We start from the raw sequence: 144,179 nt of genomic DNA on the forward strand, positions 1-144,179 counted from the left end.
GAGCACAAAAAAACTCTACAAGCAAGGACTTGTAGGCCGAGATGGAATTCCAAAACCTCTTCTTGATGCAAATGCCTGTAACAGGAAAATATGTTTACGAAGCTATAAAACAAGGGACTACGGAGGAATGTAAGAATGTCGTTTGGTGGCATGGGTCCCTTTTCACACTGTTTCAAACTTATGACCGAGTTTATGTCCAAGAAGTGAAACAGTGCAGTGGTTAGGTGATCTTTTGATTAAGCATAGGGTGGTATTCCACTCAACCCATGGATCCTCAGCAATGTCGCATTACTGCCAGAGATTATTCAATCGTTTCGTCTGGTCAGCACCTTCCCATTGCATAATTTTTCTATTCCAACGGCGATGCTGTGGTCTACGACGACAGGGTTCCTCCTCACGAAGCTCTCAGTGTCGAGCATTGGTTTTGTGTGCACGAGGATTAATTGTCGAACCTCCCCTGGCCACTACAGTAAATAGAGCTCCGTATTTTTCAGCCTTTCATGTCTACCTTGGAGAGAAGGTTCACCTACATAATGATATTCCGAACGTGCAACTCTTTTACAGGAAGAATGGTGTACGATTCCCTTGGAATCCGTTGATGGCATTAATTGATCCATGCCGAGACGACTGGAAACAGCTTTGAATGCCAGTAGTTTTATACTTTGTATTAAGCATGGTAGAACCTAATGTGTTGTATTTTTGGTCAGTTCATATTTTTCTCCGTTATCTGTAAAAGTAGTGAGCAAAATACGTAGAGTCCGGTTATAATGGGGTATCACAAATAATGACCAAACCCTTGAAGTGCGGCAATACATGCAATAAATGCAAAATCGTTCTAGTAATGACGCACTCACAGAGGAGCTGCTCGCCAGGTAACTGCGAATATGTAATTACGAGTCGCCACTAACTTCAGTATGAAATTCAGCTCAGGTCAGTACAAATGTATTTGAGTTATATACTTTTCGGTCAAGTGGCCATCTAACTTGGCTCAGATTTCATCCAAGGCCAAACTTCTACATTTATATCTGCAACACTACACTACAATTGACATTTATGTGCCTGGCAGAGGGTCCTTCGGTTCACCTCTAGACTATTTCTTCACTGTTCCACTCTCTAACAGAGCGTGGGAAAAATGAAAACAAATCTTTCTGAAGGAGTTCTGATTTCTCTCATTTTATTACGATGATAATTCCTCCCTATGTAGGCAGGCTACAATAAAACTTTTTCACATTCAGAAGAGAAAGTATGTGATTCAGATTTCGCGATAAGATCACCCAGCAACGCAAAACGCCTTTTTTTTTTAACTAGCTCGTTCATCACATCCGTCATACTTTCGCCCCTATTTCGCGATAGTAAAAAACAAGACGCCCTTCTTTGGATCTTCTCAATGTCTTTCGTCAACCCTATTTGGTGAGGATCTCATACTGCATAGCAGTGCTCTAGCAGAGGACGTTCAGGAGTAGTGTAGGCTGTCTCTTTACTAGACCTGTTGCACTTGTATCTGCTCTGCCAATAGAAAGCAGTTTTTGGTTCGCCTTCCCCACAACGTTATCAATGTGATCGTTCCAGTTTAAGCTATTTATGATCGTAAATCCCAGGCATTTAGTTGAACTGACAGCCTCAACAATAAACACAGTACACGTCTGCTTGTCTTGGAGATCAAAGTACAGGCCCTGCTAGACCTATCCGTCTTGTACTACATACGCACGTCAGATGTTGTCCTCTGCAGCAACATCTGCTTGTGCTGGTATCCCGTCATGCATGCACCACATCCCTTAAAGACATGCGGAATGGCCATCGGTCGAATTTGAATCCAGTTACATGTACACTCACTTGGAAAGTTTATATTTCTAACATATTTTCGAGAATCAGGATGATATGCACGATGAAGCCAATGCCAGGTCGTAACCACACACTCGTAATTACCACACAATAGCCTCTTTTTCGGATTCCTGTTTCCTGGGACTTTTTTCTTCTGTTACTGTATGCTTTCACCCTTGTAAGTTTTCGCTATCAAATGTGATAGTCTGTATACCCACTGCACTTCACCAGTGGCCACTACACACCGAAAAGTTACTCCATGAGCTACATCGTACAAATGCCATACAGATAAAGAATCATAGTAATGTGATTCTACAATATATTATATTGTTGTAGGAAGTGAAGAGACAAAACTATTAAGCATTGTTTTAGTTTTGGCACAGATGAGGCTATGATGGTTTCTTTCGGTAGGTGCTTCTGTTACATATTGGACTGGATCAGTTGACCAGTCGCCATCCATGCAGAGGTGTCCTTCAGGCTGCAGTGCTTTTTCTAAACGCTACTTCACGTGCTGGGCAAATGTGAAGTTGCAGACGTCACACAATTATGTGTTAACGGGATATCTGATCCTAGTTAGAGAACCCAGCAGTGAAGAATATGGAAGTAACACATAACACAAGCAGAAATCGAGCCAGTGAAAATTGCTTAATCAACACGACGGGAAAAGAAAAATAGGTGAGAAATAAAGAGAGAAGTTATTTCGAACATGAAACGCCTAGTCCACCAACACTTGGTTCCCCGATGTACTTCTGTTGCTGCAATTACTACCTTCGAGTTTAAAAACGATTTCGACGGACACTGTGGAAACAATGGGCAGCCGTGTGGTGATCACAGGATTTGCTGGTCCATTACGGCACAAAACACTGAGTGTAAAGCCAAAAATTAAATGAAAACCGTTTCGCTTCCTCTCCGTATCTAGCCACTGTCAATTTTTCTTGTTATCAGGAATTAAAGGATAACAGATGGTGTGCAAGAGCAACAAAATAACTGACTTACCAGTTCGTTTATGGTAGGTGATGACAATTGCCGATCGGCTATCACACAGTTATCAGCCATAACATTATGAGCACCAACCTACTATCGATATAAACCCATCCAGGCGATAGCAGCGTCACCTGGCAAGGAATGAATGCTATTGAGACACACGCACGGTGCAAGTACAATTAGTGCGGGTGCTGTCGGTGTGAGGAACGTGGTAGGCGCGCGATCTACGTAAGTTTAACCTAGGAAAGTTTGTGATGGCCTGGAGGTTCGGCACAAGCATTTCCGAAACTGCACGACTTGGGTGTTTGAGGAGAGCTGTGGTGAGTGTATTCAACACGTGCCAAAACCAAGGTGAAATCATTTACAGACGTTGTGAGGTTGGGCAACGACTCCCGGTACGCATGTCGGACTTCGTAGGCTGGGCAGACTGGTGAAACAGGACCGGCGGCAAACTGTGGGGGCACTAACCTCAGACTGCGATACATTCTTCATCATGCGTATGGGTGGGGGATGGGGGATGGGCGGTTCCGTTGTCTTCCAGAGAAACAGCTCCTTGAAACCTGTACCGCTGGTGGCAGCTCGATAATGCTCAGAGGAACGTTCAACTGGGCATTCTTGGGTCCAGAGGAGCTCATGCAAGGCACCCTGACGCCCAAGAAGTATCATACACAGGTTACAGATCACGGACACCCCTTCATGACGATTATGTTTCCCGACGGCAGTGGCATTTTTAACTAGCTAATGTGCCATGTCACAAGGCTAAGAATGTGATGCAGAATTCGAGGATTATAATGGTGAGCTCCAGTTGATGTACTGGCCTCAGCAGGTCTGCGATCGAACACATCAGTGATGTGATTGAACGTGGCGTCAGAGCTCATTGCTTCCTGCCTTGAATTCACGGGAGAATTACGTGACTTGTGTTTGCAAATGTGCCAGCTCCCTCCAGCCACCTACGAACGCCCCATTACTTCCATGCCTGCCGCGGTGGTCTCGCGGTTCTAGGCGCGCAGTCCGGAGCCGTGCGACTGCTACGGTCGCAGGTTCGAATCCTGCCTCGGGCATGGATGTGTGTGATGTTCATAGGTTAGTTAGGTTTAAGTAGTTCTAAGTTCTAGGGGACTGATGACCACAGCAGTTGAGCCACATAGTGCTCAGAGCCATTTGAACCATTGCCGCTGTTCTCCGTGCCAAAGGTAGATATATGGGCTATTAGGTAGGTGGTCCTGATGTTCTGGCTGATCAGTCTATAATTGTGTAGTTCTGGTGATACGGAACGGCGGCAAAGTCAAAATGAAAGATCGTCTGTCTTAAGAAACCTAAACTGCCCAGTAGGTGCAGAGAGAGTCGAATTACGTTGGTGTCACACATCAGATACGCCGGTACACTCTTGAATCACTAGCTCTCTTACGTGCTGTAGTATTCATATTACATTGGACGCCATTGATATCGTTTTCCGAAAGCGAGGCAATTATGGACGTGGTGTCACAGTAAAGTTAAATAAAACTAAGGAGAAACCGTTTGTATCTGACTATGACCTAATAATTGCATGAGTAGTGAGCATACAAAAGAACACTTTCATAAGCAACCATGTCTAAACTAGAAATTTTAAAATTTCCTAAATGTAAATTAGAAAATATTTTGAGCTAAAACAAACAATCAGTCAGTATTTTATTCGAAAAATTTAATTAGTCTAAGATCGAATTAATAGGCATTTGCACAGATTCTGTGTTGTCATTCAGATCACGACGACTACGTCTTTGTGAAAAACGCAGCTATCGCGAGGCTCCGATCTCCTCTAGTGTCCTGACGAAACATAATTAAGAGAGCTTCTTCGTAACTGACGTTAGCATCCCAATGTATCTCATCTTTTATTCCTCTCAAAAGACATTCATCCAGATAAGAGATCAGTTCATCATCATTAGATTGACTCTAACTGTAGCGTCAGCCAATGGATATTAGATCCTTTCATGTCCTTTATCTCTTCATTTGTTCTACGCACTATAGCAATATTTTCCACTTTCTAGGAGTTGCCGTTTTATTCATAATATGTAATTTATTTACAATGTGTGTGACATGATGTGATGTCCATAAGTCATCGTTTAGTTGCATCTCACCTCTATATGGCACAAGTGTGAACGTTTCCATAAGTTGATAGGAAAGTTGTACTGTTTTCTGTGGCGATTTGCTCTTTGTCCCTACGCGGCAATTGGCAGTGATGAATTTCCCTTGCAACCTACTTTCTGTTGTCAAATTTGTCATAGTTGTAGAGGAAGATGTCTTTAGATTGCTGCTGCCACTATTCCAAGACAAATACGATTCTGTTGGCCGTTTATCCTGTGAAAGATGATGATTTTCACTCGATCATTTAATCACAATTTGGATGTATTTTATAGCTTACTGAAAGCGAAACGCTGTGACCTTTCCTATGTCCTTCAATTATTCTACTGCTATCTCAGACAATCTGTCGATTTCCATTACGCACTGGCAATAATTTTCTAGAAATAAACTGTATCTAGCCTTCCAACAGGAATTTAAACACGTCTGTGTTTCTAAACTTATACACAAGTGCCATAAACAAATTTTCGAATAATTTCCGTACATTTCCTCTGCATAACAAACAAGCTACATAGATTTTCTGCCAGACTTATTCAACCAAGAGACATAATTCTCTCCCGCATCCCAGTAAACTTTAGCTTGGTCAGCGGATAAGCCGAAACAGCACATGAATATGAGAGATTAGTGTTCTTTCGCATTATGCGGTACAATCTTATCGAATGCTTAATGAAGAATACCATATTACACTAATAAGAGACACAATGTCAAAAAAAGGCAGACACATGCTTTGCTAAATGTGAAAGACGATGCCAAGCGAACCTTGGACACCAAGAGTCGACTGTTACACGCTTTTTCAGCGTTTAGCAGAACCATTGATGTTATTGATGTCTACATTTTATTTGCCAGCTTTAGGCACTCAGTTTTTTCTCTGGTGTGGTACAACGATTTCGCTCGTACCTGACGTTCTGCTAACAATGCGTGATATCTTAGGCTTCAAGGTGACGGTGGAGACAGACGGTTTCATGTGGCCCTCAGCGTACGGTGTTTGGTGCAAACATTCTATAAACCTATGACAATGGCCCTCTGTAAATATAATGTGTTTGCTGCTGACCTCCAATTACAACTGCGTCAAACCATTTAACTCCAACGTGTATATAAAGAGCGTCAATCCTGAACTGTGTGCGTAGTCGTAATTGGAACAGATTATAGGGTTCATAATTTAGGAATCCGAAACGCAGTCGATCATTCGAATCTCGTTAATCTAATTTATCTGAAAACTCTATCATCTCTCGTCTTAAGTGATGGGAAAACAATTTTCGTTTTCGAGCCGAAGCGTCGAAGAGCAAAATTATACGAAAATCTAAACTGGGCTGAATGCACAGGTACAACTTGGAAGAAGTAATCAGCATTTCTCGACACTAGATAAATGTAAAGCCACCCTACCTTAGGACCTGAGGAAGTAACTTGTATAAAATTGATGTATTTTCAGTTGTTAAGTGTAGAGACGTTATTATACAAGAGATTCTTCACAGCGCTCGTAGCTGATGATAGCCACCCTCGAACGCTGTACATTTGAGCACCGTAATTTTTATCGTATTTCACCATTTTATGCACAGATATATTGGCTAAGTGCAGACAAGTGAAGAGATTTCAGTACACTTTGTTTATGTTACCGTCTTGCCTGCAGTACGCTTGTCATTTCTTGATCATAACTCTCTGATATTGTCAGCTTTGCAGAAACTCTCTTTCCTACAGTAGCAACATCATTTTTACCCCACTCCGTTACACAGCCACCGTCTCTAAATCCATTACCATTGCAGGAACCCTACTTTGTCATATTATTTCTTACAACGTCATACAACTAAATCGTATTTCCACCTTAGAAACACAGTTAATGGTCTGTCTTCTAAATAACTATAACATCTACAATAACAACAATATTTACCCCCATTTCGATCGTACCCTTCACCCCATTGTAATTAAGCGCAGTATCCTTTCTACATCCCAAAGGCGATGGCTGTAGTAAACTTTCTATCGTAGAACTCATTATCATTGATATCTCATCTGTGTATGCTTACTCACGATCATATTATTTTTATGTCAATAAGCCAATTTTGGACTGCTCAAAACATTTACAAACGTCGTTTGGCCTTCCACTGTGCCCATATTTTTTTCGCAACGAGCTTTTTCCCAAGATTCAGACAGTTCCCTCCGTTTTGTTCTTCACTTTTCTTCCTTGTTCTGCCGGCCATAACTTGCCTTCGACCGGAAGATTTCCTGTATGTACTTGTGTAAAACTTCTAATTACTTGTGTAAGACTTGCAAATTTTAGGTCATTTTTATTTCCTCAGCCCGTTTCATGGCCCTTGTTTTTTATGTGCCCCTGTTTTCACTATAGACCATTATTAGTCTTCTTGGTATCAGACTGATATGGTTGCACAATTCTCATCGGCATGTCGCAGTGTAACTGAGAATGTCTGTGCATTGCTTTTTTTTCTTTTTAGTTATTTATTCGTCTGAACTAATTGGCTACACATTTTTAAGGATTTTTCTTACTATGTAACGCTGATGAAGCAAAACATTAGAAAACACGTGCTTAACTGGATGCTGGTGCACCTTTAGAATGCAATGCGTCTGCGATTCTGCAAGTCATGTGTTCGACAAGTTCTTCGTAGGTTTTCGGAGATATGCGGCACCAGATGTCTACAAAAAATAGCCTCACGATCTTGTCGCAGATGTGTTCTGTCAGGTTCAGGTAAGGCAGATATGTTGCCAAAACATCGATGTGAGTTCTCCGTTATCTTCCTCAAACAAATGTATCACGATTCTGCCCTTGAGATTGACAGTTATCCTGCTGGAAGACGCCATCGCCGTCGGGCAAGATATCAACCATAAATGTACGCAGTTGGTCCACAATAATGTTGAGTTACTCCACAGCTTTAACGGTGAATTCAGTTACTACCACAAGTCTCATGGTAGCCCAGATGAATGTTCTTTATTGCATGGCGCTGCCATCACCAACATGCGTCCATCGCCTGATGCATATTTCGAACAGCATTTCACGTGGAGGACGGGGAATACGGAAGTTGCTATATACCTTGTGTAACAACGAATGTGATTCGCCCGTCAAGGTGACACGTTTTCACTGATGCACGGGCCAAGCTCGACGATCTCACGCCCTCAGCAATCGTAAATGACGATATCGTTGGGTCATCTTGGAAGCACGTAGTGGTCGTCTGCAGTGGAGCCTCATGTTGAAACATGTGCGCAAACACATATACCATGACCGTCATTGTATACGTATGTAAAATTTGCGTAATATCACCACAGTTATGCTTTACAGAGCCAGCAAGTCTCCGACCACACCGCTCTGTAATAAGTTATGGACTCCCGAAAGTATGTCGCCTACTCGTGTTTTCACCTGCCATCAGCCAGTTACCATAGACCATCAGATCAGCATAGGGACAGTCTACCAGTTTCGCCGTTTCCGAAATGTTCGTTCCTAGGTACTGTTGCCATTTGTCAAAGCCGTTTAATTCAGTGAATTCCCCCAGTTTTGGACCTTATCCTCATTAGAATGATTCAAAATTCTAGCCCACCTACATACTTTCCTTACGAGATAAAGTGAAAACAACGTCAGCACGCGGTAGCAAATCTCGTGGTCGTCTTAATGAATTAGCTCGTCAGCGTATTGGTGTTAATCCTAGTAGCAGTAATAATAGTAACAACAGCAGTATTATTCACTTCACTGTTACTGTTACTATTATTACTGATAATAATAATAAAATTATTTAGTTAAACTGTAGTGCAACAAATTGTTTATGAGTAGCAAAACCCTTATCTATTATGAGTGAGGACCTATAGGCCCTAAACTGCTCATGTTAAATAAAGAAATTAGGAGGTATCTTTCTGTGAAAATAGGAGTTCTGGTGAGATTCGGGAGGTTTGTAGGAGTAGTCGATATGGTTTTGAATTGTTAATATTTAGATACACTCAGTTCACCTACTAGAATGATAGCGAAAGGTACATTAACCATGGTAGGAAGTGAACTGCTACTCATAGCTCCTACACACAGGAACAACATTGTTAGAATAACTTATGAGTATGACACTTTTGCCAGTTGTATCACACAGAAATATGTTCGACACGAGGATAAATATATTGCATGACAAAAAACGTAAAGCAGCTGGAAGACATGGTCAAATATCAATATAACTTGGTACACATACACACCACTGGCGGGTGTGTAAATGACTGAAGAAGCAATTCTATGTGACAGGTAGAACGGCCATCAGCGTACTTTAGCGACTTTCATGTTTAATGTTGTTCATGTCTAATGTTGTTATCATCTCTGGTAGGGTATAAAAGGGGCACAAACAGCGTTAGATGTTGGGTGATCATCATGAAATACATATGAGGAAGCGTAATCAACACCTGTCGGAACTGAAAGAGGCCTCGTTTTGTGTCTCCATGAGGCCGGATGGGTGAAACATTCAGTTCCAGGTTTAAGTGGACACGACGTTGTACAGGGTAGGAACGTAAGGGCAGGTATACTCTCGTTAAGGTTCAAATCAACCACGTCAGACCACTACAAGGGAGGATCACCATGTTGCACAACAAGCACATTGCAATCAATTTCACATCTGCGCTTACTATCCAAAACAAGTAATCGCCCCACTGCAACATTCTGTGTCATTCCGCACCATTGGTCTGAGACTAGCAGCGGCTGGATTAGGGCGTTGGCGTCCTTTGATTGGACTCCCGTTAAAACTATAATGCAAACGACTGCGTTTGTAGTGGTGCCAAGATCAGTAAGAGCGGACTGATGATGAATGGCGTCGCTCTGTGTTCAGCGATGAATCACGGCTCGGCACAAATTCGATGACTATCGTCAGTGAGTATGGCAGCTACCTTAGGCAGATGTCCCACTCAGGCAATGCTTTGGAGAGACACAGCGGCGTTACTCATTGTGTCATGGTGTGGGTAGCCATCAGGTACGACTTTAGTGCACTGCTGGTAGTGACTGAGAGAACAGTGACAGTCCTGCTTTTTCATGGGGTGCCTCTCATGCGACAATATCGTGGTGTAATGTCTCAACAGGATAATGTTCGTTCTAACATGTCACATGTCTCTATGAAGTGCCTTCCTGGTTCGAAGTGCTACCAAGGCTAGCAGTATCTTCAGATGTCCTATAAAATATGTGTAGGACCACCTCGGTCGTCAATTTCATCCCAGTGCTAGTATCTAGGACACGAAGGAAGAGCTACAACAATGTCGACCAGCTTGCCACAGGCGGTGATACAACGGCTTTATGGTACCCTTCCTAACCTAATAGCTGCATGCATCTACGCCAGGGGTGTGTCATTCTGATATGTGTGCGCATACTGCCAAGTTCCTTGTAAATTTAGCTGTTAATTGTGTTCAGTCAAATAACATGACATACTCCTTCAACCTGTGGAATTTCCTTGCGTTTTCTCCTCCACTTCCCTGTGGTTCTTCCTTTTTTGTCAGGTTGTGTAGGTTGAGATCTGAGGAAGTAATTTACACTACCTTTATTAAGCCGCAAGAGGTGAAGAAGTGAGGATGTGCAGTTTATGACTATTACTAATGCGGCTCTGGATTTATCCCAAATCTTTCTAGCGCGCTGTATGTGACGACGGTAATTGGCACTGTCCATAGTGCACAGTCAGTTGAATGGAACGTTTAGGTCGATGTTCCCCGGGATTAAAGTACGAATTTAACTCCCTATCTGGTCCGTTATGAAAATATATGCTATACTTCACTTTATTCTCAGTGACAACAATTTGCCAAATTGAAGTTACAAGCTATGTGGAAACGTGCGCGAAAACAGGAAACTTGTGTAGCTGGGTGGATGAACGTACCATTTAAAGTCTCCAAGACAACAATACCATATGGTTTTATTTTGATACATTACCGTAATAATGTTGTCGATGACATCGTTAAAGTAATTTCATCCGTTCAAATTAAATTAAAAAACACTTAATTCATAAAGAATAGTAGGATACAATGCTTCCCAGAGATCAAATAAAGTTACAAAATAGAATAAAAAATAATTTGTAGTACGAGATAATGTGAAACGACTATGCTGCAGATTTTTGAGCGCCGCTACCTGGTATTCTCACTGTAGATAATCACGAATCTATTGTGTAAGCCTTGACTTATGTAACGTGTAGCCTCAGTACTGGTCGTTAGCAAGAGATTGACTCCGACAAAGTACTCTTGGAAGCATCAGTCTTAGAATGGGTTCCTCTACGAACTACACATGAAAGTGAGCTCACTGAGATCACAGTCAATGGCGAAAGTCATAAGATCGCCGAATGAAATGCACAAAAACTGAAAGTAACTAAAAGTGCAGGCACGTATTGTAGAAAACTGGGTCTCCGCGACTGGGATCCATTTTTCGCAGAACAGCAGCCTTTGAAATTAGTCACTCTCTGAGAAAAGAATTTTTTTACGTATCGGACTTTGGAATAAGCCAGCGTGTTGTCAGTCGCGACGGCGAAGTTATTAACAGCAGGAATCAGTTGACAGCGGCCTCGTGCTCCCCCCACCCACCCCATCCCTTGCCCAGCACCACACTCGTCAACCACGCTCCCCGCATCCGTTTCCGCGGCTTACGTCGGGCTTTTCCATTTTACGCTAACGCATTCTCTGTTCCCCTCTATTCCCTTTGTTTCCACTGCCTCCGGCTGTTAACAAGTGAGCGACCACAATCCTTATCCTGCAGCTATTCTATCTTCGTGTCACGCCGACGGAGGGGAAAGGAAATGTAATTAAGGGATTTCCTTTGGTCTATAATTCCATTCCCTTTATTAAAAAGAATAACTTCAACAAGTGTTCACTGACCGTAGAAAGCTGTCGGCATCTGTTTCTAATGCAAATAGTATCTCATAAAGCGTGTGCTGCAACGTAGTTTGTGCATAATAAACGAGGCTAGACAGAAAAGAAAGAAACATTAATACACAAAACTGACGACCATGTCTTCCGTCAAAATGGAATCGTATAACTGTGTAAAGTACGAAATTTACCTCGGCTCATAGCTGCGAGGTATCCTCTTCATAATTAAGTTCAGCTTTAATTATTTCTAAGTCTTCTGTTAGCTTTCCACTGCTGTGGGTTTAGAACCAGAAAGACAATTTAGTGGTGCAGATAAAGAATTATGTACTCACGAGAGACACTGGAGTACATGTCGAGCGGAATATGGACGTTAATGTTTTACATCCACAGACCGACATGTGTACATGTACTTGAGGTTCGCATACCCATAAGTACGATGAAGATGTCGCAGAAAAAAGTTAAAATGAGTCTGATTCTCTCAGCCTGCCAGATTTCTTTTCTGGAAAGATTGCCAGATAAATATAGGAAACGTAAGATACAACTTTATTGTCCCATTAATCATGATGTGAGTGGAGACGGAGGACAAGCAGCTCGGGTTGAACAAGGACGGGAAAAGAAACGGCAGTGTTCATTTCAGAGTAACCACGAAGGCAACTGACTCAAGCGATACAAAGGAGAAGTGCATATTGGAGGTCAGAATATTCGTAATGCGTGTAACATTAAGTACCTCAGCATCTTATTTACGATCACAACTAAAATATAGAAATTAAACAGTGATTTATTACTACATTCAGAACAGTGCCATGAAACAGATAATGGTAACATTCACGATTTCCAGCAAGTTCAGACACAAGGCATACATTACGATCACATTGTAGTGACACTGCGTGGAACAGGAACCTTGAGAACCACAGAAGCGGAAGACAGGCAGAAATTCGGATTTGGGCAAAATCTTGAGAAACGTATTTTGAAAAGTGCGAGATGCAGATGGCTGGAAAAAAGAAGGATGACAAAAGAACTGTATGAATTAATACAGAATCATGTCATGGTCCCAAAAATAAAGAAACGAACTTTGCAGTGGGTAGCACACTTGGTCAGAACGCCTTAACATCGAAATGTAAATGCTCTAGTAATGGGAAGAGTCTAAGGAAAACGTCCGCTTCACACATGCGGGAAGCAACGAATGAATGAAGTCCTTACTTAACAGATGTGGACTGAAATAGAATGGATGAAAACAGTTCAAGAGTGCTGTAACTTAGAGGCAGAGTATGAGGCCGATACAGCATCTTGAAAATCAGCAAACGCTGGATATGTGTGAAACAAAAACCTTAATCTGTATAAGCGGAAGTGAATGTAAATAGTACCGTAAGTAAACTACCACGCCCTCTAATTCACCTCGCCACTCTAAATCTTCTACAAACTCCCCATTGAAATTCTCGTTTCCCCAACTTCAGCTGCCTAGCTTTTGTTTGAAAAATTGGGGTCTGTTCAATGGATGACAGTGCGCGACAGGGAACAAAATGTGTTAAAATTTCGAAAATGATAACGTACCGAACACAAAGCCATAAAACTGCCTTCTAAGATTAAACTATAATCTTATGGATGTATTTACGCTCTTAGGGATGTGACAAGTCAGTGATGCCCTGCGAAGGAGTAATAAGACTGTTACATTACATGGAAAAAATGTTCCGCAGAAATACGAGACAGATATGTGGCTGTCTGAGAATCAGTTACATGAACTAGCTGTTATTACACAATGTTTTTAGGATAGCCTGTTTTAGTAATTATACGCGAACTATGAAGGGTAGGGAACATTTTCTTCTATCCCCTCCCCCCCCCCCCCGCCTTTCTCTCTCTCTCTCTCTCTCGGTCGGCCAAACTGGCCGATCGGTTCTAGGCGCTACAGTCTGGAGCCTCTCGACCGCTGCGGTCACAGGTTCGAATCCTGCCTCGGGCATGGATGTGTGTGATGTCCTTAGGTTAGTTAGGTTTGTGAATAGTTAGTAGTAAGGAAGTAACAAATTAAAACGTCATGCATGATGCGGCACTTTTTCACCCATCTCTGTATTCGACATACTGCCTGAACTGTATGTCGTACAATGATGCATTTCTGTAGGTACATTAAACGGCAGAAGTGGGTACCGTACGCAAAAATTGTTGCGAATAGAGCTAGTACCAACAAACTAATAAATACAAACGTCTCGCGTGTTGTACTATTTTTCACGTTTCTCAGAAGTTATGGCGTCGTATATCCTCAACTGTCTGCAGCACAGCGATATAATTATTCTGGTAGATTCAGTCGTATATGTGAATACTGTCTGTAAAATATTACGGGGCGAATACAGCCAGTAATCAAGAATTAATAATTTGAGACGTCATGCATCATGTGCCAATTTCACCGTGTGAACAGCGAAGATGTAGTAAGCGATAAACTTTATTCCGTTTATCATTTTGTGTGGGTCGTCAGCAAGAGTCAGTTTCTTAAAGGTTTGAAATTATTTGCAGATTTTGTTGCGATTCTTTAAGCGCTCCCAGTATCAAATACTGAAAGACCAAAGTAAGGGTATTCGAACGTCGGTGGCTCCACTGTTTTTAAAGCCGCATCACTTTGATAGGCAGATGGCAGTTAGGGCCGCAGTGATTGTTTCCAGAGAGTAAGTGATACGTGTACCAGTTTTAGTAGAAATCAGTCCAGTGGTTTAGGAGTAGATGTGGAACATACATATATTCATACATACAAACATACCAACATGTTTATACACCTACATCCATATTTAAAATATGTAAGGATATATACGGATGATACTTTTTCGGAGTGTGCTGTAAATTTATCTTAGTATTTAAGTTTCACTCAGACAATTCTAACAATTACGTTGACATAAACACACTTTCGAGGTATCACAGAGTGTTTAACTGATGTGCAAGAATACAAGAAATGATGATGTAGCGCAATCTCTAAACAGTGATTAATTATTGAAATAAGCTACAGAAATGAATGATATGCTACACAACCTATTGTTAGCTAATAAACTCCAATTTCCATGACCAAATAAATGCAGATATAGCGTACTTTTTCGTCACACGAATATAATAGTGACGTTGTTCTGTGCCCTTGTTGTCGATTGACACAGTGCTTATGTTTTCTCATGGTGGATGTGGAATAAACAAGAATACAACCATTTTGTTTCCGTTGGACGAAATTTGCAGGTTCTTCGTCTGAAACGTGGACTATAGCCTCAAACGTATTCCCAGTATCACTCCTCCTCTAATGGAACGCATCTGCAACTGCGTACTTCGCATCAATTAATTTTCACATTACACCCCCACTGTAGGGATGGCTGTTATCGCTGAAACAACCGGTTTTCGGTTACCGCGGTGTTTTGCACCTCTAGTTTACCCAGTTAAAACCCCTACAAACACGCGGATTTTAAAGTAAGCTATTTTCGGGTTTTTATTGCTGTTCTTTACAACAACAATCGAAGACATCGCACATAGGTTGAAAAATTGTACAACACCCCCAGACGTTTTCATTTGACATTTGAAGATAAATAGAATCAAAATATCAAATAAGGTAGCTAAGTAAGAGAAAAATTATTCCGTGTACCGCTCGATTCTCTCCTCGAAAAGTAATGAAAGTTAGAATACTACGAAAAAGTTACAAGTATTTTCCTACCCATTCTGATTATTAACATCTCGAGGGCTACACCACATTTTGGGCATTACGAGTGATCAGTGCTGGCGGGTTGAAACTGATTTTCGAGAATTATTTTTTGTATTATTTTATGCGTTTGTAAGGGCTGCAAGGTGAGAAATGCATATTATGTAGACACAGGCAGCAGATTAGTAAATCTCTATTTTGGTGTTAAAGTACGAATGACTCGTTAAATTTTTAATTTACTACTGTTCCCATTACTTCACTTTTATCACTTCATTGAAATGACAGACAGATAATAAGCTCATATGTAAAAATTTTAGAGTTCTTTTTCTTTAACTATTTTGAACGAAAACGCCGGTTTTAGTCAAATACATATCTTTACTTTTTAACGGGAATTTGAATACAAAACGAAAAAGGCTCATTTAAAATATTAAAATGAACAGTTCAAGTAGTGGGAACAATCTAACATTTACCAGGAACAATTAAATGACAGCAGTTAAAATTTTAATAACGAATTAAAACACTGGCGAGTATTTGCTGTCTAACCTCTTCACTAATACTGGTTCTGTAGAGTGTTGATCTGTAAATTGACTACTTTTATCAAATACAGTACCATTAAAAGATGATATCAATCTTTCAGAAGCGACAGAACGCCCTGCCAAACTCGTTTTCAAAACTAAATTTCATCGAAATATTTTTGCTCTGCTGCTATGGCAAACTGAAGCATCGACTCTATACTCCGTTATTACAAAAAAAGAAAAATACGTGTTATAACCAAGACCAAACAAATACCGAGAAATTTCAGCTAATCTGAACTAAAATAGCGGTTTCTCATAAAACAGAGAGTCGTTAAAGGGCAACGTATCCAGATAATCGATAATTTCGCTTTGTCGTTGCAACTTTATAGTAGCAGGATCTTGTAATCATCTTTCTTATTAACAATAAGTAATGTGTAGCCTCACAGTCCTGCAGTCTTCACTAAGAGAGAACGAGGCGACTTGTATGAAGCGACCGTAGCGCTACTGTTCTCCGACTCGTCATACTTGAGGAACTATACAGGAAACGAAGAAAACCCGTTAGCACAAAGAAACAACTGACGTAAAGTTATGAAGTATGCGACTCGATCATTAACTCGTACCAGCTCTGATATCCATCCTGAAGTGCTCGTGGTTATATTATGAGACAAACACAGTTTCCCCATAGAACATAATCAGACATTATTTCCAAATTTTATAAACACTATTCGTAAATGAAATCGAACTAAACTTTGACAGGGTGAAATAAGAAGAAGTCTCATTGTAATTTGCTACATGTAGATGATCCGAATGCAGATGCTATTTGCATTGCACACACCTAGTTCCTAAAACAGCGAGGAAATAAGTTTGTAGTGTGGGTCAATGCGTTGATGTCTGAATTCATGGCTGAAGTTAACTTTAGATAAACTTAACTCCTCAAGTACTCGTAGATGTAGTTCAGTAGAAATCAATTTCCAGTTTGCCTTTCTCCTCTAATCTGTCGATGTATTAACTAAATTTAAAGAAAACGGACTGTTCATACTACCAAAAAATGAATAACTTGTAGAAACCTAATCGTGCACTACGATTTTCCAAGAAGGAGCCATGTCCCTATGCTATGAAGGTTTCATAAACACTGATCAACTCAGCATTTACGGACAAGCGATTTATAAAGAGGTGTTCAGTCGTTTTCTATAGCATATGCCGTTCGTGACTGAGGCGAAACAAATGCTGCAATATTGTAAAAGAGGTACAGAGGCGAGCGACTGTGCCTTGGTCTACCGCAGTTCACTATTACTTGCGCCACGTCATCATAAGCAAAGTAATACACCATAATCTTAGAGTGAAATAAAAAATTAAAATAACTTCCCCATACTTCGTCGGTGTATGCTTCAGTATATTAATGTTAACGTCGTTAAGTCTCAGAATGATCAGAGCAATATTTTGGCCAAAATCTGGGTTTTTAAGAAAAATTGAAGACAGTAAATATTAAACTCTGACAGATGAACATTCGTATCTAGTCTCAGTTTTACATGAAAACCGTATACAGATGACACCAATAAGCTACCCCTATAGTTTTCAAGTTATTTAATAAAAACCAAATTTGAAATAAAAAGTTCTTTATCAAAAATTAAGTATTATTCACATTTGTAAAAAATAGTTCTAATTACAGCACTCGATTAAGTTCATGCTGTAATAATGCTCTACCAAGCTTCAACACTGTATTGTAAACAACCATGAATACAAGGACTCTTAAAGAGACAGTTCAGAGGTATACTGTCAGTTCCATTCTAAAAATTCTAACAACGAAGTTCAAATGAAGTCGAGCTACAATAATTCTCAGTAGCTAAGGCGAACTTAACTCTATTTATACACAAATTAAAAAGACTGTAAACTATTAAATGGCAGAGCTATTAGTTAATGCGTTTCCGATAAATGGATCATTTAGATATTGCTACCTGTGCCTACGGCCATTGATGGCAGACGTTTCGTTTGGCGGTTCTCTGAGCCAGAGAGACAGTGGGAAGAGATACTTCACACCGATATACCTAACTGTCTGCGTCAGTCTAGCGCATACGTGCACCGTGCCTCGGATGACGTCAGAGTTGGCCACACTTTAAGACGTTTTCAGAAAAGTAGGAAGTGAACTCTCCAGGATTGTTTACCATACTGGATCGGTTAGATTTCATGGAAGTAACTGTTTGTGTGCCGCCAGTAATGTTGACAAAACCACGTGACAAGTAGCGAGATTATTTTATATTTTTCAGGCGAGCACTAACTTGGTGATTAAAAGTCAGCGTGACAGATCATTTTACTTGGAACTTTCCATAGAGGTCACTTCTGAACAGTTGATAGTGCTGTTTCCGATAGGACTATTATTAGGGGTATCATTATAATTTGTGTGTGTGTGAACTTTTACTAAATATATCAATCAGTTATAAATCAAAACTTTTATTTATAGTCGTTGTTCCTGATTCCGTCGAGTAAAGAGCGAAAAGAGCAAGTTCAAATATTTTCTTTAAGTGCATAAAAAGGTAATGTGCACTTGCAGACTGGAAATTACGGTCAGTATGTTCTCCAGCGCCTGTGACTGAGTGCAAAAATAGTTTTCAGACTCTTGTAAACCGTGAAGGTGGGTGTAAGGCTCCCACTAACGGGAAATTTAAGCGGTTTTTCGAATTATCGACATAACAGAAAGTAAAGATTATTTACCCACCGCCCCACATGATGTCTGACACAAAATCAACGTGGCTGAGGTTGAAACTTGTGCACTTTTCCACATATCCAAACACTTTTTCATTTCGCTCTACTTGTGGCTGCACAGGATTTCCACCATTATTCTTCCATGCAGTGTCCCTGACAGCGTCAATAGTAGGCTGCTTGCAAACAAATTGTGGCTTATTCATACTAACGATTTCAGTCTTTTCAGTCCTCTGAGGCCAGAATTTGTAGCTGTTTTCAATTTTTACCAGCTGCTGTCAGAAAAGAAGACACTTGGTAAATCTTCTCCTGCTCACACCCTTCTTTGTTGTCTACAATTTGTGCCACCTTCTCAACATACTGAGCATAGCTCTGCACTAGCGCCCTTGCTGTTTCTGGTATGTTAGTAAGAACTCTGCTTAACAGTAGAGGTGTTTGACGGAAAACTGAAATTTTACAGTACACCGGTAATCGCACCGGCGAGTGGCTCATGCCAGCATGGGTCGGACGGTTAAATTGCGTCAGACCGCTTATGTGTCGGCTTTTGGGCAGATGTAACACCACGGTGAGGCTTCCCAAGTCGGTGCGATAGGGAAAAAAGAGTCGGCATTTTGGCAGCGCCAACGGCAACACTGAAATGAGTCACCACCGGAAGCCGGTGGATGTCGCGACAGACGAGTCGTGGACCAGCGTCAGGCCATGTATGACGCAATTGCCACATTCGTTTTGGTTCGGTGTTGCTAGCCCAACTAGTCGCCGCAAGCCGCAGTTTGACTTCGAGATTAAAAGTGGCCGTGAGTTCACTGACGGCCAGATAATAAGAAAGACCAAAGAAGGGAGAAAGACCTGGAACGGGGAGGAGGGATTTTGCATCACTCTCAATGGTCATCTCAGTGCGTAAGAAGCTGTATGTTGGCACTGTGTAGTAGGCGGTGTCTCTTGGTATATGGAAGGGGACGGAAGTACACAGATAAAGTGAAGGAATGTTGGATAATTTTGTCACCACAAAGCAGTGCATAGCTCGTTTGAGCCATATCTGTTAGTGGCAGGCGATGCTACCGTAGCAGCCTCGCGGTTCCGGACTGCAGCGCCAGAACCGCACGGCCACCGCGGCCGGCGTGAGATATACATATGAAATCTTTTCCGTGCATAAATTATTTCTTTGTTAAAGCTACTTTACTATGGTGTAGTGATGGATGATCATCAGTAGGTAAGTTAGGTAAGTTGGCTATGTTACATGATACTTTGTGGTGATGGCTAGGGGGATTTATCTACTGTATATTTAATTGTTTGAATAACAGGAGGTTGCGGATGTTTGTTTGGTTGTTTATTATGAGTCTCTTTACTGTGATTGCCATTTGAATATGAAAGTTTTCTCGTGTTGTTAGGATTTTTCTTAATACAACTGATTATTTTCATATTTGCATCTGTTATGGATGGGCGATGGTGGTCTCGACGGACGTGGTCTACAAATCTTGATTGACAAATGGTATACTTCCATGCTCTTTTATGATCATTTTCCCTTATGTCAAATGTCATGGTCTGTCCTAAGTCTGAAACGCGAAAAACGTTAATTAACTAATAAATATTTACACTCACACTGTACTTAGATAACAGCGGGTTCGCATCTGCCTCTCAAGAGGGGAGGAGGTCTTGCCACTTTGAGTTGTGTAATGACTGGTAACGCAGCCAGCAGGCTCTCCCACTGTTTATATTAGTTTTCTGATTGTTCTACTGATTTCCAGTGAAGCTATTATAAAAAGGTTTACTGGTGTGGCTTCTAAATCTGATATCAAGCGATATGGCATAATTTTTATTCCATTCATTTTCTTCCAGTGAAAGTATGGAACGCGAAGAAAATTACGTTAAATTTAAGTTGAAAAAATACCTGATAAATTCCTCTTCCAACTATATAATATAACTTTCGTAACTGAAGAAAACTTGACAAGCCAATATCGCTAAAAAAAAGCATTTTACTGAATGTATAGTTTCGGAAGAGTTTTGCTGTCATCATCGGAACTTATGCTTTAACATAATGCAACACATTACCCATCAGTTTCGCAAGTGGTTTCTCACTGCATATACAATTGAAACTATCATGAACACCACTAAAAATTGGCATATCAACTGTAAAATCACTATGTACAAACATAAACATAACTCCTACTGCTGCGATTACAAGCGTACATGTTTGTACATAGTAATTTTACATTTTACATGCCGATTTTTAGTGGTCTTCATGATAGTGGGAATGTGAAACAGATTGCGACACTGATGGACAATATGTTGTATTATTTTAAAGCATAGATCCAATAATGTCAACATAGCTCTGTCAAAACCGGTCATCCAAAATGCTGTTTCATAGATTATAGCTTGTGAAGATTTCTTCAATTATCATACATGAAAGATCGTCTCCATACAGGCTACGTCAAGAATACATAAATATTACCTTCGCCTTTAATTGTGTTCGAGAATTTCACTCAGAACAGTTTCTGAGCTAGGGGTCTCAGACTGCCTAGTTTTACTAAGTTTTGGTAATTTTTACGCTTAAAAAAAGCCGGAAGCCGGTACATGTACCAGTTGTGATTTTGCAAAAGATGTTTACTGAATAATTGTTTTAGATGATTGAAAACTGAAACTCCACAACAAATGCAATATTTCGTTTCTTCCGAATTTAAACACTCAATCCACAGGCAGCCGTTGTGCTGAGGAACGAAATTTCCTTGCAGATCACTCGGCTGGGAAGAGCGCTCTCGTAAAACCGTGCCGCCGGAGTGGGCCCCGGAGCTCCCCATCAACAGTTGCGACGAGCGTGTGTACTCCGTTGGCACACGCAGAGAGTCCCGATGCCGTTCAGCGGCTGTTCAGAACGGCTCCATGACGAGACGAAACAAAACTGTCACAGATGCAAATGAATGGAGATGAAAGCGTCGGAGTGGAAAATTTACGACGCTTATTGACGTTGACGCCAACCGCGAATATTTAGTATGTGTCAACTGCAAATTATGCTGTAGCCCCCTTCAAAATTAATGCTTCCGTTCTCAGCATAGTAGATCCGGAAAGAAAGCTCTTTTCAAAACATGATACGCATTGAATAAAATGGCCAAACGTTGTCGGCTCGAGTATTAGTGTTTCTGAAAATGTAAGAAGCACTGTGCGATGTACTGACGAAGTCCATAACACGTAAATAGGTAAATAGATGAAACTTTGGCTTTAAATAATGAAAAACGGAACAAAGCTACCTGAAAATAATAGGTACCTTCTCTATAATCACATACCTAGTTTCTTCGTTCTCTTGACGAGGATGTATGTCACCTTCATTGATGTAATATGTACTGAACAGTGAATGGACAAGAGGGCTAATCTGTTTAGTCTTGTCTGAAATGATAAAAGACAATTATCAACTTAATTAAACAGATACAACAGCATACATTACTTCTGAAACTCGTAAATAATAATAAATGATGATGTAGCGATTGTTATAAAACTTAATGTGAGACAAGGAACATCAAAACTTGTCTGCCCTGTTGAATTTCCCAGGTATGTCTAGATTCTCTCTGAAGTGGAGAATGTTCTCTCTGCCGTGTCTGTAATTACCTTCAGAAGGTTCTGATATTTGGATACACGGCCTTTCTTGCGTAATTTCAGCGCTTCCATGATAGTCGACAGTCTCGAATCCTTGTCCTTAAATGTAATTAAGCTAGAACATCTTCAACTTCCCACCCCATATGTTTAATGTACACTTCAGTTAAAAGCTTCAACTCTTCTCGTTATTCATTATTTAAGATATGTTCAGTGCCTGAAATCGGTAACAGTAAACAAAATTCAAACAGCACTTTCTTACGTTATGTAAACTTCAACTCTGTAATGAAATGATCTCAGAATAGGATAAACGCCACCCCTTGATAATAGTCTTCAGTGTCTCGGACCAACTAATTTAGTCTGCTCCTTTGGATTTTAACAATCTGGGGAACAAAGATTGAGATGTATAGCTGTAGACTATTTTCAGGTGCTCTCTCAAAAACAGTTCTGAAATTTTTTGTGGTGTCAGATTTCCGATTTTTCATATCTCCTCTAATGTCTTCAGCAACTTCCAACGCTTCTCTCAAACAAAATATTGATTTATGAAGTCACACTTCCGCTCTTTTTTCCCGTCTTCTGGGGCATTACTATTATTTTTAATGCGTTTAGAAGGAAACTGGAAACAGACTATTTGTGGTATATTTACGCCGTAACTCTCTAACCGTAATATTGAATGGATGGCACAAAATCGAAATCGTATAACGTTAGCAGGATTAAATTAATACAATTATTTAACAACACTTCACACTTCTATAATATAAATAAAAACTTACAGTGAAATACTGTATCACTTCACGTGAGCTAGACAAATAATATACTCTGAGTCACACGAGATAGCGCAACTCCCTTCTTATTATCATTGTCAAGAAACGTATTGAAACTTCCAAGGACTCTATTCGTCGTAAAACAAACACATGCACAGTGGCTGTTCAGTGACCCTAGGACACAAACACCTGGCTTATTTGCCATTGGAAATAGGTCCAACTTGTGTATTGGGTATAGCACTGTAACACCGCTGTCAATGCAACTGAGTCACTCCTAAGTCTACAGTACTAAAATCCTTTAAGGTATTGACAGTCAGTCTATTTTATTTCGAATTTTAGTGATCTAAGAAGCAATAGCGCTGCTCTATAGAGAACAATAAAAGTCAATATAAGTTGATGGTGCCAAGTTAAGCTTCGACCTCTTGGAGTGTGAGGTGCGGAGAAAGCAAGAAAGATAATTTTGTCGCCACTCTGAGGAGGAACGTAAGAGGGAGACTGATGTCTCTCCTGTATAAAATAATGTAGCTTTAGGCATGCGTGCTCTTAAATAGTCTGCATCCACGGTATAAATTCCACACGGATGTAACTAAGTTATGTGAAAGCATATCATAGAATTGCAGTGTTAAAACACAATAGTTAGGCTGTATATTTTTCAACTGACACACAACACTTGTTCACTGCACTACTATATTTGTACAGTTGTTACATCACAGAAGTTGGCAGCAGTCGCAAACACAAGAATTCGACACGAAGTGTACTGATATGTACCGATAACAAGTAGGAAGCTAGGCTCAACTTAGCTTCGACAACTCACAGACATCGTGCCTTCTTGCTGCCCTCAGAATATCTAATATAACATTGTACGTACATGTTGAACAGTCGAAATTTAATATAATATTCATTACAATTTTTAACGGGAGCGACTTTAAACACACTAAAAAAAAGCGTTCTGGCTCTGAGGGTGCGGGTTGGGGAACACGAACCCCCCCCCCCCCCCTCGTACCCCCACTTACGCCACTGTACCCACCATGCGCAGCCACGCTTCGTAAGGAAAACAGGAGAACTGTTCAATAAATAATGCTCAACAACTTTTTCTCTAACTGTACATTGCCTCGCAAAAAAAGTTAAACACCAAAAAGACATGATCAAATGCCCGGAACTTGTACATAAGAAAGGAACGTAAAATGTCGTTTGATCACTATGAAGAACGGGGATACGCCATGTACACTTATGAGAAAGCGTTATGAGCAGTTGACGTAATTAAATGTGGCCTTATTGTGTGTTTTCATCGGGACATCATTGTGAAGAATGGGGATATGCCATGTACTTGTATGAGAAAGCGTTATCAGCAGCCGACGTTATTAAATGTGGCCTCACTATGTGTCTTCATCGGGCCAGCTCGTCGAATCATGCATTAACAACATTTGTAGGGCGTTAAGATGTGACAGTGACTTGTTGTTGGATTGCATGGGAACGTGACAACGTGCAAGTTTCCAGCAGATAACACGTGATTATCACACTGGACGATCGTAGTATTGTGCACAAAATGCATTGTAACCTCTTTCTATCTGCACCTGCCATCCGAAATGAACTTCTTGCAATATTCTGTGTTATCTCGCACCACTGGTCTGCTGCTAGCAACAGCCAAACTACGGAATTACCGTTCCGTGGTTCGGCTACCATTGACAACACAGCACACAAAAATGTGTTTAGAGTGGTGCCGTGACTAGAAAAAATAGATTGCTACTGAATGTCTTTGTATTGTGTTCTGTGAATAACCACAGTTCTCCGCTAATCCATATGATAATCGTCAGTGATAACGCCACCGATATAAAGAGAGGCCTCATTCCTCCTTTATTTGAGAGAGGCACTGCGGCGGTACCTCTGGCTTCATGGTGTAGATCCCACTGGGTTTTGCTTCGTGTTACTGCTGGTAGTGACTCAGGAAATTCCGCCGAAAGATTGTTACGTAAGGGACATCCAGCGTCCACATGTGGCGGTATTTCGTTGCCAGTTTTCTTCAGGTCAGTGTTCGTCCACAAACAGCATGTGTCTCTATGAACTGTTTGTGTGATTAGGTACTCCTGCGACCAGCAAAATATCAAGAAATGTTCTCGACAGAACGGTCGTGGGACCTGCTCGGACGTCAACTATATCCCAGTGACACCGCCATATTCATTTACATTTACTGTTTTTTCTATACAATCTCCATCTCCTTCTATTGCCATATTCCAGTGTTGTGTATGAGAGAGTATTCCATGTTGATGGAAGACATCCCCTGTGCATGTAACCACGTTTTCGCTGCATGAATTACGCTCCCATCATCTTCAAAGTATTCCCAACGTAAAAAATCCCTAATGAGCGATGACGGAAAATTCAGTTTTGTTATTTTTTCCCTGCTTCCGAGAGCTTTCGTGAAAGAGCATTATCGTCTTGGAGTAAGACTGTGTTCCCGCGTCATGACAAGCGCCCCCATGACAATGAAGAACGGAAGAGCAGTGAGGGCTGTGAAATGACGTCAGCCAATAATACGCTGACTAGGACGACACCACCACTGGAGTGGCATCTACATGAAGAGAATATTATCGACGCGCCGCCTAGCCGCGGCGGGATTGGAAGAAGACCCGTCATACGAACGCTACAGCAGTCACTAAGGAACTGTTTTGTTTTGCTTGCATTGAAATTATATATGCCGAAACACATTGATTATTTGCACGTCGCCATCTGCTTATGACACACTTTTGTGAATATGCGAAGTTAAGTAATGTCAATTTAACTTACTGTAATAAATTCCATTAATACGATTTTCTTGCATTGTTTTCTAGCGATCCAAGAAAACAGCTTACTAGACGAGTGGACAGGATACTACAGATTTCTGTTGGGTTCTTGTTAGACTGAATAGGTCGGAAACTGTTCCGGAGTTTTTTCGGAATCTTCACATATGCCACTAAATTAATGGTGGACACATTTGGAATTAACTGCATGAGAAATTGACACCCTCTTTATGTGAATCGTTCGTTGAGTTGTTTAGCATACCCATAGGATGCAACTGGTCCGATTCCCGGTGATTTGCAGGAATGGATAGCTCTCTATTGTGAGATTGTAAATAGGCAGGTGGGTGGACACATGGAAGCATGGTATGAAATAATATTGCGGATATGTCCAATGACTGTTAAAATGGTTAGTGATGGGAGAAAGATCCTTGGATATGCAAGCTCGGACGTCATTACTTCCGGCAAGGTGCAAGACAGGTCCAACAGGCTGGATGTGAACGTTAAACCTGCACAATGAAACCTTGATACAAATTAACTAGCTTTGTGTCCTTACCAGGCTTAAATAGCATGAGCGTCGAAGATAACTAGAGAAGCAGCTGGAAACTCTGAGTCCAGCTTGGCCTCTGTACTTTTCTGTAAGTCACAGACATCTATCTCTGTGATTGTCCCCCACCACGGCCTACTGTGGTATTCGTTCTCGGCTGTGTCCCTGAAACAAGTGCCTCTTCGGTCTCTTCCCCACAAGTGTATTCTTCGGTGTCCTTGGAGCTAGTATTCTGACTTCACTCTACGAAACAGAGTTGGTTCTGCCACTGTCGGAAACTCACTGCCCAACTGCAGCTGACCCTATGAGCTGCGACCAGTAATAATTTTATAAACAAGTTTAACAGTTTCCTATAATCATGGATTTTCTCACGGTTAACTAGCAAGCTATGGAGATGGGAAAGGGGACAGAAAATATTTCCCACTACATGACAGGTTTCCAGCTATCGTTAACCAAAGGCCTTACACGTACACAGATACGGGAAATCGGCCGTTCCATCGAAAGAATTGCTGTGAGCATGAGTGGCATGGCTCTGTTAAATCATTGGTCCAAAGGTGTGGAGTCCTATGTTTCCTCCAGGCCTTCAGATCTTACATAGCTAAAAAGCATTCGTTTTAGCGTCTCACAAAATTCAGCGTTTACGGAGCGTCTCCCACAAGTCAGTCCTGCCTCTGCTACGTTTCCGCTGTGCGGACATGAGAGACTGCCATTTCCATGTTCTGTACCTCCTCACAGACAGCTTTCAGCACAAAATAACGCGTAAGTTAACTTCCTTGTCGCGAGCCAGATAAAAAAAGGCCTCCAAGGCTGCCGAAATAACGAGTCTCCCACACAGTATTATTAGGAAAACAAATGAAGAAACTATTGGCAGTGCAATCATTGGCAATAGCGAACATTACCTGCAGTTTTCATACAGCATTAAAATAAACTGACTATACTTAACGCTGCTATCTGCATAATACAATATAGAAATGGGTTATGTGACAGTTTGGCCATAATCTGTCACGAATCAGTTATCCCAAAAGGCTGTCATCGTGCCTTGGCCAGCAGAGTGTTCTGCCTAGAATTCGTTCTTTCTTGGCAACTGCTGGTGTGATCACTCCACTGACTGACATTTTTTTCTGACTCAGAGTGATGGACCACGATTTTTTCACCTGTAATGGCCTGCGACTGAAAGAGCTTTTCAAGAGCTTTTCATTGACATCATACTTCTGCAGCAACTTCTACGAAATGAATTTTCCTTGAAAATTGTGCTCTGTTGTGAGAGCTCTTGGAACCCATCTTGAGCACGCATTTGCATATCCAAGAGCCTCAGTAATAGCACACACACATCCAGTCCTCACCAACAACTGTAGAGCTAGTTGTTGAACTATGATACACTGGTCTGCATGAGTAAGTATATACTCATGATTTACCATGTTGGGATCAGGGCCTGCGAACAGACGTCCTGATTGTCGCCGATCGTGTGGCTCAGTTTCTACTTCTCCTGATGCTTAATTCTGCTTAGCTACTACCCAGCATTTCTCCTACTAACTGCATCACTAGCGTAAACTTTTGAGAAACAGTTATGGACTAACAAACTGGTTTCCTTCTCCACACTCAGGAATTCGATTATAGCATGTTGCTTGTAAAGAGCTTCTTGGGTAGACACCATTTTGTTGGTTCATTATAGTTCTGCCATTTGTCAGGTTTGTTCGAAACTTCCCAATGTCCCCCAAAAATGTCATTCAACATGTTTCATGATTTTATACGCTCAGTCCTATTGACCAGTGTAGACGATCCCTTACACTGCAACACAGCTGCAAATAATGCTCAATACTACCAGTGACTGCCCAGATAATTACTTCTTCTTTTCCTTCTTTCATTCAGGCAACGGTTCTGTTATGATGCTCCAGAGGTGTAAGCTGGCTGGCCCGACACAGAAGTTTCTTCAAAGGCGCAGCAAAGTTAATCACCGGTAATCGAAACCAAAATTCGCTTCGCCCACTCCCCCGACTCCAAGTAGTACAGAGAGTCAGCTATCTCCCAAAAACAGTATTGCTCGAGACATGAGAAGAAAAAGATTAAAATCCAAATCATGTGCATCGTTTCAGAGATTCTGCAGCACGAGAACTGCCACTTGCCTCAACAGCCATGTCATGGAAAATCATTCGTTTCAAATCCTTCTAATAGGCTTTCTCAGCAGTTCTTATTGTTTATTTCTGTAGAACACACACTTTGCTGTACATCTCTACGTGTAAGACTTTCAGTTTGTCAGCTTCAGATCTGGCTTTCTCCTCATCTCAAAGCACTATTGGCTCATTATATCAAGAGCCACATGTGGAAGAGTATGTTTAAACTTTTCACAAAATTATTATTTCACAGAACTCGCAATATCCGTTGCGTGTGGATCGTGAGATTCCTACTCTGGTATAATTAGCCGTGCTTCAGGACATTAAGACAGAGAACACTTGCAGCTAGATGATGGAACAGATTTGTTGCTGCTGGGAAACCGAAGATTACTTACTTGCAACTTGACAGCCTAAGAAAACACTTAGCCCTCGGAGACCAAGGGGAAATGCATCCATGCCCGAGGCAGGATTCGAACCTGCGAGCGTAGCGGTCGCCCGGCTCCAGACTGTAGCGCCTAGAACCGCACGGCGGCCTTCAATGACTAAGTGCAAATAATCATAGGTAAACTTCACAGTACATAGCAGACGCTATTTACTACAACTGTTTATTCACTTCTAAGAGTTCACAAACTACGTTCCCAGTCTAAGTCAGCCCTGGACGATGATCTATAAACAAGTGGGCGGGAGCTGCTCTTCTATCTTCCGAGTAGGCTTCTGTCCGTTGTCGTCCGCTCAATGGAGGATAGTACTCGGCTTTCAATTGGACGAGGCGAAGTCGATATCTTCATCCTCAGCGCCGCCCGTGGTACTGGTGGAACTCACGCAAATGGCGAGTCTCTGTGGCTGTGGCATCAGCTCGCATCTTTGCGCCTGTTGTGCTTATGCCCTGGCTGTGTCTTGCTCGGAAGACACAGCAAAAACCACTTTCGAAATAGTAATTAAGTGGGCGTGGAAGAATAAAGGAGGTGAATAGTGTGTGGAAGATTTCCCGGAAATGTTTAAGCCACTGAAGCAATAATGAAATATTACAATAATGAGTACACTGAATCAGACGTCGGATAAATTTGCTTTATAAAGACGATTTTCATGTTATGGTTGATATCTGAGGCCAGTAGCATGGTGCACTGAGCAGTTACTACCAATAGCTATGGAGGGCCGATGTTCTTGTTTTTTGTTGGATGTGTTGCAGCGCTGATATTATGGTGATTTTTATGTTGTAGGTGAAGTTAAATACACCACTAGCATGAGGCACTGGGTGGCTGTGTAGGGAAAGTTATATTAGTAACATGCCACACCACGTAAAGGTACGTGAGTCCAAGCAGCTGATGATGTAGGATTTGTCTGTGGATTTTGTAAGTACTGTTCACAAGGGTACGACTTTTATCTAGTCGAAGACATTTTATTATATTAAAGTAATTTCACAGTATTAAAAATGGTGCCCGCTGCCCATGACACGCCATCACTGGTGCTGCTAATATGTTTCCAATTGATGTTTCATGCATGAACTTTGCTACTCTCGCATTAATTCTAAAGTATTGCATCAGCAGTGTCTCGATTTGTGAGTAATTGTGAATTTGTAATACTTATAATGGTAATTCCTCGTATATTTCGTTTATTGTTTGATGCTGCCAAAACTGATGTTGCAATTACGATATTCATTTACCGATAAGTACATCACTTTACTTACACAGTAACCCGAGTGTTTACACATGAGAAGTTACTAATAGCTTTAGTGTCCAGTTTTGTATTTTCACATGTTGCATATACAACAGAAGTGTGAGACTTTTGTTTCGCTTGTATAGGTTGCTTTGAACATGTGTTGCAGGAATTGTCATTCCTGTATCGTGCGAAGTGATTTACTGTATATCTGTTTCCTTGAATGTTATTATTATTATTATTATTATTATTATTATTATTATTATTACTATCATTATTATTAAATGTAATATACTATGCAGCAGAGTGAATGATATGGTGTGGGTAATATAATAAGTGTAAATGGTGTAACTAATGATTTGTGGATTGATTTGAGTGGATCTTGACAACAAACCATTATATGTATGTCAATGTATCAAGGCACTGCCATCTTTCATCAACATTGTAGGAGTAATCAGTATGTGTGTGTGTAACGATGTAGCAACTGGTGTTCTCCTTGTTATTACTATTGATGTTATTATTATATGTTTGCACATATAAATATCACATTCCACCAGTGCATATGGATAAATGTTGAGCAGGGTTGCAAATAAGTGTGCTTCTGTATTTTCGTATTGTTTATACCTGTGCCCTGTGTTGAACGATATCAATCATGCACTATACTCATAGGACAAAGGGTGTGTAGAATCACAAATATAAACAAAATAAAATAAAAAGTAGTAACCGCAAGAGCTAAAATGTCCTTGAGTAATTTCTGTTACAAATGAATCTTAGCACAGCTTAATCGTCACCCATTTTATTTGCAACAGAGGTGTGGTGTTCTGTGGCAGCTTTTTTCAAAAACCGTCACGCAACGTATTCCATAATATTTTTTGTTTATTCTCTTGAACAGTGTAGCCAAGCTCTTATGCTGCATCACAACTGCACCAATCTTAGTGCTACCAGTGACTACCCAGGTAACTTATTCTTACTTTCCTTCTTTTATTATTGTGTGGGCTTGTTATTTTGATGCAAAGCTGAAAGTCTCTAAGCTGGTCGGGCCGACGTAGATGTTTCTGAAAAGGAGGAAGAGAAAGCATAAACGTGTTCAGCACTGTGGACTGAGGTTATCACAGGTAGTAGACACCAGAATTCTCTTCGCCCGTCCACGGAGTCTTGGCGGTAGAGATGGCCAGCTCTCTGCCAAAAAGCAACATTGTTTGAGACAAGGTGAAAAATTCCTTTGGAAAAGAGAGAACTCTAAGCCAAGTGCAGTTTTACAGCGATACAACAGTGTGAGAACCACTGTTTGCCTTCGCAACCATGCCAACAAAGAAGCTTTATTTGAAGTCTTTGTACCACGTAGTGACTTTAGTTTTTAATGTTTATTTTTGTAGACCACATGCTTTTTCATGTGTGTCTTTATGTAAGAATATCTATTTGTCAACTTCAGAATCGTCACATGGAGTGGTAGAGGTTTTCTAGCTCTCTTCTCACACCATAGCACTATTTGTTAATTACAGAAATCCGTAGGAGTGAAAGCTTTTAGCCAACCAACAAAATTATTACTGGACGGATCTAAAAATGTCTGCTGCTACTGGCCCGCGAAATTCCTACTGTGGCAGAAGCAACCACGTTTCAGACGGTTAAGACAGAGAACACTAGACTACGTAAGAGAACTGTTGCAGGTGGGAGACAAAGTTATCACATACTGCTAGACGACCGAAGAGAACGCTTCCCACTAGGGGACCAAAGAGTAAACACTTGCTTCCAGACACGTCTTGGTGTCGATCAGAAAGATGTCCCCAATTTATTACTAGTTACAGAGGCTTAAGTGGACTCAGAATCTCAAGCCATTACTGCTGCCATTTCCACTATAAATTCTGGATGAGTGTGGCAAAAATGGGCCGGCTTTGCAATTACCGACTGACTAAGGATGTGATGTTTGTTAGCTCCAATCGGAAGCTAGATGATTAATTTTTACGTTTCGCAGCTGGCTAGATGCCTCCATCATGTACTGTGGCGATGTTACTGGTGTTAATATTCATTTTGCGTTTTTTCTTTCCTCCACTAATCACTCCGGCAATCATTTGTCGCATGCATGAATTATTCTCTTAGTTATGCTTTTATCATGCTCATCCACTAGCGCCATAGTTAGATCAGCCATTCATAATACTCTGCAAATTTATTAAACAGTCATTAACTTAACTCAGTGGGTAATTCATATATTGATGTTCACTTTTTTCTGTTGTGGAGAGATGATCCCTCCTGTCATTAATACGTCTATATGCGTTGACGTGCCCGCATTTTCACGCTTGACTGGGCCAAGTGCTCGGATCGCGAGACTGAACCTTTCAATCTAATGGTGCGCTGTGCGCCGATGAGACACATGGCTGCGAACAAACCCGTGAAACATTATACGGTATATGGCGTGTTATTTTGCCACATTTAACTCCACTGCCAGTCAGGATTCAGCTTTTTGACGCTACAGGGTGGATGATAAGACGGAAAATGGGACTTCTGTTCTACTTGTGATGAAGGATACAACGGCTCTTTCTCCATGGATTCTGTGTTATCCGCAACTCCTGACACGTCACCTGATCACGATATGGAACGTTATAATATGTTACAGCAGCTCGCAGGATGCAGCGAAGAAATCCTCCTCGATATTTTTACCTTATTTTGGCATTAGGCAACTGTAATTCCACTTTTAAAACGAGGGATGCACCCCCCTTATCTTTACAGCTATCGCAGTTTGTCCTCAGTAACCTCGTGGGACGGACCCTGGAGCGGATGGTCAATCGCCGCCTTTTCTGGAGATTAGAAATCAGACAAATCTTTAGTCGCTTTTATTGTGGGTTCACGAGGTATCACTCCACCCCTGATAACCTGACCCACAACGAAGCGGCTACATAACAGGCTTTCCAGCACTGGCATCACTTTCTATATTTTTATTTATTTATTTACTTCGAGAATGCCCAAAATTCAATTTGGGGGCACAATATCCTATCGAGTCCGTGACATCCTCTATGACTGCTGCGAGCTAGACAACGAGGTCCCTCAAGGTAGTGTTATTAGTACGACTGTCTTTGCCATAACTTTTAAAAGAATAGCGTCCACGCATAATTCCGTCCAACATTCCTTTTCTGTTGACGATTTCTCTTTCTTTTGTTCCTCCTCGAGAGTTGCAATAACAACACGTCTATTGCAACTGACTATTCGACTGTTGGAGGAATGGGATGGATAGAGGGATTTTAATTTCTGAAGAGAGAAGTCTATGACCGTTGTTCTTACCCGTTTCAGTTCTGTCTTAAGCTTTGCTGCGCTGAGGATTAGGAACACAATTCTAAATTTTAAAGACACAGTAAGCATCCTGGTCATCGAGTTCGATTCCAAACTCACATTGCTGCCATAACTTACCGACCTAAAGACGATCCCATAAAGTTCTTTATATTTTAACTACCATGCATGGGGCACTGGTGGAAACTGCCTACTCCACTTTGAAAGGGCCCTTCTGCAATCTCACCTTGATTATGGGTGCATTAATAATACAACACCACAAGTTAGACTTATGGGACTCAGTTTTTGCCTCACTGTAATTTACGACATGACCAGTATAATACAGTGTTCGGCGATGTCAGATTTACAAGGTTGAAGAAGGCGAGTATGCCGCTGATGTTCTACAGTGTGATCCTGCATAGTACGCATAGTTTGCCCTATTATAAGATTTGCCGCATTCACACGGAATCTTGTAAACTCCAGCCGGGCGCCGCTCTATGTCGTCTTTGACAGATCCCAAGAGCGACGAAATTTTCGCAGTAGTGTGAAAGATTACTTTCACTTTATATTTTCTTTGCATTCTGCCTATTTACGGTGAAATATTACCAATATATGGTAAATAGGCAGTCGTTTAAAAGGCCTCTTTCTCTTCTTTGCTCCGTCATTTACAGGTCTGCAGCGCTCTCTCCACTTGCTGGGACGAATACGCATTCTTCAGAAATACAGTCGGCAGGTGCCCTAGTTCCGTTTGCAAGCTATCGGTGTCAGTGATGGCGTGGGCTCCGTGAATCTAGGTCTCCAACACACACCGATCGTTTGTGCCGGATGGTGGCAACTAGCGGCTTGCTAGTGAAGGCCTGTGTGAATGGGCTTTCTATATACTGAATGACGAATTGTGCCATCGCTCTTATGCCGCACCAAGACATCTAAAAACGGCAGGCAACCCTCCTTCTCCAACCCGATGGTAAATTTTCTGTTTTCGTGTGTGGAATTCACATCTTGTGGGAACTCTCGCAGACGATCCAAACCATAAGGCCAAACTATAAAAGTATCATCAACATATCGCCAAAATACTGTTTGTTTCAAAGTGGCTGAGGCGAGTGCTCGCTCCTCAAAATCATCCATGGAGAGTCCTTTGTATCCACGGGAGGCCAATGTTTTTGTGGAATACTAAGAAAATATGAAGTGAAGGCAATCTTTTGCCCTTCTACAAAAATTTCGTCGCTTTTGGAATCTGTCAAAGACGACCTAGACCTGCTCAAGGCAGGTGTTCACAGGACTCTGTGAATGTGGCAAGCCTTATATAGGGCAAACGACGGGTACTGTGCATGATCATATTGTAGAACATCAGCGGCATGCTCGCTTTCTTCAGCCTTGTAAGTCTGCCATTGTCGAACTTTGTATTTCCACTGGTCATGTCATAAATTACAGTGAGACAAAAACTGTGTCCCACACGTCTAACTTTTGGAGTTTCATTGAAAATGAGTCCGTGGATATACGACTGTCTGGCAGAGTTTGTTATTAATCGAGATGGCGGTTTTTAGTTGAATTTTGCATGGAATCCAATCGTTGAATAACTTCGTGTCCTCCGTAGCCAGCGTAGTTCTGTGATGAAACCGCGAGAAGACAATCGAATTCTACCTCTGCAGCGAGTTTTCACCACTGTGGGTGCATGGCGCAGCAGAATCGAACGCTCTCAAGTAGCTCACGCGCAACGCCTACTGAATCCACCACGCTTGTGCTGGTGGGGCCTTAAATACTAGAGCTCAGTGTATTTTCGCCAGTATCACCGGAAGATGGCCAGAAGACTCTCTGCCGAAATACTGTGACAGGACGTTCACCCGTAATTTTGTAGATAAATTGGCATAATATTTATCTCTGAAAGTGAGTAAATTTAATAGTAAACTCAAGATTTAAAAGTATAATATGGTTTATTATTAAAGACAACTGGATTTATAGGTGATGAAAAAACAATTATGGGAATTTGAATTATACAGTGATGTACTTTCCGATGAGAACAGGGAACTATGAGTTGGCACAGTTACCTAATGAGGCGTAGTTGATTAACAATCTAACGTTTGATTCTATGAGTTGATTTTCGACCTCAATATGATGATTATTGCGATGGTCTGCAACAAGAAACTTAATATCCGAACAAGTAAGGTAGCAATGACGAATGTGAGACAGTGAGACATATCTTTAATTTGAACTACAATACTCTCACTAATACTAATGTGTCGGAACTGTAAGCGATGCTTACAGTCTAATATGAGCAGAATGAAAAGAAAGCGGCTCACTCGTCTGAAGTTCAGCACTACCATCGAACAGCTGAGGACACGAACATTGTGCGTAGGACGATTAGCCACTTGAGACTGCAGCGAAAACTCTTGCCACCACCTGGTGTCTGCGACATGTTCACTTCTCATGTTCTCTTAGTCATCAAAAAGATGTGAGCTCCTTTCTTCCCACCTTCCTACTAACAAAATGTGTCCACCAATCCTATCCAAAGTTACTACAGCTTTCCAATGGCGTAATTTTTCTTTGACCAGATATTGGAAAAAGAAGCTGTGACAGTCAACAACCGAATGAAATTGATTTCTTCCCTTCTTTTCTAAAACGTTCCCAGAAGTATTACGTCCCCTGATGTCACTTCTAACACTGCAATTGTTGTGCACTGAGCCACCAGATGGCCTCACATTACAGATCCTGTGAATACATAAACAAAAAGAAAAAAAAAACTGTTCAGGAGGCTACTCGCCAACTTTCCTCTAACTTTTGAACGTTAAGCATGGCAGAGAAGTTTTGACGCTTTTTTATAAGGAAATCCTGAAATACTTCTCTTCTCAAATAATTCCTAGAGTCTACCACCCACTAATGGAGATCCACCTTCTGGAAGAAGGCTTTCTATCTCGACCATCCTGCAGACTGTGATATTAACTGGAAATTGGCCTCTCCACCTGCTCTCCGTTTGGCAAAGCAATTATCACCCATGCACATTGCGAGGATGCCATTCCTGTCCTTCTTCGGTCTATGTTTCTGCGAAGGCAGGCGTGTCCACAGCTATGTTTCGCTTGGCCTGGCATTAAATCGCCTGTCTCATATTCACAACACTCCTCACTTCCAAAGCTTCTCGAGAGAGAGGGAAGGAGGGAGGGAGTGGGAGAATGACGGAGAGAAGTGCATGTTTCTATGGCGTTCTCTATGTTTTCCTTTGCATTTCATGTTTCAATGATTTGCGACCTTCATCAAGTATTACTGCGGCCGCTGATGATCATGCTGAGGTGCGCCCACACCACCATATTATCTTTACTTGACAGCACATAAAGTTTCTATGGTTGAAATTCGAGTATATTGTCATGTGAGGCAGAAGCCAATCACATCACAGAGTGTGCAGTTTTGCCCATAAATGTCAGGAACAGTTGTAATTGCGAGGGTAATTTAGTAAGATACGGTTCAAATGGTTCAAATGGCTCTGAACTCTATCGGTCTCCCAAAACTTAGAACTACTTTAACGTAACTAAGCTAAGGACATCACACACATCCATGCCCGAGGCAGGATTCGAACCTGCGACCGTAGCAGCAGCGTGGTTCCGGACTGAAGCGTCTAGAACCACTCGGCCAACGCGGCCGGGAGTAAGTTACGGCTCATTGACACTCACTACCAAGCACACAGCCTCTAAAAACACGAAAGAAAATTTGTTCCGTGTCATTCCTAGGATTCCAGAAGCGGAAAAGGTACCTGAAGTTTTAAAGTGGAGAGAAGAGCGAATTAACGATAAGAAATTTTTCAAGTCGCAGCAGTCAGTATGGCGATTTTGTAGTTCACTGGTGTATGTGACAAACTGAGAAGTACTTACGGGACAGCAGAATTCGGATGGAATCACAAATATGCCAGTTATCTTTTGTTTTAGGAAGCAAATTTTTTAATCAATTGAGAAGACTAAATTAAAAGAACAAACAGTTTACAGTTCTAGTAAGATTTTTTGTGCCTTCAAAAGGGCTTGGCATATGGTTTATTTACCATTTAATAATCCATCCTACAGCATTCCACTTCACTGACCACTCACGTCACATGAAACATCAAAAGTGAATGTGAACACCTCCACACCTGGCACCTACAGATATACGGTCAGTGCAAGATGACTCGCGGATATACACTGATGCGCCAAAGAAACTGGTATGGGCATGCGTATTCAAATACAGATATACGTCAACAGTCGCAATACGGCGCTGTGGTCGGCAACGCCTACATAAGACAACAAGTGTCTGGCATCTCCGAGGTAGCGATGAAGTGGGGATTTTCCCGTAAGACGGTTTCACGGGTGTACCGAGAATATCAGGCATCTGGTAAGACGTCATATCTCCAAGATCCCTGTTGCCGAAAAAAAAAAATCCTGCAAGAACCGGACCAACGATAACTGAAAAAAATCGTTCAAGGTGACAGAAGTGCAACCTTATGCAAATTGCTGCAGCTTTCAATGCTGGGGCATCAACAGGTGTCAATTTGCAAACAATTCAACGGAAGGTCATCGATACGGGCTTTCGGAGCCTGTCAAGACCGACAATGGACTGTTGATGACTGGAAACACGTTGCCTGGTCGGACAAGTGTCTGTCGAGCGGATGGACGTGTAAGGGTATGGAGACAAACTCATGAATCCAGGGACCCTGCATGTCAGCAGGCGACTGTTGAAGCTGTTGAAGGCTGTGTAATGGTGTGGAGCTTGTGCAGTACAAGTGGAATGGGACCACTGATACGTCTAGATATGACTCTGACAGGTGACATGTACGTAAGCATCCTGTATGATCACCTGCATCCATTCATGCCCATTGCGCATTCCGAAACACCTGGGCAATTCCAGCAGGACAATGCGACACCCCACACGGCCATAATTGCTACAGAGTGCCTCCAGGAACACTCTTCGGTTTTAAAAACTTCCGCTGGCCACCAAACTCCCAAGATATGAATCTTAATTTAACATACCTGGGATGTCTTGCAACGCGCTTCTCAGAAGAGATCTCCACCCGCTCGTACTCTTACGGACAGCCTTGCGGGATTCATGGTTTCAATTCCATTCAGCACCACTTCAGACATTAGTGGAGTAGCCGGCCTCTGTAGCCGAGCGGTTCTAGGCGCTTCAGTCCGGAACCGCGCTGGTGCTACGGTCGCAGGTTAGAATCCTGTCTCGGGCGTGGATGTGTGTGATGTCTTTAGGTTAGTTAGGTTTAAGTAGTTCTAAGTTCTAGTGGACTTATGGCCTCAGATGTTAAGTCTCATAGTGCTTAGAGCCATTTGAGTCCGTGTCACGTCGTTTTGCGGCACTTCTGAGATCTCACTGGAGCGCTACGCGATGTTAGGTATGTGTACCAGTTTCTTTGGCTCTTCAGTGTATTTTGGGTCAAAAGGAACACCATGTGGCCTATACGCTCATACTGGGCAATCATTCACTGCGGAAACTACCAATTCCTCTTAAGATATTACATTTTGCTAGTCACTATAGACATTTCCTCAATAATCGCTGTCGATTATCATAATCACAATGCTTCCCTTTAGTCTCTAACGTTTGCCTTGTAGTCCTGCCTCCCGAAGCTAATGCTTGACTACGTCAACCGATCTGATGAACACAGTAGTACGCTTCATCAGCCCCGCGATTGAAAGAAGGGTTCCGCCCTGATTTATTTGCAAGTTTCAGGCTTGCTGGCTTAGCGTTAAACAACGAGCTTAGCGACTGTAAGGTCTCAGGACTCACTCCAGGTCAGATACCAAATTTTCTTAGTTTGCCTTTACGCTAGCCTTCATCTTTCAGTGATACGAAAATATACCAAGATCGACTCGTGGTTCGGATTCAACGTAGAACTGTAAGGTCCCTTTCCTTGACATTGTTACAGTGGTTTGTTAAGAGCGCTTAAGCCGCCGAAGTGGTGCTCAATTGAGAGAACTCGCAAAAAGGCAGCTGAACATCTCTTTTGAGTGACTGCCAACGAATAGTGGCATACGTGTTTATCTTTTTGTTTAGAAGGGCATTTTCACCGACTTGCGAGAGTACATGCCAACGGCCTTTAACCACTTGCCTTCTTGATTTTCAAGTATCACGATTTCGTTTTATCCATCAACGCGCGATGCGAACCGTTCCCAGCCTTCCACACCGCCAAATATCGTTCCTCCACATGAGCAGTGGCTGCGACTTCCCGTGTTTTCTGCGCTGTCAATTATATCTAGCTGGTATATTCCGTAAGTGAGAGTGAAAATCAGTCTGTGCATTTTCGCTTTCTGGGCCTAGTATCCCTTGTCTTCATATCTCATTATATATACCTTACTTATGGTCTGGGTCTTACACTCTTGGTATAAAAAAAAATTGTTCTGTTCTCCTGGTCTAACGGCTTCATTTAGCTCAGTACCTGTTTCGTAAGACCATATTTTATACTAGACCCTTTTAAGGCTCCAGGCAGATACATTTTAATTTTTTTTCTTTTCTTTTTTTCCATTAAGTCACGTCCACATAGCACATCATGCATCTACTCGTATTTTCTGCATTGCCCACGTAAGAAATGTACCTCAAGTACGTTCTAATGTGCTTTCAACCATTTACCGTGCTCACGGTATCTACAGGTATCAGTAGGATATTTTTCCCTGATGTAATTAAGCCTCACCCTGTACAAACGAGACGAAAAAACGAACGACACGAACAAAGAAATAGTTCACGTAAGTTGAATAAAGACAGGTTTTGTTTTGACAATGACTAATTTTGTGTATATATTTCATATTAATGGCAACACAAGCAACTAAGAAGTTCAGGGCAAGTTTACAGAAATAGTAATAGTAACATGAAACATTTCACTTCAGAGTTTCACAAAGACAGATTCAAATACCAATAACTAGGAACGTACTGAGAAGACAGCATACGTGTAAGTGATATTTTGTCATCATAACTGTTTATACTACATGTACTACCACAATTTTTCTCCAAAAACCCACTTTGTGAGCGACGGTGGGATTCGTATCAGAAAGAAGAGACAGCTTGTAATTCAAGAATCATTAATGTATGGTGATTAGGAACAATGAATACTGCAAGTGAGTTGTGAAAAACGTAATCATTTACATATCGACTGGGAGAGGTAAGGATGACTCGTTAGGTGCGGTGACGAGGGATGCCACGCTAGAACGGATACGCTTTGTCCTTGGCAGCGACACTGCTCGTTCCCCCTCCGAAAGGGCGCGTGACGTCACCACTCGAGTAATTCCGCGCCGGCCCTAGGGGGACTACGTCACATGTGTTCGTATGCATGATCAAGTTTTGCAATTCGGAAATAATTAGTGGCTGGCTGTCGGCGCCTCTTTCATGTGCTGCTTCAGATGCCGACCACGTCCCCCGCTGCTGTGCCACCTGGCCGCTCCTCGCCCTCTGCTGCCTCGGGCGATATGTTGCCCTGTGCACCTGGGGTCGGCCATGCTCAGCAGCGTAGAGCCTCGGCTGAATTAATAGCAGAGTTGGCAAGACACACAAGACTAATGAATAATTCTGTCTAGATCACTAAGGAATTGTGTACTGTCGCACGTTACTTAATCATATCTATTCTTCTTCGGAGACTATAACTAAGAACAAATGTAATATGAAACTATAGAAACGCATAAACATTATCAGCTATATCACTGAAATATTACGCACATAAATTTAAAAAATTCGGATGTGAAGTTCAGAACCGGATAAAAGTACTAGCGGAGAAGTGACGTTAATACTTAATACTTTTTACAGAATCCAAAATACGTTTATAATTTGCGCGGAGAGTTTTTAAGACTATGGATACTACCAGTTAAATTTATAAGCATTGTTTTATAACGCTGCAATGATTCAGCATGTACAGCATTTCTTCTGTAAGTTACCATTTCAAACGACGGCAACACGTACATAAGAATCTACCAACATACAGCAATTAATATTCAGCGGATTTCCCTTACGGCCTTATAATAACCTACTTCTCTTAAACTTTTAGTTCATACACAGGGTGACTCGCCTAAAACATAAATCTAAGATGTTGCGGAAATGGGAAGTACTTTTGATGTACGGTTTTCACAGAATGGAATAGTAGTCAGGGGCTCGTATTTTTAGCCCGTAAATAGATAGCACTAATACTTAAACAGTGCCTTTTTGTGCAAATATTCACTTTTTTAAATACAACAATGCCTGTTGACATTAACAGACTAAAAGTAGTGTAAATTAGAATGTCAGTAGTGTTTGTTGCAGGTTACTAGTGCTAGTCGTTTATGAGTAATTGTATTCTGAAAAGTTTCTAAGTTGCTAAGTACGATGTTCTTATGTTTATTACAGTGTGCTTGTGTGTTCCTTGGGTGCGTTGCGACGTGCTAATCAGTCAGTGTGTGACAGACCAAGCAGCGTGTCATGTGTGGCGATGGGACTTACCAATGCAGAAAAAGTCGACATGCTCATGGTGTACGGAGAGTGTATGAAGAATGTAGTTTACTCTTGTACAGTCTGTGCGAGAAGATATCCCAACAGACGTCAACAATATCGGCAATTATTTATCAACCTCTTCAACTAGTTACTAGCATGTGGTGGTGTAACACCTAAACAACGTCCCAGAAGGAAGTAAGTGACGACAGAAGAGGGGGAAATTAGCGTTCTTGCTGCTGTTGCGATTGATTGGCACGTTAGTTCCAGTACAATCGTACGGAAAAGTGGCACGAATCAGGCAAGTGTCCTACGTATTCTCCACCGACATAGGTTCCATCCCTGTCACATGTCCCTCCATCAAGAGCTGCATGGGAACGATTATGAGAATCGTGTTAACTTTTGTAAATGGGATTTAAGACAGGATAATCCATAACCACCATGTATCTTGTTTAGTGATTAAGCCACATTTACCAACTATGGCTAGGTAAACCACCGAAACATGCTCTATTGGTCAGGTGGAACGTCAGCGTCCCTGGAGAGTAAACGTGTGGTGTGGAATATTGAACCATCAGTTCACAGGCCAGTTTCTCGTAGACGGAACACTGAAGCATCGCAACCTTCTAACAGATCGTTTTCCGCGGATGCTAGAAGGCGTCTCTGCAGTCTACGAGTAACCTGTGGCACCAACATGACGACTGTCCAGCCCATAGCGCACGAAGTGCTACAGCATATCTTGACGAACAGTTTCCAAATCGTTGGACTGAACGCTGAGGACCTGTACCTTTTCCAGTCCGTTCCCCACATTTGACGCCTGCACACTTTTTTGTGTGGGCAAAGCAGAAAGACGCTGTCTACAAGGACATACCAACTACATCCGACATTATACGACGACGTCTTACTGCCGCTTGCTCGGGCATCTCCGCAGAAATGCTAACGCTGGTGGAGCCGTCGTTCCATACCAGACTGGAAACCTGCATTCCCGCGGCCGGTCGTCATTTTCAACACAACCTTTGATGGTCAATCATCTCGTTAGTGTTCAGAATCCACGTAACTAGCGGAGACACTTGTCTCCATGGATCGCGATAACACTTTCACCATCAATTAAGACCTGAAGGTGGTGCACTGAAGCGCCGAAACTGGTAGTTGCACAGTAAACAACAGCATAAGGATGGTTGTAGGCGTTTATTTTCTTATGATACGTACGCGACTGTTACGTCTTAGTCCACGTGCATATGCTTGTATGGGACCGGAATTGCACCAAATAGTCGAGCGTTTAGCTGGCTGGACGTAATGGTTAATAAAGCAGACGGACCTGGTGAGGCCAAACAGCCGGCCGAAGCGGCCGAGCGCTTCTAGGAACTACAGTCTGGAACCACGTGACCGCTACGGTCGCAGGTTCGAATCCTGCCTCGGGTATGGATGTGTGTGATGTCCTTAGGTTAGTTAGGTTTACGTAGTTTTAAGTTCTAGGAGACTGATGACCTGAGAAGTTAAGTCCCTTAGTGCTCAGAGCCATTTGAACCATTTTGAGGTCAAACTGAAATCAATAACTTATTTTTGTATCTGTGGATGTGTGTTTTATGTACTCTTTGGCGTACTCACTTTGTGCTGTTACTCTGTTCTATCTTGTTAGACTTACGGATACAAGCTGCTACGAGCCAGCTAGAAAAGGTATGTGAAAAGGTCGCTGTATACGATTGCACTGCAGCTCTGAGGTTTCGGAATTTCGCTGGATGCATTTAAGTTGATGCATTGCATTTATTTGTGTTGTGTGAGTAATGACAGACTGGTTTTCTTTATGTAGACCAGTTATAATAGTGTAACCGTTGAGAGAAATAATCCCAGTTCGCCAGTAAACGTTTCTGAGTACATCTGCAGAGCAATATGTAACGTAACCTCTCTAGCATGCCATACATCGTCATGAATGCTGGATTCTGGTAGAGCCGGCGAGTCGATCTTCCCGCGGCGCCACGGAAGCTCCGAGATAGAGGCGAACGTAACTTTCCAAGTCCCTTCCTGTAGTAGAAGTCGATAAAGTGCGGCAGTTGTGTAGTCATGTGGATGTGTCTTCTTAAGCATCCTATGCTCGTAGAAAAGATAAGCGTCTTTTTTTATTACCTCCCACCTCATCGCAACACAGTCACACAACAGTGTGTGAAGAATTCGTAATCCATGTTCGATCCATAACCTTACATGTAAAAAACAACACCAACAATTACTGAGCCTTGATATACCCTTAGTCATACAAAAATACTGAATTATCAGTTGACTTTGGTGCGTTGCGTATCATGACCAATATGAGACATGTACAAACGACTGGTTGAATGCAACCTAACAACACATTGTCCTCTGTATATGACCTGTCGGCGCTCAAAGTCTTTTTGTGGCGTTGTGTACATCTTGTGCTGTCCGACTCGTGAGCTGAACCAGAAATACTGGGACTGCTACCAAAGACATTACATGTGGAATACCTACTCAAGAGGAACAGGACATTCATTTTTAAGCGGGGATAGCGTCGTTACTGCTTTTAGGTAATGACGTGGTAAATAATTTTGTGATAAAAGCAATCATCAGTCTGAACTGAGAGCCTATACACTGTCAACACTGGATCGTTCACATGTGGTTCCAAGTTGTTGTCAGTCTGTTGGATATCAGCATTTTATATGACCAAAAAAGCTAGGGACTGTCCTTCTTGTTACTTATAGAAGGGCAGATGTAGAAGCTTACTTGATTGTCACCCATGAAGCTATTTTTTGCGTAGTCTATCCTCAAGTTAACGAAGTCTTAATGCGTATTGAATTGATTAGTTCTCTATACTCTCTTATGAGAAAAAACTGTAAATCTCCAGGCTGCGTCACCTCAATCATTTACAAAGGATACGAAGACATGCAGGTATTAGTAGCAACGAACATGATGGCCACCTGGCAAAATGGCCTACCAGGATAAATGGAAAGGGCATTGTTACTGGAGGGACATCAGAAAACCAAAGCCACTTGGTACTGCGAGAGTCAGCAACAGATGCTGCCCCAGTCTTGACAACCGCAGGAAAGGAAACTGCTCGAGTTAACATACTAAGAGCAGGTAACTGGAATACTAGCAAAAACAGACTTTTTAAAATTAATTCAATCTACACCTTGTGATATCCGTCTCATTGAACAAGCAATGTACATATACGAATGAGATAAATGTAGTTATCTAAGAACCATTACACTGTAACATATTTCAAAAACTAACGATTATTTTTCTCCTAGATTAGTCCTCAGTTCCTCGAATAGGTTCGTTGCCAAATACATTTGCTATTCCATCAACCTTATCCCACCGTACATATACTACATTTTGTGTTCTTTATTGTAATGTTGCAGTTATACTAAATCCATACTTCAATTGGTTTCTGCAACTCATTGTGTTTTATACTGTGCAATGAAGTCAGATAAACGACATGTTTGTATCACTATATGACATAATAGCATTTGGTGTGATGGAATTTGGCTGAAACCAATAATAATAATAATAATAAGAAACAAAGGTAGAGAGAGAGAGAGAGAGAGAGAGAGAGAGAGAGAGAGAGAGCACTCCTATCGCCACTCACCTGTCAATCGAGTGGGCGGCTGGCAAGACGTGGGATGTAAAAGCACTTTTTGAGTCTTATCATGAATGACAGACATATGGATCAGTTTACATCCATGGTGGTGACAGCATTGGCCATTTCACATGCTACGTTTAAAAGATCTGTGACGATTATTTTGACTGAGGCAAACGCCACCGTTAACTGTCACAAAATTTTTCAAGGAAGAAAAACTTGTACACTAGTCCATGAAGACTGTTATTTACAATTACAAGGAAAAAAAAATCAAGCGATTTTGTGGCACGGAGTGGAAATCAGATGATTGCTCATTCATAGGGAAAAATGCAGGGAGAGGAGAAAAGAGCTAAAGGGACTTGAAGGATTGACCAAAACTGGAGGCTGTCTTGTGTGAAGGCGCGTGGCGAGTGCAGGAAGCTTGGAGGAAGTGGTGAGTGAATGCAGGTTTGGGCAGCCAGCACCTGTCCGATCTATACCGAGATACTGTTGCGTATGGGGCCCATAGTAAGAGAGAACCAAATAATTTCCGGTCGTCGATCAGAGAAGGGCGCACTGCAACTTAAGTACGTTTCCATGGCTGGGGTGGCATTCGTAAGCTTGACGAGAGCTATATTTTGCTATGTGAACACGGATCAATCGCGTTTAAATAACCGAAGCCGATTCTGTGGTCCTATCTCCACTGATGCTTTATTATGGCCTATTAGGAGGAATCGTTCAGATTCATCAACAAATTCACTTTATCGAGACAAAACGCAATGACGGTACAAAGTCTCAGGCCCAGAAATAATAATTAATGCAGGGTAATGAAATTTGGGGAATACATTTGCAGAGGTAACATATTTCATTGATTAACATTGAAAGAGCACAGGTTACTGCAAATGCGAGAAAAGCCATTGCAAATGTGAAATTCTGGTACATTAATAAGTGATGTAACTACCAGAATGCTGAATGCAAGCATTCAAACGTGCATACCTTGTGTTGTACAGTCGCCAAATGTCAGTTCGTGCAATGGAGCTACATGCCTGTTGCACTCGGTCGGTCAACACAGCGACCGTTAATGTGTATCTGTGGATGACGATGGAGTTGTCATCCGATGATGCCCCAAATGTGCTTGACTCTAAACAGACCTGGCGGTTGAGCGTCTCAAGGCCACATGTCAACACTCCCTAGGGCATGTTGGGGTACAACATTGGTATGAAGACGAGCGTTATCCTGTTGGAAATGCCGTTCACTAATGGCACTAATGGCAGAATGACAGGTCGAATCTCCAGATTGACGTACAGCTTTGCAGTCAGAGTTTGTGGGATAAGCTAGACAGCACCCAGCTGTCAAACGAAATAGCACCCCATGAAGTAACTACATAAGCAGTTCCAGTGTGTCTAGTATGCAGACAGGTTGACTGCATGCCCTCCACTGGCCTCCTTCTAAACAAAATACAGCCATCACTGGCACAAAGGCAGAACCAGCGTTCATCATAAAACACAACAGACCTCCACCCTGCCCTCCACTGAACTTTCGCGTGACACTAGTGAACTCGGAAATGGCGGTGTTTTGGGGTCAGTGGAACGCACGCTATAGGGCTTGTAACTCAGAGCTGCCCTTGAAGTAACCGTTCTGTAACAGTTCGTTGTGTTACCGTTGTGCTAACTGCAACCCAATTTGCTACTGCTGATGTAGTACGATGCACCAGAGCCATACGCCGACTGGATACGATTGTCTTTCCGCTCGGAAATACCTCTTGGCCGTTCGGAGATTGGATTTAATGCGGCCGTGGAGTCTCGCGAGCGCCGCTGCCAGTAATAATGTACAGTGGCTACTTTTCTGTCAAGTTATTCTGCATTATCACTGAAGGAGCATCCAGCTTCTCGTGTCTCTGTTACACAACCTCGTTCGAACTCCATGAAGTTATGTAATGGCGTTTTTGTTGCCTTAAAGAAATTCTGGACAAAAAATGACTTACCGTGTATTTAAAGCAAACCTGCTTTGTATCCTCACAGAGGTAGTACTAGCTCCACTGTTATGCGGCTGGCGCGAAATTTGAATACATATCACTTTTCGGATATAGAAACACGCTTACTAAATTTCGTTTTTATCGCACGGGCCATTTATCGATGTGAATGTTTACGTTTTTTCCGGTGTTATATGAATCCGTTCTGTAGCGTTCAGTACACAGCACATGGCCTGTTTGTTCTGCTAACAACCCCACCCGTCTCGAATTGCATCTTAATAGAGCGAGGAAGACTCCACAGATAAGAGGATGTTTCTGTAACCCACTGACCTTTATTGAACGGCGTAAAATTGGGTACCATTGAACGACGTGCGTGCTATTTGCACCCACCTCACATAAATCTACACTGATGAGACCAAAAATTATGATCACTAGCCACCGTGAGAATGAATGCTGCCTGGTGGCGTTGCTTACATGTAAAGCAGTAAGAAAAGTGTGTAAACAGAGCAGAAACAAATGGGGATTATTCTAGCTACGATAGGGACAGCAAATGGGAAATGCCCTTGCATACGTGACATTGACAAAGGGTAGCATGTTATTATCTGGTGCCTGAGAACCAGCATCTCTGAAATTTCGAAACTGGTTTACTGCCCACGCGCTAATGTCATGAGTATCTGTGGGAATTGGTTGAAGGACGATGAAGCCACGAAAAGGTGACAAGGTGTTGCACATCTACGCCTCGTCACAGTACATGGAGGTTAGAGGCTTGGCTGTTCTATAAAGCAGGATAAGCGGCGATCTGTGATGGATACGGGGAAGTACAATGCAGGTACAGGCACAAGTGTTTCGGGGGCATCATTCTGAGTACATTTTTGAACATGGGGCTCCGTAGGAGACTGCCCCTAAGTGTTCCTATACTGACCTAACGGAATGATTAATTGCAACTGCAGTGGCCACGGAACCATCTAGATGGATTGGTGGTTCAATGGGTACGCGTCACCTCGTCTTATGGTTCAAATGGCTCTGAGCACTATGGGACTTAACATCGATGGTCATCACTCCCCTAGAACTTAGAACTACTTAAACCTAACTAACCTAAGAACAGCACACAACACCCAGTCATCACGAGGCAGAGAAAATCCCTGACACCGCCGGGAATCGAACCCGGGAACCCGGGCGCGGGAAGCGAGAACGCACCTCGTTTTATGAGTCATGTTTCTTGTTACACTGGGTCGATAGTCGTTGTCGGATACGCCATAATCCAAGCGAACTGCAGTTCTAAGATCGCATGTCATCATGAACGCAGCCCATTGGTGGCAGTTTATGGTATGGGGGACATTAACCAATGAGTAGACGTGACCGATGGCAGTAACGGTCTTTTAATAGCTGCGACGTACGAGAACGCTATTGCAGTAGACCTGAACCCGTCCATGTTTGACGTGTTCTCCGACTACGACTACGATTCCATTTTCCAGCAGGGTAGCTGTGAGTGCCACAGTCAAATCAAGTTGATCAGTTGCTAATCAGGTTTTTTCGCCTGATAACTGGAACACTATGTAGCGCCAGCTCTGTCTGTAACACTAGTTTGAGATTCGTCAGTCTCCCTAACAACCTAACCTTCAGTCCAGGCATGGAAAAAAAGCAATGTCTCTTCCACAGATAGGACTGATAACTGGAACACTATGTAGCGCCAGCTCTGTCTGTAACACTAGTTTGAGATTCGTCAGTCTCCCTAACAACCTAACCTTCATTCCAGGCATGGAAAAAAAGCAATGTCTCTTCCACAGATAGGACTTACGGTTTGGTTGTTGGAGAAGAGTGACGTATATTAAGCTAGTGTTATACGAGGCGCTGCGTGATAGGACATTCGTCTAGTTTTGCTCACTACAAGACGTTTCATAACATACAGTGTGTTTCAAAAATGACCGGTATATTTGAAACGGCAATAAAAACTAAACGAGCAGCGATAGAAATACACCGTTTGTTGCAATATGCTTGGGACAACAGTACATTTTCAGGCGGACAAACTTTCGAAATTACAGTAGTTACAATTTTCAACAACAGATGGCGCTGGAAGTGATGTGAAAGATATAGAAGACAACGCAGTCTGTGGGTGCGCCATTCTGTACGTCGTCTTTCTGCTGTAAGCGTGTGCTGTTCACAACGTGCAAGTGTGCTGTGGACAACATGGTTTATTCCTTAGAACAGAGGATTTTTCTGGTGTTGGAATTCCACAGCCTAGAACACAGTATTGTTGCAACAAGACGAAGTTTTCAACGGAGGTATAATGTAACCAAAGGATCTGTTTGAAAAATTTCAACGGACTGGGAACGTGACGGATGAACGTGCTGGAAAGGTAGGGCGACCGCGTACGGCAACCACAGAGGGCAACGCGCAGCTAGTGCAGCAGGTGATCCAACAGCAGCCTGGGGTTTCCGTTCGCCGTGTTGCAGCTGCGGTCCAAATGACGCCAACGTCCACGTATCGTCTCATGCGCCAGAGTTTACACCTCTATCCATACAAAATTCAAACGTGGCAATGCCCTCAGCGCCGCTACCATTGCTGCACGAGAGACATTCGCTAACGATATAGTGCACAGGATTGATGACGGCGATATGCATGTGGGCAGCATTTGGTTTAATGACGAAGCTTATTTTTACCTGGACGGCTTCGTCAATAAACAGAACTGGCGCATATGGGGAACCGAAAAGCCCCATGTTGCAGTCCCATTGTCCCTGCATCCTCAAAAAGTACTGGTCTGGGCCGCCATTTCTTCCAAAGGAATCATTGGCCCATTTTTCAGATCCGAAACGATTACTGCATCACGCTATCTGGAAATTCTTCGTGAACTTGTGGCGGTACAAACTGCCTTAGACAACACTGCGAACACCTCGTGGTTTATGCAAGATGGTGCCCGGCCACATCGCACGGCCGACGTCTTTAATTTCCTGAATGAATATTTCGATGATCGTGTGATTGCTTTGGGCTATCCGAAACATACAGGAGGCGGCGTGGATTGGCCTCTCTATTCGCCAGACATGAACCCCTGTGACTTTCTGTGGGGACACTTGAAAGACCAGGTGTACCGCCAGAATCCAGAAACAATTGAACAGCAGTACATCTCATCTGCATGTGAAGCCATTCCGCCAGACACTTTGTCAAAGGTTTCAGGTAATTTCATTCAGAGACTACGCCATATTATTGCTACGCATGGTGGATATGTGGAAAATATCGTACTATAGAGTTTCCCAGACCGCAGCGCCATTTTTTGTTCACAATTGTAACTACTGTAATTTCGAAAGTTTGTCTGCATGAAAATGTACAGTTGTCCCAAGCATATTGCAACAAACGGTGTATTTCTATCGATGCTCGTTTAGTTTGTATTGCCGTTTCAAATATACCGGTCATTTTTGAAACACCCTGTAAATACTGGGTGTAAAACAATTATAAGACGAGTATTGAATGTCCAGCGGAGCGAACTTGCAATACGTCAGGCAAAATAATTAATAGAAAACCTCACAGGTTATTAAAAGGTAAAATATAAAGTACTGACAAAATTAAAATGGATACAAAGTCGACAGTAGGTCAGGACGAGAGAGACGAAAGAGTACCTAGTGTAATAGGTGGCAGTAATTAACTAGACAAGAGCACAGATGACGCCACAGGATGGCAGCAGGCTTACGTGGAGTACCATACGCAAGTCAACGATCAAACAATGGAATCGTCTCAAATAAAACAAGGTAGGAAGGACGACATGACCGAATACAGTGGTTCTGTTAAAGACTCGACTGATATGTTCAATTCACCAAAATTCGAAAGTGTAACGAGCGAAACACGAGAAATAGAATATGAATATGAGGTCACCTTGCAACAAGAAAGCAAAAAACCGCTGAATATGACCGATTTGTTAAAAATATTGTCTTCACAAATTGTTGAACAAGGCAGGAATTTTAACAAACAAGTTGCAGCACAGGATCATCAAATTTAAGTAAAAGATGTTGAAATCAGTAAACAGATCGAAAAAGTAGCCTCAAAAGTAGGTGTGGTGAGTAATGCAATCAGACTTAAAAAAAAAGAGATAAATACGATCAATAACAATGTCGCCACTATGCAAGGATAGATTTATGACATCAACTACAGGTTCTATAGCGAAATAATGAAAATTCAAGACACTGTAGAACTTTTGGTTGTAACAAAAGTTGATGAACGATTCGATTCGGCAGAAAGACGTAATGGATGGCACCCATTAGATTTTTTGAAAAACTGTGAAAGGAATTTCCATGATGATGTAATGGATCAGGAAAGACGAATGTAGTTATTAGCGCCTTGGCAAGAGATGCTAAAAGATGGGGATTAAATTTAGATACGGAACAAATGTCACTTGATGAATTTAAACACAAATTTACAGAGGAATACTTGACAGAGCAACACCAGGATTGTCTGTGGTGGGAATTTATCATGGCCAGATTATATAACATCTGTGGCAGGAACTCAGTGAAAGAGTTTTGCGAAATGTGGTTCCAAAAATTGACACACTTCAGAAACAGACAGTCGGAATCCAAAACAGTGTGGGAACTATTGAAAAAGCTACTGGAGGATTCAAACCGTTACGTGGAAAGTAACCACAAATAGTAGAAGACGAGGACCACTGGAGAAGGCACTTTGGTTAACGCCAAAACAATAATAACTGGACGAGGGATGGTCAAGAGCATAATGAACAAAATGAGGATGAACGTTACCGCGCAAATATGATGCCAAGAGGTCATGATAACATGTCTTTTCGAGGTAGAAGGTTTGTACCGTGAAACTATTAAACTGAAATGGCCCGAAAAACTAAGGCCCACGTGCAACGTGTTTTACAGGCAAGATCTGCACGGACAGATATTACGGGCCAAAACTAAAGAAGCCATATGGGATAAAGCGAAGTGAATTTAAGACATGAGCAAACAGTAGAGCTGTGTAACAAGGCGGTGCCTGCGGCACATCCAACAGGTTTTGGCATGACTGAGTCACGTACGAGAGAATATCCTGCAGCCGCTTGCGGAACAGATGACGTTGCAAGGGAATTCAGTGGACCTGATTCGGCGGGGAATATCACCGAAGCGAAAAAGGAATCATACACGTTATTAAGTAACAGCAAAAAGACAGATAATTTGGGCAAAAAGGAATCTTCAGAGATCGCAGAAGGACGTGATGGTTTGTTTTAGTTTAAAGCAACATGAGCGGGAAAACTTTGAAAAGGGTTACAGAACCAGAGATTTAATAAAAGAGAATAATGAAAGTGGAAACGTCGGGAAGAGGGCGTTGTCGGACAGTGAAAAATAGGTTGAAGTAGTTCGCGTTGCACAAGGTGATCGAGCAGGAGTTTTATAGGAAGAGGTTAGTAAGAGAAAGGTAGGCGCCGCTTAAAGCACGTGAGCTGCTGATGTTAAAGAAATTGGTACGAAAAATAGAAAAATTGTCGGTATGCATAGCAATTTGGAGGAGGATGAAATCCTCAGTAGTGTGGATGAGGCGATCCTGGCTGACGAAAATCTCATACAAGTAAATATTGTTGATAATCATGAGAATATAGATTCAGATGAATATATGCGAGCCACTGAAATACAAGACGATTATACTAAATATGAAAATAAAGTTGACGTCATCCAAAGTGATACTGAAGAGGCTGTTGATATACATTCCGGGATGTAAGGTTGTGGTCCAAGAACTTTTCTGCTCCTTACGTTTCGTCCAGGACTGCGCTGGACTTCCTCAGAGGCGCTGCTCCGCTGAGTCTTGCCGACTGACTGGTCGTTCTTTTTCTTTACTGATTTTCAATTCCCCCCGATTGGGGGGGGGGGCGGCGAGCTGGCAGCTTAGTACGCCGCTCTACAGCCTACAGACTTTTTGGTCAGAAAATGAAGAAGAAAGAAACAAGGGAAAAAAAACAGGCGATAAAATGATGACTTAAAGTGTAAAACGGCGAAAAATGAAAACAGAAAGCTAAAGGGGTTGGCAATGTCGATAAAATTCACTGGAATCGGACATAGTATACACACAATAAATAAAAAAACCATGGCGACAGTCTGGTTTCTGTTCGCAAGAGAGAAAAAAAAAAAAAAAAGAAAATCACACCCAGCTACAGTATGATGGCTGTTCGCTACACGTCCCTATAGACACACCACAGAACACTCAATGGAAAACACACACTGTAAAACACTGCACGAAAAACGGTGGCACAAATACGACACTCCCGAGCCAAAGGCAGATGGGGGGGGGGGTGGGACCTGGAGGAGGGGAAAAAAACAAGGAGGTAGGAGAGGAGAAAAGGAAAGGGGGGAACCAAGGAGGGTGAGGACTCATAAGAGGGAAGAGGGGCAGGGCACACGCGAGAGGGAATAAGAAGAGGCAGAGGAGGGAAATGCAAAAGGACTCGGGGGAGAGAAGGGGGCAGTGAGAGGTGAGGTGGGGTAAAAAGAGGAAGGAATTGGAGAGTGGAGAGGGAGCCCAGGAAAAGGACAGAGGAAAGGAGGGGGAGTGAGGATCAGAGTTGATAGGAGGGATAAATGGTGGAAGAGAGGGCATCATCCTGGAGGGGGAATTGATGAAAGCCACCCTGGGGAAGGAGATGTAGGGTGTAGAGATGGAGGGTAGGGGGGATACAACAGTGTAGACGTGGTAGGGGGCGGGGATGGGAAAGGAGAGGAGCAACCAGGGGGTGAGGGGGTTCGAGGCAGCGGGAGGTGTAGAGGATGCAGATATGTTCGAGGAATAGGAGCAGATGGGGGAAAGGGATGAGATCATAGAGGATCCGCGTGGGGGACAAGACGCATGACGCTCAAGGATCTGGAGGGACTTACAGAATTTGGGGGAGGGGGCAGATTTCCATGCACAACTGGCATAGCAGAGGATGGGATGGATTAAGGATTTGTAGGTGTGGAGGAAAGTAGAGGGGTGCAACCCCCTGTTGTCTGGCCAGAGAGGAGTTTCAGGAGTCCGAGACGGTGGTGGGCTTTGGATTGGATGGAGCGGAGATGAGGGATCCAGGTGAGATGATGGTCAATGGTGAGGCCAAGGTAGGTGAGGGTGGGGGTGAGGCGGACAGAACGGGCACAGACAGTAAGGGAGAAATCCAGCAGCTGGAAGGAGCGAGTGGTTCGACCTACGATGGTTGCCTGGGTCTTAGAAGGATTGATCGTCAAGAGCCACTGGTTACACCATGCAGCAAAAAGGTCAAGTAGATTCTGGAGAAGGCGTTGGGACCATTGGAGTGTAGGAGCGAGGGCGAGGAATGCGGTGTCATCAGCATATTGCAAGAGGTGAACTGGAGGAGGGGGGGTTGGGGCATATCTGCTGTGTACAGGAGGTAGGGGAGAGGTGAGAGGACAGAGCCCTGTGGCACACCGGCAGAGGGGTAGAAGGTGTGGGAAGTGGCATTATGGATGGTAACATAGGAGGGGCGGTGGGAGAGGAAGGAGGTTATCAGACGGATGTAATTAATAGGAAGGGAGTAGGTTTGGAGTTTAAACGGGAGACCGGGAAGCCAGACACGGTCGTAGGCCTTTTCGAGGTCAAGGGGGACAAAAATGGCGGAGCGACGCAAGTTAAGCTGGAGAGGAGAGGAGATGAGTGAGGCGGAGGAGTTGGTGATCAGCAGAGAAGGAAGGTCGAAAGCCACATTGGGTGGTGGGGAGTAGGTGGTTTTGGCTGAGGTGGTGATGGATGCACTGGGAAAGGATGGATTCCAAGAGCTTGCTGAACACTGATGTGAGACAGATAGGAAGAGGCATCAGATGGAGGCTTGTACGGGTTTGGAGAACATCACGATTGGGAGAGAAGCCAGTGGCAAGGATGACATTGTTGAGGGAGGCAAGGATTGAAAGGATGGAGGGACGGCAGGGTTTGAGGTGGCAATAGGTAATGCAGTCGTGGCCGAGAGCAGGGTTGCATTTAGTGCGGAGTGTTAGGCCGATGTCCTGTGTAGTGATGGGTGTGTTAAGTTCAGATGGAGGTGTGTGGCCCAAGTACTGGAAGCTAGGAGCAAGGGGAGGAACAGAGGTATTTGTACGGTCCATGACGTCAGGGAAGAGGGAATAATCAAAGTGGGGACCATCTGGAATGGAAAAAACATCGGAGAGGTGAGAGGCAAAGTGGTTGGCCTTACTGAGGTTTTCAGAAAAGGGACGGTCATTAAGGAGGAGAGGGTACTGGGGGGGGAGGGGGAGGCGGTTCCCAGTAAAGCGTTGGAAAGCAGACTAATACTTGGAAGAGTTTATGGGGAGCGTGATGTTGAGTTGGGTACATGCCTGGCGCCATGCACGGCGTTTCTTAGCTGTAAGCAGGTTGCGGATGTGTCGCTGTAATTGCCGGTGGTGGGTAAGTGTATCACAGTCACGAGTGTGGAGAAAGGAGCGGTAGAGGCGGCGGGACTCTCGAAGGAGGAGGACGGCCTGTGGGGGCATGGTGGGGCGGTGAGGGTGGATGGCTTTGGTGGGGATATGGGTGGCGACGGCGTCAGACAAAGTCTGGTGCAAGAAGGCAGCAGTGCAAGAGACGTCATCAGGGGGTTGGAGGGTAAGGTTGTGGCCGGCAACCTGGGTGTGAGTGGAGTCCAGGTAGGCATCCCAGGCAGTACGGGAGTAATCATGGACAAGTTTAGGAGGGACGTCAGGGTGAAGAGCGTTGCGGGGATGGCGACCATTAGAGATAGTGAGGAGAACAGGAGCATGGTCACTGCCAATAAGGTGAAGGACATCTGCGGTGATGCGCCCAAGGAGGTTGGGAGAGGCAAGAACCACATCGGGAGTGGTGTTGGATTCGGGTCAGGTGTGCTGAGGCAGGGGAACGAGGTCTCTCTGGAGGGTGGTGAGAAACTGATGCCACCGGTGGAGATGGGCAGGATCACGGCTGTGGATATTGAGGTCGGCAAAAATCACGTAGGTGAAAAAGGTGTGGTCAATGTGGGCCAGGAAATCGTACGGGATGGGGTTGCGAGGGTGGATATAAATGGTGGTACAGGTGATGGTATGGGTGGGGAAGAAGAGGCTGAGGGTGAGATGCTCAGCAGGATCGTTAAGGATAGGTTGGGGCCGGACAGGGAGGTGCTTGAGGTGGCCTATAGCAACTCTGCCACGTGCCAGAGGGTACAGGTTATCGGTGCGGTGAAGGGTGTAAGGAGCCGTGCAGATGGAGATACGAGGTTGAAGGAAGGTTTCATTTAGGAGGGTGTTGACGGAGGGTGTGGAGGAAGTGGAGTTTGTGGGTGGGCATGGAGCGAATGTTGTGGTACAGGATACGGTAGGGTTGTTGTACCATGGGATGGGAGAGCTAGACGAAGGTGGTGAGGGGGGTGAAGGTAAAGTGGGCCTAGTTGTGGGAGTATGTGGCATAGGTGGTAAGATGGAACGGGCGATTTGGGAAAGGGTTTGGGAGTGCTGGAAGGGGTGGATGTTTTGGAGCACTATGGTGATGAAACGGGTGATGTCCACTGCAGTAGGTGGAGGGCAGAGCGAGTTGTTGAGGTGGATGGGGTCATCAAAAGGACGGACAGGGACGGTGAGCTGAGGGGTGACTGGAGGAGGTTTCGCTTTACACTTCAAGGAGTAGGTAGGATGTGGTTCGTTGCAAGTGTTGCAGAAGGGGGGGGGGGAGAGGTGAGGTTGGGGCAATTCTTGAGGAAGTGTGAAGCTTTGCAGTGGGGACAAGTAGGGGGTTCTTGAAGGCAGATGTAACGTGGTCGTTGTACATGAGACAGCATTGGCAGCGGTAGGATCGGACTGGGGAACAGGAGGGGTCCACCTTATTACGGCGATTGTAGATGAGGGCTCCCTCGGTGAGGAGGCGGTCAATGGAGGAGCAGGATTCGGTGAATATCTGCATGAGGAAAGTCGGCCCGGCATCATTGAAGATTCGACGGGCCCAGCGGATTTCAATGTCGGGCCAGGAGTTGAGTTCCGCCAACACCTCAGCCTCCGTGATCACGGGGCTAAGCTTTGTGATAATAGCGGTGAAGGTCAGCGGGGGTCGGGGAGGTTGAGGCTGACTGGAAGAGGATGGGGGTAGGGGGTGAGGGTTGCACATTTGCCAAATAGGATATGGGGTATGCGAGAAAGGAGATTGGTGTGGAAGGAAGAATTGGGGGATTTAATGAGGACCGATTCCTTGCGAGGAAACAGAAGGGAGATGGGGGCATTGGGGTAGTATTTCCGGATGGCGAGGGTGAGGGAGCGGGCATCAAGGAATTGAGGGTCAGGATTGGAGAGGACAAAGGTGTGGGTGGGTCACGGGGATTGTGAGTTTTCTTAGGGAGGAGATTTCGGGGAAGGGTCTACATTTGGGCGCTTTGAAGGTTTCGTGGCAACGACTGGTTGGAGAGGGGCTGGGTTGCAGGGGGAGATGGCGGGGGGGGGGGGGGGGCAGGACCACCCTGAGCAGCGGATGACGCAGAGGGAGTGGGCGCGGGTGTCACAGAGACAATGGAACGTCGAGCCAAAATCCGTTGTGGCTCGGAGCCCGTCGGAGGAGATGCTGGGAGTGGCGGAAAGTCAGTAGCTGTTGATGGGGCGACAGTGATAGGAGAGGGGGAGGGGGAGTTAAGGGTGATTACAGCCGAAAGTGGAGCAAGGGGGGGGGGGTGGACAGGATAGAAGGAAGGACGGGAAGGGGGGTGGAGGATGAGCTCCATGTGATGGTGGTTGGAGCAGCGGAGGGAGAGGTGAAAATGATAGTAGTGGTGGGTTGGGACATGGTGATGGCGCACGAGAATGCGGTGGCGAGCACCAACAGGAGGCGACCGAGCGGCGGCGGTGGTGCGGAGGCAGGCGGCGACCGAGCGGCGGCGGCGCTGCGGAGGCAGGCGGTGACCGAGCGGCGGCGGCGGTGCGGAGGCAGGCGGTGACCGAGCGGCGGCGGCGGTGAGGAGGCAGGCGGCGACCGAGCGGCGGCGGCGGTGAGGAGGCAGGCGGCGACCGAGCGGCGGCGGTGTTGCGGAGGCAGGCGGCGACCGAGCGGCGGCGACGGTGCGGAGGCAGGCGGCGACCGAGCGGCGGCGGCGGTGCGGAGGCAGGCGGCGACCGAGAGGCGGCGGTGTTGCGGAGGCAGGCGGCGACCGAGCGGCGGCGGCGGTGCGGAGGCAGGCGGTGACCGAGCGGCGGCGGCGGTGCGGAGGCAGGCGGCGACCGAGCGGCGGCGGCGGTGCGGAGGCAGGCGGCGACCGAGAGGCGGCGGTGTTGCGGAGGCAGGCGGCGACCGAGCGGCGGCGGCGGTGCGGAGGCAGGCGGTGACCGAGCGGCGGCGGCGGTGCGGAGGCAGGCGGCGACCGAGCGGCGGCGGCGGTGCGGAGGCAGGCGGCGACCGAGAGGCGGCGGTGTTGCGGAGGCAGGCGGCGACCGAGCGGCGGCGGCGGTGCGGAGGCAGGTGGCGACCGAGCGGCGGCGGCGGTGCGGAGGCAGGCGGTGACCGAGCGGCGGCGGCGGTGCGGAGGCAGGCGGCGACCGAGCGGCGGCGACGGTGCGGAGGCAGGCAGCGACCGAACGGCGGCGGCGAGCACTGGCAAGCGGCGGCACCGAGCAGAATACACGGCAAGGAAAAGGTGGGGCTCTTCCACGTCGAAGATGCACCCTGAGAGTAACCCAGGCAGTGCTAGTCGTCGATGCAGAGGTGAGGGAATCCTACTCTCGGATGACTGGTCGGGTGTCTGAGAGCGACTTATATATTGTGAGTAAGGGGGCCCTGGTTCCGGTGACACGTGATGAGCAGTGATGATCCATGGCAAAGATAAGGTTGACTATCGATTACCACCTTGTCAAAGATAAATATTGTTAGCAATTTTTTAGAGCCCCTGCCCATATATCGCAGAGTTTCATAGCCTCCTATTTCCTATTAAAATTATCGTGATGTTTATAAATTTCAATAGCTTCTCTGTATAGCCGTGGATAGTAATTTAACGTTGTAAATAAAACTTCGGTGTCCGAAAACTTCACTTGGTGGTTGCTGGTTGAAGAGCATGTTCCGCTACAGCTTATTTTTCTATTTTTCCAAGTCGACAAAGACTTTTATGCTCTTTCAGTCGCGTATTTACGCTTCTTTTGGTAGCACCAATATAAACTTTACCACAGGTACATGGAATTTTATACACACCACATGTCGACAGAGGAGGGCGTTTATCCTTCACAGATCGTAGTACTTGACTTATTTTCTTTGTTGGTTTAAAGACCGGTGTTATGTCATGTTTTCGTAAAATCTTATCGATCCGATTTGTTACTTTTAAATAAAAGGGAGAACTACTGCATTTTTCTGTCGTTGTGGTTCATTCTTATCTTCTGGTCGTCTGTTCCTTGGACGCAAAATTCTATTTATCTCTTTTTTTGAGTAACCGTTTTTTTTTTTCAAAAGCCTGCTTCAGATGTTTCACTTCAGCATCCAAATGTTCAGGTGTACATATCAGTTCCGCTCGATCGACAAGACTTTTTATGAAACCCCTTTTTTGTTGTGGATGATGATCAGAATTTTTATGTAAATATCTGTCCGTATGTGTTGCCTTCCGAAAAACTTTATATTCCAAGCTTCTATCGGACCGTCTCATAACTAAGACATCCAAGAAAGATATTCTGTTATCCTTTTCTATTTCCATGGTAAACTGTATTTTTGGGTGAATTTTATTTAAATAATCAAAGAAATCGTCTAAGGCCTTTCTGCCATGGGACCAAACCACAAATGTGTCATCTACATATCGATACCAACGAAATGGTTTGTTATTAGCTTTGTCTAGGGCTGATTGTTCAAATCTCTCCATGTAAAGATTGGCAATCGCAGGGCCTAATGGATTACCCATTGCTACTCCATCAAATTGTTCATAAAATTCATTATCCCACTAGAACTGACTTGATGTGAGACAATGTCTCAAAAGAACAGTCAAGTCTTCTGGAAAAATATCCGCTATGAAAATCATAACTTCGTTAACAGGAATCATTGTGAATAAGGACACAATGTCAAAACTTACAAGAATATCTTCAGGGGCCAGAGTTACTCCATCTAGTTTTTCAATAAAATGACGCGAGTCTTTTATATATGAGTCCGTTTTTCCAATAAATGGTTGTAAACAAGTTGTTAATTATCTTTCTATTACATAAGTGGGAGAATTGACGGCACGGACTATGGGTCTTACAGGAAAATCTATTTTGTGAATTTTAGGTACACCATACAATCGAGGACACATAGCTTCACTTTTCAACAAAGTTCTATTATCTTTTTTTGGATAGAGGTAGATGACTTAATCAAATTATTAGTCTTCCTAAGTACACTGGCTGTAGGATCCCTCGCAAGTTTTTTATACTGTCCTGACGTTAAAAGGTTCAAAATTTTCCTTCGGTAATCTTCTGTATTCATAACAACAGTAGCGTTCCCTTTATCTGCAGGAAGAACCACTATTTATTCATCTGCATTCAAATCCATAAGAGCCTTCCTCTCACCTTTTGTTAAATTACTTTCTAGAGGTCTGGTGTGGCTTAAAACTCTAGTGGTTTCAATTGGAATTGCATTCGCCGTTGCCTTAGGGATATTTCGTATACCTGCTTCTATATTCGCGATAATATCTTCAAGTGGTACTTTCACAGGTGTTATAGCGTAATTTCCTCCTTTTGCAAGGACGGAAATCTCGTCTTGAGATAACACTTTCTTTGACTTGTTTATAACAGTATCAGTCATCATCGTATTACTTGCAGTTGTTACATTAGCTTGTAACTTTCTGAACTTTTTCTTATGTCTACTAGTAGTCATTTCTATCGTGGCTTCCATAGTTGTAAACGTAAGATAATCAATTTTATTCCACAGGTCTATCTGTATCTTACAAGCTAAGAATAAATGAAGCTTCAGTAACTCACAGTCAACAGAATCCATTTCTCGTCTTGTGTAATGTATCGTTTCTCGAAGTAATGCTCTTTCTGTATAATCATAAATCCGATGTACACGAGCTGTCCAGAACATCCTCTTCAGCTTTAAAAAGTTCCGTATAGAAGACGACTTGCTACAACGTAACAAAAAAGTTAATGTACAAATTAAATGTGCTCTCTTCTTACGTGATACTGAAGAAACGCCTGTGAGTGAAAATGAAACAGAAAATTTTAAGAAAGGATTGGAGACCTGAAATTAAGAAAAGTAACGAAAGATCGAAAGAAGAGCTAGCTCGTTGTCTTAGAGTAGCGTTCATGCTAGAATCAGACAGTGAATATGAAACGAGTGATAGAAAACGTAGAAATAGAGGAAGGAGAACCAAGTATAACAAAAGACGTATCTGAAAAGCAGAATGAAGTCTTTTACAAACAAAATCCAGCAGTAAATACCAAACCGAAAAAGAGTCACCTGACGATACGACACCTGGGCAACATTTAATTAGAGTCATGAAAGACTTTGAAATCAGAAAACCGAAAGAGCCACCTGGCGATACGATACGGTGGAGAGACTTAATAAGGGCCGTGAAAGATGTAGAAATGAGGATACCGAAGGAGCCACCAGACATACGTCACTGGCCAATAAATAGCAACTTACTGCCACCACAATCATAAGGCATGGGGTAGGTTTATTGCAGACTTTGAAAATGTAATGAATACCCTCCACCATGAAACTACAGGATTTACAGCCGAGGTAACTGTACTTCATTACAAAAGCAAAATGTAATTGGAGAAACCTTACAATTTCCACCCTATATAGACCAAGAGCTGAAAGAGAAAAAGATTTAGTAAGAAAAAGAATGAAAGAAATAGCGGAAGCCATTTCTAAAAGGCACGATAAGGGCCTCAAAGTGACCAAATTCAAAATAGATGACTTTGTTCTAGTAAAAATTCACGAAAAATCTAGTGAAATTAACCAGGAAGATTCTAAGTTCAAACATATTTATAATTGTCCCTTTGAAGTACAAGAAACGCCACACACTAATGCCTATTATATTGTCTGTCCCAAGTCAATAAGGCCATTGGTTGTTCATAACATTGTAGATTTCAAACTTTATGTCATCAGAAATAAGTAATAAGGGGCAAAAATAAAAAAGTGCATATGTATTTTACTCTATATGTTCTTGTTCTTGTTGTTGTATTGCCAAGTGTTATTGAGTTGGAAAAAAATTTTGTTATCAGACAACTGATGCATGTCTATCAGTTTCAGATTCATTATAACATAATGGGATATACATTACATGTTAACTCCAGGCTACGACTTACAGAATGACTGCAATAGTGGAATATTGCAGTATAATCAGAAGGACTGCCAAATTGTCCATAGTCAGATAAAGCGTTGATGTTGAAAATGACGAAGGACTGCCAAATGCGTTAATAGGCAGAGAAGTGTTGACGACGAAGATAACGAAGGACTGCAAAATATGTAAATAGGCAGACAAAGGGTGAAAAGTTGATATTGTGTATTGAGTATTTTGTGTTCTTAATGAACTTCATGTGTATTTCCAGCAGACAAAACGTAAATTCTTAATGATCATACTGTGGCAAATAGGCTTAGATTAACCATGTGTAACGAATACTGTGCATGTAAACTATATGTAAATCCCTGTATATATATTTTTACAAGATGGATTCATGTATATAATAGTATTTATTTTCTGAATGCAATTGAATTTCATTTTTTGTTTTAATACTTGATGAAACAGTGTTTTACATGAACAGTTATGTGAATTGTTTGTGGCATCTTCGACTACGGAGTGTGTATTCATAGTTAGTTAAGGTCATTCATTTGTGACAGGCAATTTAAAATTTCTGATGTTTATATGGAAAGTGATAAATGATTGTTTAAAATGATGAAATTTCATAATATGTGTATATTTATAAGAAAAACATGTACATTGGAAGCTAGTTCATGCTTAGCCCACGTGTATTGTAAAATGTAAAAGATGCAGTGAAGTTCCTCCACAACGGAAGTGGCACGGCGCGATGTAAAAGGTGGTTTTGGCGGTCGAACTGCTGTGAACGGTACTCTGTCAGTGGCTAACCGTTCCACGGTACACTTCGACGGTGCGAAGGGAGGTAACTTGAAGCTGTTTTGCAAGGAATTCTGCCTCGGATGTGGATTTGGCTGTTGCTTGGTTCTCTCGGCTCTAACAAGTTAAAAATCCGTCGCCAAGAAGAAATTTTTTATAGAGCATTCAAGCATCAAGAGTCGAGAGTACAGTTAGCTGCCATGTCGCTTGCCACCACAACTTCGTCACTGCTCCACTAACTTCATACATACAGATATGTATCACAGCATGGACCAGTTGATTTGTGTGAGTGATTTAATAATAATCCACATGCTTTATATATATAAAAAAAATTAAAAATCCTCTCAGAGGGTAACATTAGCTTGTGTCACAGCAGGTTAGTGTTATACGTGGCTTTTCAAGTAAAGGGACTTATGGTTAGGATGTTATGGAAGAGTGACGTATATCAAGCTAGTGTTATATGTGCCCACATTACACCATAGTGAATTTCGGTACTTGTGTCGGTGATATCCCGTGCCACATAATTCCAGAAGCCTATAAAGGATTTTTGGGGCACATGCCACTCAGTATCGCATAAAGATAGACAAATACGCTATTAAGTAGGTTGCCTAAATGTTTTGGCTCAACAATGTATATTATTTTCTGTCCGAGACGTGACTTTTCATGGAGCAGGATAGTTCAAAAATTAAATGGCTCTGAGCACTATGGGACTTCACATCTGAGGTCCTCAGTCCCCTAGAACTTATAACTACTTAAACCTAACTAACCTAAGGATATCACACACATCCATGTCCGAGGCAGGATTCGAAACTGCGACCGTAGCGGTCTCACGGTTCCAGACACAAGCTCCTAGAACTGCTCTTCCACACCGCCCGGCCAGGATAGTTCCCTAGCACTTATGTTGTCTAGTGGAGAACATATTTCGTGATATTGCTCACCACCGTCGTCATCAGGTCGAAGTGTTGCTACGCACTACTAGAGAGATGTCTCTTATCGAAGAATATAATTTTCCAGTGATTCAAGAACAGAATAATTATCACTCAAGTTTAGTGTCCTAGCAAACCATCATGGTAAGACCTGTTGATAAGGTAACATATTTGGAAGATGAGGTTTACCTTACATAGACAGTGAGGTCATCAGAGACAGAACGCAAGTTCGGGTCATGAAAATCCAATTTATTGTAATGTTTTCTGATTTTATGTTTTGACTTTACAAAAAGTGGTTCAAACGGCTCTGAGCACTATGCTACTTAACTTCTGAGGTCATCAGTCCCCTAGAACTTAGAACTAATTAAACCTAACTAACCTAAGGACATCACAAACATCCATGCCCGAGGCAGGATTCGAATCTGCGACCGTAGCGGGCGCTCGACTCCAGACTGTAGCGCCTAGAACCGCACGGCCACTCGGGCCGGCTTCTGACTTAACAGATCCACTTGGTTCTGAAATTCGTTATGCTATGTTTGGCTGTCGGTATACTTCCTGCCAAAATCTTTATTTATTTCACATTAATATTTACAGACTCTCATACCACATTATTCCATATATGGTAAGAATCAATATTGTGAAGTTATTAGCTTCTATCACTCATTTTCGTTGTATGCTTCATAATGCTTAACCAGTCATCTGACTTTATTCTAAACATAGTATTGAACCAGAGCCAAAGTGATGGCCCATATGATTACTCAATTTATCTGCATTCCTGAGTGTGTCATCTAACTCCGGTTCCAAAGAAAGAAGGTTCTGACAGATGATGAGTGTTACCGAACTGCCAGTGTAATTAGTCATGGTTGCCAACACGAATTTCTTATAGCAGGTTGAAAAATCTGTTAGAGGCCGTCCTTGGGAGATTTCAGTTTTGATACTACAGAAATGTCGAAACACGTGAGGCAATAGTGTCCCTACAACTTATTTTCGGGATGATTAAGAAAAACCAAACCTACGTTTATAACTTTCGTGGATTTGGTGAACGTATTTGACGAAGTTTACTGCAACGCTCTATTTGAAATCTGAAGGTAGCAGCTTTAAAAAACAAGGAACAAAAGCTTGTATACAACTTGTATAGAAACCGGACGGTAGTTACAAGATTAAATGGCCGAGAAAGGGAACTGACGGTCGAGAAGAGAGTTAGACAGGTATGTTCCCTATCCATGATGTTACTCAGTCTGTACAATGAGTAAACAGTAAAGGAAATCAAAGAAAATGTTATGGAAGGAATTAAATTTCAGGAAGAAGAAATACAAATTTTGAGGTTTGATGATGACATTGGAATTATATCAGAGACGGTAAAGTATACGGTAGAGCAGTTGAACGGACTGCACAGTAGGTTCAAAGCAGGATACAAGGTGGACATTAACAAAATCAGAACGAGGGTACTGTAAAGTGCTAAAATTAATCAGGCGATGCAAAGAGAATTAGATTGGAAAACGAGACACTCAGAGAGCTTTGCTATTTCGGCAGTAAAGTACATAATGTTGCACGTATATAAAGGGTAGATCAGCAACGGCTGGAAAAGCGTTTCTGAATAAGAGAAATTTTTTTAACATGGAATAAAGGTTTAACTGTTCGGAAGTACACTCCTGGAAATTGAAATAAGAACACCGTGAATTCATTGTCCCAGGAAGGGGAAACTTTATTGACACATTCCTGGGGTCAGATACATCACATGATCACACTGACAGAACCACAGGCACATAGACACAGGCAACAGAGCATGCACAATGTCGGCACTAGTACAGTGTATATCCACCTTTCGCAGCAATGCAGGCTGCTATTCTCCCATGGAGACGATCGTAGAGATGCTGGATGTAGTCCTGTGGAACGGCTTGCCATGCCATTTCCACCTGGCGCCTCAGTTGGACCAGGGTTCGTGCTGGACGTGCAGACCGCGTGAGACGACGCTTCATCCAGTCCCAAACATGCTCAATGGGGGACAGATCCAGAGATCTTGCTGGCCAGGGTAGTTGACTTACACCTTCTAGAGCACGTTGGGTGGCACGGGATACATGCGGACGTGCATTGTCCTGTTGGAACAGCAAGTTCCCTTGCCGGTCTAGGAATGGTAGAACGATGGATTCGATGACGGTTTTGATGTACCGTGCACTATTCAGTGTCCCCTCGACGATCACCAGAGGTGCACGGCCAGTGTAGGAGATCGCTCCCCACACCATGATGCCGAGTGTTGGCCCTGTGTGCCTCGGTCGTATGCAGTCCTGATTGTGGCGCTCACCTGCACGGCGCCAAACACGCATACGACCATCATTGGCACCAAGGCAGAAGCGACTCTCATCGCTGAAGACGACACGTCTCCATTCGTCCCTCCATTCACGCCTGTCGCGACACCACTGGAGGCGGGCTGCACGATGTTGGGGCGTGAGCGGAAGACGGCCTAACGGTGAGCGGGACCGTAGCCCACCTTCATGGAGACGGTTGCGAATGGTCCTCGCCGATACCCCAGGAGCAACAGTGTCCCTAATTTGCTGGGAAGTGGCGGTGTGGTCCACTACGGCACTGCGTAGGATCCTACGGTCTTGGCGTGCATCCGTGCGTCGCTGCGGTCCCGTCCCAGGTCGACGGGCACGTGCACCTTCCGCCGACCACTGGCGACAACATCGATGTACTGTGGAGACCTCACGCCCCACGTGTTGAGCAATTCGGCGGTACGTCCACCCGGCCTCCCGCATGCCCACTATACGCCCTCGCTCAAAGTCCGTTAACTGCACATACGGTTCACGTCCACGCTGTCGCGGCATGCTACCAGTGTTAAAGACTGCGATGGAGCTCCGTATGCCACGGCAAACTGGCTGACACTGACGGCGGCGGTGCACAAATGCTGCGCAGCTAGCGCCATTCGACGGCCAACACCGCGGTCCCTGGTGTGTCCGCTGTGCCGTGCGTGTGATCATTGCTTGTACAGCCCTCTCGCAGTGTCCGGAGCAAGTATGGTGGGTCTGACACACCGGTGTCAATGTGTTCTTTTTTCCATTTCCAGGAGTGTATTTCCTCAAGGTATTTATCTGGAATGTAGCCATTTATGGAAGTGGAACGTCGACAATAAACGTTTCAGACAAAAAGAAAATAGGAACATCTGATAAGTTGCGCCACATAAGAATCCTGAAGATTAGATCATGTAGCCAAGTAAAGATTCTGAGCAGAAGAGGAGACAAAATAACTTTGTGGCATAACTTGACTAAAAGACGCAACTGATTGACATGACTCATTCTGAGACATCGAGAGGACACCAGTTTAGTACTGGGGAATGTGGAGTTAACAATTATAGAGGGAGATTAAAAGATGAATACTGCAAGCAGGTCCAAAGATGTAGGCTGTAGAGGGTAGAATAACGTGGACAGCTGCATTAAAGCAGTTTTCCCTCTGAAGATCATTACAACGATGGTTGTCTTGTCATATGTCACTAAAGTATTATTTGTCAATTTGAGAACGAATTCAGGAACCAGAATTAATACAGAGACTGTCAAGTCAAAGCTGTGGCTTCTGCAATGACTGACTTTCTGTAAAATTTTCAGATTTTTCTTTGTGTCGTTTTATGTTAACTTATATAAATTGTTATTACACTTCATGCAGTAAGTATTACTTATGTACTTGTTAACTCATTGTTGAGCCAAAACCATGTTTACTGCTGCATTATACTGTTGAAAGTCATACATTTACATGTTGGTTTTAATCATACTGTGGTCGAAGCTCTTTCCTTGGCCGCGTTTGCTTCCTACTATGTCATAAGAAAATGTGGTTATACCTTGAGCAGAAACTGTTTTTTTTCTTTTGCCATCCATACATGTTTCGGAGAAGTTTCTCCATCTTCAGTGGGTTTATTTATTATCCGTTGAACAATATCCAAGGAATTTATACATTTTAATATTTATCAGTTATTTTGTTATTATAGTATTTACAGGAATATTAACATGAAGAATAAATATACACCTTGTTGTTACATATTAGTGTTCACAATTCTTATTCGTATTTGCTACACTGCTATAATTACTGTCTTCCATTACGTCATCTGCAATTAATAATCGTTTATCATCGTTTTGTCGCGTATAATTTCACAACTTCTTAGACCTTAATAAGATTATCTAGATTTTTTGTCCTCATTGAGCCTGTTCACTTTCAGCATTTATTTCATCACGTATTTCGAAAAATTATAGTATTTACAGGAATATTAACATGAAGAATAAATATACACCTTGTTGTTACATATTAGCATTCACAATTCTTTTTGGTATTTGCTACACTGCTATAATTACTGTCTTCCATTACGTCATCTGCAATTAATAAGCGTTTATCATTGTTTAGTCGCGTATAATTTCACAACTTCTTAGACCTTAATAAGATTATCTAGATTTTTTGTCTTCAATGGGCCTGTTCACTATCAGCATTTATTTCATCACGTATTTCGAAAAATTCCCCCATGAACCATGGACCTTGCCGTGGGTTGGGGGGCTTGCGTGCCTCAGCGATACAGATAGTCGTACCGTAGATGCAACCACAACGGAGGGGTATCTGTTGAAAGGCCATACAAACGTGTGGTTCCTGAAGAGGGGTAGCAGCCTTTTCAGTAGTTGCAGGGCAACAGTCTGGATGATTGACTGATCTGACCTCGTAACACTAACCCAAACGGCCTTGCTGTGCTGGTACTGCGAACGGCTGAAAGTAAGGAGAAACTACAGCCGTAATTTTTTCCGAGGGCATACAGCTTTACTGTGTGGTTAAATGATGATGGAGTCCTCTTGGATAAAATATTCCGGAGGTAAAATAGTCCCCCATTCGGATATCCGGAAGGGGACTACTCAGGAAGACATTGTCATCAGGGAAAAGAAAACAGGCGTTCTAGGGATCGGAGCGTGGAATGTCAGATACCTTAATCGGGCCGGTACGTTAGAAAATTTAAAAAGGGAAATGGATAGGCTAAAGTTAGATGTAGTGGGAATTAGTGAAATTCGGTGGCGGGAGGAGAAAGACTTCTGGTCAGGTGAATACAGGGTTATAAATACCAAATCAAATATGGGTAATGAAGGAGTAGGTTTAATAATGAATAGGGAAATAGGAATGTGGGTAAGCTTCTACCAACAGCATAGTGAACACATTATTGTGGGCAAGATAGATACGAAACCCACCCCTACTTCAGCAGTACAAGTTTATATGCCAGCTAGCTCTGCAGGTGACGAAACGATTGATGAAATGTATGATGAGATAAAAGAAATTATTCACATAGTGCAGGAAGACGAGAATTTAATAGTCATTGGTGGCTGGAACTCTATAGTAGGAAAAGGAAGAGAAGGGAACGTAGAAGGTGAATATGGAATGGGAGTAAGGAATGAAAGAGGAAGCCGCCTGGTAGAATTTTGCACAGAGCATAACTTAATCATAGCTAACACTTGGATCAAGAATCATAAAAGAAGGCTGTATACATGGAAGAAGCCTGGAGATACTGGAAGGAGTCAGATAGATTATGTAATGGTAAGACATAGATTCAGGAACCAGGTTTTAAACTGTAAGACATTTCCAGGGTCAGAAGTGGACTCTGACAAAAATCTATTGGATATGAACTGTAAATTATAACGGAAGAAACTGCAAAAAGTGGGAATTTGAGGAGATGGAACCCGGATGAATTGAAGAACCAGAGGTTGTAGAGAGCTTCAGGGGAGCATTAGGGAACGATTGACAAGAATTGGGGAAAGTAATACAGGAGAAGAAGAATTGGTAACTTTTAGAGATGAAATAGTGAAAGTAGCAGAGGATCAAGTAGCTAAAAAGACGAGGGCTAGTAGAAATCCTAGGGTAACAGAAGAGATACTGATTTTAATTGATGAAAGGAGAAAATATAAAAATACAAACGCCTCAAAAATGAGATCGACAGAAATTGCAAAGTGGCTAAGGATGGATGGCTAGAGGACAAATGTAAGACTTTAGAGGCGCATATCACTAGAGGTAAGATGGATACTGCCTACAGGAAAAATAAAGAGACCCTTAGAGAAAAGAGAACCACTTGCATGATTATGAAGAGCTCAGATGGAAAGCCAGTTCTAAGCAAAGAAGGGAAAGCAGAAAGGTGGAAGGAGTATATAGAGGGTCTATACAAGGGCGACGTTCTTGAGGACAATATTATAGAAATGGAAGAGAATGTAGATGAAGATGAAATAGGAGATGTGATAATGCGTGAAGAGTTTAACACAGCGCTTGAAGACCTGAGTCTAAACAAGACCCCGAGAGTAGACAACGTTCCATTAGAACTACTGACAGCCTTAGAAGAGCCAGGCCTAACAAAACTCTACTATCGAGTGAGCAATATGTATGAAACAGGCGAAATACCCTCAAACTTCAAGAAGAATATAATAATTCCAATCCCAAAGAAAGCAGGTGTTGACAAATGTGAAAGTTACCGAAATATCAGTTTAATAACCCGTAGCTGCGAAATACTTACACCAATTCCTTACAGACGAATGGAAAAACCGGTAGAAGCCGACCTTGGGGAAGATCAGTTTGGATTCTGTAGAAATGTTGGAACACGTGGGGTAATATTTACCCTATGACTTATCTTAGAAAATAGATTAAGGAAAGGCAAACCTACGTTTGTAGCATTTGTGGACATAGAGAAAGCTTTTGACAATGTTGACTGGAATACTCTCATTCAAAAAAGGGAATCAGTGGTTGGGCAGGGAGTGAGACAGGGTTGTAGCCTATCTCCGATGTTATTCAATCTGTATGTTGAGCAAGCAGTAAAGGAAACAAAATAAACTTTCGGAGTAGGAACTAGAATCCATGGAGAAGAGAAACAACTTTGAGGTTCGCCGATGACATTGTAATTCTGTCAGAGACAGCAAAGGACCTGGTAGAGCAGCGAAACGCAATGGGCAGAGTCTTGAAAGGAGGATATAAGATGAATATCAACAAAAGCAAAACGAGGATAATGGAATGTAGTCGAATTAAATCAGGTTATGCTACGGGAATTAGATTAGGAAAGGAGATGCTTAAAGTGGTAAATGAGTTTTGCTATTTGGGGAGCAAAATAACTGATGATGCTAGAAGTAGATAGGATATAAAATGTAGACTGGCAATGGCAAGGAATCGTTTCTGAAGAAGAGAAATTTGTTAACATCGAGTATAGATTCTAATGTCAGGAAGCCGTTTCTGAAAGTATTTGTATGGAGTGTAGCCATGTATGAAAGTAAAACGTGGATGATAAATAGTTTAGACAAAAAGAAAATAGAAACTGGCTGTCGTGCTACAGAAGATTTCTGAAGATTAGATGGGTAGATCATATAACTAATGAGGAGGTACTGAATAGGATTGCGGAGAAGAGAAGTTTGTGGCACAACTTGACTACAAGAAGGGATCTGTTGGTTGCAGATGTTCTGAGGCATCAAGGGATCACAAAGTTAGTATTGGAGGGCAGCGTGGAGGGTAAAAATCGTAGAGGGAGCCCAAGACATGAATACACTAAACAGATTAAGAAGGATGTAGGTTGCAGTAGGTACTGGGAGATGAAGATGCTTGCGCAGGATAGAGTAGCATCGAGAGCTTCATTAAACCAGTCTCTGGACTGAAGACCACAACAACATCATTTCGAAAAATACTAATGTAACCTATAAAAGTGCCAGTCAAAGAGTAAAATAGTGAATCATTGTTTACAAAACAAAATATAAAATTAGGCCTTGAAAAGTTGTGAAATTAGATAAATACATATTAATTGCAGACGATGTTCTAGAAGGCAATTATTATAACTGTGCTGCAAATATCAAATTGAATTGTGGACACCACTGCGTAATATTAATTATTTTTATTTATTCTTTATGTTCTTATGGTAATATAAATACTAATACTCAAAAAACAGATAAATATCGTAATGTATCAATTCTTTGCAGACTGTTCGATAGATAATAAATAAAACCCAATGGGGATGAAGATACTTCTTCGAAAGATGTATGGATAGTTCAACAAGAAAAAGCATGTTTTTTCGAGTAAGAAACACATTTCCTTATTATGTATGTTGGTTATTAACGTCGAGTAGTGATTGGTTTTATTGTAGTCTTTGACATAGGCTTTCTTTTATGTCTATATATTTCTGTTAAACGCTTGGCTCACTGTTGTAGCAATATTTTGTTCTTTGTGGTCGTGTTTGCAGTTTGATGGGAAAAAAGACAACGAATTATTCCTCTTACAATTCAGTGTTCGCCTAAGTTCTTCTAAGTAGAATGTGACGCTACCAGTTTAGAAAGTCTTCTGCAGGTCATCTGCAAAAGACATTCCATATGTGCTCCCAATTTTATGACGAGAGTGATGAAGGTTGGCTGCTGGATTAACAGCTTGCGCTAATTAGCCTGCATCTTACATTGCTCGATTATTTTACGTATTAGTTTACACAGATCGTCAGCGATGACACAATTCTGTACCCTGTTGATTACTGTGAACAGCATAGCTTACTCTTGGGTCAGTGTGTGAGGTTCTAAAAAACACACTTTGGTTTCTGCCTGAGCTGACCAATCAGGTCGCAGCCCACCCCGCTACGACCTCTGGTTCATAGGTTTTAAGAGGCTGTAGGTGTTCAGGTGAGCATAGAAATATGTTTTCTTTTGGCAGTCTGATGGAGCAGATACCTGATTACCGCTTTGCAGTGTGGTAAAGATGTGCTCATACGGTGTGTAGTATGAGCACATTGGTATTTTCTTGGTTTGAAGAGAAATTGAAGATAGATAATTTTACTGAAAATTTAATGGCTTAGAACTGTGTCTCTCATGTGGAGACCAGTTCCTTGTACCTTTGTGAAGAGAGTAGACTTCGATACTTGGTACAGAATCTCCTTTTTTAATTCATCTGAATGGCATAATATTTACTTTCGTCACACTCCCTAGAAATGAACCTTTGTCAAAGTTTTACGATTGGTACAGATTTTGTATTGTCTGATTATCTCACTCGTGTGTGTCATATGTTTTCTGAGCGTTGCATCTGCTATCGTTGTTTCACTACCTCTGGACACGATGTATGGATTGGCAATAGATCCTAATTAGTTATTCTTTGCCATTCGGTTTCCTATTTAGACGAGTGTACGCTGTTTGACTCTCTGTAGGCAGCATACAATACATCGATTGCTATTAATATCAAAACTAAAGTAAATCACTGTGAATATTACTGTTAACTTTTCTGTGCTTTTCTATCCTTGATGACGAAAATGTAGGTGCTGGGGATGACGCAGGTGGCAGATTAGAAGTCTTTCATTCTACGTTAAGTATGATTATTTGATGTCTTCGAATTTCGAAATATTATCACTGACTTTCTCCACATGTCCATCGCCATACTTGCGGCTATAAGCCACGTTACCTTACACATTTACCGTAGCTGGTGAGATGTTTGTTATAATTACTCATCAAAACGTAAATTTATTTTCCTTATGCTATAGCCACTGTTAAGCGTAGTACAAAGTAAGTGTTCCCTGCCTAGGCAATATTCTGCTAACCCTTTGCAGTCAGATGGCGTTATTAGTTTCATTCATGGGTCTAAATATTGTATGCAGGATAATTCCGTGATGATGTTACGAACTCTCAGGAGTGACGGAGAAAGGTAAATACAGAGTGATTATTGTTGGGTCCTGCCCACTCGCCTCTTACAGGGTGCCTAGATAACAGAACGCAGCATGTCATTCTCAACGGAGAGAAGTCTTCCGAAGTAAGAGTGATTTCAGGTGTGCCGGAGGAGAGTGTCGTGGGACGGTTGCTATTCACAATATACATAAATGACCTTGTGGATGACATCAGAAGTTCACTGAGGCCTTTTGCGGATGATGCTGTGGTATATCGAGAGGTTGTAACAATGGATAATTGTACTGAAATGCAGAAGGATCTGCAGTGAATTGACGCATGGTGCAGGGAATGGCAATTGAATCTCCATGTAGACAAGTGTAATGTACTGCGAATACATAGAAATAAAGATCCCTTATCATTTAGCTACAATATAACAGGTCAGCAACTGGAAGTAGTTAATGCCATAAATTATCTGGGAGTACGCATTAAGAGTGATTTAAAATGGAATGATCATATAAAGTTGATCGTCGGTAAAACAGATGGCTGACTGAGATTCATTGGAAGAATCCTAAGGAAATGCAATCCGAAAACAAAGGAAGTAGGTTACAGTACGCTTGTTCGCCCACTGCTTGAATACTGGACTGAGATTCATTGGAAGAATCCTAAGGAAATGCAATCGGAAAACAAAGGAATTAGGTTACAGTACGCTTGTTCGCCCACTGCTTGAACACTGGCCAGCAGTGTGGGATCCGTACCAGATAGGGTTGATAGAAGAGATAGAGAAGATCCAACGGAGAGCAGCGCGCTTCGTTACAGGATCATTTAGTAATCGCGAAAGTGTTACGGAGCTGATAGATAAACTCCAGTGGAAGATTCCGCTGGAGAGACGGTCAGTAGCTCGGTACGGGCTTTTGTTATAGTTTCGAGAACGTACCTTCACCGAAGGGTCAAGCAGTATATTGCTCTCTCCTACGTATATCTCGCGAAGAGACCATGAGGATAAAATCAGATAGATTAGAGCCCACTCAGAGGCATATCGACAATCCTTCTTTCCACGAACAATACGAGACTGGAATAGAAGGGAGAACCGATAGAGGCACTCAAGGTATCCTCCACCACACACCGTCAGGTAGCTTGCGGTGTATGGATGTAGATGTAGATGTAGATGCTGCTTTCTCGGATACCTATAAAACAATTCAAGCAAATCACATAATAGTTTTTATTACACTAAAGGTGATTGACAACACTTAACTTTCGATCTACAGCGAGTTGTCGCAAGCAATGGATGACATGGGAACAGTGTCCTTCACTATATACAATGTCCCTTTAAGCACTCACACTCGCTCCTAAGTCACTGATATCGTTAATATCACTGCTCATCTAGGCCTCACTGCTAGTGCCCGTCATCTACTGCCCGGCCGAGGCTGTTTTTTTTTCCCTTGCTTTATTGTATTTCATTTCCCCGCCGGGGCGGTCTGACAGCAGCATATGCGCTGCTCTTCAGCCGAAAGACATAGAACAAACAATGGAAGACATTTAAAAATAGCAAAGGAGAAAATATGGAGAACATAGACATAAAAATGGGGAACATCATAGACAAAACAGGGACGACTGTTAAATGGAGATAAAAACCGTAAAAATGTAGCGCACACAAAAAACCACACACTGGGACGATTAAAAGAACACAAGGCGCAGTATGACCGGAGAATAAAAGTATCGACGAATGGCGTCGCAGATAACAAACACTGACAGTAACACTAAGTACAAGGCCAGCACACAATTAAAATCACACCTCTCGATGCACAGGAGAAACAACACTAATCACAACACTGACGTGGCACACTGACGATGATCAAAACGGCGCAAGGATATGAGGGAGAAGGGAAGAAGTCCAAAGCTGGCAGGAGAGGCGCTTATATTCTCTCCGGATAGGGGTAAACGTATGGCTGAAGAAAAATAACTGTCGTGGTGCCGTCCTAGTCAGCGGGCTATTGGCTGACGTCGTCTCCCAGCCTTCTCTCCTCTTGCGTTCTTCATCTTCTTCCTGTCGCTTGTCGATATGCCGAAACAATTATAACTAAAGTTAAACTTTCAAAACGCTGTAGAAATAATACCACTGGTGAGAATGACGTCAAATTGCAACGGAATATTATCGTAAAAGGGGGTAAACGTATGGCTGAAGAAAAATAACTAATTACAAAATGTAGCAATACGGGGCATAATTTAATAGTGGTCCACTACAAACGATAAAAGAAGCCTACAATAATGCCTAAGGCGTACGTTTCACGTTAAACAAAATGTACTACTCAGTTTTCATGGGTGTACAGGTGTGATACTGTTAGTTACGTAAGCCCATCCATCATGGCAAGGTAGTATCACATTGGATGGGAAAAATCGGTTTTTAACTGTCTGAGGCCAAAAATCGCATAAAAAGCGTCACTCACATCGGCTTTTAATTGTTCTGACGCCAAAAACCACATGAGAAGTATCAATCAAAATCAAATCGGATTATTAACTTCCGTGTGACTGGCGCAAAACATGTTCAGTACGTGTCCACTGTTTTCTGCAACAAGTTGAAATAGACAAACAGCATGTTTCACAACAAATCGAAGTGTTTCCGGCGCCACATTAAGAATGTGTTGCTCAATGCATGCCTTAAATGCAGCTAAATTTTCAATCGGAACACTGAACACATCATCTTTCAGATAGTTACACAGCCAGAAGTCACACGGATAAGATCAGGTGATCGGGACGGACATGCTGTAGGGAAATGGCGCTTCAGCTGCTGCTTAACTGGATTTTCAATATGTGGAGGTGCCCAGTCTTGCATGAAAATGATCCCATCCACCCATCCACGCTGTTGGAGAGCTGGAGGAGGATATTGGTGTTTAACGTCCCGTCGACAACGAGGTCATTAGAGACGGAGCACTAGCTCGGATTAGGGAAGGATGGGGAGGGAAGGCGGCGGTGCCCTTTCTAAGGAACCATGCCGGCATTCGCATGGAGTGATCTAGGGAAATCACAGAGCTGGAATGACGTGGTTTCCCAAGAGATACTCATAGCGCTTACCAGTGACGGTACAGGTAACAGGTCCGGAAGCACCTGTCTCTTCGAAAAAATATGGCCGTATGATAAATGATGCTGTAGACCCACACCAATCAGTGACCTTTTTAGGATGAAGTGGTGCTGCTTGATTTGCGTGAGGATATTCCGTTTCCCATATTCCACAGTTCTATGTATTGACATATTCTGTCAGATGGAAGTGGACTTCGTCTGTCCACAAATTCTTCCATGACCAACCATTGTCCAGTTCCATGCGAGCAAGAAATTCTAGAGTAAAGGTCTCTCTCTTGCTGGCAGGAAGCAACTCGTGCATATGGCTTATTTTGAATGGATAGGAAAGAAGTATGTTTCGTAGGATTTTACGCACCGTCCTCACGGGTATGTCCGAATGTTTGGGCAATTCTCCGTGCACCACACGTTTGCACACCACTACTCGTCTCCTCCTGCATTGCAGCGGCCGCTGCTTCCACCGACGTCGAATTAATTTGTTTCCTCCCTCTACCAGGTTGCACACCTGAAAGTCTGCACGGAAACACCCTGTTTAAGAGGGCATCCTTTTCAGTTCAAGCCATTTCCGAACTTACTTTCATAGGTAATCCATTCCCAGAACCTGGCAGCATCCTTACAGTGAGGCTCAGGGAGTAGAATAAGTTGATGAGAATTATGATTTTGATGATTCAGGGACCCCATGACGTCAGATAATGCACAAGGTTCGGTATAATACGTTAAAATGCAAAGTATATACGCGGGATTGCAAGAATTGAACCAGTTACTATCTTCCATATTTCTAAATGACAACCACGAATTATAATCTGAAATGAGGAATATGAGACTAAAATACTTGATTAGACTACAGTAAGCACTGAAAGTTTAAAAAATGAGGTAAGTGAATAGTTCATTAAAGAAGAGGAGCTTTGGAAATATCATTTATACAATTTTGCGAGAATTCTAAACGCCAAAATCGGCGAAGTTGGGAAAGAGTGTGCAGTAAACGGTGACAGTTTGGACGTTAACATAGAGAATTGCCTAGCTGCCCAAATATTCCTCTCAGAGACGTACTGAAGTTGAAAATAAAGTGTTTTCTCGTTGAAAAGAAATACTACGGAAAAAGTTAAATGTATCCGGATTTGCGAAGCTGCAAGTAGAAACCAATTTACTAACCAGATAGCTGTGTTGACTTGTGAAGTTGACAGTAAAATAGAAACAGTGGAATATGAAATAGAAAATTTGAGTTATAGTATCTGTAGTACAGATGAAGAAGTAGCTAATTTTAGGTTATGTAACACACTGTGACGCAACTTTCTACTCATAATGCGGCATTAATACGTTAACTGACGATGTTGGCGAACACTGAGATTTCATCAAGACAAGCAGATGCAAGTACTCGATTTCAGGAATGATTTAGAAGATGTGTTACTGCGTAGGTGGTCTGAACGTGAATAGACTTTGCACTTACTAAGTTATTAGTGAAGCTATGCTTTACGCTGGTCAGATAATGTTATGCTGCTATTGAAAATGCTGTCTGCATTTAAAGAACCGTTTATGAATGGCTATTTGTCTCATAGTAAACAAAATGGTGTTATTAGTTAATTATGAGGTTGGAAAAAATTTAACGGAGGTCGTAAATCGATAGAAGAACTTACGAGAACGCGAGTTCCACGTTTGTCCATTTTGGAGAGAAGCTGCAACCTGAAATAATTGTAGAGGGTTCAGAAAACAAGTTACCAATGAATTGACGAAAGAGAATCTTTTTCCCACAGCGAGATAATCTAGATAAATTTAGCGAATATCCGGAAAGTGAAGAATGAGAGGTTAGTACTGAAGAACAAATAAACAATATTAGGATGAATGATAGAAATTTTAACAACAACAACATTCACTAGGATGGGGCTGTTAATGCACGAAATTTATAGATTCTCAATTTGGTCGGTAGCCGATATGTTAGGGGGTAAAAATGAGGTGCTCAGCAACAGTAGCGTTTTAAAAGTTTTTATAAAAAGAAGTCGAGTAACAGCACATCCTTGAGACAAATAAGGGAACAGGCTGCGATCAATCTGTCCCAAATTATACTCAGCAAATGTACATCAGTAAGAGGACCTTGTTAGAGGACGCTGTCACTCGTAAGGCTGAAGTCTAAGTAAGTTTATCAGTTTTCATAAAAGTCTTCAAGCGTATTGACATACAGCCCCTTCTCTGTAAAAAAACGTCAAAATTCTAATACAATGTGCAATTAGAAAACGAAAGCGTGGAACAAAAATCATCTCGAAATCTTTTTAGGTGTGTACGTCAAACTCGATTTTAAGAAAAGATTGGCAAACACTGAGCGAATGTTCAGAATAAAAAGTACTGCAGTTTATATGCATATCGCCTGCTAAAAAAGTTAAAGTTATCATATGCATGATAGAGAATGAACAGAACGAGCGCAGTAATGCGCGGTTCAGGCCTCAGATTCTCCCCCATGCCTGTGGCCATTGTTTAGCCCCAAGGGAGAAAGAACATTATGCCAAAATTGTATTAATTTCCCTTTATTAATGTGATAAAACTTCGATGTTAGTCGCTTGCGATTAATCCGCCATTGTCTTCCCCTCACCCCTCTGGCAATTTGCTGAGTCAACATTTGCTGCCTTAATCCTAACAGCATGGGTGGTGCCAGCGGCAGCAGAAGCTTTAGCGTCTGAACGAAATTTAATCCAACTTCCGGCACATCTCCTATCATTAAGCGTCCTCGCCGTCTGGGGAACATCACGCACGCTTTAAAGCGCCAATAAATAGTAGAAAACGCTTGGCAGATCACTTTCTTCCCCACTGCGTATTATTAACGAAGCCTCAGTGTTTTATAAGGTGTGCGTATCTTCTGACAACAGCGCGTTACCAGCTTCACTCGTCAAAGCGTCAGAGGAAATAGGTAACTATTTTTGTGAGAAAGTTAACTGTAACCGCTAAATTAACACATGAAAGCTACTGCCCATAAACAAAACAACGGCATATTTTCGAACCAGCTATGCGAGTGTCGAAAATAACACCATAAGACAGAAATATTCAATTACGTTTTCTTATATGCCGAAGGAAAATCGTGAATGTATTAACCATGCGATGATATAGAAGAATAATTCATTATTTAGGTATGTCTTTGCAAGGAAGTATGAACAAAGAAAAGAAGTTTGCAAGTGCACTTTTATGCGGACATTTTCCAGAGATAATGTTAACTATTAGTTAAAACGTTATTTATTAATGTGAGCGGTTATTACACGTATCTAGAACAGTCCTCTAAATTAATTTATGGACTGTTAGAAAATAAACAAATGTTATCTCTACCTACTGGCAACAGTATTCTTTTTTTTCTTTTGTATTCCAGCATGGCTACCTATTGTGAAAGAGGACTGTGCACAGTGAAACATTTTTGTTACCTACTCATAAACAGACTAAATAATGACTCAGTGCACAGATTTTCTTTACGAGTAATATATACATTAAATCGTCATTCTTACTTTCTAGTAACAATATTCGCTAACTGTAAAATCAATCATCGATGAACATGAAGCTTCATACTGACATGTTTGCAAATTACTGTACAAAAAGTATTATTTGAGAAGTGACAAGTACGAAAATCATAGCTTCCTGTATTGAGCGAAGGAGAACTGAATACAGAGTCCCGATATTTCGTGAACTAGAAATTTCATATGGATAATAAAAAGCAATAAGGTGACACAAAGGACGAAGACATCTTTTAGTTTTAAACGAAGAATATGAATAATTTAACTAGTCGCATGGAACACTGTGTGTATTCAAATAGAAACTGGTGTCTGAACATTTTATTTCGTTATGATATTTTCTCCTATCAAGTGTTCAGGTATTATCGTGTTCCTGCTACAGATTCAGAAATCTCTGGCTGTGCGTTAGACACAATAAAATATAGTTTATAGGATATATAAAAAATGAGTTAAGGAATTAAATCATTTTATACTTGTTCCAGTGTATAAAGGACGATTTCCTATAGAGAATGTAAATATTCATCACTGCCATTGTTAATTCTTGTCGCAGAAGAGCGCTGTAAAACGAAATTATAAAATAGCGTCCTACGTTTGGTTCTCTCCAGGTCTCGATGTGGCTTCAACTTTTCCATTGTTTTATCAGTGCTCAAATGTGTTTCACGGTAGCTGTTCCATCGAAAACTCAGCGAATTCTTTCTCTTGTTTACCTTTTATCTCTCTGGCTGCATATTTCAAACCATGCTCTTTTATTGCACGTTCACTTCTGAAAATAAATGTGAGTTGTGAGTAGTTAGTCTTGAGGGCAGTAAAAAATATCAGACACAAAGAGAAATTGTCAGACAGACAATCATTCAATGTTGAAAAATGGTGGACAGCAGATCCTTGCTGGAAAGGCCTATGAGTAGGAAATGTACGTCCATTCACTTCGCAAACTAACAAAGCCCTAAAATCACAGCAAACGGCACGTATGTGAAGAACGCCGGGAAGCTTTGAAGCATATTTGCTATTTTCTCTTCGAGCTTTCCGATAAATGTCGTATGTTTGACTGGAGTATTTAAAAAGGGGTTCTTAAGAACTCTTGTGTCAAGCTTAGCGTTTATTTACTGTTATGAGCAAAGAATCTCGCTTCCCCTGGCCCCCTGCTTCCCACCCCTAACCAGCCATCAAAACACTTTTAACACTTTCCCCAAATACCTGGCAATACGTATGACTTAAATCCAGGGTAGTAAACTGCAACGAACTCTCTCCGAGACATCGTGATTAATAAGTCTCGACTTCAGGGACAAAATACTCTTTCTCATGGCTGTGGTGGTCATACTTCAGAGACGCCACGAATCTGAAACTGACTTGCTGCTATTATAGTACGTTCCCCGGGAGACAGCAACGAAAATTCAAGGAATGAGACGTACTGTAACTACGAATATTAATCTCAAGTTACATTTACATGGTTAACAATTTTGGAGGGATTGTATTTATTTAATTTGTCATTCACACATACACGGATACAATTCTGTTTTTTTTTTTTTTTGTTCTTTGCATGCGACAGTCGTGCTAATCACTAATATGAAGAAATTCTTTGTTTCTCTCTAATTAAAGAAAAACTATAAAATAAATTTTAATGCGATTACATCACTTCCGCCTATTAGTACAGACCGCTGAGGGAACACATTAGAGAAGCGGAAGATGTATATCATATAACAAATTTTCCACGTCACAGAAGTGTACACTTAAGTATTCTTTTGTAATCGTATATAATAACAAGTCTTCAGGCGTTCAGTGCCACACAGTTTGCTGGCAGTAAGTGCAGCTATACTCAGTGCACGGGTAAAACAAAAACACCATGTGCCAAAAGACAGATTTTAATAATAGTTCAACATGAACTGAAATAAAAGCGGCTGCACTCTACTAATACAAGTGAACAGTGCTACTGCGTTTCTTACATTTGTGTGTGATTCACAAAAGTTACAAAAGAGGAGATGCTAAGCATGTCTACCTATTCGTTTTGTAAATAAAAATTGCACTTTTCTTCCTGAAATGCGTTTTGTTGAGTGCACATGCGTTCCGCCTTTTTACTTTAAGGTATCTTCAGTGGAATCTAGAAAGATACAGTTTTGGTCTGATGTCAGTATTTGTAGATTATAAAACACTTCACGTCTTGTTTATTACCTAAATATGTGATTACTTACAGTAATGAGTTTTTGCCTGGTATCTGAGTTTCTTCTCATCTGTTCACATGCTGGAGGTCGAACTATAACTTCACTTACGAAACGTTAGAAGGCGAAACGCATCTGGAATAAATAAACTACACTGCAGCAAGAAAAAGGCAGTTTATATTTGCTAACGAATATTTCTGTGCCTGCTGCGGATGATGGCTACGCAGACAAACTTAGTATCCGCTTATCTTTTATCTCTGACTTTCAGGAGTATGAAAAATGATAAAGGAGGAACAGCTAACACACAGGGAAAGGGATTCGCAATTGGTGTAATGTCGATAGAGACGTCAGTGGAGATCGATTCAAATTCGGATTAACGAATGATGAGGAAAACAATCAGCCGTGAACTTCTCAAATAAACCACCCATGTATTTTTCTGAAACAGTATGGGGAAACGCGGATCAGCCGAGTGCGAGTCCCGTGTCATTGTAATTACGCCCCTCGCTCGGTAACAACTACTGGAAATTTCCACATAAATGATAAATCTGTACGCATCTAGTAATCGTGGAGGTACTCATCAAAATTTCACAAATGAAATAAAACCAATATGGTGCAAATTTAACTATATTTCAGTAATTTTACTAAATATGAAAATATATAGCAGTAAATATTACAACGCGAATTAAAAAATGGTTAAAATGGCTCTGAGCACTATGGGACTTAACATCTTAGGTCATCAGTCCCCTAGAACTTAGAACTACTTTAACCTAACCAACCTAAGGATATACCACACATCCAGGCCCGAGGCGGTATTCGAACCTGCGACCGTAGCAGTCCCGCGGTTGCGGACTGCAGCGCCTAGAACTACACGGCCACCGCGGCCGGCAACGCGAATTAATAAAATATTTTCACTAACTTTCATGTTAAAACGTTCAGCCTTGCCATCGTAATTTACAAACTATATGGTTTCCCTGAAAAACAACACAATACTTTTTATTCCACTGGTGTAAAATTCTTTCCTAAATTTCACGTACAAATGTTCACTGTTCCCCTCGTAATTTACAAATCCTATGCTTTTCCTGAATTAGTACAGGAAGGTTTATTATACTGCGCCAAAATTTTGCAGATTCCTCATGTCTAATCAGTTCTGCTCTGACGAGACATTGAACACGGATGCCACAAAAAAACTTGCTTCTCCGATTGTTTAGATAACAAGGAGGTTGGTGAATAGATACATTGTTCTTCATTAATGGTAGTGATGAACTGAGACTTAATGAACTTTATTCATGAAATCGCCAAATTTGAAGGAGCAGCCGGCCTCCCCCTTCGCTGTACAAAAATGCATCCTGGCCAGAGAAAACCTTTCAATGTCACTGGATGTTCCCGTTAAGAAGGAAGATCTGCATATGTGTTCGGCATGCAGAAAGACTCTTCGAGCGACGCTGGAAGTCTGGTGTGCAAGAAGACATACTTGGCAAGACTAATGCTCACGAAAGTCGGCAAATCCAGGATCGAGTCCATGCTCTGGTGCATATTTTTGAATGTCGTTTCCGAAACACGTCGACACTGTTATTTGCAGTTTGTCACTTAGATCTTTGACTTCGTGTTTTATGCTTATGCGGGTTAACGTAAATAATAAGGAAGCTTAGATTTCAACGGTGTCCTGTAAACTGCACCCAATTAAATTCGAACCGAGTGAAACTTGCGACCGTAATAAGTAGAGTAAAGTTTTACTAATCTCCCCGTCAGATCTCCTCAAATTTTTCGGCAACTAGTAGCGCCAAGGTCTCTTAAGAGGTGTTGAAACAAGCCTCATTGCATGCCAACATGTGGCGCTATAGTGCTTCTGGTCCAATTTCTGCAGTGCGGCAATGTCAGGGTCATACCCGTGTCTGTCCTCGTTTGTATATATTTTGCTTCCCTGTCACTATCACCCTTTATTCCTCTTTGTCACACTGACAATGCTCCAGTGCCAAGCCACGTGAAGCTGTTTGATTTCGTTCTTGTAAGTGAGATTCGTCTAATTAATAAATCACATCTCCAAGAATATACAGGCTACTATAGAACGATGGAAAACATGTAATTTGAAAATATTTTGTTTCAATTTGAAAGTCGGCAGGCGTACGTAGAGGCACTCGGTTTGTTTATTGTCTATGCGAATCCAAAATTGGGTGAACGGGACAACCATGAAATCCATGAATGTGATGCGTACATCTACGATAAGGGCTATAGAAACTTTTTTCCCTCTCTTCATCTCAGAGTAGCTTTTGTATCCAACGTCCTGGTTTATATATTGCTTGTATTCCAACCTTTGTTTCACTTAACAGCGTTACAGCTCCCTCTAGTACCATGTAAGTTGTTTCCTGACGTCTTAACACGTGTGCTGTCGTCCTGTCCATTCTTCCTGTCAGTGTTTTTCATGTGTTACTCACCTTGCCGATTTTGCAGCGAACCTCCTCATCCCTTATCTTATCTGTCCACTCAATTTTCAACATTCTTCTGTAGCAGCGCGCATGTTCTGGATTTCCTATAATCCATGATTCACTATAGTACAATGGTGTGCTACAAACGCACATTCTCAGAAATAGCTTCCTCAGATAAAGGCCTAAATTTGATACTAAGAGACTTCTTTGGTCAGCAACGCCTTATTTCTCTGTGCTACTCTCATTTTTATGTCTTCCTTATCTCGTCCGTCATGGGTTACTTTGCTTCCACGACAGTAGAATTTCTTAACTTCGTCTCCTTCGTCATCACCGACTTTAATGTTAAGCTTTTCGTTATTCTCATTTCCGCGATTTTTCATTACTTTCGTCTTTCTTCGATTAACTCTCAGTCCATACTCTGTTCTCACTAGACCGTTCATTCCATTCATTAGGTCCTATAATTCTTCTTCACATTCACAGAGTATAGTAAATCGTATCATTGATACCTTTTCACCTTGAATTTTAATACCACATTTGAATTTTTCTTTTACTTCCGTCATTGCTTCTTCGATTTATTGATTAAACAGCACGGGCGGGACACTACTTTCCTGCCTTACACCATATTTATTCCGAGAACTCATTGTTGCCTCCTGGTTTTTGTACATATTGTGTATCACCTGTCTTTACCTGTAGCTTATCCCTCTTTTTCTCAGAATTTCGAACATCTTGCACCATTTTTCATTGTCTAACTCTTTTTTCCAGGTCAACAGTTCCCATGAACGTGCCTCGATATTTCTTCAGTCGTGCTTCCGTTACTAACCGCAACGTCACAACTGCCTCTCTAGTGTCTTTACCTTTCCTAAAGTCAAACCGTTCGTCATCTAACAAGTTCTCTATTTTATCTTCCAGTCAGCTGTATATCATTCTTGTCAGCAACTTGGGTGCCTGAGTTATTAAGCTAATTGTGAAATAGTTCTCACACTTACCTGCTCTTGCGTACTTCGAAACTGTGCGGATGGCATTTTTCTGAAAGTTTTGTGGCGTGTCACCTGTCACATACATGCTACAAAACATACACACCAGCTTGAACAATCGAATTGCAGTGGAATGTTATGTACCTCTTTTAACTTATTTGATTATAGATCTTTTAAATTGTGGCCCTATCTCTTTCATATCAACTGCAATTTCTTGTTCTGTCACGACATCATATAATTCCTGTCCCTTTTACAGGATGTTCGATCGTTCAATGTGCTCTATCCACCTGTTCGTTCTCTCCTCTGCGTTTAACAGTGTGAGCCTTGTTCCACTCTTAAAGTTGCCACGTTTACTTTTCACTTCACAGATGGTGGTTTTGACTTTTTTATGCTGATTCGTTGTTGACGACCATCATTTCATTTTTGATTTCCATATGCTTTTCCTGCAGCCATTTTGCCTTCGTTTCCCTGTACTTCATGTACACAACGGCTATTCAGAAAGAGAAGTTCGTTCGATCGCGAAAAGGAAACCACAGCGAAGATCCGATGAAGCTTGCATAGATATGTTGGACATGTCTCTCATATGGCCGTCGATCGCGTCACATCTCTCTTTTCAGTTCTGAGTGCACAATGTGCACGTAAAGATGTCTAGGAAATAGTGTCTCCCGCTAAATATGATTACCTGCCAGAAACTTGCTGACAATACTCCGCCGCACATTGTAGGCGCAGTGAGGATGCTCCTGTAGCGTTTTCGATGGGAAGTGTCTGATCATCCACCTTACAGCCCGGACTTGGTTCAAATGGCTCTGAGCACTATGGAACTCAACTTCTGAGGTAATTAATCCCCTAGAACTTAGAACTAGTTAAACCTAACTAACCTAAGGACATCACACACACCCATGTCCGAGGCAGGATACGAACCTGCGACCGTAGCGGTCTCGCGGCTCCAGACTGCAGCGACTAGAACCGCACGACCACTTTGGCCGGTGCGCCCGGACTTGGCTCCCTCTGGTTATCATCCGTGCTCACATGAACCGCTGGCTATAAAGACAATGTTTTGGCGCACTCAAAAAATTCCAGATCAGCGTAGAGAATTGACAGAAAGCACAGACTAGCAGTTCCAAATAAAATATTTTTGTTTTTCACTGTGTTTTCAATTTTGCGACCTATCGGCCGTTACTTTGCAAATATTCCTCGTATTTAAGTCCCAAGTAATTTATATATGTTTCCCTGTAAACTTTTTGTACTTCTTCTGAAGTATTTCATCTGTTACCCTAGTTTTCTTCGTAGTTACTGTTCATACACCTATGTTTGTCAGTCCAACATCTGTGATTGCTCATTCGAAAGATATCAACTCATTCAACCGAACTGCAAACTGTGATATTCCTTATCGCAGAACCCACCACTTTAGCGAATTTCAGATAGTTCTGATCGTTCCTCAGTACTTCAATGACCCAGGTCCTTCCACACTGTTCTTTTACTGACCTTTCTATTAAACTTCCATTTACGCTTCATTATTACTAAAATCTGATCTGAGTCTGTATCTGCTCCTGGATATACCTAACAATCCAATATCAGATTTTGGAATCTCTGTCTGATGATGATATAAACCAGCTGGAATCGTCCACTGTCATCGGATCTTTTCCAAGTTTTCCTTCTCTACTTGTAATCCATGACTATTTGACTATCACCCCCCTTAACACACCTAATTACTCGTTCAGTATCCTCACATACTATATTTATCCCTTCATCTCCTACCTGCGATGTGACCATGCATACCTGTAGGGCGTTGTTTTGCTGCCGAATCTGATGAGAGCACTATCACTGAACAGTAACTCACTCTCCGTCCTACCTTGCTATTCATAATGAATCCTACTCTCATTATTACCATTTTCTGCTGCTGTTGATTCTGTCCAGTATTCTTTCGATCAGAGTTTCTAATCTTTGTTCCACTTCACTTCACTAAGACCCACTGTCCACAGACTGCGCCTTTTGAGATTTTCTAGCTTTCCTACCACGTTCGAACTTCTAATATTCCACTCTCTGACTTACAGTGTGTGTGTCTCTCTCTCTCTTTCGTCGGTTATTCCATCGTTTTCTCATGGCCACCTCTTCCAGAAGATCTCGAATATTCTTTTAATGGAGAGATCGCCGTGACGCTTTTTTAGTTACAAGCCCCGTGTTTTGTTGATGCACCTTAAGTGTCTTTAATTTAGTGGTTTCCATTGCACTCGGCATTCTTATGTCGTTCATCATGGATGATTCGTGAAATAAGCTGTACATGGTTCTCCTCTCACTCTATCACTACATGCGTGCGCACCCTATATATGACATCAAAACATGAAATCAGTTTTATCTGTAATTAAAATACTGCACATCATTGTTATTATTGCCACATGGAAGATATAAGAGCATTACAAAATCGTTTACTAAGTAACATGTACACTAAAAATCCTGAACATAATGACCACCGACCTTTTGTAAATATAAATCCGTCCAGGCTACGGCAGCGTCACCTGGCGAGGAATGGCTGCTAGTCAGACACTCGAACAGCGCATGTTGTAACAACAAAAGTGCTGTCCGTGTGTAAAACGAGGAACGCACGCGATCTTTCTAAGTTTGACCGAGGGCAGATCGTGATGGACCAGAGGTTCGACAGGAGCGTTTGGGAAAGTGCACGACTTGTCGGATGTTCGAGGAGTGCTGGCTGAGTTCTTAAACGCGTGGGGAAACGAAATCCAGACGACGTGGGGGTGGGTGGCCATCCCTCATTACAGATGTCACACATCGTAGGTTGTGTAAGACTGGTAAAACAGGACCGGTGGTGAACTGTGGCGGAAGCAACATCAGACTTTAATGCTAATGCTGGGCAGAGTACAAGTGTGTGCACCAAACACTCTTAACGATAGGCCTCTGAAGCCGACGACCCATGCATGTGCCAATGTTGACATAGCGACATCTCCAGCTAAGACTGAAATAGGCACGTGGTCATCAGCACTGGACGTTGGCGCAGCGTCAGAGCGTTAAATGGTATGATGAATCTCGATACCTCCTTGACCATGCTGATGGGAGTGTGCGAATCCGTCGTCTTCTATGGGAACAGTTCCTTGACATTTGTAATGCGTTACGGTGACAAGCTGGCGGCCTCTCCATTATACAGACCCCGTAAACCCCTTCATGGTTATCATGTTTCCCAAAGGCAGTGGTATTTTCAACAAGATAATGCACCATGTTACAGGGCCAAGAGTGTGATGGAGTGGTTTGAGGAAAACAGTGTCGAGTTCCAGTTGATGTGCTGCCCTCCCAAATCGCCAGATCTGAACCCGATAGAACACATCTGGTATGTGGCAGAAGGTGGCATCAGAGCACATCACCGCCTTCCCGAAATTTACGGGAGTTCGGTGACTTGTGTGTTTAGATGTGGTGCCAACTCCCTTCAGCCACCTACGAAGGCCTCATTGCTTCCATGCCAGGACGAGTCGCCTGTATTATGCACACCAAAAGTGGACATACCGGCTTTTAGGTGGTCGTAATGTTCTGATTGATCAGTGTTGATATTAGAAGGACAGAGTACGCACAATTAGAAACTTTCGTAATAACTAATTATTTTTAAGGTGGCTATGCAGGACATGATTTTCCGTCTTAGGACACAGTTTGCATCGTAAAAGAAGGAACAACAGGATTTAAACTTTAAAACAGCTAGAGCCTGTGCAATACGCGTATGACAGAACACATATAGTGGAACGTTATGTCGACCGTTGGTAGCCCTTGTCTTTAAGCGGCCGGACGTTTACCTTCCTGCTCATTTTGATGACGGCGTCAAAACACTTCGGCCAACATCTCACTTTGGTCAACAGCTAAGTGTAGACATAAACTGCAACACCTGGCTCAGTCGAACATATCATCGTAAATGATATATAGGTACTAGCAGAAATTTAAATGTGCTCCTTCCTTTTTGCGACATAGATCTACAAAGATGAGTCACTTGTCTTTTCCTGTTTTACGCATCATTTCCATTTCCCCTTCACTGTCATCTGTGTTAAGTTTCTTCTTGTCAAAATGCAAACATAATGTAGTTTTGTTGCTACCGTAAGTACTTTCTGTTAACAGTATGTTAAGGGACTCTCCTGTCTGGCCAGTTTAGGTCTTTCCACAATCACGGTAGAATATTTTATAAAACCGAGGATTTGCGTATCTGCCTTCCAATTGTGGTACATAGTGACGCATTCGCACTTTAATTTTACGTTGTTCTAAACGCTATTTTAATTTGCTTTTCCATTTTGAAGTCACATATAGAGGACACAGGCATGTAACGGTGTGAGTGGAAGAAGATTCTATTTACAGCTAATGTCACCTATACACGTGCATAATCCTGACGTTTTAGTTCTTATGACAACTCATATTACGTACTATGGGTTACATATACCATCCACAGGTATGAACTATATTTTCTTGTACGTTTATTTTAAAGTATGATTTCTCAAATAGAAGAGATAAGATTTTTAAATTACCCGTTTGAAATTTTGTTTTTATGTTTTCCATTGTTCCTGGATGTGATCGAATTTATTCCAAACCAGATGTAAGAAAAAATTGTGATAGAGAGAGAAGAAATTATCCAACAGTCAGTCATGGTGCTCCATACATAAAATATTGCTTTTTATACGAAGTATTACGTTCTCTATACGGATTTTTCGTACTAAACCGAATCTCGTAGAAATTAATCCAGTCTTTGGACTGCGTACCATTCAGGTATGCGTAACTTCTGCTTATAAGCATATCAATAATTTATTTTTTAAATTTATACTTTGCTATTCACATTTTGTACATTTTTTATACAATTCGTCTAACAGCAGGTCAACGAATTCACTGAAAATTTTGGAGGAACGAGATTGGTTTCAAGTAAGCCCTGATGTCACCATCCCTCTCGTAATGATTTGCAGCCTTTCATCAAGTTTAATGTTGGTTGTTTTCTTTCGTTGGCCTTCCATGCTTAACTTTGACATTAATGTACATGTCGAGTCTGTTTCTGTCTTCGTGCACTCGATCACTTTTTTGGTTTTAGGGTTTCGAGAAAATTATTAATTTTTTTGTGACAGCCATAGTGGTACGATGGCGCCGTCTGTAGCAGCTCCAAAGGCTGACCAACATTTCGTCCTTTTCCAACCATCTGTCTGCAAAATGGTCGAAACTTGAGAAAATTTGGGGATATCTGATGTTTGCGAATGTATCTCGAGATAGCTATTGTTGACATATCCAGGTTGAAGGAACGCCAGAGCAGTAAACAGACACGCGAATTAGCAGCATTACTTCTTCAGTTTCCTTGTATACGCCAGTAAGTCCCAAATCTTGCATTTGCCACCAGAGAGATTTCTTCATGTGGGAATCGCAGCAATGAACTTATATCGATGGGAGAATCTGATTTGAAATCAACGATGACTTTTTAGGTTTTCATTTTCGTACATTACCGATAACATTGCAGAAAAGATCGGTGCATGTCTCATTTCTTTTGTTTAGTATGACGTTAAAGGCAGCCGCGTACATGTTTATTTCTTCCTGTTTCTACACTAAAAACTAAGACCCTATCTCGTAAGTTGCCGCCACTTGAAAAAAATACTGATACCGTTCTTCACAGTCGTTTCCACTTCTGGAAGATGAACTGCTTGACGTATTACTGGTCTTTCTATTTTCCGTGTAATTTGGCTCGGTGGTTGTACGACGACCTCTTCAGTGCTTTCTGTTCTCATATTTTATTAACAAAGCCCTATCTTAGACTGAGCAGGTTAACTAACTCTTTTGCCTATATTTTAGAAAATGATGTCTCGCCGTCTCGTGATCCCTTCTTCGCCTATTGCATAGTCTTTTGTACTGTACCTCTAAGAGAATGTCGTCGGCTGCGCCATATTCATGCTCCTTTCAACTAAGCACGTTACGGTCTTCGATCTTAAACATTCCTCGGCTGTATGTGGTTCTACTTTTTAACAGAGCCAAGTCATAGTCTCGTCTGCTTTGCTTCTCTTAATGATATACAAATAACCTTCGTAGTTTCTTACCGTGGATAGTTGTTGACACTTTCGCATTGAACCTCTAGGCACATAAACATACAAGACACTGTGACAGTTAGAGTAGTACTGACAGGTAGGCCTTGTCTCACAGGGAGCGTTTGCGAAGAACGAGGAGTCTCGGTGTGCAGGGAAGCTGTGCCCATGAGCAGGTAGCTTCCAGGAATACAGGGTGCAAATTTCACAAATTTGCGTTGGGGTGCAGATTTCACTGGGCTCAGTTTTCATATATCAGATTTTGACATCTACCCCAGCTATCTCATTATGAATGAAGCAAAAGTGCAATTAGACGAAAATAGAAATAAGAAAAACATTACATGTCCTAGAAATATCATGGCATTTGTCCGCGCTGATTTAATTAAAATTTACGTGGAATACAAGTCAAATGTTTTAATCATCGCGCATGCCTTCCACTCCTTACTGGCTGTTGGCTGATGTATTGTAATGTACCTAAAAACTAACGCGTTCAGTCCAGTCAACTTGCTTTCTTTCAGCCAGTTTTTTAGCTGTAAAAGTTTTAGCTGCAGAGCTCGTGGGTAATGGCTCGAATGACTCAAATGCCTGACTATTGCTTTACCAGAACCCTCTACTGAACGATTCAGCTAACTTCTTCAACTTAAGTATTTCCATAACCATTTAAGACATTGTGATTCCGTTCTGACCTCGATGAATTATATGAAAACCCTCGTTAAACGACATAGATTCTCATTTCATAGACATTTCCTTATCTTACGAGACTTATTTCATTATTTGGGAATGAGATCAAGAATTTGCTCCACATGACAGCAATACGTTTGATGTCAAAAAGAAGTAAATCTTAACTTTTAAATACTGTATTGTAATCCGTCCGAAACCATTTATTCCGTTTCTGCGAGTAAAACTTGTTCATTTTGTCTCCTTAATCTCCACGACAGTAACACAATAAAATATAAAGGTACGAAATTGTTTGTATGAGATCAGAATTACATATCTTAGAAGGTTGCGGAGTTATTTGAAGTTAACGCTTTAACTGACTCATTCTGTATTTTTATTGGTATACAGGATGACCAGAGACAGTCTGAAAAGCTTGTAAGGTTGTGGCAGAGTCGAATGTACTGAAAAATAATTGCTCAGAAAAAAATTAAGTACGCTGTGCCGTTTCCAAGTTAATCAGAATTTAAATTAGCCAATCAGGCCGTTGCGCGCTAATTCAAGCGGCCCGCAGGACACGATGTCCCAAAACGTTTACTTCGTTTGGTTTCCCAAAAAGTAACAACAGCTCCATACAAAAATAGGATGTGGAACGGTTACAAGGATCTAATCTCAGTCAAATATTGAGGAAACTCATGGGCTTTCATCTGTGTTACGAGAACAACTGATACCAATCGTATTTGGTGTGCTGCTTGAGTTTGTGCGTGCAACGGCTTCATTGGTTAACTTCAAAGTTAACTGACTCGGAAACGACGGTACTTATCGAATTTTTTTCTTAAAATTTGTTTCTCAGTAGAACCTACCGTACGACACCCTTACATACTTTCCAGACTCTCTGACTACCATATATAGAATACTGTAAAGTATACTGAGTGAAGTGATTAATTAATGTTTATAAATTATTTCAATTCCTGATGTTGTGAGGCGTATGGATTTTTGCAAGATAAACTAATTGTCTGTCAGATAACAGTGTTGACTGTTTGTGTAGTGCAGTATGCTTGTGTTGTTATGGTGGATTTTAAAGGAAACGAAAGGAATGGTGGTTCAAATAGCTCTGAGCACTATGGGGCTTAACTTCTGAGGTCATCAGTCCCCTACAACTAAGAACTACTTAAACTTTACTAACTTAAGGACATCACACACATCCATGCCCGAAGCAGGAATCGAACCTGCGACCGTAGCGGTCGTGCGGTTGCAGACTGTAGCGCCTAGAACCTCTCGGCCACCCCGGCTGGCAGAAAGGAAAGGAAAGGAAAGCAAAGGAAAGAAAAGGAAAGGAAAGGAAAGGAAAGGAAAGGAAAGGGAGAGTGAACCTCGATGTCCCCGGATATCCTACTCTTGTCATTTAGCACTTAGCTGTAAACCACGCGTAACGTCACCATCTGACAGACAGAACAACACTGGTGTAGGCGTAATTCCTGAAGGCTTTGACAAAACATTTGGAATGCAGCCCATAACACGGTGGCATAGACTGAGGAAAGAGCTTCACATAATGTGTGCACGCCTTGCCATCCAAATGATGGTGACGAAAAAAAAATCTTCGTTGCGCAGAACCATAAGCGAGTACCATCGCGGTCAGAGTCGACACCAGGAATGGGATACCGGTTTTGCAGTTTTCAATAATGCATATTTTTGGACATTTGTTTAGCATTGGATATAAATGGTCTGTTTTTAAATTTTTTACTGATAACCGAGTAAACAAGACTAACTATCAGTTACCCATACCAAGGATCTAAATTTTTTTGTTTTTAAATAAATCTTTGTGAGAAATGAATAATTTTTATTCGTAATTTTCATTGGTTTCAAATACTGCGCTTTATAAAAAATGGGAAAATTGATCACCGCTATGGTTATAACAATGAAGACGGAAACGAGCATCAAACACATGGCATAAGAATCGGTACAGCACTGATGAGAGAATAATGTCCCTGTTGCCCTGTGTCGTGGCTTAAGCTACCCGTGTACGTGCAGGATGCAAGACTTGCCGCCACCTGGGCTATATATGGCAGTTTCTCGCTGTGGTCACGGGGTATCCCTCGTACTGCAGAATGGCACCGGCCGTAGTCTGGAGGCATTTTCACGACGTGGCGTAGCAATGGGGCACAACGCTTCATTTGCTTTAAATATTAAAGATATGTCAGCCATTACTATGAAATAACAGGAGGACGGAAATATGGTAACAGTAATAACGTAAAAATTTAGCAATTCCGTCATACTATACATTAAGAATAGAAAGAAGCTCACCTGTTAGCTGTGTCTACATAGTATGTCTTTATCTACTTACACACCTTGGAAACGGGCAAATTAACACGAAAAATAGTTCTTGAACCATCATTTTCAACCTTCAGCACTGACTATTCTCAAACAGTAGTACGAACCCAGATTACACCAACTTTTGAGTAGAGTCTCAAAGAATTTGAAGCAATAGGGAGGACTATACTGGAGCTCTGTTAATTAATATTCAAGCATTTAATATTTTCATTCTACATTTCTTGAAATGTGAGTGGATCAAAATTTTTCAGTATTTGTTCGACTACTTGGTTTATTGCAGGAAATAATAAAAATAAAAAAAATAAAATATCTTATTTCAGAAACAGGTTATTTTCAGCGGTTTCAACAGTTACACCGGCATTTAACACTATCGCACAAATGCGATCATTTATGGGTATTCCCTTAGTAACATACGAAAGTACTTTGTTACGTAAAACGAAAGCAACTCCGGAAGTGCAACCTGGGGGTGAACTATTGCTGTTACATATAGTGTAATGAACAGCGATCTTCATTATCCCCTGAGGAATTCTCATTTCTTGGATCACTGATGTCACGATGCATACGTAGCTGCTGAGCACTTCTTTCACTTGTTTCAACCATCCTGTCCTGAGGGAAGTGGTGTTCCATATTCCCGTTCGAAAACGATTTTGCAGTCCCTTAGTGAAGTCTTTGTCAACAACAACATTATCCGTCTGGTATTTCATCTTGTTCCTTTTTTCTTAACATTATTTAAAGCTAGTAGGTTATCAGCTTCCTGTACACATATCTAACGAAATTACAATATTCAATATGCACTGGTGTTATGGTGTCTTTGTAATGAGAATGGGACACATTATAAAACTCTCAAAACATATAAAAAGGCACTTGGAAGAGAATGTTAATTCAAATTGAAAAGCATAAAAAAGGGACAATTAAAGAACGAAGTAGAACAGGACACAGTTAAGACACAGTGAAAGCATTTTGATTATATCGAGTGTGATAAGCACTAAGTATAATTTTGAATATAAAATAAAGACCTGTATGTGAGTGTGTTTGTGTGTGAGTGTGAATAACTATACGAAGAACCAAATAAGATTGTTTTAAGGATTTCATGGTCATCTGTCGGAAGGAAGGGAGAGAGAATTTAGGTCTGGTCCACTCTGAAGTTTCTTCGCCAACATAATGGTGTCGAAACGATTGCGAGAGATTGAGAACAGTCTTTCAAACCAAAAAAAAAAAAAAAAAAAAATGGTTCAAATGGCTCTGAGCAGTATGGGACTTAACATCTATGGTCATCAGGCCCCTAGAACTTAGAACTACTTAAACCTAACTGACCTAAGGACATCACACACATCCATGCCCGAGGCAGGATTCGAACCTGTGACTGTAGCGGTCACGCGGTTCCAGACTGTAGCGCCTAGAACCGCACGGCCACATCGGCCGGCTACTGTCTTTCAAAAGATCTGTTTAACCTACGAGGCTACTGAAGTTATCACCGTACTTCTACATCTACATCCATACTCAGCAAGCCACCTGACGGTGTGTGGCGGAGGCACAGTTTCATCAAGTCTTGATGTTTATTGAGGATGGATGTGTTTTGGAGATGGAAAAGGTTCGATGGCAGCTGATGAGGTTTCCCTAGTTTGTTTCGGCTATAACCACCACCAATAGTCAACACTATACGGAACTGTAGGGGAATATGCTGTAGAGGTGACTGTCAATAGTAATGCTACAGCGTTGAACTTGATAGTAATGCAAATGTTTCATTTTGTGTGCTACATAAACGTGGTGCTGTGCTGGTTAATTAATAATTACAACGTTCTGAGAATACTCTGAGTCTTCTCAGCATCATATCGCTTGGTTGAACGCGAACATCAATACAGCAGGAGTCGTAACCAGGGAATAGAAGTAACTATTCGGACAACTCCCCAAGTCACCGGTTTTAGCGTAGCCAGAAATTATATTTCTGGGGCTAGCATAAGAAAAGTAGTTTAGTTGTTACATGAGAGGATTCAGACGACGAAATATTGTCTTGTGTTGACATTTTCTGTACTGAATATGATTTCTTCTCTTGTCATTGTAGACTTCCGTCGGAATATTTGGAAGGAATTTGTCGGTTATTCATAGCCGTTGAAGGTTTTTCTTACTTTGCTATGAAACAAGTAATTTTCTTACGGCAATGTGTTTTTTCGAAGTACGATGAGAAATCCGTACATTACACACTACTCTAGTTTTTGCTGTGTTGCCTATAGTTAGGTGACAGTTACAGTTTTTCTTTGCATGCTTAACGCTGCATTACTGCACTAGTTTATGAGCACTTCTTTATTGCATATCCTATTACAGTTTCAATGAAAGACGATCCAAACTGCGCATTCCTTTCCTGGCAGATTTAATTTGAGGTCCATTTGAACATCTGTGTGTGAAAGTTCATTAGGAAATATTATCGATTTAAGTAGCCCAGCGAAAGAACATGTTAGCAGCCGCACCACTAAAGGGTCATAAAGTTAACTGACTCAAGTACCTTGGCACGTCTCTGTCTACTCGCCTAGTGTGCTGTCCGAAACATCTTCCTTGCATGGACTTCGCTACTGGCGTATAAAGTTTAGAATTTTTCTCATTTCTTTATCAACTTCTATTCCTCTGAATAAAGAAACAGAAGGTACATGTTGTGGAAGCTTGCGTCCTCTACATTCAACATCTCATCATGGCATGGTCTTCGATTTAGTGAGTGACGTATTGTGCACCTGCAACTTTATTTTCCGTCCACACATTAAGTACAAAACAGAAATTCCCGTGTGCGTGGACTACAGTATTATAAAACATCCCTGTGTTGCAGCAGCGTATGAATCCGCAAATGGACATAAAGCTACAGAAGTTGAAACTTGTGTTAGAATATTGTCCACCGGCAGTATATCCAGTGCCACCAGCATTATCTCCATTGAGTGAACAAGTCACAGCGATACTGTACGTAGTTTAAACTAAACTCCGACCGAACAGGACATGAAGGCCAAACTGTACTTACCGGCCGTCGTGTAATCCTTGGCCCACAGGTGTCACTGGATGCGGACATGAAGGGGCATGTGGTGTACACACCACTCTCCCGACTGTGTATCAGTTTATGTGACCAGAGCCAATACTTCCCAGTCAAGTGCCTCCTCAGTTTGGCCCACTAGGGTTGAGGGAACCCCGCTTGCAGCGCTCGGTATATCGGATGGTTTCCCATTCTAGTGCTAGGCCAGCTCGAGAGCGCTTAACTTCGGTGATTTGACGGGAACCGGTGTCACCACTGCGCCACGCCCTCTGGCCTGTACGTAACGTAAGGAACGTATGACGGAAGTAGGTTTTCTGTTTCATGCGTGTGGTATAATAGTTCAGTAGATCATGAGTACTTCTAATGGCGGGAGAAGGGTTTGTGGAGCTCTGTTGTTGTTGCTATTGCATCAGGTTGCACTCATGTTATGTTACTAAGTCCTTTTCGAAGCCTCTTTCCAGTGCCACAGGAAAAGTATTGTTTCCCGTAAAAAATAAGGCGATTACTTCAGAAACTATAAACATAGGTTTGTTAGGAACTTGGCCACATTTTCTAGTCATTGATCCGACGCTTGGACCTCAGTATATTTACTCGTTGTTGTATACCTGTTTTACCCGCTTCATCTTGTACCTATAGAACTAAATGCCAAGAGTGTATCGATTATCAGGGTAGTGGAGGTATTCTGCCGCAGAGAATGTTAATACGAGGGTCGATCAATAAGTAATGCCCCACAATTTTTTCCTCAGGACATATTTTTTGTCAAGAGTCAGAGTTTAGTGACAAATGCATCAACATGTCTTGTCCAAGCCCTATTCCCTCTACGTAGTCTCCATCAAGTTCTATGGCTGTCCGCCAACGTTGAGGATAAGCATGTATTCCCTGTTGGTAAAAGCTCTTGTCATCTAGCGTAGCCATGTTTTGACTGCGTGACTGATACTCTCGTCATCTTCAAAATGTGTTCCCCGTAGAGAATCTTGAAGCGGACCAAAGAGATGAAAATCCGAGGGTGCCGGGTCTGGACTGTAGGCTGGATGAGGCATTCGTGGAACATATCGTTAGCACCTCTGAATATCCGAGAGTCTCCATCATTGCATACACACTTCCAATGCTCACCGACAACTGTAAAGCAAATTGTAGAGTTGTGATGCGCCGGTCGGCACGCATAACGGCCTCCGCACGATTCAGCACGTCTGGAGCAGTGGCTGTGACAGGGCGTCCCGAGCGCAGCTGATCGTGGAGCTCTGTTTGTGCATTTCCTGAGGCTGTAACTTTATGTACCCATCGCCCAGCTGTGCTCCTATCAACTGCAGCATCGCCATACACTGCACGCAAACGTTTATGGATATTCATTACCGTTTCTTTTCCTGCACACAAGAATTTAATGAGAGCACGCTGCTTGTAACGTGAGTCGTAGGTAGACGCAATTTTGACTCTGTACTACGGCTCTGCCATCTGCCAGAACGGTTTGAAACTTCACAGGCACACAGAACAAACATCAGATGTGGTGCACCAACAAGGACGTGGGTCTATGTATATTAATGGCTTTTGAAAAAAAATGAGGGCAATACGTACTGAACGACCCACTTATTTAATGACTTGCGACAACCGATACCGTCACAGGTGAACGACACCCATAAACTGATGCCGATTATCAGCAGGCTTGCATTCCCAACAGTATCCAACAGCCAAATTTTACGTTCAGCATCAAAATGCGCCCGTCACAAAAGACACCCATGTCGACGGGGCGTTAAACTCTAATCATCCTTCTTTTTCTCAAAATGCGTTGTCGATTGCTCGCAAGTTGTAGTTGAATTGTTGGACGAAAATTTTACTGACAGACAGGAGCATATGTGGCCCGATGACTCAGTCTCAATCTTATCCTAACGAAAGGTAAAATGTTAAATCATGAATATATTGACAAAATCTGATTCTCTAGCATGTCCGTGCCTGTGAGAAACCATGGTTAGAACTTCATCCACATGCGAACTTGTTTCCACTACAGAGAAAAGCAATTTCTGTAGGTGCTGTGAATACATAATGACTACTGAATGTGTCTAACTGCTGAGCTCTTCAGGTGAAGATCACAACATAACCAGAGGAGGCGCATGTGCGGCTCATCGTTACATTTCGAAAGTTTGGATATTTCGATTCGTTGACTTGCAGGAAATGGGAACACTATACCGGAAGATCAAACAGGAAGTTGGTTGTGTTGCAATGATTGCAGCTGTCAACATTGTCTAGCAAAAGGAATCGGCCGCGGTCTCTCCAAAAGGAGGTTACCATGAGATGATCGTAGGAATTTTTGAACAGCTAAAACAACAGACAGAAGACACCTGCTAAAGTTTGTGCATAGGTTAGAAGTACAATGTCGCCACGAACTGTCGGAAGCAGGTTAACAGAAGCTGGGTTCATGTTTCAGGTTGTTTTGTTTCGTTCAAAGCTAACGCCATACCGTAGACAACACACACCGATGAACCAAAATATTATGACCACCTGTTTAATAGCTTGTTTGTCCATCTTTTGGCACCAAGTGCATCACTGATTCTGCGTATCAGGGATACGACAGTTCGTTAGTAGGTTTGTGGTGGTATGTGGCAGTAGATGCCTACGCACAGGTCACGTAATTCGATTAAGTAACTTGCTCCTGATTCGCGTACTCGGTGATGGCGCGCGGTACAGCCACGGATGGGCTACGTAGGATTTACATCAAGCAGATTTCGTCGCCAAGACATCAGCCTGAGTTCACTATAACTCTCCTTAATCCACTGTAACGTGGTTCTGGAATGACATCGCCGTCGCGGAAGATATCAATCATGAAGGGATGCAGGTGGTTCGCAGTTGCAGCTTGTCTTCGATTACTACCCCAGGTCCAATGAAAGGTCAGGAGAATGTCTCCCACGGCATAATACTACTCCTACCATCCTGTGTCCGTGGCGTGCTGCATATTTCGAGCCGCCGTACACTTCGATGATGTAGACGATCATCGACCTTGAGTAGCAAAAACGTTATTCACCTGAAGAGCCGGGACGTTGCCATTGATCGACTTCGAATCCCGATGGTCGCGTGCCCACTGCAATAGCAGCTGACGTTGTCATTGGGTCAACATGTAAACACGAAGGGGTGGTCTGCTGCTGAGCCCCATGTTTGACAATGTACGACGTACAGTGTGATCCGAAACACTTGGGCGTGCACCAGCATAATGCTCTTCGACTAGAGATGCCATAGATCACCATGTGTCCTTTTTCACAGAGCAGACAAGCTTTCGAACCCCAAATTCTGTGGGGAGTCTCCCACGTCCAACTATTTGGTGCCTAGTTGTAGTTTCACAGTCGTCTACCTCATTCTGTAGATGCTGAGCACGGAAGCACTTGAGCATTCAACCAGATTCACTGTTTTAGAGACACTCGTTCACAGGCTCTGCGCAATAATAATCTGCCCTTAGTCAAACTCGCTTATCTCAGTGGGTTTCCCCATTTGCAGCTTATATCTTCACTAGGCCGATCCCCCGTCCTTGTCAGCTGCACTTACATACTTTCGTTACCGCGTCCATCAGGCGGCATCCAACGTCACAGTGGAAAGTGGTCATAATGTTTCGACTCATCATTATATATTTGCATGGTGTAAAGCCAGAAGCAATTGAAACATGGTGTGGCATTCTGTGCTGCTCAGCAATGAGTCTAGCTTCTCTCTGGCAGTCATGTAGTTGCCAAGTGGTCTCTGGACGCCCTAGTGAAATGTCAGAGGGAGCAGAGACTCATGAGGCCCATACCTCTCCATCTCCTAGAATCATGAAGGGGAGAACTATTCGATATGACAATGAAATCGATTTGGTAATGGTAGAAGGGAGGCTGAGTGCTCGCCAGTATGTATCAAGAGTGGTAAAATCTATTGTCAAACTCTTCATGCCCAGGTTACCAAACGGCGTATTCCGTTTGGTAGTTCTATGCCCCTGACTGCAGTTCACACCACAATTAAATGGTTGATACTACGGAAGTTGACTGGCTTGTCGGCTCCCCTGATTTATCAGTCAGAAAAAATGTTTAGAATATGACAGGGAGACAAATACACCCACAAAAGTCTTCTGCCAGAAATCTTCATGAAATGACAAGACATGCGCTTCGAGCATGCAATGAAATTCCTTCAGAATTGTGTTCTGTCCCAAATGGATCATACGTCACACTGAGGTTGATCAGAGACGTAAGTTTCGAATTGAAAGAAAGGTTACACATATTCCCGTCATGTGAAGATCTCCTCCACAAAATTTGGTAAATGTGGGACTTGGTATCATCGTTTAACACTTCCCATACCTGCCAGTGTACTAAGCACTTCTGGGATACCATAAAGCGAGAAACGGTATGCGCATACCTTGGAAGCATCTCAGACCAATCTGCGTATTTATGGGTGACGGTAAATCGGTCAAGGATCAAGACGACAAACCTCTTGTCTGAACTTCTCCTCCCAGCCTCTCACGTTTCCGATGTTTCTTCGAAGCCATTACGTAACGCGGCGTCACTGTCATCAGAGCGATAGGCAGAATATAAATAAGCTTAGGTAGGTGACTCTTGTTTCAGAACTAATGAAGTTATAGTATGCAGGGGGTCATTGATTACCGTTTCAAAACGCTTTATAAAGGGAACCACTGACGTGAGATTTGAACAACACATTATTGACGTAGGGGAAACATCATGAAACAGGATAAGTTAAGGATAATTTGATCAATAGATGTCGCTGCAAGCATCAGAATATGCATAGCAACGGCTGTTCCTCAGTTTGCGTTCGATATGCACTACATGAAGGATCGCGAGCTGCTAGTAAAGCTGTTTTACAAGAACGGCGACTGTGCGCCAGTAGCCAGGCGGAAGTTCCGGACACTCAAGGATATAAAAGGCTGCGATGGTAAGATGTCTGTGAAAATGATCAAAAATTTAAAAAATACAAGTTCTTTTTAAGTGCAGTGTGGAGGATGGAGGAAAGCAGTTGATCCGACGTCTGTCGAAGATGTGACCAGAGCACTGCAGGAGCGGTCGAGAGGTGGTGTGTGAACTTGAAGTGCACGAGAAGTTGCCCGAACATTGAGCACGCCTGAGAGCACGGTGTATAAAATAATACGGAACATCGCGCGCTGCTATCCTTAGAAAAACACCCACGTTCAGGAGATGCTTCCTGCTAACTTGCAGGCGAGACAAACGTTAGCTCTGAAATATCTTACTGGCATGGAGATGGACAGCGAATGCCCATGGAATGTTTTGTGAACAAACGAAGAACCTTTTCCGTCTCCAAGGACATATAAATATGCCGAATTGCAGAATATGGGCAACACTGCACAGCCAGTGAAGCGACGGCTCCAGAGAAATCTCGGAATTGATAAATTTATCAGCCGTCATTTCCCTGCAGCCTGGCCGTCCAAATCACCTGACTTCTGGCTGTGGGTTTGTCTGAAAGATATTGTGTTCAGTGTGCTACTTTCGAACGTAGCTGAACTGAAGTCACGCACGGTGCAACGCATTCTGAACCTGATCTCCGATTCATTTCGATATGTTGTGGAACATACTGTTTCTCGATATCAGCTTGTGCCAGAAAACGGTAGACAGGGTACTGAATACGGCCTGCGCCAGTCTCAAGACAGTTAAAAATCGGCGTCACTTTGCTTTTTATGCGGTTTCGGGCTCCAGGACAATTAAAAACCGATTTTTCCCATCCGCTTGTATAAGACCTCGTGGCCTCCGTGGATGGGCTTACCTAAGAAACGGTGCCACAACTGTTGAACTTGTGCAGTCAAGCACATTGAACGGCACGAATGGTGTAACGTGAAACTCAAACCATACACGTATTGCGACTCATATTTCATTTGTAAAGGACCTCGTTAACGTTAAAACCCTTACAGTGCCATCTGTCAGTAAAACTTCCGTTAATTTTTTCCATGACCTTTTCCCCCGCGTCATTAATGTGCAGTTGGTACTTGACCTAATTTAGAGCTGTGGTTTTCTTTCTACAGCGTTTTGAAACTGGAACTCTAATTATGGACACCTAGTATGGTACTATCGATTACCTGTTTGCTGAGAAAACCGTTTTATTTGATTGTTAAGTCACCTAGCTTTTGTTTTTCTCTCTATACAAGTATGACTATCAATCCTCGCCCTCAATAGATAGCTTCATTTGCGATGTGATAATTTTGTTTGTTTTTTGTATCTGTGTCGTGTAGGTGACTGTGATCAGTGCTCGTTGAGTATAGCGTCGTGTATTCTGTATATAACAAGGACTAAGAAGGAACCGAGTAGTTGCTAATTCGTGGCAGCACAGTGTATGCACGAAATACATCACGCGGTGTATGAAATTAATGTCTGCCTTCGCCAGACACATCGGGTTTGAAATCTGAATCACTACATTGATGCTTGGAGATGTGATAAGGAGTTTTACGCTACCATTTCTCCTACACTTACCTGTGAAATAATGGAGATGGAAACGTTTTCTTCGACTAGGATTCGAACCAGCTACCTCTGAGTGGAGCATCATGGCTCACATTTGCTTTCGCGAACTCGGATTCGGTGGCAGGTGACAAACAGGCTACGACGGACGTGAAAATAAAACGCGAAGGTAGAACCGCAATTAGTTCTGGCGTTCGATGTCCCGTCGCATTCCAGTTATTTAACAAAAAAGTGTCGTGTTCGTTCATTCACGCTATGTTCAGGTAGCACTCTCGGAGAGTAATGAAGTAGAGCTCCACTCATTCGCATTGCGTTAACAGTCATGTACCGTGATGGAAGCGGCAGTATTTCCAACTCGTGCACAAGTGATAGTGGCGGCCTCATAACGGCCAGGAGGCAGCAACAAAGGGCTAGGAGAGTGACAGTAAGTGTGGTACTCGGCTTTTTGTGCGGCGGGGCCATTGTTTTGGTGCGGCCGGGCGCTTTGACGTCAGCCAGCGCAACCGGCGACCACCACCAATCGTCATCCATCACGATTGACCCGGCGGGCGTTTAACTCCCGCTGACAGCCAGTTCGGCGTCAGAAACTCGATAGCCCTGCTCCTTTGACAGACCCGTCCGTACGTCAGAGAGGTATTGCGGGACTGCAAATATGATGAATGAGAGCTGTATTGTTGGGGTGAGATGCAGCATCGAGGGTGTTTCCGCAGATGCCCATTCCGTCCCCGACATCCTTATCGCCCCTCGCTCCCCTTGCCAAAGGCCAAAAGCGCCGCTCCCTCCTCTCCTTTGTAATACGTTTTCATAATTAATTACCTGATTCGTTTCGGTGTTACCGTGCATCCCTCTTTTACTCCGCGTGCAGACCCCGCTCACTGACACCACTCCCGGTAATAACACTTGATTAAGTCGACTGTGAATAATTCACGGCTTGACCCCGATACTAAAAACTTAATATAATGCATCTGCTAGGATGCGTTATCACCAGGTCAGCTGTGAGGGAATTAACAGTGATCGTGCAGACGCAGTAATTAAACTTCAGATGTAGAAGGATAAAAGGGTTGCTAATAATGTGGGGCGGGCGAAGCGAATTGTGCAGAGTCAAAGTCGTTAGGTTTATGAAATGGTGAAACAGGGGAGCACTCTACACGTTTTTGGGTCTCTCTCTCTCTCACACACACATGTGCGTCTGTGTGTGTGTGTGTGTGTGTGTGTGTGTGTGTGTGTGTGTGCGTATTTTCCACGTATATGTTTAATTCTGTTGAAAACTGTAATTAAAATCTGTCTTTTAGCTCGTTTTATGTATAAATTCTCATTTACAATATTTCCTTATCCTTTCTATTTGTGAAGGGACGAATAAAACAGTGACCTCCGCGAATTATTAAAACTGAAGCAGAAACTACTAATGATATCGTGTTAGTACCGGTACCTTAATAAAAGCGTGTATCAGTGAGAACTGGTAAACTGTTCTGTAACAAAAGCTCTAAGTCAAGAATAATTATGTTTGTCAAACGTTAAAATGTCAGTTCAGATATCCATTCCGTTAAACCGACTTGTGTAAAGAGTGCATCTTACATTTTTTCTTAAGGTGGTATGCAGTAATACAATAACTGTGCAAAAGCTTAGACTTCATCAAGGGACTCCATCAACATTTGGAATGCTTAAGGGAAATTTCACTCAAAAGCAACAAATCCTGGGAAATTGGAAATTTGGACTAAGTTCCTATGGGACCAAACTGCTGAGGTTATCGGTCCCTAGGCTTACAGACTACTTAATCTAAAGTAAACTAACATACGCTAAAGACAACACACACACACATGCCCGAGGGAGGACTCGAGCCTCCGACGGGGCAGCCTGGTGCACCATGGCGAGACGCCCAAGACCGCGACGCTACCCCACACGGCACAAATCCTTGTGCATAATAATATTTTCCCCGAATGACGTAGAATTAAACGATCTAAATGGCAATACTACAGATCGAGGTATACATTTATATTTAGGTACATATCCCGAAAGACCGCGTACAGTGCATAGTCGAGAGCATTTTGTACCGTTGCTAGCTCTTTTTCCTGTTTCACTCAAAAATGGGACCAGGGAAAATTCGCCTCTGTATGAGGCTTATTCTCCCTTATTTTTACCGTAAGTTCATTAGGTGGGATGAACTCAGAGGAAGCAGAATCATTTTGCATTCTGTTACAAAGACTGATTGCCTACATTTCATCAAAACCATTTTGTGAAAGTGTCTTTTTTCCCCTTAAAGTAGCATCACGTAACCTTACGAAGGATTTCTGTAACACACTCGTTGATATAAAAGACCTGTTAACAGTCAACCAGCACGGCTCTGTATTGCTTCGATGTCTTCATTCAACTTGAAGCAATGAGATTCCCAAAGACTCCAGCACTATTTACGAATGTGTCGCACAAGCCTTTGGTACGCTGTCCCCTTAAGGATGCTCACATTGTTCGCAGAATTATGCCAGTAAAATATGATCAATCGATTACCTTCCCTGTATCTACCTTCATGCGACAGTTTAAAAACACTCGATCGACAGATAAGGAGACGTGATTTCAGACGATGATCGAGTAGAAAACAGTTGGAAGGTGTAAGCAATAGGAAAATATTAGGTTGGTGGATAAGTTCTTAGCTTTTTCCATAAGTTTAATAAACATAAGACATACGCATAACACAGACTTAGGACATCAATAATACATTCTCCTTCACTATTCGTTGTAGTCTGTGAATTGGGAAAGTTTTCAATTTCGCGAGCAAAGAAATCATGTGGTTTCGAGGCGAAGAACTCTTTGAGCAACGTTCGGAGCGCATTGGCATCCAGAAAGGAAGTTCCTTGACGTTCGCTCGACAGTGAGCGGAAAAGATCAAAACCTGACAGCGTAAGACAAAGTGAAGAAGGTGGGTGCGGAGTGGATTCCCAACCCAACTCCTGTAGTGTGTTTCTGTCAGTCTAACAGAATGTGGGCGGTCGTTAGCGTGAAGTAGCATCACTTCACGCATTCTTCCTGGTCGTTGTTCTTGTATTACGGCTGACGTCTCAGTCGTTGACAATAAATGTCAGCAGTGATGGTTACACCTCGGAGAAGTAATTCGTAGTACAACACGCCGTCGAAGTTCCACCAGATACATAACTTTACATTTTGTGCGCAGGTCTTCGTTCGGGGAGGTGCTCGACTGTTGGGACTCAACCAATATTTCTTTTCCTTATGTTAGCATAAAGACACCATCTGTCGTTACCAATACTGACGTAGGACAGGACAGCTGATAATGAATAAGTAGAGACGCACATTTGGCCACCCACAGATTTTTGTGATTTTGGCTTAGAGCATGTGGTACCCACACACCCCATTTCTTAAGCTTCCCCATAGCATGCAAATGTCGCACGGTGGTAGAATGATAACAGTTCATCACATCTACCTGTTCTCTAGAACAATAAAGTGGGTCATTCTGGATTAATGCATTTAAACGATCTTTGTGAAACCCCAAAGATCTTCCTGAACGTGGAGAGTCACTAACGTCAAAACGATCCTCTTCAAAATAAGAAAATAATTTTCTGCCGTGCTTTGTACAGTAGCATTATCCACATCTACGGCGCTTATTTTCTGGCTGCCTCCACTGGTGTCAGACATCTATTTAACTGAAACAGAAGAATGCGTCGGAAATGCTTTGATTTCTCCATTTGGCATTCCATTTTCTGGCGTCCACAGCTCCATTCACTATCTCCATGTGCCCGAACGACAATATTTAATCTCTAGTAGCATCAGTGAACTACGAATAAAAAAGACAATCGATAATGAAATCTCATAGCAGCCGGAATACCAACATGCAAAACAAAAACCCTCAGAACTTATGCATCAACCTAATAGAAACAGCATTTGATCACTGCCAAATGGTTTTAGTTACTCATAATTTTTCATAACGGGCCACAGACTGCAGCAGAGTGAAAGATTCATACTAGAAACAAACCATAGTTGATGGAAAACGATTTCTCGAAGATGTCCTTGTCCGGAAAGGTATGCGAGAAACTTCGATAGTGTTAAGAAATCAGGAGTGTCGTTCTGCTAGGAGCGAAGCATCGACGGCGAGTTGCGAATAGAGCCTGGGTTGCTCACTCAGTAATAGCACTGATTATGAAAAGGATGGCTCTTGGTGTTCGACTTCCTTCTGCAATGTTGAAACTTTACTTCCAAACTGCAGGTGAAATGAAATGCGGGAAAATTTATACGAAGGCACAAACTCGTCCGAAGTGAACTTGGTATTCATTAATGATCACACTCATTGGTGGTTTATGATAAATGCAGTTTATGCGAAACACGAAGCAGAAAAGAAAACCGTACTCCAAGTGAATAAAACAGCGAAGGTATGGAAGTGTGGAACATTTGCACAGAGATGGTGCCGCATGTCCTTGTTAACATCGAAATAATAACCATCCCTGATACAAATCTGTTCGAACAGAAGTGACAAACTGTCTTTTGCGACCTGTCTTAGTGCACACGGTGGTGGGAAACATACATGTGGACACGGTACAGTAAGTGTCATACTTACAGCAAGTACAAAAGAAGACTGTGATTTTCACTTAAACGTGAGAATAATTTATAAATTTCTACGGCTACGTCTTGAAATAGTTTCCAGAAACCCAGTCTCTTCCCGTTGAAGACATACCACCACGAGTAAATATGCAGCATAAACCAGGGAAACCTCATCAGCTGCCATCGAACCTTCTCCACATCTAAAACACATCCATCCTCAATAAACATCATGACTAGGTGAAACTGTGCAGTAAGTACGGTGATAATTTCAGTAGCCGCGTAATTACAGAGATCTATTGAAAGACTGTTCTCAAATTAAGTTTCTCTTTTATCGTGCTACATTGATCACAATCGTTTTGACACCATTATGTTGGTGAAGAAAATTCAGAGGGAACCAGACATATACTCTCTCTCCCTTTCTTCCCACAGATAACTATGAAATCATTAAAACAATCTTCTTTACTTCTTCTTATAGCAATTCACACTCAAACACAAACATACACACGTACAGATCTTTATTCTATCTTCGAAATTATACTTATTGCATATCACACTCCATATGATCAAAATGCTTTCACTGTGTCTTAACTATGTCCTGTTCTACTTAGTTCTTTAATTGCCCCTGTATTATGTTTTTCAGTTTGAATTAATATTCTCTTTAAAATGCATTTTTATATGTTTTGAGTGTTTTTCAATAAGTCCCATTCTCATTACAAAGACACCATAAGACCGGTGCATACTGAATCTTATAATGTCTACAGAAGGCTGATAACCTATTAGCTTTAAATAATGTTAAGAAAGTAGGAGACAAGATGAAATACCGGACGGATAATGTTGTTTTTGACAAAGGCTTCACTAAGGGACTGCAAAATGGTTTTCGAACGGCAATATGGAACACCACGTTCCTCAGGACAGGAGGGATGAAACAAGTGGAAGAGGTGCTCAGCAGTTACGTATGCATCGTGACAGCAGTGATTCAAGAAATGAGAATTCCTCAGAGGATCATGAAGATCGGTGATCAGTACACTCTCTGTAACAGCAATAATTAACACCCAGGTGGCACAGTTGGTACGTAACAAAGTACTTTCGACTGTTACCAAGAGAATACCGATAAATGATAGCATTTTTGCAATGGTGATAAATTCGTCTCCATATAAAACTTGAATCGTCTGTCTTCAGAGGATACTGGTAATGAAAATAAAAACTATTTCTATGCAGAGCTGGAGGAAGTCGGAGACAGATCACCAATACCTTCGGTACGCCTTGTGTTGGGCGACTTAATGTACAACTTGGGAAGGAGGATTGGAAGATCGGCAAACTGTCGGCCCAGATAATCTACATAAGGTGTGCAATGAAAATGGTGTCCGACTGGTGAGTCTTGCCGCTAACTGAAGAATGATCATTATCAGCACGTATTTCCCTTGCAAGTCGATACATAAAATTACGTGGATATCAAGAGACAGCCAGACAAAATATCTAATTGATCATATTCTGTTAGATGGGTATCACCGTGGGTGTGTCGAGCTAGGAGCAAAAAAGGAATTTCTCGGGGCTGATACGAATTCAGATCACCTTCTGTGAGTCTGAAACTGCGACTGAAACTATCCACCAAATGGCGAAACAGAAATGAAGCGGTGGCTCGTCACGACAAAGACATACTTGCAAATGAACAAATGTACCGATGCTATCAAGAGAGAGTAAAGACCCCCAAATCGTCCGGAATCGCGGGTGGAGTTAAAGACAAAATATGGTCTATGCGAGAGGTTATAATACAAAGTGCAAGTGAAGAACTAGGACAACAGATGAAGACTATGTAAAAGTGGTCGTTGGATGATAACTATAAAGAGGCGGTGAAGACTAGAACGGCAAGAAGATTAGAATGGCTGAAGAATCCCACCTAAAATACAAAGATAGCTTATATGGTAAAAAAAAGGCGGATTGACAGGAACATCCGTTAGAATAAGAGATAATACGACAAAAAATATTTTTACCAATTACTAAATCATTCAGGTCACCAGAAACCAAAGAACCGGAGGGACTACAGATGATGGACGAAGAAGTTACCGAGCCAGTGCGATAAAAAAACATCCAGAAGGCCCATGAAAACAGTTAGGCTATATGCGGTACAGGCACCGATGCGAAGTTGTTTCGGTACCGTAGGTAAACTATGACAGAAGATTTGAGACAACTTATGACAGAAATATGGTCAGTTTAGGAATTCTGCGCAGAATGGAACCAGGCAATGGTATGCCCGAATTTTAAGAAGGGCGATTTCCGAAAGTGTATGATTACCGAGGGATCTCGCTGGTGGAGACATGATATAAAATTAACACCACTCTGATACAAAGCCGACTAAAACCATTGCTCGGAGGAATTGTCGGCACACACCACGAGACGGGGAATCTCAGCCACCGACTGACTACGTTTTGGCATGGAGAAGTTTAATGAATTCGATAAAGAACTACACTTTACATTCATTGACTTCAGACGGGCATACGACGGCATTAATCGGCCAGCCCTCTGAAACATACATTATCCTGACACTTAGCTGAAAATGACTCTATTCGTCGGTAATGATGGAATTCAATATGGTATTGGCTGACCCTTAGCCTTGATGACAGCTTCCGCTCTCGCAGGCATACGTTCAGTCAGGTGATGGAACCTCTTTTGGGGAATGGCAGCACATTTTTCATGGAGTGTTGCACTGAGGAGAGGTACTGATGTCAGTCGGTGATGCCTAGCACGAAGTCCTCGTTCCAAAACATCCAAAAGGTGTTCTATAGGATTCAGGTCAGGACTCTGTGCAGGCCAGTCCATAACAGGGATGTTATCTACATGATTACTCTGCTATTCACAATAAAGTGCCCGGCAGAAGGTTCAATGAACCACCTTCAAGCTGTCTCTCTACCGTTCCACTCTCGAACGGCAAGCGGGAAAAAAGAAGCCCTTAAAGTTTCTGTGCGAGCCCTGATTTCTCTTATTTTATCGTGATGATCATTTTCCCTATTCAGGTGGGTACCAATAGAATGTTTCCGCAAACGGAGGAGAAAACTGCTGATTGAAATTTTATGAGAAGATCCCGTCGCAGCGAAAAACGCCGTTGTTTTATTGATTGCCACCCCAATTCACGTCTCATGTCTGCGGAACTATCTTCCCTATTTTGCGACAGCACAAAACGAGCCTCCCTTCTTTGAACTTTTTCGATGTCACGCGTCAGTCCCACGTAATGCGGATCCCACACCGCACAGTGATACTCCAAAATAGAAAGAGCAAGTGTGGTGTAAGCAGTCGATTTAGCAAACTTGTTGCTCCTTTTAAGTGTACTGCCACTGAACCGTAGTCTTTTGTTTGCTCTACCTAGAACATTCTCTCCGTCATCGTCATATGCCTATTACACATTACGTCCCTCTTCAACTGTCAGCGGTCTCTCTCAGTCAACAGACGAGGTAGGCTTGTTCGCTTTTGTGCTGTACGTGCCCCTTCACGTTTGCACTTCACTATGACGTCGGAAACAGTGGACCTACGGATATTTAGGAGTGTGGAAATCTCGCGTACAGACGTATGACACAAGTGACCACGTTCGAAGTCCGTGAGTGAGCGCCACGTTCTGCTCTCTCGCGATTTCTAATGACTACTGAGGTCGCTGATATGGAGTACCTGGCACTAGGTGGCAGCAACAAAAACGAAAAACATATGTTTTGGGGGTGTCCGGATACTTCTGATCACACAGTGTAATACAAGAGTTCATTATACCAATGATGTACTTCAGGCTGATTGCAACTTGTTACAGCGGATCTTGTTACCACATATGCTTTGACAATCAGTGGTCGACACTCTTCACAGTTAATAATGGAGTGGGGCAGGGCGATCCTTTGTCGCCAGTTCTCTTAAACATTGCGCTGCTGTTGGCCGCAGTACGGTGATGGAGTCGGTTGGATGTGAGACGCTCTTTGCATTTGCAGATCACGTAGTGATTGTGGGCGAAACTCTGAATGAGGTGGCAACAGATATATGTCGATTTATTCTGGAACCAAGCAAATTAGTGTTACTGATCAGTGATGAGAAAACGAAGTATATGGTAGTCTCTCGTCAACAAAATGACATGGACGCCATCAGTATAGACGGTAAAAATTTTGAAAGAATCCAAACATTCAATTTCTTTGGGTCAACGCTGCGGAATAGAAGTGAGACATAGAAGGAAATTCGAGAAAGGATTATAAGTGCAAACCGGATGTACTGCAGATTAAACCACCTGTACGTGTCACACGTTGCATCCCAGGAAAGCAAGATGCAGCTTTATATGTCACTAGTGGGACTGCTTATAATGTATGATTCTGAGACATGGGCAAGTACACTAACAACAGAAGAGAATATCTGAGCATTTGAGTGGAAGATTATAAAGAAAATTTAGGTTCCGGTATGCGGTACAGAAACTGGAAGATGGGAAAGAAGGCACAGTGAAAATCTGGCTCGGTGATTTAAGACAACTAATACTGGGAGAATAATTGCAAGAAGGAGACTACAGTGCGCAAGGCAGTGGGTACCCACGATAGCAAAGTATTAGTATATCAGCCAACTGGTGGACATACTAGAGGTCGTCCGTGGACGATGTGGAAAGAAAGAACTTCGGTGAACCTGGAAGAAGCAGAACCAACAGCCAGCATTACGAATATCCAGGAGAGAAGTAAATAGGCAAACATGTGCAATCAATGTTCAAATGTGTGTGAATTCGTAAGGAACCTAACTGCTGAGGTCCCCGCTCCCTAGACTTAAACACTACATAAACTAACTTATGCTAAGAACAACACACACACCAATGCTGGAGGGAGGGCTCTAACTTCCGGACGGAGGGTCCGCGCAATCCGTGACATGGATCCTCAAACCACGCGACTCCTCTGCGCGGCTTGCAATTGATTTTTTGTGATGTTAGAATTCTGTTTAGTCATATTTTGTCTACTAGATATGTTGATCCTTTAGTTACCATTTATGTTTATGTATCTGTATATTTTTTTTCTGATATCGCCCTTCATCGCCAGGTTATGTGCAATAAATGGTGATGATGATGCTGATGGAATGCAACTACACTTACAAAATATCAAGACTGAAAAGGAGTATCCCTCAGAGTTTTAATCTGTCAGGAGGTTTCTGTTAGCCGGCTGGTGTGGCCGAGCGGTTCTACGCCCTTCAGTCTGGAACCGTGAGAACGCTACGGCCGCAGGTTCGAATCCTGCCTCGGGCATGGGTGTGTGTGATGTCCTTAGGTTAGTTAGGTTGAAGTAGTTCTAAGTTCTAGAGGACTGATGACCTCAGCTGTTATGTTCCATAGTGCTCAGAGCCATTTGAACCATTTGAAGGAATCTGTTGCTGGTTATCTATTGTTCACTTCTTTCCTTAAGAATCTAGAGTTACATTAGAAAAAGCCACTTATCCATACATTTCATACTTACACGTTTGCTGAAAATTTACCTGTAGCTATTATTGCCTTAAGAGGATAGATTATTCATAGTTTTAGGTTTTGCCACAGAAACTAGCCTGGCCTTATGACCTACGTCTGACCAAGAACAAAACATACCAAAAATACTACAAAAGTTTCCTAATAATTATAAAAATAATAATAAAAATGAATATTTATACTGATAATAATAATAATAATAATAAAGGGCATTTACTATGTTATTGACTAGCTTAGCACATTTGAAGCTACGTTTAGCATTATCAGAAGGAGAAGGGATAATGATAGAGGAGACGACTGAAATTACAACGACACTGGCTGGAAGTTCTGCCAACAAGAGGTAGGGGAAAGTTTTGCAAGGAAGGGGGGAGGGGGGGGGGGAGACTGATGACAGTGAGACGACCTTTACATTTGCAGATGATGTAGTGATTGTGGGCTAGGTGATTGTTGTCTGCTGGACTTTTGAAATTTGGATGGAATTTAATTTCTCTGATATTTTGAAGAAAATTGTCCCGAAGTCGGGTTCCAGTTACAGAAAATGATTTAGAGAAACGACAGTGTTATGCGATGGTACAGAGTGAATTTTACTTTATTGAGAACAAGTATTTCTGCTTTGCTGTTCAGATAGTAGTGTAAGAATTGGAGACCAGTGAGAGGGACTGCAGTGATTGAGAAGACGATAGGAAAACGTACAGTATGATACTGAAGTAATTTACGGGAATGCTGACGCATGATATTGTCGACAACCACCGATATTTCGAAAGGAGCACATCCTGCCATTTTCTAATGTGTGTTCCTGTTGAAATATCGCCGATTGTTGCCGTCATCATCGTTCTGCATTCCCTTAAGTTAATTGTAAATTGTATACGCTGGGAGAAACTAAGTTCACACATGAAGTATGATATTCTTTACGCTTATCGGCAAGTAGTCGTTATGTTAATTGTTTGCACTCTGGAATGCTATGGTCGAAAATGCGTACGTCACAAACGTATCATAGACTACACAAGCATTGATCGCCACTTAAAGGCTACGTGAGCTTCCGTGTGAAAGTCCTTGGAGTATAGCATCACTATCGTAAAATATGAGGATACATTAACATTATGGGGCCTAGCCATTCTCATTCACTGTCTTTTTCTAGGGTCACAGTAAAACGACTTCATCGTGATTGCAGTCATCGGATTTTTCTGTACTAAGTAACTTTACAATGGCCCCTACAGACACCTGGTTCGCTTTGAAGCATGTCGGATGACACAGACAGATTTCTCTGCCGATTGCTCTTTATAAGTAGTGATACACAGTTCCATGAGAGATGATATAGAATTATCTGATGTAGCTTCAGGACATATTAGTGGTGGAAAACTCTCAGGTATAATTTTTACATACATTAAATGTAATATATATAGTAGCCACAGTGCATAATAGCTTCGTGTAACCAGTTGGTCATTTCAAACTCAAGGACTGCTATGCTATTCTGAGAGAAAATTCGAAAGTAATTCTAGACCACTCGGAGAACGTATTGTGCAACATTTGAGCTGCCACCGGACTGGTATTAAAGGTTCTCTGGTAGATAACTCCGGAGCTCTCATGAATTTTTTAATATCTGTTGGTGCTATTTAGATAATAATAAATGAAAGTGAAAATGAGTTCGTCGATTCTGTAGGAATTTCCATCAGGGATTCCGGGAAAAAATTTATTGAACAGATAACAAAGGCAGTATCAGTCGGGATGCCAGTCACGTCGGTGGAAGGGCTTCCCTTATGCAAACGGCGATTCTTCCTTTGATTGACGCCATTCGAACTGAAATGCAGATCCGTGGCACGATGGAAATGCAGTGTAATATATTTTACAGCAAGGGGAACCATGTGCTGTTTGAATTATGTGTACAGTTTCCTCTATTTCACCATTTTCACGATGCGTTCTTTTCCCCTTTCGATTGATATTCGGAGACATCTGCTTGTTTGACTGCCCTTCATCATAGAGTAGAATAAGTTTATATAAGGCAAAACTCTCGTATTCAAGCCTGGTATCATATGGAACACTGGATTTTAAATCTCATTCCACCCATTGTGATTTAGCTATTCTGTTCTTTTTTTCAAAATCATTTTAGGCGCATTCTGAGATGGTTCTTTAAAAGGTCAGTGTGGGTTCTTCTTTTCACCCTTCTACAACTTATCTCTTACAAGTCTGATGTCTCAGTGAAGGTAAACTGCTATCTTCCTACCTGTTCCTCTTCTTCACGTTCTCATTTTTTTATTCAGTGCCTTAAATAATTTGGGAATATAATCTTTAGGATATTTTAACATTATGAGGGCTAGCCACACTCATTCCTTATATCTTTTTTCTGTAATCATAAAGTATATTCCTCTAATTTGGAGTTTAAACTACTGAACATTCATTTGTTTTTGCTTCAGTGATTATGATTTGTGTACTCTAATGGCTCGTCACTTGTGCTTTTTAGTAATCTCCATGTCCTACACTTACCAATTCTGAAGATATTTGTTTATTCTCATTGATTTGTTCAAGTATAAATATCGTAAAACAGTACATATTCAGGACGCGTCATTAGCTTGTTAGTTTCTACTTCACACCAGTAATTTCATTCCAGAACCCCACAGAATAATTCATTTACCTTGTGGAGCCCTCCAGTATATGAATTACTTTTACCTTCGTCTCTAACGTTTAACCTATTTTTTTCATTTCTGTCCAAAGGATTAATTTCATATTACAGCGTCGTGCATTGGGCATTCGCAGAACTGTTGCTTAATTCTTTTCTCATATCGTACCTAAAAAATGCTGTGTCCGTTACCTCGTGCTCCTTGTCACTTTCAGCCCCAAATGTCATTCAGCTTCCATTCAATATTTGTACCTTGGCCAATCATAAGCAGATTCGACAATATCGCATGTCCATTATAACTTCTTTATAGCTGCATTTCCAAAAATCTGTTTAGAGCTGTATTCCCATATATCTTCTGTATCTTCGTACAAAAGTTTGCACCGTTACACTTCTCTACATATTTGTAATGCTTTAAAATGAGGTAGGAAGACGAATTACATCCAATGTCTCCTTTAATTAGACACATTATCGCCTTTTTTTCATCTACATGGCACAAATATAATTACTCTATACGTTCTCCAGATCGCCGTCGAAGTTACGTCATTGGTTAGTGAACTACAAAGTCACAGTTTCTGCATTTTAACTGAGGTCTGTATTTACTAAAAGTGTGTGAAAATTTAATCAGAAGTAAATTTGCATATTGTTATTAAATACTAGGAATGTTAGAAGATTTTTCAGGTCGGAAAAATGATTTCTGTAGCTAAAGAAGGTAAAATACTTTCATTCAATTTCATCTGTTTCGAAGATGAACTAACAGTCTCCTCCACAATACACAAATTCCTCACTAATTCGCTACAAGTAAGTGGTGTTATAACCGTAATCGTTAATGGCTCTAAGCACTATGGGACTAAACATCTGAGGTCATCAGTCCCCTAGACTTAGAACTACTTAAACCTAACTTACCTAAGGGCATTACACACATCCATGCCCGAGGCAGGATTCGAACCTGCGACCGTAACAGCAGCGCGGTTGCGGACTGAAGCGCCTAGTACTGCTCGGTCACAGCGGCCGGCCGTAATCGTTAATGTATGATTTCGCCGCCCACAAATATTTGCCATGGTAGACACAACTGTGTTAGCTAGTAACAAGGAGACAGCGCCTACTCGTCTTCACCGATGTCGTCCAGACCTGTGGTGTATGCATGGCTTGGCCAAAAATGAAAGTGACAGAAGCAAAAGCTCCAGATGCCAGGCGTTTGGAAAAAAAAATCGTTTTAGGCACGGATCAGAAGTGGCGTGAGCCATTTACGTTAGAGAGGTTTACAGACAGCGGTTGCTGCAGCGCGAAGAGTACAGACAGTAATGCAAGGGTGGTGGGGTCGAGTCTCTCTTCCCTGAATTCTTTATTTTCAATTTTTATTTCACTTACATTGAAAATAAACTGAAAAAATGAATAACGTAACCCTTTCTGGATATTTATTGCCAACAGTCTACATATACAAGAGAGTACTGACTCTTTTGGACGGAGGATACAAAAAATTATGGATGAGCAAAGCAAGAAAATATAGGAATGTCATCACAACTTCATCAAAACCTGGGAAACTTCCCATAGCTTTATACAAGAGATGTTTGTCTGACGTGCAGGAGAAACAAATTTATTCTGTTAACTGAGTCATGGTGAAGACTAACAATAGTGTAACCCTCCGATGTCTGCTTTTGCCGTCAGGTAATGACTTCAATCAAAGAGCTTCAGTACTGCTCTAACAGGGAGAGGAAAAGAAATCACATCCTGCCATTTTTGAACGAAAATACACTCCAGTGCACGTCATGAGCTGTCCTGGCTAGAATTTGGCGAAATAAGGCGTTAGGCGTTGTTTGCTACCGAACTGTGCGGTGTCATCGAAACTTTTAAGAACTTAAACCAAGTTCTTTAAAACGACTACAAAATGTTAAGTTTATAACCAGTGAGAGATATCAAAAAAATTACTAATTTCATGCTTTTACTGTTCTTGCGACGAATATCACCCCAGGACGTGCAAATTATGATCTTTAACATAATAAAAGTATGTATTTTTACACAGGAAGTTCTCGTGTACCCTTATAATCCTTCCAACGAAACTTATTTCAGATTCCAGGTTTACTTTTGTTTCTCTTTCATGGTGAACATTATCCTGACTTATTTGTAGTGTAAGTAACGTTAAAACTGAAATAAAAGAAAAGTTTCCAGCTATGGATTAGATCCCAACGACCCTCGGATTACTGTTCTGTACTCTTTTCTCTGTGCGAACCACTAACTGTGAACTACGCTAGAACAAGTGTTTGATACATCGCCAGAGCCGCCACAAACATACAGTCTGCTAACCTGGCTATCTGGAGCTCCCTCTTTTGTTACTTTCATTTCTTATCAAGCACTGCATATACCAAAAGTTTGGACAAAATCGGTGATAGAGCCTCTTGTTATTTAGTTTTAATTGGAAAAGTAACTCCACTAATGTAGGCATACGATTGCGAGACAGTATGTTCGTAAACCAGTCCGAAGAACGATTTAGCAAGCACGAATCAAATACTGACCCTGGTTCTAAGCGTATATAGATATTACTTTTTGTATTTCAATAGTAGTGGTCTCCAGCTCGCTCTGCCATCAGTCTCAGTTACACTACTTTTTGTATTTCAATAGCAGTGGTCTCCAGCTCGCTCTGCCATCAGTCTCAGTTACACACACACACACACACACACACACACACACACACACACACACACACAAGCGTTCTCGCTTCCCGCGCCCGGTTTCCCGGGTTCGATTCCCGGCGGGGTTAGAGATTTCCTCTGCCTCGTGATGGCTGGGTGTTGTGTGTTGTCCTTAGGTTAGTTAGGTTTAAGTAGTTCTAAGTTCTAGGGGACTGATGACCATCGATATTAAGTCCCATAGTGCTCAGAGCCATTTGAACCATTTAAACCACACACACATACACTGGCATACGCGCGAACGCTCTCGCTGTTACTAATGTTCAACCTTATGTTACTTCAGGTCACGCATTAGTTTTTTCTGTGATTTACACTCAAGTGATTTCATGATTTATGGTGTATACTATGTTCTCTATCACACATTAACAATAAATCTTCTCAGTTAACTACGTAGTGTAGAATTAAAACTCAGAAGCATTTTAATGAATTCACTAATTTCTTTCGCTAATTATGTCGCACCTAAACAAGAGACGACTAATATTATCTTATTCGCCATAAGAGAAATTTGGAACATCCATCAAGCCTATTCAGAGCAGGGGTTTCTCAAAGTACCACTGTACATCTACATAGATACACCCCAAGTCACAGTACGGTGCGCGACACAGAATACCGGTACTGGTCATTTCCTTTCCCGTTAAACTCTCAACAGAGCGAGGGAAAAACAACTGTCTATAGGCCTCCGTATGAGTCCTAATTTCTCGTATCTTCGTAATCTTTATGGCAATGTATGTTGGAAGCAGTAGAATCGTTCGACAACGAAATGAACCTCGCCTTCCATCCAGGGATGCCCATTTGACTTCCAGAAGCATTTTCGCAACGCTTACGTGTCTTCAAATCTTCCGGTAACAAATCTAGCACCCAGCGTCTGTTCTGCTTGCATGTCTTCCTTCAATCAGAACTGGTACGGATACCAAACACTAGAGCAGTACTCAAGAATAGATCGCACCAGCTTCGTGTATGCGTTCTCCTTTACAAGTGAATCACACTTCCCAAAAATTCTCCCAATAAACCGAAGTCGACCTATACCCTTCCCTACCAAGATTGTCACATGCTCGTTCCATGTCATATTACTTCGCTCCGTTACGCCCAGATTTTTATAGGACTCGACAGTGTAAAGCAAGACACTACTAATGCGGTATCCGAACATTATTGACTAAACATGACGATAGTATCTGTTTCCGAAAGAACAGTTACCGTAGATGACCATGCAGCTGTGCTAGAAAAGAAATGATAATTAAATGGACACCCTAGCTGCAAACAGGCGTTAATGTACTTCATTAGGGACATGTTGAAAATGTGTGCCTCGACCGGGACTCGAACCCGGGATCTTCTGCTTCGAGTCCCGGTCGGGGCACGCATTTTCAACATGACCCTAATGAAGTACATCATCGCCTGTTTGCAGCTAGGGTGTCCATTTAATTATCATTTCATTTCTAGCAAAGCTGCATGGTCATCTAAGGTAACTGTTCATTCGGGAACAGATACTATCGTCATGTATAGTTAAAATATGGCTTCCCGGCCATTGACCTTCTTGTGCGAACGCACACACTATGCCAGAACTCGTGCGGTACTTGGTAGATTAATCTGCCACGAGTAATGAGTATGATGGGCAAACATCTCTTAGGCGCACTCGAATGTAGTGGTGTGGACATGTTGGGAATGTGGGTCTCACGGGGAGCATGCAAGGGGTAAGTCCCTGTAGTCGCGCTGTCCTTTGTGCCCTAGGTGGCTCAGATGGATAGAGCTTCTTTCATGTAAGCAGGAGATCCCAGGTTCGAGTCCCTGTCGGGGCAGACATTTTCAACATGTCCCTAATGAAGTACATCAACGCCTGTTTGCAGCTAGGTTGTCCATTTAATTATCATTTCATTATTGACTGAGTCAAATTATATCACGCCACAGTCACTCAATTTCGACCCTTTACCGTACACAACAGCATCATCAGCAGACATTCACAGATTGCTGCCCACCTTTTCCATCAGAACGTTTATGTATATAGGGAACAACAGTGGTCCTATCACAGTTCCATGGGGCACTAAGACACTTGTCCCTGGAGAAGACTCGCGGTCGAGGACAACATACTGGCTTCCATTACTTCAAAAGTCTTCGAGCAACTGACATATCTGTGAACTTATTGTATATGCTCCTACCTTCATTAATAGCCTGCAGTATGGCACCGTGTCAAATGCTTTCCGGAAACCTTGCCCTTCATCCATAGTTTGCAGTATATCATATGAGGAAACGACAAGCTGAGTTATGCGCGATCGATAATTTCTAAAACCATACTGATTCTTGGAGCGAGGTTTCTTTGTCTCAAGAACATTTATTGTATTCGAACTGAGAATGTTCAAGTGTTCTGCAGCAGACTGGTGTTAGGGATGTTGATCTGTAATTTTGCGGGTTCTTTCTTTTACCTTTATTATATACAGGAGTCACCCACTTTTTTTTCAACTTTCTTGGGACTTTGTGCTGGGCTAGAAATTCACAATAAAATCAAGATATATAAGGGGCCAATGCCGTAGAGTACTCTCTGTAAAAACTGAATTGCGATTCCATCGGCTACCTAGTGATATATTTGCTTTCAGAACCTTGAGTTGTTTCTCTACGCCAACGATGCTTATTACTATATCATCCATACGGAGTCCGTCCAATTGACAAATGACGGTATGTTTGTAAGATTCGCCTTTGTGAACGATTTCTTGAATTTAGAATTTAAAACTTCGGCTTTCGTTTTGCTCTCTTCAATTACCACTTCAGACTCGTCAACAAGCGTCTGAATGGAATCGTTAGACCCGCTTAGCGATTTTACGTAGGACCAGAATTTTCTCGGGTACTTTGCCAGATTATTTTCTATGGTATGACGGTGGTAACTGTATGCTTCACGCATAGATATAATCAGAGATGCACTAACCTTTGCTTATCTCATTTGCGCATTCTTCTTTGAACCGAAAGTGGAACAGCTTCTACATCCGCACCCTCTTTCGAATTTCGTTATTCAACCATGGTGGCTTTTTCCGTCTTTTATCCACTTATTAAGCACATTACTGTGCAGTCCATAATTTGCAGTCTGATTGATTTTAGCCCACAATTCCTCTACGTCCATCTTGCTGAAACTAAGTGATGTCAATTCGCTAAGTGAGATGCTAACAACTGCTTATTTGTTATGTGTAGCAGAAACGCTGTCCTAGCCTTCTAGATCAGATTCAAAATGGTTCAAATGGCTCTGAGCACTATGGGACTTAATATCTGAGATCATCAGTCCCCTAGAACTTAGAACTACTTAAACTTAACTAACCTAAGGGCATCGCACACATCCATGCTCGAGGCAGGATTCGAACCAGCCACCGCAGCGGTCGCTCTGTTCCAGACTGATGCGCTTAGAAACGCTCGGCCACACCGGCCGGCCTTGATGTGTTTATTAACTTTCGTAATCATAGCTGCTATAAAGACGTCATGTTCGCTAATCCCCATTTCTATACTGACGTTGTCGGTAAGGTTCAGTCTTTCTATACGTACAAGGTCTAAGATATTTCCATTTCGTGTGGGCTGCAGAACTAGCTGTTCAAGACAGTTTTCACAAAACTTGTTCAAAATTTTTTCTTGTGACTGTCTATCTGTACCGCCTGCAATCAGTCCATAGTCATCAAAGTTTATACTCGGAAGGGTAAAGTCGTATTCAACTAATATTGCATGATCTGGGTATTTGCGTGCTACTGACCGTACCCTTTATTTAAATGTCTCTAAAACTGTCGCAGCGGAGTGAGGTGGTCGATAAAAACACCCAACAATTAACTTGGTTTCACCTGCTCCTGTTACACATGACCAGATAACTTCATTGTCACGCTCAACTTCGACCTCAGTAGAGACTTTATTTTCGTCACCTGCAATGAAAACTCCCAGTCCTGTAGCCTCTGAACTGTTTCTCCGATATACGTTCCACGAGTCGCTAAATATCTCGGATCTTTCCACTCTTCGAGTGTCAGCCAGCTCCCGGTCCCAAGAACAATTGGAGCGCGGGAACCTTCCTAGATGGCAGTAAATTCGGGAACTTGGTTACGAATACTTCGAAAATTTACTGATATAATTTTAAGAGTCAAAGTGTCTTTACTCTGAACGCCGTCTGGCTTCCCTTGCTGCGTATCGACTGGCGAGTATTAATCTGAGCACCTGAAACTTCCCTCTAGCCTAAAAACCCCCATGTGCATACCACAAGCACTTTGCTACCCGAGTAACAGGTCTAGAAATCTGAGACCAGGTGTTGAGGTAGTTGCGGAATATTTTCTGGGACATTTTGTTGTGTAGTACCATTATTGTTTCAGGATCTCTGATTGTATGTGGTTAGTACCTTTCCAGTTTCCATTTACTGTGTAATGTTTTAAGCGTCTAAGTAAATGCAGTCAAAAGATAGTGCCATATATGTCCCATATTTTGGTACTCGGAAAGTCATTCATCGTAACCTGTAGATGAACTAAACAAATGCTTTCCTGGTCTGGTGTTCTAGCGGTAAAGCGTGTCCGTGGCAACCAGGAGGTTGCGGCATTGAATCGCGGTCTGACAACGGTTTTTTCAGTTTTCTCTATAACCCAGCTTCATAAAGACGTCAGGAGTCGCCAGAAACAACAGGTGGTTCAGATTCCAAGCTAAAGAGTAGTTCCCCTTTCCCAGGTCGGATAACGGGATTAGGCTAGACACAGGCAAGGCTCGGAAATGGTGTTCAATAGAAAGACTCCCTTTAGGCCACTGAACGACACAAAACTATTATTATTGTGTTTATATATAAATAACTTTGTATGGAGCCCCCAGAGCACGTGTCGTACTGTCGTACTTGTACTTGTCCACCCTTTCTTTTTCTTTTTTCTTTTTTTATTATTTGTAAGGCAAGGCAGGTAAACAGTGTGAAATTATCACAACAGTATCCTCTGGCGACTTTCCCTCATATCCAACTGCCTCCAAGACAGCAACTAGCTCTGATGTCAGTACAGACACTACCTGTCGAAGTTTATATAATTTAAGTTCTATTATGACTATTTCGACCTTGTAGTAATGTCCATCACTAGTTGGAATTTTAGGGCATCAGCATATAATAATGTCGATGATATGCGCATGCTCCCAACCTTACATACACTGATGAACCAAACCACTACTGTCGCGAGCTTAATAGCGTACTGAGGACTATACTGCGTTACACGGATTCGACAGTTCCTTACAAATTTCTGAAAGTGTGTGGCAGGAGATGTCCACGCACAGGCCACGAAATAACCGTAGTTCCTGGGCGCGAAGCTGGTAACCCAGAACGTTTCACATGTCTTTCATCGCGTTCCAATCAGATGAATTTGATGGCCAAGACATCAACATTAATTCACTATCGTGCTCCTCAACCCACTGCAGCACGATGCTGTCCTTGTGACATGTACACTTATCGTAATGGAAGATGCCAACGTCGTCGGGCAGGATATTAGGGCAAGAGGGATGCCTGTTGTCCACAATAGTTAGTTGGTTAGTTACTTTCATGTTCCATGGATCATTTTCCACGATAAATCGTCATGATGTGGAAAGAGTCATTTTACATTCATATCGCAAATTAATTTGTACATATATTTTTACTCTAAACATCAGCATGTAAATGTTTTTATATTTTCTATATTTTGTATTTTTTCACCCCGTAATGAAAACAAGATATTAGATTGAGTTAGCAATTCCTACTAACCACCTTTTACACATTACAAACATAGAAATTCTTCTGCGGAATAGAAGGAGTTGTCAAGGAAAAACTTTTTCAGTTTATTTTCAGATTTTACTTTGCTATCTGTTAGACATTTTATATCTATAGGTAAGTGGTCAAAAATTTGTATTGTAGCGCTAGCCACACCTGTCTGTGCTAAAGACAAAATTAGTTTTCATTAATGAATGTCATTTTTCTTCTAGTATTGTAATTATGTACCGCATTGTTCCTTTTGAACTTTAGTGGATTAGTTACAACAATCTTAATAAGGAATAAATATACCGTGAAGCAGTAGTCAGAATGCCAAACTCTTTAAACAGATGTCTACAAGATGATCGCCGGTGAGCACCATATATTATTCTTACAGCACGTTTTTGGGCAATGAAGACCTTCTTTCATAAAAATGAGTTACCCCAGATCATTATTCCATACAACATTACTGAATGAAAATAAGCAAAATATGTCAACTTACTGGTTTCTCTCTCCCCAAAATTTACTATGATTGTAAGTGCTGATGTGACTGAACTAAGTTATTTTAGGAGTTCCAAACTGTGTTTCCTTACAATTTCAATTCTCATCATTATGGACACCTAAGAATTTAGAAGTTTCCACCCTACGTATTATTTCATCACTCTGTGTTACACTTATTACTGGTGCAGTGACCCTAGACGTGCAGAACTGAATATGATGTGTCTTTGAGAATTTCAGGCTGAGTCCATTCGCAGAAAACCAGTCAATGATACTTTTGAGAACTTTGTTCAACATTTCTCCCATTTCTGTATATGTAATGGGAGTAATTACATTACCGGTGTCATCTGAAAAAAGAACTAATTCTACTTGTTGTACATTAGACAGCAGATCATTTACATATGTGAGAAACAGTAGTGAAATGTGGAACCCCATACGTGATTTCTCCCCAGTCAGAATTATGTCCTTGGATTCTGTAGGTTGAATTACTGCTAAGTACCACTTTCTGTATACATTTGGTTAGAATTGACATTATCCATTGGTTGCCTATACCATCAATCCCATTAAACTTCAATTTATCTAGGAGTATGCTATGATTCACACAACCAAATGCCTTGGATAGGTCACAGAAAATACCTACTGGTAGTGTTTTGTTATTTACTGCTTGCAATATCTGGTGTTTGAACATATAAATCACATTGTCAGTAGAGCAACCCTTCTGAAACCCAGACTCTGATTTGCTGAGGATATTATTGTTGCCAAGGTGGGATACTTTTCTAGAATACATTACCTTCTCAAAAATTTTGGAAAATGGTGTCAGCAGTGAAATAGGGCATTATTTACTGACATCTCTATCACATTTCTTACAAAGGTGTTTAACAACTGCATATTTTAGTGTCTCTGGAAATATGCCTTAGTGATGCATTACATATTTCAGACAATATCACACTTATTATATGGGAACAAATCTTTAGTACTCCGTTGGAAACGCCATTAAAAGCAGAAGACCTTTTATTCTTGAGAGAACATATGACTCTCTTAATTTCAGAATTAGAAGTTGGTGGGACATTTATAAGATGTAATTTTATGACAGTTACTTCAACATATTGCTATGATCCTTCTCTTGAATTGCTATTCCCTGTGTTTTTACTATGTTTAGGAAATGATTATTAAACACATTTGCTACCTGTGACTTGTCATTTGTAACCCTTCCATTCAATTCAGTAGTAATGTATTCCTCTTCTGTGGCTGGTTGTTCTGACTCTTGCTACACTGTATTCCAAACTGTCTTAACTCTGTTGTCAGACGTACTGATTTCTGACCTTATGTGCACTTTTCTTGCTTTTTAATAACCTTTCAAAGTAATTTTCAGTAGTTTTTGTAATGTGCAACTACTGTAGGGTCTCTGCTTGTTCTTGTCAAAAGATACATTTCCCTTTGTCTTTCACAAGATATGTAATCTCCTTAGAAAACCATGGTTTTCTTACATGATTGATTAATGTACTTTCTGATTAGCTTATGTAGAAAGCTATTTTCAAATACAGATATGAATTTGTGACGGAACAGATTGTAATTTATATTCGCATTTGATTCTTTATAAATTTCATCCCAGTTAGTTTCTTGTAAACTAATCTTAAAAACATTTGCCCTGTAGTCATTAATAATTCTGACTGACTTCCACTGAGGTGTAGCCACACTGTAACGCACTGTGTCATTTATCCTGACTAACTGTGCATCATTATCAGAGAGAGAATTTTTTACGGGGTAAATAATTATTTTCATGCTTGTGCCCAGCGACACGTTGCATGTTTTACAGCAGCAATTCTTTGGGTTGATGGTGTATCTTTGTATCCGGACACGACGCTGACCTAATGATTCTCCAGTCGTCTCTACTACGCTTGTGTATTTGCTTTACTGCGGCACGTGCCCAGTGCCCCGAAGCGCCATTCAGTCTCGTGAAGAGCAGTGGTCGCCGTGTTTCGGCTTGTCGGAGTATAATGTTTTTGTACTCAGTTGAGGACATCGTTTTTAAGTCAATATATTATTGTACTTGCTTTCACTTTTTTTAAAGACGTGTGGCACTGAAATACACTACTGGCCACTAAAATTGCTACACCACAAAGATGAAGTGCTACAGACGCGAAATTTAACAGACTGGAAGAAGATGCTGTGATATGCAAATGATTAATTTTTCAGAGCATTCACACAAGGTAGGCGCCGGTGGCGACACCTACATCGTGCTGACATGAGGAAAGTTTCCAAACGATTTCTCATACACAAACAGCAGTTGACCGGCGTTGCCTGGTGAAACGTTATTGTGATGCCTCGTGTAAGGAGGAGAAATGCGTACCATCACGTTTCCGACTTTGATGAAGGTCGGATTGTAGCCTATAGCGATTGCGGTTTATCGTATCGCGACATTGCTGCTCGCTTTGTCGAAATCCAATGACTGTTAGCAGAATATGGAGGGTAATACAGAGCGCCGTGCTGGATCCCAACGGCCTCGTATCACTAGCAGTCAAGATGACAGGCATCTTATCCGCATGGCTGTAACGGATCGTGCAGCCACGTCTCGATCCCTGAGTCAACAGGTGGGGACGTTTGCAAGACAACAACCATCTGCGCGAACAGTTCGACGACGTTTGCTGCTGCATGGACTATCAGCTCGGAGACCACGGCTTCGGTTACCACTGACTCTGCATCACGGACAGGAGAGCCTGTGATGGAGTATTCAACGACGAATGTGGGTGCACGAATGGCAAAACGTAATTTTTGCGGATGAATCTGGTTCTGTTTAGAGCGTCATGATGGTCGCATCCATGTTTGGTAACATCACGGCGAACGCACATTGGAAGCGTGTATCCGTCATCGCCATACTGGCGTATCACCCGGCGTCATGGCATGGAGTGCCATTGGTTGCACGTCTCGGTCATCTCTTGTTCGCATTGACGGCACTTTGAACAGTGGACGTTACATTTCAGATGTGTTTCGACCCGTGGCTCTACCTTTCATTCGATCCCTGCGAAACCCTACAATGCAGCAGGGCAATGCACGACCGCATGTTGCAGGTCCTGTACGGGCCTTTCTGGATACAGAAAATGTTCGACGGCTGCCCTGGCCAGCACATTCTCCAGATCTCGCACCAATTGAAAACTTCTGGTCAATGGTGGCTGAGCAATTAGCTCGTCATAATACCTCAGTCACTACTCTTAAGGAACTGTGGTATTGTGTTGAAGCTGCATGGGCAGCTGTACCTGTACACGCCATTCAAGCTCAGTTTACTCAATGCCCAGGCGTATCAAGGCCGTTATTACGGCCAGAGGTGGTTGTTCTGGGTACTGATTTCTCAGGATCTATGAACCCAAATTGCGTGAAAATATAACCACATGTCAGTTCTAGTATAATATATTTGTCCAATGAATACCTGTTTATCATCCGCATTTCTTCTTGGTGTAGGAGTTTTAGTGGCCAGTATAGTAGATGTCAAATGAACGTCGCGTAAAGCTTAGTCCAGTTTATTAGCTTTTGTGTTTGGATTAAGAAATATGTATAGCAAGTTAATATTAACGCGAAAAAGGGCGATTTTTTTAGAATAGTGAGTAAAATTTTGTAATTTTGACTCAAGAAAATTCACAGTTTTCCATTTTCTAATGTGTCCAACCATTCTACAGTAGGTTGCTGGGACCGACATGGGGACATATGTTACTTGTAGTACAACGTTTACGACTGCTGATCGTTGTCTCTCTATACTAGGAAACCACTGCCTCTAATAATTATTCATTAGTGTTACTATTAGTACTGTTATCTATATTAACTTCTTTTACTCCAAATAAGGTTTTATTCGTCGTTCTTCAATTTTAGCTTAGGTTGCATCCATTTTTAAGCGTACGTACCTAAAACAGTGGAAATGTGACCCTTGTAGGATCACTTTGTTGACCGTCTGCCTGCCTGTCCGACTAATAAGACCCCTTTTTCTGAGCAAAGTATGAAGGTATCATTTTGAAATGCCATCAAAAAATACGGCTATTTGTTTCGCATATTTAGGAGGGTGTGCTGAAAAATAATGCCTACTTACTTTTATAAGTCTATTCTCAAATATTTTTAAATAAAACAAACGTTATGAGCATTCGACATCTTTATTCTTCGTGTGCACATATTTATTTCTCAACATAGTCGGCCTGACCACGAACACATTTCTTCCAACGAGAGGCCAGTTTGTTGGTACCGACACAGTAGTATGTTTGACTTTGTTGATGGAGCCACAACCTCACCTCTGCTGGCACCACTTCATCACAATCAAAGTAAAGTCCTCGAAGACGTTCGTGAAGTTTTGGAAACAGGTGAAAATCGGATGTGGCAGTGCTCCTGTGTGGTCGGGCATTGTAATGCCGAGGGAGAAAGTGCTCCATGTGTGGTCGAACTCTTAGAATTAGAAACTCAATTTCACCACACTGTTACTCATGCACCGACATGCTTACGTCACACATCGTCACGTTATATGCAACAATTCGGATCCCTCTATTCGCAGAGGGTTGCAGGTTGCATCAGAGAAATGGGATAGTTGACTGAGTAATATGCATGGCATGAAATACCTCACCTACCACTGAGAACAGAACAAGAAATTTGGAGGCATTACTTTTCAGCACAATGTGTACTTGTAATCACACTCATCAAAACATATATGGTACTTCCCGTGGACGTAGAAACATAAAATTTGCTAATAAGCAAGGTTTTACAGTACAAGTAAAGGAACAAATTCGTTTATTTATTCTTTATCACATCACATAAGATGTCTTTTTGCCATTTGTTGTCTGTTGTGTTTTTCCGGTCCTCTGTTATGCCACTTTTCTGTCAGAAATAGGTAGAAAAATAAAGTAGAAATTTATGTCAAATGCTAAGGTTTAAGGTACACTGGTAGTGTACAAAATTTAAATTGCTAAGTCAATACATTCAAAATATATGGTCGTCACTGAACCCCATTTTTTTAAACTAATGGGTATGTGTATCAAGCGGAAATTACTGCAAATTCCACTGACGGTGCAAATAACTTAAACTTCTATGTCAATGCAATTAAAAGATAGGGCCATTTATGTCGCATTTTTCTTCCTCACAAACTCACTCATCATAGCCTTTAAATGAGCTAAACATGTATGTGTCTGGACTGCTAAAGGTAAGGGGCGTGAGTGGAGGTTGCCGGGTCGATTCTTTGTCTGAATATCTCGGTCTTCATTTTAACCTAGACTTCACCTTTCGCCCGAAACAAAACGTGCTGTTTCCAGATTGAACTGTAGGACCCCTTTCCCCGCTTGAATAACGGGGATCGGACAGATAAGTCGCCGAAGCGACGTCCAATAGAAATATTCACACCAGCCCACTGAGCCACCCGGAATTATTATAATTTTTTATTACGTTTATACATAACTAATTTAGTTCGGAACTCTTACAGCATGGGACCTACTAACCCTTGTCCGTCTGTTTATTTTTTTATTTTATTTATTTATTTATTTTGAGAAAAGTTTTGGTAATTTAGTAGACTTGACTTTAGTTTTTACAGGACATATACGGGCCAAGCAATCATGACTCCTTTTTCACGTTGTCTTTACATGTTCCTAGGTTTTGAAACTGTGTGCTTTTGGGGTTATGATGCATTTATTACCGGCCACCAAATATGGCATGGACAATACGAGATTTCACTATGCACAAACGACGGCTGTCCGGCTGTCGACATTCTCGTTTCTGTACACCAGTTTTCACAGAGTCGCTTTGCTGGCGATGATCATATGACGTGAAATTAACACATCACGTAAGATGAACAAAATTTTTCCTCTTTGTAGTATAAGGACGTAAGCTGTGTGAGCTGCAACCTTTACATATGCATTTTCAGGTCTTCAAGGACAGTGTTACGTCCAATTACTTTAATGTTGTTAGTTTTCCAATTTCATGGAGAGATTTTGTAGCCATGTCACTCTACGTCTCTACTAGCGACGTATAAAACAGGTTACTGTACCTCTTGCAGTTTTACATTATTTGGAAAGACTGAGCAGTGAGCAATATAAAAGTGTATAACAAAAAGTCGGTATCCGTCACCCTTTCTCATTTACGTAACTATTTTTCTATGACGCTTAATGTCGTGAAGTTCATGCGAGAACTTCAAACTCCACTGTCGTCATCACTTTTTTGACCTGCAGAAATGTCTCCTGCCTGGCAGTCAGTGCCAATGAAGAGTTTTTCCCTCCAGAAATATCTTCATTTTTTATTTCTGCACATTACTTAGAACAAATGAGCCCAAATCATTTCCAGCTGTATTTGACATAACTTTCCTTGTGGGCTTTTTAGGCTGCACCCCATGTCGCAAACCTTGTAGCACTCACCGACAAGCATCGTTGCTGTATATAGGTGGGCTCCACAGTCATATCAAAGGAGGTTGAGTGGGGCTCCTATTACGGATTCCATATTCAAAAAGCTCTGGTAATTTACATAAACTCTGGCCTTTATTGTGTACTTTCAGAATCCCAATCAACTAGTACTCCCAATCAACTTAGTACTTTACGAGGCCTCGTTTACCATCGTAGTCTTATTGACAACAAGAAGAAATTCCTGAGATCGCAACGTACGCAAAGCGTGGACAAAATTGATTTACATATAATGAACATCTAAACTCTGATAACCGTCCACACTGCAAATCCTATCACCCACTAAAGCAATGCCCCATCTTGCAATTCCGACTGCAATGCAACTCAGTCCACAAGAACGTTCCGTACAACTCTGCGGCGAAACTTTCTCCCAAAAACCGAAAAATACTGTCCTAATCCGCTCCATTGACACACCTCTCCATTCTAACAGCTCCATGAGTTCTCATTCCACCTTGAGTGTGCTACGCAATGCCCTTAGATTTGACTGAGCATATATACTTTAACTAGTTCGCCATGAATACAGGTGGCATATCCTGTAACATATCAGATCCGAGCCTGTAAGGCTGACTGATCGAAGGAGTAATTTTATCCTCTTTTGGATTTCACTTGGAATAGGATTTTTACGTTCATTTGTATCTTACCTGTCCGCACAGTCAGTCGGAACTGATATGTTACAGGATATGCCAGCTGTATTCATGCCGAACTAGTTAAAGCGTATATGCTCAGTCAAATCTAAGGGCATTACGTAGCCCACTCAAGGTGGAATGAGGACTCACGGAGCTGTTAGAATGGAGGGGTGTGTCGATGGAGAACACCTTTGCACAGTAGTGCTGCTAGCGAAAAAGTCGGTGTGCACGTATAGCTCACCAGTAGATAAATACTGCTTCACGAGTTCAGCAGTTTCTCTTAGTAGAGCTCAACCTCATAAGACATTTCATTTTAATTTCGTTATTTGCTAGATTATCACTGACAAAAATCTTCACGGGTTTTGTGTATGAAGTTTCCTATTATTCCATTATATTTGTTTAAAGATACTGTTAAGTTTGACCAGCAATGAGAAGTGTACAAATAGTCGTAAGTCAGTGAATCGTGGGTTATATTGTCAGTTGTGTAACAAGTGGTTGTACCAAGATGAAAGTAGCGGGCAAACTAGTGCTTAATCTAAGAAGGTCCTCTTATACAATTGCACGATATGTGATACTGAAGAAGAAAGTGAGAATATGAGGTCTTCAGGCACAGAAATTGCGGAGGCTACAAAGGGGAAGTTCGAGAAGTGGGAACTGGCAGCTGGCAGTAAGGCCACAAGGAAGAGAACGTGCTCCAATTGGTTCGTTTTGAATGTTAATAATGGATTTAACCAAATTCCAGAGTCATGTGAAGAAGTGCTTCCAGTAAGTTTTGTGGAGATACTACGCAGCAGGAATCTAACGTTGTTAGGAAGCCGAAGTTAGATGGGAAAACTAAGAAGAGGTATCCACTTCTTCGGAGTGGTTTATGGGGGCGGTTTCCAGCCACATTCGCTGTAGACAGTACGTATGAACAATACGGTCATCGACATTTTTAAACTAGATGTTTGGCTCAATGCGGAGACTGAAGGCTTATTGTATTTCCTTAACGATTCTGCTAAGGGAGATGAGGTGCTGATAGAGGGAGGGACTGGGAAGAGTCTTGGTAGGCAAAGAATTCATAGTTCAGACGATGACTTGGACGAGATCCCTACTAAAACTCAAACCACAACTGTTTGCTTTGTACCGCTGCTCCGAAACTACGATCGACCCTCTCTTAACAGTGCTGTGCGACTACAGAATATGGGACTCGAGAAGGAACTGAGGACAGCTGACAGGTTATCCGTTTCTGTCTTGCCAGATGTGAGTATCCATAGGTTCAGTTATACTAGACACGGCATGCCCCTGAATAGGACTGGGAAGGCATGGTTGACGATGCTTATAAGTGAGAGTGCAATAGGTTTACGTTGGCTCGTTCAGGACCACATTCTGGTAATAGTGTGTAAAGGACCGGGACCTATTTTAAGATGAATTAATGTTGAAGGTATCCTGGCTCCAGGAACGGTCCTTTAACGCTAGAAAATAGTTCAATCAATGGTGAATGCTGATCAGAAGGCGCAGGAAATTTATTTCATATGAATGATAGGGGAATTAATGGCAAAGTAGATGAATTGCTAATAAATCTTTACACTAACTTTACTTTATCTGTGAACATTTTTTATGTGACGAAGAAATATCAAGGCTTCCTATGGAGTGTATAACTCACTTCTGCTCAAAGAGTACAAGGCAGACGCTAGAAGTGGCCATTTATGCTACATGTAATGTATCATTCGAAAAAGTTGACAAATCTATACAGTGTAAAGGCCAAATATTTTATGCTTGTGCAGGAGAGTTTGAATTTCCAAGGGAAAAGCTTCTCAGCTTCTCATTAGAGGTCTCTAGAGAACCCGATTACATGGTTTTCCTCTCCACACTTCACACTGTGCTGGTTCTTTAGAAAGACATGGGGTTGAAGTATTGTGGTGATTTAAATGTATGCTTTCTGACGGATTCTACATACAAAGGAGTTTAATGGATTTAAATGAATCTTACAACCTACTACAGAAAAGCAGCTTTGCAGCTACAGTTCTGGAAAACAGTAACACGACCATAGACAGTATGTCCCTAGGTTGTTCTCTAGTTGATGGGAGAAACATAAGTCACTATCTGTCATACCATCTAACACATAGTAATGCTGAAAGGAATCAAGGCAAGTTTATGGTTCAAAGTAGTAAACAATACAATGCAGACATTTAAAGCCAGTCTCGTACTTGGGAAGAGGTTTACAATACAGACCACTTGGATAACACATTTCTTCAAATATCTCTGACTTTCTTTAGTAGCTCTTTCCCATTATGAAGTGCGGGTACGTATTCTGTACTTACACTGAGGTGATAAATATCATGGGATGGCAATGTGCACATTTACAGATGGCAGTAGTATCGCGCACACAAGGTATAAAATCCTAGTGCATTGGCGGAGCTGTCATTTGTAGTCACGTGATTCGTTTTCCGACGTGATTATGGCCGCACGATGGGAATGAACGTTCTTTGAACGTGCAGCGGTAGTCGGAGCTAGACGCATCGGACATTACATTTCGGAAATGATAAGATAATTCAGTATTCTGTGATTCACAGTGTCAAGATTGTGTCGAGAATACCTAATGTGAGGCATTACCCTTCGCCACGGACAACGAAGTGACCGACGACGTTCACTTTACGACTTAGAGCAATGGTGTTTGATTAGTGTTGTCATTGCTAACAGAGAATCAACAATGCGTGTAGTAACCCCAAGATCATCGTGGGACACACGACCAACACATCTGTTAGGACAGTGTGGCGAAATTCGGCGTTAATGGACTATGGCAGCAGATAACCGAAGCGAGTGCTTTTGCTAACACCACGACATCGCCTGAAACGCCTCTTTTGGACTCGTGGCCATTATCAATCGCACCCTAGATGACTGGATAGCTGTCGCTTCTTCTTATGAGCCCCGATTTCAGTTGTCAAGAGCTGATAGTACGGTTCGATTGTGGCCCAGAATCACGAAGCCATGGACCCAAATTGTCTACAAGGCACTGTAAAAACTGGTATGTTCATAATGGTGTGGGCTGTGTTTACATGGATTGAATGGGTCCTCAAGTTCAACTAAACTAACCACTGACTGAACTAGTCTATTTTCTGCCGTTTGTTGATCACAATGCGCCATGTCACTGGGCCAGAAATGTTGAGTCAGGCTGCCACTACATCCGTCCGTGAATGCGAAAGCGTGGTCGGTGCAGGATCTTGTGTACGAGCTGACCCCTCGATTATGTTTCATCAACGTTTTATTGGATTCATGTTGGGCGATCAGTTCCGAAACAACAATGGAATTTTTATTGACGAAAATACGCTATGTCACCGGGCCACAATTATTCGCGATTGGTTTGAAGAATATTGTGGATATTTCGTTCGAATGATTTGGCCACGCAGATCTGCTTTCGCATTTATGGATAGATATAGTGGCAGCATGACTCAACATTTCTGCACAGGATTTCCATTGACTTCTTGAGTCGAAGTCAGTTCAAGCTGTTGCTGTACTCTGGGAAAAAGGAGGTCCGACATGATATGAGAAGGTATTCCGATGACTTTGGTTACTTCAGTGTATAAGCAACAGACGTGAGTAGCTAATGGCATTGGAATATCACGGACATGCACCGTACACTACTGGCCATTAAAATTGCTACACCAAGAAGAAATGCAGATGATAATCGGGTATTCATTGGACAAATATATTATACTAGAACCGACATGTGATTACATTATCACGCAATTTGGGTTTATAGATCCTGAGAAGTCAGTACCCAAACCAACCACTTCTGGTCGTAATAACGGCCTTGATACGCCTGGGCATTGAGTCAAACAGAGCTTGGATGGCGTGTACAGGTACAGCTGAGCATGCAGCTTCAACACGATGCCAAAGTTGATCAAGAGTATTGATTGGCATATTATGACTAGCCAGTTGCTCGGCCACCATTGACCAGACGTTTTCAATTCGTGAAAGATCTGGAGAATGTGAAGGCCAGGGCAGCAGTAGAACATTTTCTGTATCCAGGAAGGCCCGTACAGGACCTGCAACATGCTGCTGAAATGTAAGCTTTCGCAGGGATCGAATGAAGGGTAGAGCCACGGGTCGTAACACATCTGAAATGTAACGTCCACTGTTCAAAGTGGTGACCGAGACGTGTAACCAACGCCGGGTGATAAGTCAGTATGGCGATGATGAATACACTCTTCCAATGTGCGTTCACCGCGATGTCGCCGAACACGGATGCGACCATCAGGATTCATCCGAAAAAATTGACTTTTTGCCATTCGTGCACCCAGGTTCGTCGTTCAGTACACCATCGCAGGCGCTCCTGTCTGTGATGCAGCGTCAAGGGTAACCGACGCTATGGTCTCCGAGCTGATAGTCCATGCTGCTGCAAACGTAGTCGAACTGTTCGCGCTGATGGTTCTTATCTTGCAAACGTCCACACACGTTGACTTAGGGATTGAGGCGTGGCTGCGCGACCCGTTACAGCCATGCGGATAAGATGCCAGTCATCTCGACTGCTAGTGATACGAGGCCATTGGGATCCAGCCCGGTGTTCCGTATTATCCTCCTGAACCTACAGATTCCGTGTTCTGCTAACAGTCACTGGATGTCAACCAACGCGGGCAGCAGTGTCGCAACCGTTATAGGCTACAATCCGACATTTATCAAATTCGGAAGCGTGATGGTACGCATTTCTCCTCCTTACACGAGGCATCACAACATTGTTTTACCAGGCAACGCTGGCCGGAGTGGCCGAGCGGTTCTAAGCGCTAAATTCTGCAACTGCGCGACTGGTACGGTCGCAAGTTCGAATCCTGCCTTGGGCATGGATGTGTGTGATGTCCTTAGGTTAGTTAGGTTTAAGTAGTTCTAAGTTCTAGGGGACTGATGACCTCAGAAATTAAGTCCCATAGTGCTCAGAGCCGTTTGAACCATTCACCAGGCAATGCCGTTTAACTGCTGTTTGTGTATGAGATATCGGTTGGAAACTTTCCTCATGTCAGCACGTTGTAGGTGTCAAACTTGTGTGAATGCTCTGAAAAGCTAATCATTAGCATATCACAACATCTTCTTCCTGTCGTTAATTTTCGCGTCTGTAGCACGTCATCTTCGTGGTGTAGCAATTTTAATGGCCAGTAGTGTCGTATGAACGACAGTCAAATCCTGACAACAGATTAGTAGACAACGCTGCGAAGTGCTGAGGAATGTTGTAGGAAGGAAGGAAGAAAGATCTGGTTTAACGTCTCGTGGACATATAGGTCGTTACAGATGTAGAACGCTCTCGGATTTTTTCAGTGATGGGGAAGAAAATCGGCTTTACTGTGAAGAGAACTTAGGAATGTTATCAGGTCGGCTAAAATAGAACGTTGCACCTAGATAATAGAAATCTCTCACAACAGAACTAAAACTATATTGACAGCTGGGTAAGAGATATCAGCTCAGAATGGGAGTTCTAAAGATATTACACCTCTCTTACGTCAGAATGAAACTGTGAGTAATCCACCTGAGCTGTGCAAAACATCTAATAATCACTTGTTGTGAATAATGGGTAAGTTAAATTTAAAAAAATTGTGTTGACACAGATGAGTACGTAGAATTCTTGAATGCTTGTAATCTAAGGCAGCTACATAACATGCAGCGAAAGGAAACAAGCAAAAATGAAAATGAACCTACTCGCTTGAGTATGATGAAATTTACAATAGTGTTATGAAGATCAGTGCACCATACGTTAGTTATATACATGTGAAATGTATCTTTGAGATGCGGTAAATTTCCTGACAGACTGTAATCTTCGTTAGGGAAGCCACGGTATGAGAAGGGTGAAAGAGATAACGTACACAATTACACGTAATATCATTGCTAACAGTGCTTTCTAACGTTTTTGATAAAGTAATCTAAAGAAGGACAGTGGCTCGTCTCATTACTCACAATTTGCTGTCAGACGTTGTGGTTGGCATCAACGAAGGAGTATGCCCAGAAAACAGTCTTCATTACTTTCTGAGTGGGGCACTAGTAGGGCTAAGCACAGATAGATGATTTAACAAAACATTTGGCTGTTTGTACCATAAAATACTTTTGCAGTAGTTGGAACATTGGGTTAGGGAACACTTCGTACAATAGTTTACTTTATATGTGGAAAGTTGAAAGTGGAACGTTGTCCTCCACTGCCTGTACTGTTTGGAGTTATGTAAAGTGTGTGTGTGTGTGTGTCTGTGTGTGTGTGTGTGTGTGTGTGTGTGTGTGTGTGTGTCTGTATGTCTGTGTGTGTGTGTGTGTGTGTGTGTGTGTGTGTGTGTTGTGTGTGAGGGAAGGGTGATGGCACACGAGTTTTCTTCTGTATCTATTTCTTTTCCTGAGATAATTAACCTAACAATAAATGCAACACACGACACAGAAATTGTATTCTTTGCAGATGATACAAGCGTTTTTGGGAAATATATGGAGCATAATATAAATAATGTAGCTAGTAGGATGGTCAGTAATATCAGCACGTGGCTTTCAGGGAACAGACAAACGCTTAACTGTGGCAAAACGCAATGTATGATAATTGAGACCTAAACTATTGTAAAAGAGAAATTTTGCTACCTGAATGTCTTCAAACAGTCTGTGGTGCCAGTCATTTTAAATCCTTAGGAATGAGGGTATATGAAACACTTTCTTGGAGCTATCGCATTCACGAAATCGTGTAGAAACTGAATGCTGCTGTTTTCGCTCTACGAATGATTCCTTCTGTTTCTGACACTGAATAATGTAATCTTGTTTACTTTGCTTACTTTCACTCTTTCATCTCGTGTGGTTTTATATTTTCGGGCAACTCTGAGCAGTCACCTAGAATCCTGTTAGCCCAAACACGCGCACTCAGACCTAGGAAATCACTTAATGAACTTGGCGGAGGCCGTTGTTCCGGTGCCTCGGAATTCTAACTCCACCGTTCCTGTACATATATTCCATTATGAGAATTGTTGTTGAAAATATTGACTCATTCAAAGGAAACAGCAAAATTTTTTCTGGAAATTCTAGACGGAAAAACAATATACACCGGCGTAAAACTTCCTTAAGTCCTGTGCAGAAAGGTGTGAACTACTTATCGGGTTTAGTTTTCAATGCATTTCCAACAGAACTGAAAAAATTAGTAATAAAGCCGAGTTATGCAGATCCAAGTTACAAGTTTTCTATCTGGCACACCCCCTCCTACCTGTACGATAGGTCATCGCAGTTGTTGAGAACTTTTCTCTGTAATGTGTTATTCTCTGCCTCGTGATGACTGGGTGTTATGTGATGTCCTTAGGTTAGTTAGGTTTAAGTAGTTCTAAGTTCTAGGGGACTGATGACGATAGATGTTAAGTCCCTTAGTCCTCAGAGCCATTTGAACCATTTTTTGTAATGTCTTATTCATTTGTATGCTCTTTGTTTTTTCGGCATTTTGGTAACTCCTTAATTCTTTGTACGTAAATAATTATGTACTCTTTATTCTGTAACCCTTGTGCCGAAATGTTCCACAGTAAAGTAGGTTTTGCACACAAGATCCTATCGGTTCTGGCAAGGAAATATGGGTCTAAATAAATAAAATTATACGTTTAGTTAAATGGCAGTCACTGACCTTTTCAGAGCACATTAGCTGAAATACCTCGATGTCTATACAATTTCTGTAGTTGCCTAGACCTCCTGATAAGTGGGGATCATTCACCGGCTCTCCTGAATGTAGGCAAGTCGTTGGTCTGTTGATATGTAACTGAGACTGGAAAGTGTTACAGTTTTTAAAGTAGGAAGTTAGTGGTCCTAAGCGATCAAAATTAGTATTTATCCACAAAGAAAATGTTCCACGGGCTTGTGTGATTCCTTTAGTTTGGCATAGGGTTATATGCAAATTTTTCCGAGGGCTGCTGCATAGCCTTTGCGCACGTGATCGGTCGGGGGATACCTTCAGGTAGATAGTGTCGCTATTAACAAAATGGATGAGGGATTGACGAACGTGGAGAGAGTTAATTAAAATGAGAGACTAAGAGTTTGGATTTGGTTTTACATTAGACCTATATAGCACCCTAATGTTGTTCGACCCTCGTGGAAATTTACAGCGGACGTTACAGGAAAATAAAGGGAAATGTACGTTGGCTACGCTACTAGTTACATAGATTTTTCAGTCCAGTGGTAGAATCTTGGAATCATTCCAGTTTGATTGCTCACAACACTTTCATCGTTGGTGTAAGACCTGTTATTTTCTTGACTTTGTCGTAGTGTTCAATCAAGCAACGCTTATGAAGATGATTTTCCAAGTGAAGCAGCACCTATAATTTTTCCAGGTCTATCTGCAAGCGTTTCATTAACGACGCAGTGGTGTACTGTATTGTAATATTAACCTCCCACGTCGCGTATCGCTACGACCGCATAATTCCGGTCGTGTGAATCTTCGCATGACAAAACGACACACAGAGACGAGAAAAGGAACGTTTCCAGACTCACATAACTATTTCCATTTCGTTATCTTGTTTAATACCAGTCTCCCCTTACCATGAGCCACTTCTTCAATTTTTTTGCACCCACTTCCCACCAGATAAACAGTGAGATTCGATTCCATTTAAAATCTCATCGGACACTTTTACATCTTCAAATCTTAACCTCCAATAGCAGTACGTCACCTACATCCAATTTCCACTTTCATTCCTATGATATTACGGTCCTGCTTCATTCACCTGTTTACCCGGGACTGGCCATCAAGCCTTTGAACATTACTGTGCAGACGATCTACAAAAGCAACAACGTCATTATTTAGATCACATCTGTACGAGTACTTCACCTTGAAACTCAGAGGCAGCTTATCAATATAAACAGTTTAAATAATATTATTTACATTTTATTTGTAATCTAAGGTTTGTTTCAACTACACTGTATTTCAAAAATATTTATAAGTGAAGAGTACGTACTCATCTGCCAGATCGCCGATCCTCCCTTCCACTTCGTGGAAGAGTAAGGAAAAAAATGTAACGTGATGTTTTGATTGAGTTTACTACCTTTTCACATCTAAGTTAAGGCAGTTGATTTATTTTTTCAATATACTCTCCCAGTTGTTGAATTGTGTGAAATAAAACTGATACACTACTTAGTGGTAGTGACGTCGGCATACTTATCACGTTCATATGTCATACCAAGTGATTTGAGGTGATATCTTAATCGAATACTGGTGAATGGACCCTCCACTGGTTGGGGAGCCCGATCATTCAGACAGTAAAAGGGGATATAGTGTGTACAAAAATTGCCTTTGCTCTCTTACTACGAACACTCACAGATAACTTAGGAAGAATGATCTAGTTCGTCCTGTCAGGGATATGCACACACTTAACTTCTACTGTTACTTGCATTAAGAAGATAAGACATCTTAGGCAGACATGTCTTTTTGTGTTTACTTTTACTGACCTGTCGATACTCATCCCAAAAAAATGGTTCAAATGGCTCTGAGCACTATGGGACTTAACTTCTGAGGTAATCAGTCCCCTAGAACTTAGAACTACTTAAACTTAAATAACCTATGGACATCACACACATCCACGCCAGAGGCAGGATTCGAACCTGTGGCCGTAGCGGTCGCGCGGTTCCAGACTGTAGCACCTACAACCGCTCGGCCACAACTGCCGGCGATACTCATCTCAATTTGAGGTTTTGTCTGTAGGGACCTGAATAACGCAGTTCAGTTTTTACTATATGCTTTTTGCCCAAACATAAAATAGAGTAACATCATTGCTCATAAATTTACTGACATGCCGCATTTTTTACATGTGTAGTATATTTAGGCGGACAAGTATGGCAGCACATAAATTTCATTTATACAACTGCACGTAGACATTAAAGCAATACTTAACTTTTCAGTTTTCCACATATTACTTCTGACTCGTTCAGTTACATTGCTGGAGCAGCAGTGTATGACAAATTTTAAATAACCTAATGAAACCAGAGACGTGTTGTTCATAGTATTATACAAGCAAGCTGAATATTTCTACGGAGGCTCCAAATACTTGGGGCACTTCCTAAGTTAAATCAACATCTGAAAAACTATAACTTTATTTTATACCATACGTTATTGATATTTTAATATATCTTTATTAAATATAATGATAAAAGTTATTACATTTCAGCAGCTACTCTGGCACAAGAAACAACCAGCTACTTATTGTTACGGTGAGAAGTGATTAATATGAGGTGCGTAACAACGGTTCTCTCAGTTGCTAATTCTCTGATGTAGAACTATGGTTTCCTTGATGTGGCAGCTACACCAAGTATCTTTTAGAGTGTTGCGGGAAACAGGACATTGGAAAGCTCCCTCCAAACAATATCCGAGCCCATAAAACGGAAGTACTCCCTCGAGGTGCCACCACAGTTAGTATAAATAACGCAACAGATCGCGTATCGCAACTTTTACTGCAGACGATTTTTCATAATTTACAGAGATACAGCCTACGGAACGTTCTCTCGCGCATCAATAGCACACATAATGGGGCAATACTGACAGAGCGAAATTGACTTCCTTTGTACGTGTTAGATAACCTACCGTGACATGTGTTGTGTGCCTAATCACAGCACATCAATGGCCAAGAACGTTTACACTTTGATAGAGGCCTTTCATAACTACGAATATGAACCGGTAACCTCAATCTCTTTGTGATTGTAAAAGAACCTGTCATAAAACAGAAACATTGCGGTAAAAGAAGACTACATCTTTCCACCTCCCAAATAACCCCAAATAATAAACACATTCGTTGAATCGAATTCACGATATGTTATTCCTATTTTAGCTCGTTATTCATAGCGGTTTTTTTTCATGTATATACTCACAAGTAACTGGGATAATGAACACTTTCCGACGTAAATTCTGTTCATGTCTGCGTAATGTAAGCTGTAATCTGATTTTGAGTTGATGTTAAGTTTGGTAGTATAGAGAGTGTGTCTGACTTTCCTTGATTACTAAAACAACTGCGACTGACACTGATCTTTTAAATACAACTGATTAATATTGAATATTCAGGTGCAACTGCTTAATATTCAATCATTCAAATGTGAGTAATTAATATTTTACAAGAAAAGATTCAATAATTAAGTGCTTCGTAATACAATTTCATCTACTACGATATTCATTAGTTAGACTCATTAAAAACCAACCAAAGATAAAACCACGATCGCAACGGAGATTCCTTTGCAATTCATTAAGCAAAAGAGCGTACCAGATCACGATTCTGACTGTGTATAGATAGACCGGACTTCCTGTTCTATATACTGAACCTAACTGCACATGAAAGAATGTAACAGCGCTGTTGAAGCTAGACGACAATTTGCAAGTACCTTTAAAGTTGCTCGTTGACTGACTTACTGTGGAACAGAAGGCAGAAGTAAAAGTGATGCTTTGC

The 144,179-nt window shown here is 42.0% G+C and overlaps 1 protein-coding gene across 1 annotated transcript; it reads right to left on the minus strand.

Annotated features, from left to right (window-relative positions):
• Positions 1–18,596: 18,596 nt before the first annotated feature.
• Positions 18,597–102,341, minus strand: LOC126298062 (serine/arginine repetitive matrix protein 1-like). The gene is made up of 3 exons (XM_049989381.1): positions 102,284–102,341; positions 57,959–58,818; positions 18,597–18,863 (listed from the first exon to the last, which is right to left on the minus strand). Exons 1-3 carry the CDS (start codon positions 102,339–102,341, stop codon positions 18,597–18,599), a joined length of 1,185 nt encoding a protein of 394 aa, XP_049845338.1.
• Between the last annotated feature and the right edge of the window lie 41,838 nt (positions 102,342–144,179).

The sequence above is a fragment of the Schistocerca gregaria genome, chromosome X (assembly GCF_023897955.1).
Source record: "Schistocerca gregaria isolate iqSchGreg1 chromosome X, iqSchGreg1.2, whole genome shotgun sequence".
In the NCBI taxonomy this organism is placed as follows: Eukaryota; Metazoa; Arthropoda; class Insecta; order Orthoptera; family Acrididae; genus Schistocerca; species Schistocerca gregaria.

What these genes read in the sequence shown, in the direction of transcription:
- LOC126298062 (XM_049989381.1), bottom strand. Translation starts at nt 102,341, where the DNA reads ATGGCTTCGAAGAAACATCGGAAACGTGAGAGGCTGGGAGGAGAAGTT. An exon ending in AGGAGAAGTTCAGACAAGAG is followed by an intron (nt 58,819 to 102,283) that starts GTTTGTCGTCTT and finishes GGTTACTCTCAG; the next exon opens with GGTGCATCTTCGACGTGGAA. An exon ending in GTGCTCGCCACCGCATTCTC is followed by an intron (nt 18,864 to 57,958) that starts GTGCGCCATCAC and finishes CTTTTCTGACAG; the next exon opens with CAGCTGGTAAAAATTGAAAA.